General features: G+C 43.9%; 1 protein-coding gene and 2 long non-coding RNA genes across 3 annotated transcripts; all 3 read right to left on the bottom strand.

Annotated features, from left to right (window-relative positions):
• Window positions 1-44,741: 44,741 nt before the first annotated feature.
• On the bottom strand, window positions 44,742-47,465 carry LOC108644267. Its single transcript, XR_001923172.1, has 4 exons — window positions 47,392-47,465; window positions 46,500-46,603; window positions 46,245-46,344; window positions 44,742-44,852 (listed from the first exon to the last, which is right to left on the bottom strand). It is a non-coding gene; the product is annotated as an uncharacterized LOC108644267 (long non-coding RNA).
• A 60-nt stretch (window positions 47,466-47,525) lies between these two features.
• Window positions 47,526-49,589, bottom strand: LOC108644268. Its single transcript, XR_001923173.1, has 3 exons — window positions 49,483-49,589; window positions 48,286-48,493; window positions 47,526-47,592 (listed from the first exon to the last, which is right to left on the bottom strand). It is a non-coding gene; the product is annotated as an uncharacterized LOC108644268 (long non-coding RNA).
• An 11,849-nt stretch (window positions 49,590-61,438) lies between these two features.
• On the bottom strand, window positions 61,439-127,404 carry ATXN10 (ataxin 10). Its single transcript, XM_029963731.1, has 11 exons — window positions 127,241-127,404; window positions 125,503-125,694; window positions 123,989-124,071; window positions 108,120-108,216; window positions 107,073-107,237; window positions 99,732-99,812; window positions 94,927-95,092; window positions 92,141-92,249; window positions 90,526-90,695; window positions 77,305-77,368; window positions 61,439-62,118 (listed from the first exon to the last, which is right to left on the bottom strand). The coding sequence occupies exons 1-11, from the start codon at window positions 127,402-127,404 to the stop codon at window positions 61,931-61,933; spliced, it is 1,479 nt and encodes a 492-aa protein (XP_029819591.1). The 3' UTR covers window positions 61,439-61,930.
• Between the last annotated feature and the right edge of the window lie 16,775 nt (window positions 127,405-144,179).

The following is a 144,179-nucleotide window of genomic DNA, read 5'->3' as shown; positions in this document are numbered from 1 at the left end:
AAGTAACAAGCACACTTTTGAATGTGTTTTCCCTCCTGACTCTTACATCTAAACCTTCTTTGAAAGCACAACTGAAATATGTCACATACAATCTATTTGACACAGCTGTGTCATAAAATTGGCACTGTATGTTCTATGCTTACCACAGTCTGAAAGGTCAACAGAGAGGATAGATTTCCTTTAACCTCTTGTTTAAATAGCAACTTATTTTTATTAGAAAAGATGTTATTTTTTTTTACCATATCATGGCAGACAGCCCTATCCCAATACATCCTTACATAAACAGTGACTGAATAGCCAAAAAACAAATTGCAACTTAAACTCTACAAGGAGAATCACCACAGATTAGTTTTCTTTCCATATATCAGAGCAAAGGATTTGAAAGGTAGGAGCATTTAAAAAATAGATCAGGGAGCAGCATCTTTGATTTTTATTTAAATGATGTAAAATCACTGCATTATTAAAAAATAATGAAGCCTGCTTTGGTAAGGCATTAACATTTTTACCATATTCCTGAGCTCTGACAGTGAAGGGGATGGTAAAATTCCCTCTATATTATATAAAAGGGCTTGACAGTTGCATACATACTTAACCACAGGTGGGGGGCTCTTCTTAATTTGGTGTCTATCATGTGATGCTTCATAAGCAAAGAATAGCAGGCCATGCTGCTTTATTCAATTGGGTTATGCTTTTACTCTTTCTTCCTGCGTGTGAAAAGCATAACAGAGAACTAGCAGAGCAGAAGTAAGATGTGTTTTGTTAGTTGTCTGAAGCCCTGGGGCCCGGAACCGGATAAGTCCTGATATTATACCCTGGATTGAGCAGAATAAATCCATTTTGTTTCCTCCAAACATTTAGCCATTAAAAAAATATGAGATAGAAAAACAGACTTTGCTGTCTGCATGCCTTCTTGTAAAGCTTGTATTGTGGAAATGTCAGAATCATTAGGTCACTGGCATATATTTTGCAAGCTAATGCTTCTACTTTAATTCTCACTGGGGACTGCATGTCTGCTTTTCAAATAAAACCCAGACTGAAGATGGTGAAGAGAGCTTAAAATGATGCTGGTAACGCTCTGTGATGGCTGATAACACTTCAGGATATGAATAATTAGGAAATTATCAGCCAAGGTTGATACAACTACAGCTATTAAAGCACCAAGCCCCACAAAAGTAATTGCTAAGTGTTAAAATTGCCTCATAAATATTTGTGGCTCCCTTTAAATGTGCACAGAGACACGACTGAATAAAGTTTTAAAATAAACACAGCACAAGAAATAAATTTAATATGTGAAATCATGCACACAAGAGAAGAAGCACAGTGGGTTATATTTCAGAGAAGACAAGTGGATGAATTTGCTCCCAAATCACCCAAGGCAGATGCAAACAGTGGTCAGGGAAACACAAGCCCCATTCCAAAAATAGCTGGTTGTCTCTCAAAACACAGATCACTGATAAAATCTGGCGGGAGTTGAAGAAAGAGGTTAATAGGAGTAGACATAATAACACGAGGAGAAACACTCTCCACTCACAACTGGGTAAATAAGTCTCGAACTTGCAGTGGTTCCTCCTGTGCCAGAGCTCTGACTGCCCAAATCAGCTGCTCAGCTCTGCACAGACACGTTTCGCTCTGTGACTGAGCACAGGAGCCCCTCTGCTCCAGAGAGAAAGGTTCACTGACAGTGCTCCTGCAGGAGCTCACCCAGCTCCCCTGGCACCTCCTGCAGCCCTGCCCAGGGCTCCCAGGCTCGACACCTCCAGGCTCTCCACCTTGAGCTTGGGGCTCCAGTGAACTCAAAATAGCCCAGCAGTCGAACCCCAGCCAAACCACCGAGTGCTGCCTCGTTTTTGTACCATGGCCAGTTGAAACCATTCAAAACCACAAGTTTACTGTGATTCTGATACCAGTTTATAAATCAGCCCAGCCTTATCTGCAAATTAATTCTGAGTCAGTAGGCAAGGTGGTGAACTTGAATAAAACTTCAGCCAAACACAGTTTTTACTCTGAATTTCTAAACAAGTCCTTAAACTAAACAAATCCCATGCAGTTTCTGTTTTCACTGTGGACATCTCGCACAGCCCTAACTAGATGCAGATTTTTGGGTCCATTTTCATACTGCCAGCTCCATAACAATCCTCCAGGATATATCCTGACTGACTCTTACAGGAACTTCATGACACACTGGCTTAGAGTTACATTGCTCCAAAACAGGAAGATCAGCTTTGAACACTGAAAGGTGCCATTTCACCTGGCATTTTCTAGGCTATTAGTTTAACTTATGAGTACTTCAATAAATCAAACCTTTCCTGTCAACTTCTATAAAGTGAAAATGCAAGACCCAAACAGACGTGGGCATATGTGTAAGCATAACTCCACAGCCATCAGAACAGATACACACTGTAAAACCTGAATCATGCTCTGATGGAGAAAACTTGTCAAGTTTTACTGATCTCTTTCTTCAACCTGGTCTCCTCTCTATTTATTTTACTTTAAAATCAGTCTGGCTCTACAACCTATGCAAAACCCATTCTGTGTTACTCCTCTGAAACTGTACAGCACTTGCACTATCCTGTACAAATAAAAGATGAGTTTAAAGGGCCTCAGCCACTGCAGAAGTAAGTAAGACAGTCAGTAAATAACTCATTAGAAATGCTAAATTGAGTTTTGCTCAATTTTGTTTATGATTCATTCTTGTCCTTCGACTAAGCGTATCGGGAAAAGATGAATTCCCAAAAGCTTGATTACTGGAATAAAATAATTTTCAGAATGTATGCCCGAAAAAACTTTAAAAGTATAATCTCTGCACTGTAAATAATCCTGTTAAAGCAGCAGTGCCTGACAAAGAGCAGAATGTCCTCTCAAGCATCTGTACCTTCCGTGAATGTCTGTGGACTCTTCAGAGAGGAAGACGGTTCACAGGGAAATCTGAATTACACAGTTTCTCTGAAATACTGTGGAAGGCAAGTATGTTTGGAAACACTTTCAAAAAGCGGATATGGATTTTCAGAAATGGTTTTGGATATAAATTTTCTCTGATTACTAGATCAGGGGTATATCTATTTATTCTTAACTGCTACACAAAAAGACCCTGCCAAGTATTGGCCTCAGGTATTTTCCTTTCCAGATCAAGCACAAGAGCAACTGGAACATGATGAAAAAGAAGCCCATGTTATTCTCCTGTGAGCATGAGGGCAATGTTTTTGTGGGTTAGAGCAAAAGAGGACACACTGCAAGAGAACCAGCCATCTCAAAGATGTGGAGCACTTCATTTCAGTCCGGCTTTAGATTTTTAGCTGGCTTTGTGGTGAGCCCTCTCTGCCTTGTTTTCTCACTAATTCCCTCTTTTCACAGCTTTCTCACTCTAGGTAGGGCTCACTGTGGCTGAAGGAGCAGCCCAACATCACGGTGAGGCTGCTCTCTGTACTCTTCAGAAGGCCCTGGCAGTTGGGGGAGACTCCTGCTCGCTGGAGAAAGGCCAACACCACCCACTTCTGCCAGGAGGATGGGCTGGGTCAATCAGCCTCACATGAGTCCCTTTATGGAGCTAACCCTCACAGAAGCTGTTTCCAGACATGGGAAGGGGGTGACTGGGAGCAGTCAGCATGGATTGACCAAGGCAAAGGACAGCAGCCAACCCCTCTGCCTTCTGTGCCGTGGTGAGCAGGCCCAGCCCTGTGGACAGGGCAGTGGGGAAGGCAGTGCATGGTGTGCACCTCGGCTTCAGCAAGGCTTGGACACAGGCACAGCCCAGCACCAACACCAACAGAGTGTGTGTGCCAGGACTGTGAGAAATAACAGAGGAAAATGCTGTGGGACTCTTTTCTTATGCAGCTACGAGATTTTAGAGATTTTTTTTTTTTTAGATTTGGGTGCATAAGTTATTCTCACACCCAGAGAGTGTGTACAGGCTACCAGTCAGCTGAAGTTACCAAAACCCCTTTGGAAAGAAAACCTGTTTATAGGAAAGGAATTGATAAAAGCTTTCTTTGGTGGCACTAGAGTGAAATCGAACCATTATGTCTGGATATGAACTGCATGTGAAAGTATAACAAAATCTTGAAGAAATAACAGTTATAATTGTTTTCTTACAAAACATTGTCAGGAAAAGGAATACTAACTCAAGAGGTGAAAATGCCAGATATTAGGTTGTTAAGAAAGTGAATACAGTAGGAAGACAGAAGCCATTAAAAGCTCAAAAATATATTCTCAGATGTTTTTAATGGCATAGAAAAGCTATCAATGGAATACAAAATAAAGTTAACAGAATTCAATTTCCCCATTATAGGTGTGCCAACACATACTTAGAAGCATACTTAGATGAAAACTTAAAGAAAAAATGAGACTTATTGCTCTGAATCCAGCAGCTTTAGAAGGGGTCTTTTGCCTACCAGCCCCAGAGCATGGGAATACACCGAAGGTTACTGATGGTATTTTGCTGTAAGGACAAAGAGTGGAACAGTATCATGGACACAGAGCTGCTGGTGTAAGCTTGGACCTTAACAGACAGCAATGTAAATGTGGGAGTGAATAATTAACTTCTGTAGGAAAACCAGGACTGATCTGGGGGCCCTGCTAGGCCTTGGGGGGTTAGAGATGGTTATCAATACTTCTTTACTTACACAGAAGGAAAGTACACACAACATGATAAATTTGGCTGAAAAAAAAATCTCTCCATTTTGGCTGCCATAATTGTTGAACTCAAAACTTTAATCTGCAAAAAATGTGTCTGGGAGACACTAATCACAACAATTAGCCTAAGAACAGCTTGTGAAGAAGACACCCTTCCTTTGATTTCTGATGGCAATTGCTGTACAAAATCATCCACCAACCCCGCTACGTGAGGCCTCGCAGCAACACTTTTGCAATGATGGGAATCATCAGAGACTGTAGTTAAAGCTGCAGGAAACTCAAGTGAAGCTGGATGCCAGTGAAAATGGCCAGGAAAATGAAAAGCTTCCAGTGCTCACGGCTGCACAACCCCCTGCTCCTCGCTGCAGAACCAGGCTGCAAAGCTCTTATGCCAGTGGTGGAGGAAAGAGTTGCACAGACTGAAAAAGTTATTCTTTCAATTGCAGATGGATGATTTACAGCTGGAATAGAAACCTGGAAAAGACCTCGTGTCAGCAGACACTCTGTCTGAGTTTTCAATAAAAGAGAGGTAGTTCAAACACCAGAGCCCGATGTTGTTCGTGTAAATAGGTTCAGGAAAATTCTCTGGGTCTCAGACAGGATGGGGTCTGTCACTGCAAGACACAGTAAGGCAAAAAGGAGCCTTTGCAAAAGGTAATGCCCCAGGCAACGAGGGCTGGACAGAAACCCACCCCTTTCCCCGGTTGGGAGGAGAAATTTAGGTGGCAGATGGTACTTTACTCAGAGGTTCTAGATCACTGGTGTGTAACACTGCCTAGTCCTAATCCCTCCATGGATTTCTCCCTTATTTTGTGCATTTAGACCTCAATGGAGGAAAATAACTCATAAATGTGCTTAACTTTAAAGAGGTGATTAATGCCCGAAGACATCAGTAGCAGGTAAGCACATAATTACTTACGTCTAAAATAAAGATGAGATTTGTACACTCTAAGTGCATTCCTAATAGGATTTCTTAAGGGAGATTTTTTAATCTTATTTTGCTCACCTGTAGAGAGTCTAGCAAAAAGATTTCTCTGAAGAAAAAAAAAAGGCAGAAATGTTTCCTTGGCAGGGACGTTTCAAAAAGAAACAAGATTTTGATTTGCTTGGAACACAGCATATTTTAACATACACTGATTTCTTCAAACATTTGCAGAGTCTGTATGAGGGGGCTGTCAAGCCAGCATAATCCATCTTTTGATTTTTGAAGTGTAATATCTCTGCCTGGACTTCTGATTGAGCCACAGTAAACAAGAACACTTCCTCCCCTTTCTGCAAGGCCTGTTTGATGCTGTTTCTTGATCTTGAATTAGTTGTTGACTCACATCAAATGCAAATCAAGTCCTTTTACAGGATGAATCATCTCTGCCCTTGGTTAAGGGGGTAAGAAGAGATGAGAAGGGAAACAGTGCATTTCTGGACAATGCTGATGACTGAGGGCTGGTGTGACTCATGCTTAGGAGGCCACTCTGCACTTTCAAGTCAACAACTGAGGAGATGAAGAAGCAAGTTCAAACGGGGCTTTCAAAGGGAGAAGAAAACAGGAACTGGGTTAAGCTCCAGAGCAGTGCACACAGCCACATCCTGAAGCCCCCACTGATACAAGACTCCCAGTGACATTACCTTTAAGGTTTCCAAGCACTAAGCTTAGAGTTCATGGTTTAACACTGACCATGAGTTAGCTGGGCGTTTCAAAGAGCCCAAAGTCCACTCAGTAGAGTTTTAAAATAATTATTTTCTGGTAAGATTTTGTAACAAACAGGAACCAAAAGAGCTGTATGTCACTGTCCTAAAAAAACCAGTTTCCTTCTCATATCCATGGCATTGTTATGAAAACTGGGGGCATTTGCAGGGCTAGGAGGAAGAGGATATGGATGGGGGCATATCCCCTTGCTGAAAACTAGGTGTGGAGGACAACTCTCAAAGAAGGATCCAGTAAACCATTTTCATATCCAGCCTAATTCTACTCTATGTGGAAATTAATACAGAGTTAGAAAAATGTCTGTCCATGCAGCAAAGGATGTGTTTGCTGAGGAGAGAGACAGAAGTAACACATTACAAAATCAGTAAGGCAGGAGTGTACCCACTTTGCTGTTTACCATAGACAGAGATAACCATTTCTTTGCAAACAGAGGGGAAAAATGCTTTTTATTCAGTTCACTAAAAATTGAAAGAGATTTTTGGCTATTCCCTTATGGACTGTTTTGGGCAGGTATTCTTTTTTTTTTAAATCAAAGATTGTTCCATGCATTACTTTCCTACCTACCACACACATTACTGCACATGAGCCCCTTTTATGTTCAGGTACACCAGGCTTAATTGCAGAACTGAGACTGCTCTCTTTGGAGGACAAGGAATCAACATGTCTTGTGTGCAGGAGAAAGACTCTGTCTTAATCCTATAATAATTTTCTTATTCCTTTCATATTCTTGTCACTGGTGCTTAAGACAAAAACTTGGCAAAAGGGCTTTAAAACAAAGTCAAGGTATTGCTTAAAAGTTTAAAAAGAGCAGGCAAGAAGAGATTTACCTATTTTTAGAGTAGCAATGAAACAAATACTTTTACTTTAAAGAGTTAGGATGACTTAGTTAAGAAAATTTTGGATTAAAGAACAAACATAATGAGGATTACTTGGGAATTATGCGACAACACAGAGATGTCCCTGTTATTTTCTGCTCTGAGCAGACCTTCTGCCTCAGCCCAGCCTTTCTGGGACAGTTCTATGGTCATTCAGCATGGACAACACAGGCACCAAACCACCTGCCTGATTTACAACATTAATAGGCTTCAAACCTTCTCTCTGCCAGAAATGCTCCCGAAGGCAAGTCAGGCTCTCATAAGACATTGCTCCTTTAAACCAGCATTAGATTTCTGTCTTGCCAGACCCTCAGTAACTGCAGTTTTCAGGTCCTGGCTAGCACTGAAACAGTTTCTGTAAAATATACCACAGATAGCTTCTAATTGGAAAATATTTGCATGAGTAACAGTGTGTTTCATGTGCATTCAGCCAGTTATGCCCCTGGTTAAAAGAGTAAAGCCTCTAAGAAATGGTTGAGAGAAAATGTCCACAGAAGGGACTAGGATACATCTGTGGTGGCTGTTTAAAGTGAAAATAGAAAATCAGGTTGCCCAGGTTTTCCATTTTAATATAACTTTCTAGTTGCCACCTGATGCCAAGTTGCTAATTACACACACGTGGTGTAATAGTCAAGTGGTGAAAATTTGAGGCTTGTGGCACAGAATGCTTATGGTTTTGCAGAGATTGTAACATTTTCCAGTGAACGGAGCCATCAAGGTAAGACCCCAAATTCCCACTTGCAAAGACACAGCAACAACTCCCACTACCCAGCAGTACCTCATGTGTACCTCAGATCAGCTCTAGGGGAACCAGTGCATACTCGTCATTCATTTAGGCAAACTCATATTTTGGGTTTTCTGCTGTAAATTAGACAAACTCATGTTTTCTGGCTTTAAATTCCTCTTTTTAAAAGATCACTTCAACTACCTTAACTTGTACATGAAAATGCTGGAGGAATAAACTCCCTGGTAATATTTATCTTTTTTTTAATAAATAATACATTTTGTCACATTTTACATAGCATTCTCTATTTCCTCAACCAAAATGAGATTTAAAAAAAACTAAAGCAGTGCTAGCCCCCAGTGTCAGCCATACCTTCTGCACCTTCCTTTGTGTCCCAGCTGGGCACAGATTCACCAAGGGCAGCTAGTGCAGTTCTGCTGTCCCCTTGTTGCTTCGGCTCCCGGGCTGTTCCTGCCCGGATCAGGGCACTGGATGGAGCTGGATGTGTGGCATCTGCAAGCCCTGAGGAGCAGCCTCTGCCCTGGCCACATGGGTTGGACACCTCCACAACTCATGGGCTTGTTGAAGGACCCTGGTTCCTGCACACTCTGTGTGCAACCACAGACACAGCCCTCTGAGAGTTCCCAGCTGCCCCTGCACACACCTATTTATCCAGACCACCATGTGTAACCAATTAACAGAAATCAACACTGCATGACAACAGCCCTTGCTCAGGTGTTTCTTGTCTACATTTCACACTCATTCCCAGTGAGCTCCAGTTTGGTCCTGCACTCATTTGCTCTGAGATGCTGTCACTGAGAGCTGTGACCAGGATCCCACCTGGGGATCAGGCCAAAGGCACACATAGACACAGCAGGAAGAAGCAGCAGCACTCCAAAGGGCTGGCAGCCTGAGCAAGGAGGAGATGTGGGAGGACAAACAGACAGCAAACAACGCTCTGAAAGGCTGAAGTAGTTTAGGAGCAGAAATCTCACTTACTTTCAACAGTGCTTTTGAAAACTGCATCCAGCATGACTTCTCCAAGGTCGCACAGGAAGTCAGCAGGGAAGCTGAGATGAGCAGCAGTCCAGCATCCGCAGGACCCCAAAGCTCCTCCAGGATGGCTGGAGGCAGACTTCAAACAGTATAGATAACCCAACTGTGAGATTAGATCCGAGCCAGGAAAGAAGTCAAATAGTCCAGCAGTGCTGCTGAAAACGAGGAACATGCACTGGCCCTAATGCTGGCCTCAGCTTCCAAACCACTGGAAAGAAAACCATGGCAGCAAGGCTTGCAGAAGAAAAGGGCTCACAGCCTCAGCAACAGCTAGGAGGGAGGGGGAAAAGGACCCACAAACTCTGCTGTCATCCATACAAAACTGCACCAAGCTGTAGGGCTAGCGAGGTCCTCGTGGTGTGACGAACAACAGGCACCCCTGGCTCGGGACTTACTGCAGGCTAAGATGAGAGAACTGTGACTGGGAAAGAAAACCAATGTAACCAAGAGAAAGTAGAAAATGGAAGAAGGGGTAAGGGGGAGGGAACAAACCCAAGTCCCTAATTTCTCTCATGCAAGGAACAGAAAGTCACAAACTTCAGGAACAACCTTGAATTCTGGTTTGGGCTTTCTTTTTATGTGGGTATTTTCTTTCTTATGGTGTTTTTTTATTCTAGTATGATGCCAGCAATAACAAACCATATGCTGCAAGAGATGGCTGTCCAGGTAAGTAATGAGGTGGTAAAACAAGGGTTCCTAATGCCTCAGCCCCCTGCCCTGCCAAGGGGTGGCCTGGCTCCAAGGTGCTGAAGGACAAATCAGTGTGGAGGCCAAGCAGTCCCAGCCTTCATCAGTCAGTGGGTTCAGCACAGTCCAACAAAACTATTAGGACTTCTGAAGACTTCCTCTAGACAACCCCGAAAGACCACGCAGGGGAAATGTTCATGCTGTGTTTGGAGAAGCAACCAGAGCAGCTGCCAAGCCCCAATCCCTGGCCAGGCACACCCCACAACTCACGTGCACAGCCCCAGGCTGGGGCTCCAGGACAAAGGGGACCCTGCACACCTGAGGAGAGGAGGGGTTGTTTTGCTGCCAGGAAGTGCTTCCTGCAGGCAGTGCACCAGAGTGGGGTGTTGCACTCAGGCTGCTGCAGAGATGAGTCACCAAGAGCTCTGTGGGCACCACCATGGCAGCACTGCAGGAGGAGAGGACATGCCAAACTCCACACAACCACCACAGATAATCGCTTTATCTGTAACCTTTACCTCCTCAGTGAATCCACAGACCCTCAGTGCACGGAGCACAGTGTATCAGAAAGACTCCTAACAAAAAAAACCCAGCACAATTTGGACACTTACCTCAGGGAATAAGCACAAATAAATTTCCAAAGCAGCTTGTCGCATGGAAAAGTTGACTCAGAAGCTGAATTTTGTGAAGTGATGCTCTCTTTGCCTGGTGACACTGGGCACAGGGAATTTAGCAGGCATGGGCATGTGTCAGTGGTTTTAGGAAAAGGGAGTAGATGACAGATATACAAATGTGGAGATTGCCCTGAGCAGACAAGGACAAGGCAGAGCTTGTAGAAAATGGAGTGAGGCAATGCAGACCTCCTCTGGTGATGGTGGTGTGCATCTTCCCCTGGAAATTGTAGCTGCACACACACCCTCTCCCCAAATACACAGCCTTGCACCACAGAATACTCCCGACTTGCACCACCAGCTTCTCTTCCCCATATGGAAGGTTCAAGTAGTCATGTTATCCACTTCACTAAGCTCCACAGAAACACTTGGAAGACTAATAGTCTTCTGCAAATGATCCTGTTAAAAAGATTCACCACTGGTAATTTCATTCAACTATGTTGTTAAGTATGTTACTGTTAGTCCTGCTGCCTCTTGCTCATGCAGCTGCCAACTATGTGATGGCAATGCTCAGTGGAAAACATACTTTTCTGTTAAATAATGGCAGTATGTTCCCTTGAAAAATCCAATCCTGCCACTTGGGTTTGCTTCATACATGCCAACTCTCAGGAACAGGCTCTGGGGGACAACTCTTGAACCTTGCTGTGGGAAAGGCAGGTCTCTTTTGCTGAGAGCTGTTCGGAGCCTAGGGAAAGTGAATGTGGGGCAGCATACAATCAAAAGGGAAGATAATTCAAAATAAGGGAGCATTTAAAAATCCTTTCTTTGGCTAACACTGGCAGTAAATGTCTCACTTGAAATACTGCAAGAAAATTCAGGTCGCCTGCATGGGAGAGCTACGGCAGAGCAGGAAACTAAACCCAGTAATTAACAGTGAGATTTTAGCTCTGACAACATAAAGCATAGCACAGCACAAGGAACTGTCTAATATTTTGCATTTTTCTATAAGAACGAGGGCAGAGTTTAAAATAATGCAGGGGGCTTGGGTGAAAGTTAATCATTCAGCAGCAGCTCCCAGCCAGGATCCCCTGCCCCCGTTTTGGAGCGGGGCCGGGCTCTCTGTGGGCACTCAGGCCTACATGCGTAGATCATGTTTTGCAAAATTGGTGCCTGATGTCCTGGCTAAAACAATTCAGCCTTATTGCTTATGCAGAGAGCAGCCTGCAGTAGATAGAGCAGAAGCACAAGGGGAGGGCTGGAGGACTTGCCTGGTCGTTCAACCATGAGGGTGTGCTGAAGGATTTCTCTCCGGGGCTCCCGGCACAGCCCCACAGCCCACAGGAGCCCGGCCACTGCGCACTCCGCGCGGGGAAGTCATTCGGTAGTCTGATTAAAATAACATCTTCTAATTCCCTTTTTGTTGTAATTTACAGCCTCTCTCCTTTGGCTGAACCTGCCAGCCATCCTGGAGGTGAACAAAGAGAATGTGCTAAAGTTGCCAATTCTGGGGCCTGGTGTGAGAGAAGGCCTTTGTTTCCAGAGGTTGTATTTACTCTGGAGACAGTTAATCAAAGCTCTGCAGAGCACTGTAATTCTGCTGTTCCTCTCGGACGGGTATGAACTCAGTGTCTGATCCCTGCGACCGTCTCTCCAATCCCCTCACTAAGCTCACTCCAGTGTAACTCACACCAGGGCCGCTTAAGAAACATCCAAGCTTTTTCAAAATGGCTTTAGATAATTAAATTACATCACTTGTGTTGTTGTATTTCATATTAGCACCATGGACACCAGCTAACACAGCTGAAATGAGTATCAGGACTATTTCAGCAGGAGGACATTTAACACCTACAGCCCAAAAGGGGACTTGGATGGAGCCAGTTCCATTGGGGAAGCACACATTTGGGACAATACGGCCAATTTGTCACATGGCTAATGTAAAGTCAAGGGACAATCCATACAGAGACACACAAAACAGGCAGGTGCTAAAGGTGTGTGTCGTGTATCTTCTGATTCTCTCAATTCATTATTAACCCTCCTCTAATAATCCACATTGCCTTAGACCACAAAGCTGCACATACAGCATTAATGCCTGATAAGTCATTCGTTTTTCATTTAAAAATCACACAGAAAAGTCTCTCTGAAGTCCTCTGGAGACACCCATCCACACTTTTTTTTTCATATGCAGCTGATCAAAATAGCAAATTATTTCAAATAACCACATTCTTGACTTGATTTTACACGAAGTCTGGAGACTATGATGAAAGACTCTAAGGCAAAGTAAAACTACACTGGATCAACTTATGCTACTCAGACTCTGACAGATCTCATTGTAGCTTTGTTATAAAGCACAGCTTTCTCTTTTCAGCATAGAGTTGTATAGGGAAGAAACTGTCTCAATAAAAGAAATTGTGTCCTACTTAACATGCAAATATTATAAACCTCTTTTGAAACACAGATACTTAAATAAACAGCTTCACAAAGCCAGTAAAGGTTTTTTAACATGGACATGGATGCAGTTATCCTAGATAAACATTAACTATGAAGATCACTCACTTATTTTTAAACCGCTATTTATTTTTTAAATGGTTCCATTACACAAATGCAAACAAACTGTGCCAGAAACAGAGTGCTCTGAGACCAGTCCCCCGAGCACTGCCTGCGTGCATAAATCCAGCCCAGAATATGCCCCATGGGCAGTGAACTCCAAATAATTTCAGCCTATCTCCTTGGAGAGAACGCTGCTGTATCTAGGATCAGTTCTGGGTGGTCTCCAGTTGCACTGGAGAGACAGTTTTAATACAGATAATTTAACATTGTAAAGTATTTTGGGGTCTTTGGGGAATGATGGCAGTGAGAAACCTGTGGTATTTTACGCAGTTCCTTCAGCTTCTCTGTGAGAGGAGCCTCACCAACACCTGCCTATGTCACCTTTGGTTTGTTTGGACTGAACTTCAGCCAAATCGTTCCAGTGTCAGCCACATGCTGAGGCTGGGAAAGGTGCACCATGTGCCAATCCACCGAGTCTGGTGGACAAGGCATTAGACTGGGACAGGGAGCCATGGATTTGCCCCGAGTTCACTCAGCTTTGGCAGTCTCTCAGCAGCATTTTGTACAAATATCTGCACCTGTGGGCAGGCTGGGGCTTCCTGTGTGCTACAGTACAAACACAAACAGCAGCAGCAAAGCACAAGGGGCTGTGCCGTGAGCTCCTGATCCGAGGGTGCTGACACACCAAAGCCCAGGAACAGCTCAGAAGCTGATTCCCCCCCTTTCCCACCGGGAAAGCACCAGGGTAATGCAGCTACACTCCAGGTTGTGGCCAGCTGGGAATTGCCTCATCACATGGCATTTGCTCCTTGACTTCTGAGCAGTGGAGCCCATGAGGTGATGATATACAATATCTGTTCTGCTTTCCCAGTATCGTGTTTCAATGAAAATCATTGCAACAGATACCACAGAAGCACAATCTGTGCTCAGAAACAGCAGGAAAGGTGATCTGTGATACAAGCTTGTGTGAAAGTGTAGTCTACCACACAAATGAAATCAAGTCTCTGACAGACAGAGGAGGAGAGCAACACAACCCCAGCCCACAAGCCAGGGCATTCAGATGCATTAACAAAAGATCAGGGCCAGTCATACAAAGGTACTTGAACACAAAGCCCTTTTGTGGCATCAGAAGATGATTGTGATCTCATAAGTCCAGCTCAATATCCACCTGAAGCACTTTAAGTTTGCTCCTGTGCTTCCTCACTTTTGCTTTCCAGCTTTAGGTCCACATCAGCATCTGAAAGAAAGCTGCTTCTGCTGAACCCCACAGATTGTCACCCCATGCTCTTTATTCACACTGTGCCAGTACAAGCAACACTGCAAAGTCACAGAGGTGATTCTAAGCCACAAACAGTTACGTGGGGGCTCCTTTCCTCTGCAAAGTGTTGCTCTTTGAAGTGGCAGTGTTCTGACTTACTCTGTCTTTGTCAGAAGCTAAGACTGTGCCACTGAAAATCTGTGCTGAAATCTGTCCCCTACTGAATGACAAAACTCTCAGCAAGTTCAGCAAGGCAAGGAACAGATTTCATCCCCTGTGTCTACAGCAACTCAGAGGCAAAATTGCACCCATGGGACCTTATAAGTCAGAAAGCAACGGGTGGTAATCATAATGAAGCTGTTTTTCCCAGGATTCCTAGAGAACAGAAGACAAATAAATAAAAATCCAGAATATTTTAACATTTAATTTCCCCAATCCCTCTTCATAAGCAGCTACAAGTCCTCAGACTTTCCCACTGCCAGTGGTCAATGACATCACTCACAGTGATTTTTCTACACCCTTCATTCGCTGGCCTTTCTTAAGGCTGTTACAGTTTCCTGTGGGCTTTGGTGTGATTTGTGTTTTTCTTGGCCATAAGCTGACCTGAAAATATGAGTCTATTTCAGGCAAAAGTCTCAAAAAACAAAACAAAGTATGCTTTTTCAACCCCTGTGGCCACACCCCTATGCCTCCTGCTATTCTACCCACTTAGCATTTTTCAAAGTATGTCATTTATTCATTATTTATTTGTGAGTTCATCTGAAATTGCAGGAGTACTCGAGGCAACCAGAGTATAAATACAGAGGCTGCAATCTGGCAGTAGAAATCATGTTCATTTGATGACCTGGCTGAGGGAATTGAGGGAACCCTCACTCAGTTCACAGGCAACACCAAGTTGGGTGGGAGTGTGGATCTGCTGGAGGGCAGGAAGGCTCTGCAGAGGGATCTGGACAGGCTGGAAGGAGGTTGTAGCAAGGTAGGGGTTGGTCTCTTTGTCCAGGCAACAAGTGACAGAACAAGAGGAAATGGCCTCAAGTTGCATCAGGGGAGGTTTAGGTTGGGTATCAGGAAAAATTTCTTCACTGGAAGAGTTATCAAGCATTGGAATGGGCTGCCCAGGGAAGTGGTGGCATCGCCGTCCTTGGAAGTGTTCCAAAAATGTGTAGATGTGGCACTTAGGGACATGGTAGAGTTGGCAGTGCTGGGTTAATGGTTGGAGCTGATGATTTTAGAGGTCTTTTCCAACCTAAACGATTCCATGGTTCTATAAATTCTTGCCAAAAGGCACTTGGAGCAGCTGTGCCGTGACCGGCTCCTTGGGTTCTCCCATCACCCCAAGCAGGCCTCCTCAAGCCACAGCAGCCTGGAAGAGCAGCCCTCACCCTGCTGACCAGCAGCACCTTCCAGCACTGCCTGGGTGTTCCTGCAGGGCTTTCCTCCACGTGCCTTTGCCCCAGCACACTCTGATGGGATGGCAGGATTAGGGGATACCACAATACACACAAAGGCTGCACTTCCAGCCTCCCCTTTCTTCTCAGGAAACCTTCCAAGCTTGCCATAGTACAAATTGACAGAGTATTTTAACAGATTGCTTATATCTATGTGGACAGCCAAACATATAATTGAAGGAATATTCTAATATTCAATTAGTCATATTTTTCAACTGGTATGAGTCTAACACTGTAATCATGACATTACAGGACACTTGCATGGTTTGATGTGGTCTTTCTATAATAATATACAAGGCAATGGCATCATTTTGTCCAACTGAAAATCTACATGGTGGCATTGAATCTAAGTTTTTCCAGTTGCTGAAATGAATCTCACTGTTCAACAAGAAGACATGAAAAAGCCCTGAAGTCAATAGTGCTTCTAATTTACTGAAAGGTGCACACAAAACAAAACAACCTCCCACTCAGAACCCTGTAGATTTATCCAGCCCTCCTTGCATGTTAAGGGGCAGTCACGAGGGAACTAAATTACTCAGGATAAAACTACTGTTATTGTGAGTGATGCTACTCAATGCTGCATTCCTTCTTACTGAAGAGATGCACAGATAGAACTATAGACCAGTCTAACTGCTGCAAAACTATTTTGAAATAAATAAAGTGATTGAAGAAAATGAGAAACAATTTTACCAGTGAGATGGAATAAGTACAAACTGTGAAACACTCTGAATTTTGTGCCATATTCTGACAGATTTGCAGCAGAAGGCTCTCATGCTCTGATCCAGCAAAGCAGGTGGGCACAAAAACAACCCTCTGAAACAACCCTCTGACTCACCTGAGTCATCACTACCCAGGGTAAAGGTGGGAGGGAGTCTGAGGGTATCTACGACCTGGGTGATTCTTGGAGAATTTTAATCCAATCACAGCTTTGGAAAACGTCCAGTCTGTGGTTCTAACAGTCTATCAAAGTGTGTTCCATGACCAGAAAACTTGTGAAACAGCTATTTGGACAAGGCCAGTGAGACAAAGCTCCCCCCTCAGAGCCAAATAAGCTGTACAGTGGGTATCTGGTGGCCCCTCAGCTCCACAGCCACTCATCAGAGATGCACAGGCAGATGGTCCCTCTTGCTGTTGCTCTGATTGATCTGGCTTCTGTTCCCTACTCCTACCAGGCAGCAGAGGCATCAACAAAGGCTTAAACTGGACCATAACCATGCATTCAAGTCACCTCTCCCCTGAAGAGCCCACCCGCTCCTGAGGTCCTGATCTCCCCTGTAAAATAAGCCAACACCCCTCAAATATTCTGTACCACAGCTGGTAACTTGTGTCTTGCCAGTGCTCACCCTCCACACAGGGCTTTGTCTGAAGACATCAGGAGACTGGGGACACACCACTGCCTTTAGACTCTTGTTGCAACACATAATTATTCTTCATTTAATCATTTCCTTCAAGTGCTCCAGTGACTCATTATAAAGTCAGTGATACTCACCCACATGAATACAAGCTCACAGGGCTTCAGACAAAAACATGCAAAGTTTTTTATCTCTGCTTTTCATCTGCAGCTGACTTCTCTCCAGCCTTGCTATGGCTGCTTTGATCTCACTCTGGCCAGCTTCCATGCCATCTTTCACTTCTTTTGGGAAAGATTGTACTGTGTCATTGTCAGAGGGGTTTTATGCCAAGCTCCTTCTATTCAGAGATGAAATTTCCCAAAGTGGTACCTAATTCTCCTTTCCTAGACTCATATTTGAGCACTTTGGTAATCGGTTTTGGCTTTCAAAGATTTGGAGCATAAGGCATCTTCTGACAGGAGGTATCAGGTGCAGCTTTATGGAAAACAGAGAGCTTGTTTTCATATTCCTAAATAGCAAATTAGAATTACAGGTTTCCATTTGTGGGCTCAGAGATCTTGACAGGAATGCCTATCCACTGGATTATAATTCCACATCGTTTGGCAGTGATCGCTCAAGTTGTCATGAACAGTTTAAATCTCCACCAGTCACATAATTTGCTCACTGGAAGCAAGTAGCTGGGTAAAACCAGATGGTGCAGGATCAAAATGTTAAGAGGTGTCCACATGGCACAAAGCTGGGTCCAACAGACAGTTACAAGACCTCTAAATGGTACCAGAAGTAGGCGAGTGCCACATCACAGTTCCATAAGTTCAGCCCCTTTCTAACTCTTTCTGGACAGCAGCATACTGCCTTGGGATGGGATCCCAAACTTTCATTCATCTAATACATGTATGATCTCTTTTAAAATGTTTCATATATTTAACCTTAACTCTGTGAGACATTAACTTTTAGATTTAGCCTGGATTGTTACCCCTGAGGGAGGCTGTGGAACAAACCTCACTGATCTTCTGGATTGACAGTTCTCCAGCCTCCAAACCCAATGGCATTCTGCAGATTTACTGGTATCAACCTCTGAGGTGGCTAAATCATCTCGGGCATTATTTAGCCACAATTTGCTCTATGGATATTTGGGAAAAAGCACTTCAGCCCAAGAGAAAATAAAACAAAATAAACAAGCTGGGCTCCTCTCCCTCAGGCCCCTTAACACTGCTGTGTGTGCAAGACACACTAACAGCTAAAGCTTAAAAAAAGGGCAAACAGCCTCTTATCTTCTGCTTTTTATGCTACTTTTGTCACTCAGATGTGGACTGGGTTGGATGGACCAGACATAACAACCTGACAGAGGCCACCCACGAAAAGTGGAAACTGCAAACATCCCCACAGACTGACCCTTTGGAGCACCCCTTGTCAGCATCTCTGATGGACATTAGGCTGACCAGATTTCCCTCACATCCCTACCTCTCTCCTTGGCACTCTAAGGTAGCTGTAGCCCATGCACTAAAACATGGAGGAAAATTTAATCTTGATCACTGCCTGCCAACAAAAACCTGTAGGCTGACTGGTACAAGTTTAGGACATTTCCCACATGTCTACTCAAATTAGATGGTAAAAGATGTCCTACAAGCACATTCCCTGTAGCTTTTTTGATGGGATTTCAAGCACTTCCTCTCAAGGAATGCATATTTACTCTTTACTCTTTAGTTTTAAAAGAGCCACTGCTCTTTCCTGTTCTAGCAGTAGGTGAGAGGTTTGCTAGCATGACGTCTCTGTGATATGGGATAACACCTTCTTCTGTGGGAGCTGGAGGAACATGACTTTACATACCAAGAATTGTCCTTCAAAGTTGCACCTTCCGCCCGAGTCAGAAAACAATGGTGGTGTCACACATCCCACTCTGAGGGACACAGTCTGCACGCCCTCAGCTCCCCCAGCCACGTCCTGTGTTAATCCAGGGCAACATCATGTTATCCAATCACTGGAAAGCTTCACAGAAGTCAGGGCAAAAAAAGGTCACCAGAGTTAAGTGAAAACAATCATGAACCAATGTTGCACTGCAACATCAAGATGTTCCAGATGGATTGTAAGGACCACAAGTGCAGATTGTCAGTGGTATTTGAAGCCTCTGCTGAGTCTGACTTGTAGATTTTTCTTCATTTCCCTCCCCCACTTTGGTCTCCTTCACCCCCACCTTATTTTCATCATGTCCCTTTAACAGTGTTCTCAAAGATCCCCATGTGAATTTGGTTTCTTTGGACGGGAGCCCTGCACATAAAATTATCTGAAGCGATCTTCCTTTTATTCTAATACTGACATTCATAATCCTCTAAGGACTTAGAAGTAAAAGAAGGAATAATATCAATTATGGGAAAAAGGCTTTCATAAACTGTTTGATCTGTTTTGATCTGTTAAAATAAAATTTAAAAAAAAAAAAGCACCGTCATTTGCATAACATTTCCCAGGCTAATCCCCAATATAATTCAAATGACATGGTTTAGCATATAGAAAAAAATAGAAATTCTTTCTATGGGACAAAACCACAAGGTTTTTTTTTTTAAATAATTGCAGCTGTGGGACAAAGAACTTTCGCTGCACCAAACCATCTTCATTAAGATATTACAAATAACTGCTTTTCCTCTTCATTCTTTTTAGAAAAGAAAGGTGATTACAAAGAAAAAGAGGTCCAACAAATCTCAGTTGTTGGCTATTTCAGCTCTTTGGAAGACACAGGACCACCTGCACTCCCTTCAAGGGTACAGGAAGGGACAGAAAGAGATGCCTTGCACAAGTAAGAGGAGAACATCCTCCTCCCCCCCAGCCAAGGGTATTAATAGCCCTGTGGGAGCTGTTAACCCCTGTCTGCTGCCAACAGGCCTGTTCTGTGCTGACAGATGATGCTCTGACTCCCCAGCTCCCCAGCTGTGCCCTCAGACCTGGGAAGATACTCCATGTGTGGTAGGTATGATACCCCAACATATAAGACATCTTCAATTAAACATAAATATTGGCTCTAGACTGCCACTTGAAAACACAAGCATTTTAGAAATAAACCTAAAAAACTTGGTTCCTCTCCCTCTTGGTTCCTCTACCTCTGCTTGCACTCCATACCAACACAAAAACATCATACTTGCAATTTCACTGACAGGTCAATATTTGGGAGGATTTAGCTTAAGTCCCTGCATTGTTCCAATTTCTACCTTCCTCCATGTTCTCTGAAAGTATCTGTCACACAAATAAACAAAATATTCAAGTCTTTTTCCGCTTCCCTGACAAACAAACTAGCAGAGTCACAAGGTCTGGTAGCCATATGCTTTTTCAAGCTGGGACAGCTCTAGGAATTATGAATCTCAATTATATTTTTATGCCATGGTTTTCTTGTTCCAAGTGAAGAGCAGAGCCCTGATTCATGCTCTGGACACCTGCAGTTGGAGTCAGAGCTGGGACTAGGATTCACACTGCTCTAATTCTTGCTCTTGTTGCTCCTCTGCATGGAAGAACAACTGTCTTAGAGTTCTGCATTTGCTGTCAGACAGGATACATTCCCAAAGCTCCTGGACTCTCCATGCCTTCCTCTCTCCCCCACCTGATAGACCCCTCAAGCCCAACTTGGAAAACTTGTTTGTAGTTTTATGGATGCTGAAAAGAGATGGGGCTATTTTTTTTTTTCTTTCACTGCTGGACCAAACTCATCCAGCTTTATTTTTTCTGTCCTTCTGTAATTCCCAAAAGAATATCCTGGTCTTTTGCCACATCTCTACTTCCAGTAGAAAGTCAGAGTTTCCAAGGCACACACAAATGGAAAAGTGTGGGAGCAACGTTAACTTTCCCAAAGTTCATGTAAAGTATCAACAGAACAAACAGCAGCTGAGGTGAAGGTAAGAGGGATGCACTCACTTTTCATTAACAGATTTCAAAACAGTTCATATTTTGAGAGGGTATTGTTACTGTAACTCTTAAATCACATAGAAATGCCACCTGTCACATTAGCATACTCAAATAAATTATCATAAAGTGCTTTCTTATATCCAGGTGAACACAGACTGCATAGCTGACAGTCAAACAAGCAAAATTAATTGGCATTAACCTGTTTCTATTGAGTTGCATTGATATATCTCACAGTATGTGATGCTGATAAATTTTACAGCCACTAGGAATAAGGGTTTGTAACTTGTAAAGAAAAATGTGTTTCTGAACCAGGTGGCTGCAAAAAATTGCTAGAAAGTGTAACCAGTGTTTGTGTCCAAGGTTCAACCCTCCCAGTTTCATACTTTGCATTTCACATTTTTAATCCAATCACCTAATTATTAGCCTCATGATTCCTGAACACTGAAGATCCCAGAGAGGACTCACAAAGCTACTTGACTGTGGAATTTCTTCCATGTCTTTCTGCCACTACATTGCTGTGGAGTAACCAGAAAACTCCCTGTCTGCCCTTTGTGCTGCTGTGTCCCACACACAACCCAGTATGAACCACAGATACTGTCAGACTTTGCTTTTTTCTTTAGGTTTAGTAAATGCAACACACTTAGAAGCACAACTTAGAGGTCTTTAGAGCACACTGCTCTCTACTAATTCCATCTAGGAATACTCTGCAACCATCTGGTTTCTAACCCCTTACACTAAAAAACTATCAAACCTTCAGGCAATTTAAAATGCTGATTTCTGTAAGATTCGGGAGTTCAACAGTATAGGGAACATAAGCAAGAGGAACTGTCCCCATCAAAGGCAAACAGATGTTGCTATAACCTTTAAAAAAACCCCCTGCTCTTGGAAGTGTTATAGTAAATATGTAAATATGCTTTGAAATTGAATATCCTTCCTGAAGTGGAAGCCCTGGAGTACAAGGGCTCTTTGAGAGGATGTTTTGGTTTCGTGGGATTGTACATATGCAATCCTGAGCTGTGCCCAGCAAGGCCAGGAGCCACTGCTACCGTCCCCTCTGGCAAGAACTGTGCCAAGGAGAGGAGGAGATCAGGCACGTGTGTGCCCTGGGACAGCAGCCACAGGCCTCTCACCAGGCACCACCAATCTAGCACCCCAACATACCACAGGTAGAGGGTTTCTGTCTTGATATAAAACCATCTCAAACATTTTTCATGTCCCTTCCCATCTCTTTCATGTGGAGTTCCCTCACCTCCCACAGCTTTTCACTTGTTCGCTAAGCTTCTGCTTCCAGCAATAAAAGGTCTCAGAGGTGGCAGAAGTTGCATTGCCATAAATTACATCTGCACTATTAGAAATCAGCTGCACTTTCTTTGTTTACTCTGAAAGAGAAATCAAAGTCCAGCCCCCTCATCATCCCCACAGCCTCCACTGGACTTGCTCCAGGAGCTCCCTGTCCCTGCTGTGCTGAGGAGCCCAGAGCTGGACACAGCCCTGCAGATGTGCCTGCCCAGTGCTGAGCAGAGGGGCAGGATCCCCTCCCTGCCCTGCTCCAATGCTCTTCCTGATGCCCCCCTGGACACCACTGGCCTCCTTGGCCTCAGGGCTCACTGCTGGTCAGGGACATCTGGATGTCCTCCAGAACCCCAGATCCTTCTCAAACATTTTTCCTTCCCAGAGGTTTTCCCTCGGAGGGTTCTGGCTCCAGCCCACCCATACACTGACGAGGATTGGGAAGCAGGAGCACCCACTGGTCTTTGTCCTCAGGAGACTGTTTCTAATTGTGGAACATGGGCTGGTGCTCCTACAGTGAGTTATGTCTCAGCTGTGGTGCAGGCAAGGACATTCCTGGGCCAGGAGAAAAGCAGAACAAACCCAGAGGGTTTGGGGGATTCAGCAGGAGCAGAGACACAGGCACCTCGTGGAAGGGACAGCATGGGGCTGGGTACAGGGAATGCTCTCTGAGGGGAAGGCACAGGATGATGACAAGGTGTTTGCTGTCAGGCCAGTGCCCTGAACTTAAAAACTCTTCAAGGGTGATATTCTGCCCTCACAAGCAGCCAGTGAACAGTGGGTAGCTCATGATCAGCTTGAATGGCTGAAACCAAATCACGTTACAAAGCATTTCATCTACTGCACAATCCATGTCTCATAAATTAGAGGCAGGGGATTCATAAGCTACCCATTGCTTGTGAAGTATCTTCCACAAATATTCCCTTGGCCCATCTCCAGGGAAAAGAGTGCTCTCTCTATTCTGCAACTCCTTCAGAAACCTACAAACAGCATCTGGAGAGAGTTCATACGCAGAAAACCCCAACAACCCTTTGCTTTACGCGTGTAACCCCAACATTTCAAAGGGCTTTCTCCTCTGAGGGGCTGCCAAAACTTGCTCTGGTCCCAGGCAGACTGTGTGGATCACACAGTCACACAGCAGTGCCCACAGCTGCAGGACCAAGGGGGAGGGCTGGGCTGAGATGTGACCCCTGAGCAATGTGGGGAGGCTCCTGCCCTGGTATCTGTGCCACACTGGGGCTGGGCTGCAACACAGGCAGGCAAGTGCTGAGGAGGAGTCAGGGGAAGCAGCTGCAGGGAAAGCATGAGGAAGAAACAGCTACTGCTTAGTTCTGCTTTGGGACAAAACACAGGCAAGATAGGAAACACCTGATTTACCTAATCATGCTTCTAATTTTCATTATGGAAAGATAGGGCACATTGACTGCTGGAAAATCCACCCAAATTCCAGGCTCATCCTTTATTTTTCCCTTTCCTGCACTCATGGAGGGGCTGGAAAGTTGATCATGGGGGAGGGTCCTCATCTGCACTGTACTGATTTGCAAAGGCAGTCATTCAAAAATAATATTCTGGGTAGAGTTCCTGGAGAGGGATGTTGGGGTTTTGTGGTGGGGAAAAGCTGGCAACCTCGACTGTAAAAATCTTCCTTCACCCCTTACACATTTATTGGCCTGTTTTCACACCTTGCCCTCTTTGAAGAATTATATGCAGTAACACAATGCTGGCTGGAGCTTCAGACTTTTCAAAGGTGCATTCAAGCCTGAAGCAAACCCTTGCACCCCAAAAAATACCCCCCCCCCAAAGTCAGATCTGCACCGATTGTCTTCCTAAACTCTCCCTGCCTATCCGCGTGTGAAAGAACTGTGCCACTTATGTGTGCTCTAACACATCCTTCTTAACTCAACAAAATTGCCATATCTAAAGCTTTAACTGCCATATGTCCTATGCAGACATATGAAGCATATTTCTGCTTTATTCATATTTTATTGGAAGCCTTACAAAGCACACAGAACAGATGCCAGTACATCAAATTCATCATGCCGAGCCTTGATTATCCAGCCCCTGAAGCCCCAGCACTGCCATACAATCCTTCCTTTCAGGAAATAAAAGCCCCAGACCAGTTTTCCCACAGGACCACTTGTGGGTAGGAGCTGAAGCCCTTATTACTGGAGGTTCCTTGGATACGATGTAAGGTTTGAAAGTCCCTCAGATGGCTGTTCACTCAGCATAACACGCCTCTCAAAGGCCAGGCTTGCTGCTCAAAGCTGGTACACCCACCCAAAACCAGGGAAGCACTCGGCCAAGTACCTACTTCTCTGAGTAGGAATGCAGCAGATAAGGAAGGATATAAGTGTACACAGAGGGCAACATCCCAAATATCCACCATCAGAACTACTGAGGTGTGAGGAAACTTCATGGTAGTCACAGCAAAATGGGTCTGTCACCTGAATTAAAGCTACTTTGCAAAGAGGAGATAAAAAAGATTCCCTGAGAGCTTGATATGCTGTGCCATGACAACATACCAATTAAAAATGGATGAATAGAGCAAGATTATCACTGGCCAGACATTTCCTCCTATAGTTTGTGGTGTAAATCAAAGCATGACACATTCCAGAATTTTAGATTTATTTGCATGTGTTTGGGCTGACCATGTTTACTCACTCAGGGTTTCCACTCCACCACTTGTTAATGCACTTGGCATGGTCTCATGTAAATACATCTAGGATTTCAAAGGAGGGTCATTCTCTGTCCCCCCCTCCATGCAGGGGGAGCATGCCAGAGCTATGCTGAGGATATGGAATGAGATCACTCCAGCTCAGTCACTGTGGGTGGGTAACGAGGAGGTTCCCTCTGGTGTGTGCCAATGTATTCCAAACCCTCACTATAGTCATGATATATTCACAGGAACACAACAAACCCATCTTTGAAACTGTTCCTCGATTCTCAGTCTACTTGCTGCTTTATGGAAGCCCCTCCTGCAGTGCTTTTCTGCTGATGCAAAGCTGAATGGCAGCAAACAGGGGGGAAAGGCAGTGGGGTGGGGAACAAAGCAACAGTCACAGCAGAGGAAGGGATACAAGGGAATGCAGGGAAAGGACGGTGGAGGAGAAGGATGGAAAACCAGGGCTCCAGCATGTATTTGAGGGTGTAACTTCAGAGCAGCTCTAACCCCTGTTGGTAAATCACTATGAGGGGCCAGCTGGGTGTGGAAATCCCAACACTGCCATGTGTGGCCAGGCCAGGGGGAGATTCTGCACTCAGGGTCACACCCTGTCAACCCCGTGCTCCTTTTTGATATTTAGAGCTTTGCAGGTAAAGCAAAGCTTCTTAGAACTTTGCCAAGCACTGGAAGTTGCAAAATTTTCAGGCTTTTTTGGTCAAAAAAAGGGTTCAGTGCTACACAAGAGAGGAGATGCCTCTCTCAACCATAAAACCCCTGTAGCAATTCCCTTCCTCTGTGAGTCCAAGGAAGTGCCCTGGTCCTCGCAGAGGCAATGCCCTGCAGTGCAAAAACATCAGTTCTGGTCCCAGCTGACATGGAGGTTTTTTCATATTTATTCCGTGCTGTTGTGGGAATAAAGTCTATGTTGGTCCTTGGCTTTATTTTTGAGACTTTATGGTAAAGAGTTTTGAATTTATTTTACTTAGAATAGAATTTTCTTTCTTTTAAATACATCTGGCTAGCTGGCATAAAATATAACTACAGCTGGCTCAATCCCTTGAGTTTAAAGGAATATTTCTGGTCACAGGGGATTTAGCTCAAAATTTATTCCAGGATTATGCACTCGAGGATTAAGGCAAAATAAAATCCATGCAACGCTTACTATTTTACATTTAAAATTTAGAACTGCTTTGAAAAACCCAGCCAGAAAAAATATATTTTTTTAACTTGCAAAAGATTATTGTTAATCTTTCAAGTTCTAATGATGAAGTTATCTTTCTGGAAACTGTACATATCTGTGAAATGCCTGTTTGCATGAAATGACAGGCTTTCTTGAGGTCATACTTCAAGTGGGGTTTTTTGTTTGTTTTCTATTTCTTTTGAGGGATGCACCACATTGATAACACTAACTCTTCTTCTGTACTTGTACTTAGGATGGGATTTCTGAAAGCACTTATTATTGCATCTAACTCAACCCCAGCTCCATCCCAACGGTGGTTTAAATGGGAGCAGAATTATGTCATCTTAGAAGACTCTTGAAAATCCCCAATTCATCCCTATTTTTACCTCCTTTAGACCATGATAACTCATTTTTGCAGGGTACTGAACTAACACTTAAGAGTACCGTTTTTCATGGCTTGAGAGGAATGTAAGGTGGAACTTTACCAGCTGGGTTTCTAAAAGCCCAGAAACACTGGCCTTTCCCCTGGGTTTGGGGGAGACAGCAGCAGCAGGAGCGATGCCCGGTGCTGTGGGGCTCGTGGGGCAGGTGCTGAGCTCGGGTAGGAGATGGAACTCCTCTGAGAGACAGTTTTCAGTGGAACTACGGCAGCTGAGCTGCTGTGTCTAGCTTCAAACCACCTCTGCATGATTTACTGAGTGCTTTATGTTGCTCAAGGACAGCTGGCACAGGTGACCCCCCTCAGGTGAGACCCCACCTTCAGAGCTGCCTCCAGCTCTGGGGAGCAGCACAGGAAGGACACAGAGCTGCTGGAGCAGGGCAAAAACGAGCTTGTTTCCTGGTGTCCTGGGTAACACCCCTTTCCTTACACCACATTTAAATGTTATCTGACTGCTGGTCCCCTCCCAGCCAGCTCCCAGCAGAGCTGACCACAGCAGAGCTAACAGCTCTTGGGACCTTTGCCATGTGCTGATTTACCTGAGTTCAATTTTTGTATGAAACTGCCCAGCTCAGATGAGGGGCACTTTTAATACTTCTTGGGAAGGGCAACAGCAGTGCTGAGAGGGATCCAGCACTTCCAGCAAGTGGCAAAAAGAGGAGAAGCTCAGAGGAACGCAGCACAGGGATGAACGTGCGAGGCTGGGCACAAGTGCGTTGGAACGGCCGTGAGGAGGAGCCCCGGCAGCACATCCAGCTCCCTGCCCTCCGCCTGGAACAGGCATTCTATGCATTATTTTTTTCTCATCTTTAACTAAAGTTTGACTGAAATTCCTCCTAAGCAAGCCCCCTCACTGCCCCACGGCTCCACAGCACAGCAGTTGTGTTTGAGAAGCACGAGTGGTTTGGTGCAGGGTTTGTGGATGTATCCGCTGCGGGAGGAGAGACTATTTTTAGACATATCCTGATGCATCATTGTGTTTATGTAGAAAATTTAAAAACAGTTGGTCAGAGAAAATTTGCCTTTTACCATGTTAGCACATGAGTGAGAGCTGACTCACATTTTTATTATCTGAGTGGGTCTCATCTACTGGAACCATCATTTCCAGCAGTCATATCTTGTACTTCTCACATCATCAGTTCCTTCTCTGCATGTCTCTCCCACACATATTTAACCTTTCCAGTATCAAGAATAAGGGAAGTGGGAACACCCTATGCATTGCAGTATGCAAAATAAACCACTCTTTTGGGGTTAAAATCAGAACAACAATTCCAGGATATGGACACTGCTCAGCATCTCCCAACTGCTTTGTGCAAAGGTGCTCTGGAAGGCCCAGGGGAAACCCCAACAAGCAAAGGCTGCCATGAGTTTAACAGAGGAGTCTTTGCTAAGCTATTCCAAATAAAGCCAATCTTCAGGATACCAATTTTTTTTCAGTGTGGTATTTTCACACAAAGATTAATACACCTGAGTTTTGTTGCATGAGACAAGTCTCGTGAATCATAAACAAGTCAAAGAATCATAAACCTGGAAGACATCTGAAGACATCATGTCACACAATCCTCCCATCCTAGGACAGGACCAGCCCTAAATGTTCCAGTTCTTCAAAACCTTAATCTATCCACTCTCATGTTCAGTGATAGAAACGACACCAATTTCCTCGGCAGTCCTGTCCCAGTGATTCAGATTCTTACTATTAATTATTTTCCTCCTGTCTATTTAAACCCAATCCTCCTCCTGACCACCACCGGTGTAAGGACCAGTTTTTCTTCTAACACTGTGGCTTCCTATTATGGCAAACAAAATTTTGAATAAGGGAAATATGATTTTTCTGAAAAACAAAGCTAGTACTTGAGATTGCAAAACATGAGTTTTGGGGTTTTTTTCTGTTTTAGTGCATGTCTCTGCTTACTGGTTTTAGTCAAAAGCATTATGGAAAAAAAGCTGCCTTTATGGTGTCTCAGAAATCCAGTCCCAATCTGATTATGCAATAAATCAGGGAAGGCAGACTGCTGTCATGGGACTGAAGACTGATTTCTGGACCAGAATGGTTTCAGGAAAGTTAAACTTTTCGATTCTTATCTGAACCAAGCTATTTGAGGCTGGCCTGTCACTTGTTAGTAGTCTGGCTTTTCACCTCCAGAGACTTCAGTTTAAATCCTGGTTTAGGTCACAGTGAAAATGAGTTTGGTGGTTTGCATCCTAGTGGACTTCTGTCAACAGTGAGAAACCACCACCCAGTCCTGCACAACTGGAGAGTTTTGCTCAAGAGAAAGCCTGGACTGGAATGCCAGAGGTGACTGCAAGGCAGGACACCAGGGCAATGCTGCAGCTGCAGGAGAAGTGTGAACAGCACCTGCCACAAGGAAGGCCAGGGATCAGCACTACAAATGCACTGCTACCTTTCCTGGGGCCTACTGATTGTTTGTGAAACTCATTTTGAAACAGCACCTTCAAACATTATTCAAAAAAATCTGATGAGAACCTCATAATGAGCAATGGTGACAGGGAAAGTGATCTCAGACACTGCACTTGAAATTAAATGGTTTGCAATATGCTTTGCCATCATCCCCACAGAAAAGAGCTGTTAGAGAAATGATGTGTTCTACAAAAATATTTCTGTATGAAGGTATATTAAAAAGTCTGATATTGTTGACCTCATGGGAAATACTGAAAATAAGGAAAGTCAAAATAATGGTGAGTTTCAGATCAGAGTACGGATTTTACATTTACTATACTAAAAAAAAAAATAAGCCTAATGTAAAATTAAAAAATGCAAATAATGTCTTCCTTGCCTTTTGCTCCTGTGGCCCTTTTCTCCTTCAATCACACAAACAGAAAAAGAAATTCCTTCTCAGCTTCCCTGCAAACACAATGGCACAAAAAGAAGTAGAAACACTCCCTTTGTAGGCAGATGCTAAGCCCAAGTTTCTCAGTTCAGGTGTTCCAAAGCTGCAGATGCCACCAGTGAAAGGGCTTCCCTGTGACCCAAGGACTAAAAGGACTTTCCACCAGCTTTCCAAAACAGTACACATACGGTTTTAAACCAGAGGTGAAAAGGTTTTTTCATCATTCTGTTTTAAAATGGGAACCCAAGAAAGCAGAACATGGTAAACAAATAAAATGTCCTTAAAACAAAAGGCTCTTAAAAGCCTCGTCATGGCAAGAGAGAAGGTTCTACAGAGTTTAACTTCCATGTTTGCTGATGTCCACCCAGAAACATCAAGGATCAGCTCGAGGCATTTATAGCAGCTGGTCCAATCCCAGTAACTGTAATATAACCAGGAGGTCTTGGGATTGAGATAAAAAAAGGCATCAGATAAATCCATGGCCAATGCCTGTGTCAGAAGCTGTGAAGAACAGGAGTGCAGACTGAGCCTCTGTGCCCCTGACAGCTGGAACCTGGGAGGGGGCTGGGGGAAAATACAAGTGGCACTTAATGAATGCCCCCATTAATGTAAGTTATGCACTGTACTCACTATTTCCCAGCTATAAAGAAATTGTTTACTGCACAATTGATTTACCCAACAGAACACTGCAAAGGCAAGAGAATGGACCTGCAAGTGGATTTGCTCAGATGGACACAGTATTCTAAACAACTGTTCTACTAAATTAACTCCCTAGACCATTCCATAGATTCCTTTAGGTTGGAAAAGCCCTCCCTGACCATCAAGTCCCCTCTGTGCCCCATCCCCACCTTGTCCCCCAGCCCAGAGCACTGAGTGCCACGGCCAGGCCTTCCTGGGACACCTCCAGGGCTGGGCACTCCAAACCTCCCTGGGCAGCCTGCAGTGGCTGACACCCTTTCCAGGGAGAAATTCCTCCTGATGTCCAACCTGACCCTCCCCTGGCACAGCTGGAGGCCGTTCCCTCTCCTCCTGTCCCTTGTTCCCTGGAGCAGAGCCCGACCCCCCCCGGCTCCCCCCTCCTGTCAGGGGGTTGCAGAGCCAGAAGGTCCCCCCTGAGCCTCCTTTGCTCCAGGCTGAGCCCCCCCAGCTCCCTCAGCCCCTCATAGGATTTATCTCTAGACCTTTACCAGATTCCCAATGTGATACTGTAGCTCTTTAAGAGTCAATGACAAACATCTATGAAATGTAACTCCACACGTACTATTTCAGTGCAGACTGGATGTTGAAGTGTCAGATTAGACAAACAATTCGGATTTTGTAGGCTTTATTCCATATGATAAGAGTGGCTAAAAGAGCTGGATAGGGAGGAATCAGAGTGTTATGATACTTGTGTTTGTCTTTCTGCAATTACAGGGAAGAATTTAGATGAAACCATTCTGCTGTCTGTGGCTTTAATGAAGACCACTTGCCTTGCCTAATCAAAAAACCAAGAAGTATAGAGTTGAGATCCAAAAATATCTTGGTTTAATGACGCACAGAGGCAGAAGTTTATAAGTGGGTAAACTTCCTTGCTGCTCAGCCCCAGTGCACCTGTGCAACAGCTGGATTTAATCTGTCAAGGACTGTATTTTAGTCTGGATTTTAGGCTGGAAACTGAACAGTGCCCCACCCAGCCGTGCTCCAGTCCACAAACTACTTTTAACATTTCAGTGAGGGTAGAACAATTGTATTCTGTGGGTTAAAGAAATCCAGGGATGATTTGTGTGTTGTTGGGAGTTTAAAGAAAAGAAAAGAGAAAAAAAAAAGAGAGAAATTCAGCCAACAAGAAAACAACCCAACCATTTGGCCTAGTGCAGCAAACAGAGCATCTGGACCTACTGATAAACTGATTGATACTTGTGCTACATTCCTTCCAGAACAGAATGGACAGACAGGACTCTGTTCAGTACCACCTAAGCTTGTAATGGTCACAGTTAAGAAATAAGATCTGCTCTTCTTCCCTATCGTTCAACAGTCACAGACCCAACAGTCTGCACCAACAAACACACAGACTGAGACACAGAGCCCCAACACTGCAAAGGGTCAAGCACAAGTAACTATCAGCCAAAGGCCAGAACAGTAAATAAGCCCAGCTCTGAGCCTACAGGCTTTCCCAGCAGCCATTTAGGAAACCTATCTTTGGACACTTTTTTCCTCCTCCCCCTCCAATCGTGGGTAAAATCTTGATACCACTGACCTAAGTGGAGCCAGGTTTTTAACTGTCAGCCTTACCATACACATCCATCTGTTAAACAGATGGTATGAGTTCAGGCTATGATCTCATACCTTCTCAGGCACATTATCAAACCCCAAAGCATCTACAGCAAAGGACCTGCATGTGACAAGACCACCTCAGCATCATGAAGATGAGCAGAGTTCTCCTTGCCAAATTTGCAGAAGGCAGATTTTTCAAAAAGGACCATAAAAATGTTGTTTGGCTGCTCTGTGAGCTCTGACACTCCAGGACACTATTCCTAAGGCTAAGAGTTGAACGCACTCCTTGAGACACTGCCCCTTCTCCCTTCCACTTTTGAATCCACTCTTCTAGCATTGAAGTTCACTGGACTGAAAAGTGAAACACATTGTAATAAAATTAACCAATATCCAACCTAATATCCAATCTAAACCTCCCTTGGTGCACCTTGAGGCCGTTTCCTCTTGTTCTGTCCCATGTTATCTGGGAGAAGAGGCCAATCACAACCTCCTTTTTTCCAGGCTGAGCCCCCCCAGCTCTCTCAGCCGCTCCTGGTGCTCCAGACCCTTTCCCAGCTCCATTCCCTTCTCTGGACATTCTTCAGCCCCTCAATGTCTTTCTTGTCACAGGGGGTCCAAAACTAAACCCAGGATTTGAGGTGTGGCCTCACCATTGCCCAGCACAGATGCACTTTCCCTTTCCATCAGCTCCAGATCAACATCCTCTCTCACTCCATGGCCCAACAGGTATCTGATATAAAGCTGCTCCTCTCAAGAAGCTGATAAAAACCTATCCCACAAGCTATGACATTCCATTAGTTAGACATCCATCTAGGCCTGGGACCCTGGATTGAGTTCCTTGTTTTGGGGCCTAATTATGTGTGACCTCCAGTGCCATTGCAACGACAGAAATTAAGAATCCTCCTGAGTCCAGTGACCAGGACCAAGCTCTGGGAGAAGCTCTGCTTTAGATCAAACAGGTCATTCAAGGCTGAATGAAGTGGGAACACTTGCTTTTCATTTTAATGAGGGAGAGGGAGGGAAACTAGCTGCAGTTGACCTGAAGCAAATGTTTTTTCAAAAAGTTTTGCTGAACTGGAAAATCAACTTTTCACAAAGCCCCTGATCAACACAGGGTTTTATGTTGAATACAGATGGATAAAGCCCCCTATTGTATATTACATTTTTTTTCCTTAGAAATACTATTATTTTCTTCCTTTGTTCCATTTTTCCCTGGGAATTAGCTTTGCTTACACTAAACTAAAGTTTGAGCTTAGACATTCAGAGGTGCAAGGTGAGATTCCTAATCCCCTAGTGCAGTCTATGGAAATTGAGAAAACCTTCTCATTTTAAAGATTTATCAATGAGTTTCAGTCAATCAATCAACCACAAAAGAAGGACCTCAGCCTGCATATACGTAGAAGGAAAAAGCAATTTAGCAGACACATGCATTTGAAAATATAAAATAAGCACCAGCCAAGCCTGTGCCCGAGCAGAGCAGCAGATCTGAGCCGCCGAGGCCGTGGGGTGAGGAGACCGAGCGACATTCCCGCGGTGGGAGAATGTGCACACACCAATTACATCTGGAAACACACAACTTGGGGTATTATCTGGGGGCTGAAAGTTTCACCACAATAGAATGTGAGAGGGTCTTTCTGTTGGTGACAAGCCCTTTCACATGGCTGTGCCCTGAAAAGAAAGGAATGCCAACACACCAAGTCACTTCTGCATCTCCTGTCACCATATTTTTCTTTCCCATGCTCATCTTGGCCAGCTGTTACATTGTCCCAGCTCCTCTTTATTTGAACAGCTTGATGGAATTCTGGAGCAGCAAGGCAGGCAATTCCCATCCTTATCCCCAGCTCTTCCTGGTCTCAGCCATATTTCATCACACAGACACACAGCTGACTGACTGACTTACACACAGATAATGGTGGGTGGTAGAGCTCTGCAAGTAAACCTCATTTATTTTTGGTTTAGTTCTTCTTAGGAGCTTCAAAGCAAAAATTAGCCCATTTTCTTCCTTAACAACAAGCTCTGCAGAAATTCCTTTTGCAGAAATTCCCAAGAAGGAATTTCAACACAGCTTTATGCAAATCTCAGTTTGAAATGGCAGCTCCAATTCTTCCACTAGCTTTTGGTTTCATGAAGCAACTAGAGATTCTGACAGTGCAAGAAGGAGTGCTCACCACATTTCAGTGTATGTGCGACTCCTACATCACTGTGCTATTTGTTTGCTCAAATATTTATCTAAACAATACTCGTGAATGGTTAAGAAGTGTTCTGAATTTCCCATCTGTAGAACAGGAATTAGACACAGAGACACTAAGGACCAGCCACTCTCTTCCCTTCCTGCCAAACTCACAATAAAGAGCAAAGTCTGAACATAAGCATCTAATGTTCCCAAGGTGAAATTTGGGCTCAGAATCTGAGCACATCTTTCACAAACACAGTGACTAGGTAAAACATTTTTCAGTAAAAAAATTATCTAAGTACCTAAAGTTTTCCCGCTCTGCTTGCACAGGACTGAAACCTTCTCATCAGGAAGGAGAGGTTTCATTCTTATCCCATGGAAAAGCCAGTTTGGGAATTAAATACTAGGAGACGTCCTTAGGCCTAAAATCCCTTAATGAGTCTGAGCATACCAAAAATACATTTCCTATACTGAGTTCAATACCAAACACAACTGACTTTGTACTCAGCATCTAAAGAAAATGTATTTAAATTTGTTCAGTTTTATCTGAACGGGAGACACCAGAGCTGTTTGGGCAGAATAACTGCCATGGGGCAACAACTGCTTTGCTCTGCAGCTGCAGGCATGGCAAAAGTCCTGTCCTGCAGCAGAATAAAGAGCTGCCAGGCCCAGAACACAAGGATGCACTCCCCAGAGGATGCAGGACTGTGGGGACGGAGCCAGAGCTGATACAGATTCTCTGGCCACTCTTGTAGAAAATCACTGCCAATCTGAAGATGATGTGCATCTCCCCAGGCAATCACACTGGATACTCAAAAATCTCAACAGGCATTGAGAAAAGCAGATCCCTTTGGCCAAGGCCTCCCTCTTGCCAGCAGGGACAGATCCCTCTGTGCCTCCACTCTGAGGTGCAGTTGTGACAGACGTACCTCGTGCTATCAACCTCCAGCCCACATCCCTGGGCTTCCTCTGCACTGCTCACAACTCTAGGCCTCCCCACAGCCCCCAGCCTTCCATCCAGGCAGATTGCTTGGCTCTTTCTGCTCACAAGAAGGCGGCTGGTTGCAGCGTTTGCTTTGGCTGAAGTAAAAACACGCTGTAGTGCAGGGACTCTCCTCACCCCTCTGTGAGCGAAACCCCTACGGTTCCAGTTCACAGTTCTGACTGACACAGCAAAATAGTTCACAACTGCTTTCGAGGTAGTGGCACTCTGCAGGGAACCCTTCTTTTCACACCTCATTCACAGGCTGAGCTCCCACAGGAGCATGAAGGGCAAGGTACTGGTGGAAGGGTTTTGAAGGATGGCACGGGACAGGGCTCCCAGGGGCGGGGTAGAGCACAACCGAGGAATATTCAGTCTAGTGTGGGAATGGAAAGCTACCCACCCACACAGCCTGGGGCTCCTCGGGCACCAGCTGCCCCTGCCCCCAGCACCAAGCCTCCTTGGCTCACCCTAGGCTCTCTGCAGGTTAGGCATTCCCAGGGTGAAGTGTCCCACTTTCACTCCTCTGACAGCAGCTTGGGAAGAAAAAGAGAAATAACGCTTGGAAACCTTATTTTCTGACTTCGTGCTCCTCCTGGCTGCTGGAAGAGCGACTCCAAATCCTCCTCATTGCTCATGCTCTGCTCACTAAGGCTGCTGCCTTTGCCTGCACAGTTCCCAGCTCCCTGGCACATCTCCTGGCTGTAAAACACAGCCACCAGCAGGAACTTGTGATAAGCCTCAGCGTGGGTCCAATCCCACAGTTAACGGAGACAGAGAAAAACTATACTGAGCTGGGACAAATCTGTAAATTTAACCCCCATCTTTTGTATCATCCAACAGTATGTCAGAAGACCACAACACAGCCTGAAAGAGGGTAGGACAATGTGGTTTCCTGAGACTGGGAGAGACTGGAGCCAGTGACCCAGGAGGTCCCATCCCTTCCCATGCTCTTCTTTTCTTTCCATGCTCCCTTCTTGCTGCTACACATCTAAATTTAGGCTGTAAACTAATTTTAACTGTAAGGGGCATGGGGTTGACTCTTTTGAGTGTCTGACACACTGTAGGAGCAGGGTAACTAAAACACAAATGCTTATGTAAATTCATCTTTGATTTTGTAATCAATTTAGTTCACTAATTTGTTGCAGGGATTGGCTGAAGTAACATGCCAGAATTTTTACTGCCTCTGCCATAAAACTGACAAGCGTAGGTTTTCTGTTTTTGTTTTTACTTCCTTTCAAGTGTAATAACTTCCCTTTTCATAAAATGCCAACATATTCTTTTAAAACTGTCAGGCTGCCATCAACCTGGTCATGATCCAGTGCCAGGCCATAGCCAGACAAGATGAGTTACAAGGTAATCTTTTCCCTGCCAAACAATACAAAGATATTGGCACCTTTCTCACGGCTGCAAATCAGCTCAAAGGGCCACAGAAATCAGAAACCCAGGAATTGCTTCTTCCTCTTTTTGGTGTTTGCCTTGCAAGGAAAGTGGTGCTCTGCAAGGAACCTAATGTTTTCATTACTAGCACCCTGGCCTCTTCCCTTTCTCTAAGCCTTTTCCTCCACTAAAGTCCTGGATATGATTTTAATGAAATCGAGGACACCCTCCCCCTCTCGGAGTTACACACTGGATTCCTGAACACTGGTTTCAAGGAAACAGTATTCTCAAAATGAAATACAAAGCAGCCGCACAGCTTTGGCAGGGGGACTGCACAAATGCCACCAAAGAGTGAATCACTCTCTCAACCTCATGGGATGTGTATCAATATTCCTATTCAGGAAGGCCATCCAGCAGTGGAGACCATCCCTTACATAATGTAGAAAAAATAGCACAAAAGGCCACAGAACTGGAGGGTTGACCCCATTTTTTCATTTGGCTGCCATGGAAAATGAGGTTTTTCACAGCTCCTCTGCTGGTAAATCAACACATCAGCATAGTCAGAGTTTTAAGAGAGATCTTTAAAGCACTGGTAGTTTCACCTGATTTTGAGACTGCACTTACTGTCCTTTGCTGCTGTAATCCCTCTGAATTCCTTTGGCTTTCAAATTCTTTGAGATGCATGAGGATGGTACTGAACTTCCACCTCCTTCTTCCATCCCCCATTTGGGATTTCAAAGGAGGACATGCCAGCCTCTTAATTTAATAGCTCTGAAAGGGCCTCAAGAACAGGGATAGAAACAAGTGTCTCCATGCAGCGTTTCCTGGGATGAGTGCAGAACTGGCAGGTTTGCACATGCAGAGATCAGGCAGGGACTGCAAGAAGATCCAGTTAGTGCTTCTGGGAGAATACACTGTTTTTTAAACATTTTTAATTGTATGACCATACAGCACACAGTCACCCCAGCAACACTAGTGCATCAATCCTTCCTCACACCAGTTTGCTGAGCAACACAGAACTCACAGTGGCCAAGCTGAGCACAGTCAGCCTGGACTCTGCTGGAGACACCCTGGGTTTCACTTTGCCGACCTGGCAGCCCTGAGAACAGAGATCCTGGGAGCCAGACCCTGCCTCCTACTCAGTGTGTTTGCAATAAGGCAGAACAAGGGGATGTCAAAGGCAGGATTTGCACCCACGGTAGCAAAATAGTTAACAATGCCAAGACTTACTCCCAAACGGAGACACTCTCTGGCAAAGTTTGCAGCAATAAAAGTATAAATATTAATTCTTTCACAACAGCAAGCATATAGGGATATGTTATCAGGTATTTGCTGATAATGCTGTGTTATGGAGTGATAATGGTATGGAGGAAAGGTGACATTTTTTCAGAACGATTTTTCAGCACAGAAATGTCCTCTGGAAAGCACTGAATTAACTGATATGTTACTGGTAATTATTGCTATAATGACTGGCTATTAGAACAAATATCCACACGTGGTACTCACAAAAACACCCATACAACAAGTGTAGTACCCATCACACACATCCTTTTTGAAAAGTGAGGCTGTCATTGGAATTTAGTCAGCTTTGGGCTCTACACAAACTATTTAGCAAAAGACAGCAGCCATTTAGTGGAGAGTTGCAGCAAGGTATTATCTTTAGGAAACCTGACTTGGAATTCCCAGGTAGGTTACAGGTCCCCAGACTGGTAAGGGCACATAACTCCAGTACTCACAATACAGTGTTTGCACCCTTTAATCCAACACAAAGTATCATTAGAAAGGTAATGTTTGCAGTCACGTTAGAAATCCCAAAGCCCAAAGCATGCAATATTACAGTGATGGCAGCTGAATATCAAACACACTGTTTCAAGGTATGAGGTTTGGGACAAGCACACAGACCAGGATACGAAAAGTTTCGCAATCCTTCAGCTCAATTGTTCCGGAAGCATGAAAAGAATGATTAAAGAAAATAGAAAAGAAAGGGGACACAGCTCACTGAAAGCATGAAGTGATTTAGGAGTTTGTCTAGTTCTGCTCAGGAAGCCAAATGAACCACTCACCAAGGGAAAATGATATCCAGTAAGGAAAGGAAATCAGATGAATACACAATTTACACACCGTCCAGATAAGAGATATTTACCTTCAGATAACTTTAAATTCAACTACTGAAATCAAGTATTTCCGGTCTCCAAAACTCTTATGACTTAGACCAACATCTTTATAGCTCTAATCCGTGTAGTTGGAGATGGAAAAAAAAAAAAGGAAAGAAAGAAAATCAAACAGAGCTTGAGGTACCTCTCCAACTCCATCAGTTACTGGACATACAGCAAGATAAGGTACAGTCCATAAGGAAGTCCTCAGGCAATCTTCTGCCTATAGAGCACTCCAAACAAAGTAGTCCTCTTTTTCTTCCTCAGTATATTTCATTTGAAATGTTTAACTAGAGAATGGGATTAGATTAAAAAGAAATTTCCAGGGAGAGCTGCACTTAGGCTGCAGCCCAGTGAGAAATATTAGACATGCAAGCCATGATGATGGAGAAACCAAATTTCCACTCTTAAATTTATATAGTATAATTAGCAACAAATCTACTCAGAAAAAGATTTTAAATATATTAGTGGTTAAGCAGCACTTTCCTTTCTGATGACATAATGCTATTCTTTACATTAAATCCAACCTCACTCAAGGGCTGCTTTTGACATTAAAGTGGAGCCTAACAGTATGAAAGTGAATTAAAACTGGTGTGAAGTTGAATTTTACATGCTCTCCAAGACATCTTGAAAAAAGTGGTCAGGGTTCTCTTGGTGTTATTGACACCCAGTTTCTTTCCTAACACATCTTCATGTACCCACTGGATCTCAGTGGGTCAGGAATCAGCACCAGAATCATTCTCCTTTCCATCTTTGTGCAAGCCTCCATGAAATGGCCTCTCCTGATCCCAAAGGACAAAGCATCAACATTCCCATTTTGCACACGGTGCCAACAGCCTGGAGGGTTTTGGACAAAAGCATGTGGAAGGGTGTGAGGAAAAGGGAAAAGCCTGCAGTGTGTCCCACCAAGGAGCTCACCATCTCTTGTAAAGGGGGCACTGTTTGATGCCAAAGCTCTAACAGCATACCAAAGAAATAACTAAGCTAGAAGACAGATCTTATAAAAGACCAGCCTAACTCCTCTCCTAAGGAAAGGACTCACTCTTCCCAGGAAATCCCATCCGCTGTAGGATGTATAGAGGGAGCACTCATTATGGGCAAGGGTGCTGTATGCACCTAGAGAGTCAATTTGCTTCTTGCCTCAGAGAACTTCCATATAAAGAGGTCAAGAGAGAAGACAGAGGCTCAGGCAGACAAGTAAAAAGCCAAAAGGGACACAGGGACAAAGGAGAACAGCCTTGTAGAGGTACCTGCAACAAGCTGCACACAAAACTCTTTGTAGGCATTCCTGAGGTGCAGGCTCAAGGAAGATCTTGAAGGACAAGGACATAATATGTGATTCTGTATGACTACAGAAGAATCCTCTGACACACAAACAGCAGCAGTAGAAGGGAAACTTGACATATTCAGCATATGGCAGTGTATAATTTTTAATAGAAAAATTACAAAATAGCTCTTGAAATGTCACCAACAAACCTTGAGCACAGAGTGATATTTTTAAATTATCTATATTTGTTTTGACATTTCAGCCTTTACTATTTACATACTCTTTAACATTAATGTTGAACCAATCTGGCTTTATTTTAGCAGGCAACACTTTATTAACACTCTAAAACTTCAAGTTTCCTCAAAAATGCCTTCAGCATGCAATTTGGATGACAGCCAGGTGTGAAAATTCACCTCTAGCTGAAAAGTACTAAGAAATGGAATGAACTTTGGAATGGAGAGTATGTGAAGTTCAGTTACCCAAGTCTTATGAAAATACAGCAAACATGCAGAGTAGCTGGTGTGCCATCTTACACAGGCTGATTGCCCAATCCACGTTTCTTTGGTGGACACTTGCTCATAGCAGTCTGGTGAGTAAAGCAGTGCCAGGGCTGTGAGTCACATTCACACCCCACTTCACACTTTCACTGTATTTAACAGATTTGCCTTACAGAAGAAAGAGTCCCACAGTAATCTCAGACCCCACACCCCAGGCACCCTACAGATAGGAGGGGATCACTTTCTGCAATGCAAATGGGAGTGAGAGAACCCTAAACATGATTTGAAAGGCCCAGCCAGTGACTTTTTAAAAGCAGTTTACCTTGCACATCCCTTTGTGCTGAGCTCTGGGCAGCACAGGGGGGACTCCCTCCACTCCAGCTCCAAGGGCAGCTGCAAACACTCACAGCCCTGTTCTGCCCCAACTCTTCTGCTTCAGAGAGAAAAGACACAATTAGAACAGAAAAAGGAAAACAGGGCACAGAATTAGCACTGTCCTTTTTACTCTGTGGCAGACCGGGAGTGAGGATCAGCTTCCTTGCAGAAATCCTCCAGAAGGGAAATAATGACACTTTGCTTGTTCCTCTTCTTGGGGGTTTAAAACATGATTAGATTTTAGGAACTGAACCAACAGGAGAGGGAAAGTGTTCTCACAACTAAGTGCCTTCCTTGCATTATTTCCTAGCTTTCATGGGACAGAAGAAACCAAACCAGAAGAAAGTGACTGCCTTGCCTCACCTGGTCATTTTTAATTACTGAGTTAATCAAACTGGAAAGGCCACACCACCCAATTTAGGCAGAATCTTGGAGAGAAATCACCTTCTTTTTTTTTTTTTTTTTTTTTAAACTATTCATCTTCCACTGCTTTTTAGAGGGAAGGGGGTAATCAGAAATTGTCATTTTCTCACTGTGTGGACAGGCAAAAGCCAGAACTGACATGTTTAACTTGGGAGGAGGAAAGGTGAGACTTCTGGTGAATGGCAGGAGTCAGTTAAAAACTAAACACCTGTCATATTAAGTAGAAAGAAACCTGCTATCTACCGAAACTATGGAGCAGAATCTGACCCCACCTACAGAGAGCTTGAATTACAGGCTATTTGTTACAACAAACAGAAAAATCCCAGGGGACCCAAGCCAGGAGTGGGGCTGGGCAGCCAGGCTGGGCAGTGTGTCACAGCTCTCTCCCCAAGGTGACAACCTGTCCCTGGTGCAAAGAGCAGCCCAGCTAAGGAAAAATGTGTTCCTTGCCCAGCCAAGCTCCTTTTTCTCCCTTGGCCCCAGAGCCAGGAGGAAGGCAGTTCTCCTGCTGTTCATCCCATAGGAAGTGCTGCACCTTTTCATACAGGGAGTGGGAAATAAAATGTTACACATGAAGTGCAGATATCCTTCAAAAACCTTCAGATGGGAAAGGGTAGGCCTGTCAGTGGGAACAAACTCTGTAATACACATCAATAGTCAGTGTATAGTGGCACAGTGAAGTGAGGCATGTCCTTCCTTCTTTGCTGTCCTTCACCAGACAAGCAAATTACACTAATGTCACCATTTGTGCAAGGTGAAAAAGCATTTCTTACCATCCTGACTCTCTAACTGACCATCTGGAGACACTTCCCAATGACCAGCCCTCAGGTCTAACGTGGTAAGAAGCAGGACTGCCCCAAGGAGTGCAGGGCATGCACTCACTCCTTGGAATGCAGCCTAGCACCCACTGTGGTTTGGGCTAGTTGATGAGAGAGCAGGGCCACAAGTGCCTTCTAAACCAGAAACAAGGCTCATGGCATCAGACCTGTTACAGCAGGGCAACAGTGGCAGGAAAGAGGAACATGCTCTGTGATACCTTGACGTAGGAGGGGTGAGAAAACAAAAGCCAACTCACAAAAGAAGTGTCTAAAAGCGAGCCAGCTTAGGCCAAACACCTTGGATGCCCTGAGCAAGGTCTACACAAGAAATGGTAGGTTAAACCCCATCCTCATCTAGAAAAGTCAAGTGTAAAAAGGAACAACTCATGTTCTGCTTTAGCATGCAAACCCAGAGGGACACAGAGAAAACCCCTCCTTATGTCACCCCTCCCAACTTCTGCTGCTCCCAGAAACACAGAGGGACTGAAAACAAGTAGTTTTGCAACTTTTTTCCTTTCCATACAATGTCAATAGGATAGAACAAATTCAGAAAGTAATTTGGAATACAACAAATGCCACATAAGAGCTAATACAGCTGCCTCTGCAAGGACTGGTGATGATCCATGAGAGAACTAAGACAGCACAGAAGGCCAGTCACTGCCTTCCATATACAAACCAAATATGCTATAATTATATTAACCTTCTTACTAATAAATCAGAATTTTAATTGAAGGTCTAGTTAACTTAGGAAGCAATGGCAAGTATAAGCCACAGCCCACTTGCTTGCCAGTGTATTTGAATACCATTACCAAAAGTGCATGCATACAGCTGGAAGGTAGAACAGCTATAATTGAGGGGGAAATTTGGCCTCGTCTCTAAAATCAATCTAAAATGATAGCTAGATTCATATTAAGTAGGAAAAAAACCCCAACCATTAGTTTCCTAGTTTAAACCTCTCACTGAAAACACACTTTAAAATCTGATACTAAATTGCCCAGCCATAGTCCTGGTACAAAATACAGCACTACAGATGACACACTGGGAAAAATAAAACAAAATTAACATACCAATGTTTGTGGCTGGACCACTGTACCATTACTGGCATTTTGCTTATGTAGTGATTCCATTGGTGTTTTGCATTACATGGCAAAACCATAGGTTTCCCTTCTAAGAAAAGAACTGTTTAATGTGCCAAATGGTACATCTGGAGAGAAGTACTGCCAGCCTGCATTGATAACAACAAAAAAAAGATTAATCCAGTGCCTGCTGGCACGGTTCCTAAATGATGATGCTCCTCACAATATTCCTATTAAGAATCATATTTTGGTAATGCATTGCCTAAAGCTGGAAGCCTGGAAAGCATTTCTAATCTATTATTCTATGGTTTTTTATTTTTTTGGCAAATCCTACAGCTGCAGGGGAGATGACTGTGGTTTTGGTGAGATAACATGTATTATTAGTGCTTTGTTTTAGCTTTTTAATTAAGTTATTCTGTTGCCTTTCACTGTCAGGGACACTATCAGGCACAGAAGTTGTTTGATCATCAAATAAGCAATTTCGAATGTAGCCTTTTGCCTGGTAGTGTGGATTTAGTGTCATGGGGTATTTATGGTTCGGTACATGCATCACAGAAAATGGGTAGAAAGGATCTTTTAGGTCACACATGGTCCATTATAACACGTACTTCCACAGTGTGCTACACTACTCTCACAGAAAGTCCAGTTGGCCCTTCCAAGAGGTGACTTCTGCCACTCCTCTGTGAGGTTCCTGCACAAGTCAAACTGCTCCTGGCAATGGGATTCCTGCAGGAGGGACCTCAGTGCCCCTTGGTACAGGGCTCTGTGTGGCTGAAGGTCTGCCACTGTGCATGAAGCCCTGCAGTGTAGCAGACCTCCAGCCAAAGCTTTAAATTTCAATTACGCCTCCTTTTTAGCAGTGCCTCCTTCCTGACAATTTCACTGAAAGGAAGCAAAAGCATCCCAAGCATTTCAGAGCTCACAGAGTGATCCAGGCAGCAGCCAGGTCTGCTGATCAACCCCAGGGACACCAGATACCACCTCTGCTTGCAGAAGGAGCCCAGCAGATGTTGTGGAAGATGCTACTGCAGCAAGGCACACGGGTAATTCAGGGTAGGTTTAAGACATCACCAAGCCCATGTGTCCCAGCAGACAGGGCAGGGGCACAGAGATGCCTTGGAGCACAGCTCTGTGTTGCCTGAGCTGTGCCAAACCATCCGAGAGCCCAACCAGGCAGATGTGCAGCTCTTTCAGCAGCTGCAGGGGCTCTCTGGTTTTGAGGCTTGTAACTTATAAAAGGTCATCCAAAAAACATGAATTATGATTTTTCCAGTAAAGGTGAGTGATTTTCCAACTGAATACTTCCCTGATTTGGAGGTTCTAGGCACGCTTACTGGAGTTCTTGGAAAGAGTCCTACCTTATAGGTATTGGAGCAGAAGTTCACCAAAACATGACTTTGGAGTTGTTCACCACCAGTCTGAAATAGCCGGTGGAGCATATTAAATACTTAGTGGAGAAAAAAAGGTGATGCCTTTTCCTAACAAGTGTTTCGCCCCAGAAAATTCCAGAGTGCAAGCTGACATAGCTGAGGCAGGATATTTCAGGGATGACACATCAGTGCACGTGACAAAGTAGACACAACACAGGTGAAGTATTTGGAATTCTGTAAAAGCCTATGGGCCATTATTACACCCGTGCTGCTTTCTTAGGGCTGGGGAGGGGTGAGACGTGGCTCTCAGGGTTCCACCCCTCAGAAGCTGCCTTTATGTGTGAAATTTCTCCACAGTTAGAACAAGGACACTCACAGGGTGTGCTCAGGGAACTGCTGGTTTTGCAGGGCACGTGTACGGCCCCATGGCATCACTGCTCCTTTGGGTGTGTGGGACTGTGCTGCAGAGCACCCGCAGGGGAGATGTACCCCTGCACACTTCAGCTAGCTAATTACCACTTCCCACAGCATCAGTGAACACTGACAAACAGAGTTAAACCCATCCTTTTCAGAAGTCTCTGTCATCCTCCCCCCACACGGACAAATTGCCAGGCGTCCCAGGGAGCTCCCATGTTCCACCCTGTGAGGAGTGTCAGTCATAGTGACATTCACCAGTGCTGCCTACAGCTGGGGGCACCTCCTCACAAACTCACCGGGCACAGATAAAGACACACTTGGAGTCTGCAAATGAGTCAAGTTTGGCAAACAAACTCACCTGTCCTCCAAATATATTGACATTTTTCATCTCACACAGCAGTTCCTTTACTTTCCCGAAGATCAGAATTTTTACATTCCAGGAGGTAGTTTTCAGGAGTGCTCTTTAGTTCCTTCCTGAAGAAACATGTTTGAAAATTGATCTTATCTAAGTTATTTCCTTCTCTGACACAGAATATTGGTGGAAATTTGAACAACGGGCTCAGAGCAGCATCCCTGTCAACAAGGGAATGAGGAGTTAGACACAGGCTATGGAACTTTCCAAACAGCTTTGGGGAGCTGATCTCTACAAAGTCTTTTATCATTTGTTTACTTTCAATGAATGCCCAGACCTGTGCTTCATTTTATTGAACAATCAGCTCTGAAGTCTTCCCAGGGGCATTTAACATGAGCCTCGTATTTTAGTGTCAGACATGAAGTCCACAAATACAGCTCTCATGTCATGCATCGTGAATTTCTGCTTATTTTTATGCAGTGAAAATGTTGTTTTTCCTGGAAAACAATGTAACAGCAAAAGAACAAAGTTCACAGTGAAAATAGATGTGGTGTGGTTTTATCCTATGATAATGTAACAGGTCCTTAATATTTAACTTCCATAATAACAGCTGAATTAGACACATGCTTCCAAAGCCTAACTGTTCCAAGCCTGGCTGTTTCACAGACGGTGGATGCAAAGATTAAGTGACTGCCTGAAAAGTAATACAGGAAGCCTGTGGCAAAGCCAAAAACTGATTCAAGAACTCCTGATCTCTATCCATTGTGGGAACCACAAGGCTATTGTGCCTTCCAACTGGTGTTATTATTTTGTACCTGTATACAGTGTTTGCACTCACCATTAAAATTGCTCTCAATACCATTAGAAAACACCAGCTCTTACCTCCAACAAGCCCCATGTTCGGTCTCACCAGCCCTAACCCCCCCTCAGACGTGGATGGAGGCCCAGGAGCACCTCCCACCACGCTCCCAGCACTGAGAGCCCCCTCCCAGTCCCATGAACACAACCCCACAGACCTCCCCACCTCCCCTGAACACGACATGCCTCGCCATCTGCCTGCCAAGCCTGCAAATCTGGCAGCATGGCGGGGAAGTCTCACCTGGGCAGTGGTGTCTGGAAGGTACCTGTGGTTCAGGAGCCCTTCCCAGGGTGGTCTGGGAGCCCACACTCACCTGGCACCCAGCAACCCCCACCACAGGAACGAGCTGCGGGGGCTCCCGGGGGGACCTCTGCAAATAGATCTTAGCAGGACTTCAGTTCCAGGGAAAAAAACCCCAGAGCTTTCACCTTTAATTTGGGATAGCTGAGAACATGGAAAATGAAAGCCTGTATGGGAGGGATGCAGGCAAAGGCAGCTGGCTGTTACTGTGTCGGGGGAAATAAACCCCAGGCGTGTGCCCTCCACAGCCTCCCCCGTGATGTGTCTGCAGCTGCAGAGCACACAGCACAAGTACAGTCCAGGAACTGCACACCAGTGTGTCCTGGCACTGATCACCCTGAAACAGCTGCTGCACCTCGTGTTCACACGGCGCTGCCTCGCTCAGGGGCTTCCTGAGTGAGAGCCTGATGTGCCAGAAGCCATCAAATCCAGCCTCCATACATCTGCTAAAACTGCTGAGGGAAAAAGCAAAACATGAAAAATGTTTGTATAGAGCAATAAATGAATATGGAAGTCTATAGCACATCTAAAAATCTAAAATTAATCACTATTTTAAAAACAGTTGTTATTTATCTTTTAAAAATGTCTTAATTTTCACAAACATGCATACCTGTGTTTATTGTTCCATAAACCAGCTCATCCAGATTTGTTCCTATTAGCCAGATTCCATAACTTACAGTAGATCAGAAGTGAAAAGCTGGATCCTGTCAAATGCTGCCAGAAAACTTGTGATTAAAAAAGATTTCAGGGATGAAGTTTCCCGAGTAACCACAGCAAAACCACATATTGATCACTCGAGCTCAGCGCTCTCCCTTTCCCAAGGGAAAGGACTGTTTACATCAGTTTGAGAGGAAGTGGTAGAAAGAATGACTGTAATAGTGCCCTGTCCAACATTATTGCCTGGCGCTCTCAGCATCTGCTGATGTTTGAAGTGCCTGTGCACAAAGTGTACCTTTGCTAAACTTCTCAAAAGATGTGAAATCTCAACTTTTTTTGGAACAACAAAATCAAAATTAGGTGATAATGGATATGTAAAATCTATGCCACCTTCTCCTTCTCTCTCAGTCCCCCAGCAGGAGCCAGCAAAAATTTGTGTTTGAACCCCACCAGCACCATTACTGAATCTCTAAGATTCAGTAATCTTAGAACAGAATTTATTTCATTAATTTCTCTTGCCTGTCTCCAGTCGGAATAGTTCCCATAGAAAACTCAGGGAGCTGTGGAATGGCCATGACAGCAGAGAAGGAAAAGAGTATTACCATCGAAGAGACTCTACAGTGATCACTTGTCAATATTAACATTTGCACATTCTTTTTATTATAGACATAGAAATGCTGAGGAAATATTCTTTTCCAACTGTGACGTTCTCCCAGGGGTGATGGTTTAGAAAGGAACATCTTCCTCATGCTGTTCATGACCTGAACTGCACAACACAGAAAACAGCACCGTGCTTTTCCCAACAGGCACAAGGAGGAAGCAACAGGCCTTTTGTGGAGACTCACCCTGACCATTGGATCAGGAATCCCTGGAAGACACTCAGTCATTGGCAAATCGTCCTCCTGCTCCACAACACGCTGGACAACTCACTGACAACTTCTTTCTCTGACAACTTGCTGTTACTCCAGGGTGTGCTGGGCAGCCTCCAGCCTGTAGCAGGCTCCAAAAGATGCTCCTAAGCTCCCAGTGCCTCACAGGTTCCAGTACTGATCAAAACAAGAAGGGACAAGATGCTGAGCATTTTCTGTGAGGGTTCTCCAGCTCAGCAATTCACAGCATGGAATTTATAATGCCATTCACTTTATTACCTCACCAATAGGATATTTTTCTCTTTTAGGTTTGTTTTTATGGAATGACAGCAGATAGCAGGACAGCAGTGAGGGAAACAGAAGGCATCTGCTTGGCATTCAGTGCCTGATAGTCACTAATGTCATGGGTTGGAAAAGTTTCATCTAGAATTTGCCTTAAAAGAAAGAGGTAAAAATAAGGGTAATAAATAAAAGGAGATATGTGACTGTGGTGGAGGAAGAGAACTATCAGTGGATTTGGCACTCAAGGAGAAAGAGCACTGCTCTTCTCTCCGTACCAGCTTCCACATAATCCTCCCCCCCATCTCCAGCACACCCTTCACAGCAACAAGCTGTCCTTGGCATGACCCATGCTTCCAGCTAGTAAAATCCTCCTCTCTTCCCCCCATTCCCTCAGAAGGCATCAGTTTTCTATTTTAAAAATATCAAGTCACCCTATCTCAGCTGCATTATAAATGAAGACAAACAAAACAACCCAAAACAGTTTTGTGTGTGTGGAACAAGAAAAAAAAAGCACTTCAAACCCAAAGAAGTTTCCAATAAGTCACTCATTGAAATTCAGGAAGAAAAAACCCCAAAGGGTAAAAATACCCCCACGTATCCAAGTTCTCTGAGGCCATTTCTTTCCCTCATCTGTGTTCCATCATCTTCTTCCTTATCCAAAAAAGTTGTGGTGTCCGTGGGAGTATGAACAAACATTGGTGTGACCACCGAAAGGAACTCTCTGTCTGGCAGCACAAAGCCACGTGTTATCCCGTCTCCAGGAACCCAGCCCTGCTCCGACGGTCATAAATATTCCCTGATGACAAAGCAAAGGGTGGTCATTCATCCACACTGAATAATACTGGGAAACCCTGAAAAGCACACTGGGATCTGCGCTCTGTTCCCAGCAGCCAGTGCTGCCACTCCACCCTCGTGGGAGCCAGGCAGGAATGCTGGGCTTCTCCCTCTCGGAGGTCCCAACCCACCCGGTGGCCATTAAATTTATCTCAGGATAGTCTTATCCAAAGCAGCCCTGAGAAGGATTTTGGGGGGCTGGTGGGTGACAGTCTGGACATGCCCCATCCCAGAAACCCCCCATGTGCTGGGTTGATCCCCCAGTGTGGGCAGCAGGGCAGGGAGGTGATTCTGCCCCTCTGCCCCTCAGGTGAGACCCCCCTGCAGAGCTGCTCCAGCCCTGGGGAACAGCACAGCAAGGACATGGAGATGTTGGAGCCAGTCCAGAGGAGGCACCAAGATGATCAGAGGGATGGAACAGCTCTGCTGGGAGGAAAGGCTGGGACAGTTGGGATTGTTCAGCCTGGAAAGAGAAGCTTTGGGGTGACTGAATTGTGGCCTTCCAGGGCCTGAAGGGAGCCTGTGAGAAAGAGAGTCTCTATTTACAAGGGCCTAGAGTGACAAGGAGCTTTCAGAGCTTTACAAAACATTTATCCACGTGTTTTGAAAAGGGAGGGGAAAAAAATTAAAAAAAAGACTCATTACACTACTGACTTCACAGTACACTGCATAATCAAAGATCTCCCAGTTTTCAGGAGAGTGTTACTCAACATCTCATTGCACAAACACTCTGCTTGGGCACGCAGATCTGAGAAGGATCAGTAACGTATGTCACAGGCTGGCAAAAGTTATTGATGAGAAACTTATCTTCATGAGCAACCTTCCCTTAGTCAGTGGGAAAAGAAAAGATCTAAATGCAATTCACTGTCCTCTGCTGGTCTCCCTTTCCAGCCCCCAGCCTCAAAATGAACACATTTACAATGAACACACAAACAATCACTCTGTGCTTACCTGTCTGCCTTCTCCTCTTATGCTAGTCTTTTAAATTCAGTTTAATCTCGCCACTCAAGGTAGAAACAAGTAATAAAGCACCCGGTTTATCAGTCAGTGCAGTTGGAGAACCCTGCTGGCATTTGTGCCCCTGCGGACGTGCGGGGTTGTTGACACAGCGAGGCCAGCCATGCGTTCCCGGCGCAGGACATCGGCGGGCTCCGTTTGCTCACTGCACAGGTGACTGCCACCAGAGAATGCCATTGCTCAACAGCCTGCCCAGGGACCCACGGGAAGGACTCAAGTCATCTGAGACCTGCATTGGGAACCTGCCAGAGACCCCAGCACCACCTCGGATTAGCACGGAACGGAGGAACTGCGGCCATCTGCCGCAACAGGACAAGGGAGAGAGTCGGGAATAGCCAAAAAGGCCCCCCAACCCCAAATCTGGTTACACTTTCAGCTGGCTAAATAAAGGGTTTAGTAGTTAAAAGCTAAACAAAACAAAAAAAATCAAATATCCAAGTTTCTGGTTTAAGAGAAAGATGAAAAAAACCCTTTACATTAAAAAAAAAAAGGGTTCACATTTTTTGTTTTTCATTTTCAAGGAGTCCAGGATGTGAACAGTGTGGCCACCTGGCCACAGCATCCTAGTAAGTGTCAATGTCTCCTCATAGAAAATGATTATGACATGCCACTTTTCAAAATTATTAAAAAAAAAAAAAGTATTTCTCAGAAAATTGAACACAATTAGAAGGGGGAAAACTGTTCCCCAGATTCAGGAAATAAAAGCTCTAAGAGCAACAGACTTCCAAGTGGACAAGTCAACATCGGTGTGGTACAGTCCAGCACATGAGATGATCTGCACCAGGAAGAAATTACCTCACCAAGAATTAAAGGTTCAAAAATAGATGCAACATCTGACTGAAAAAATATTAATGGACAATGAAATCTTTGTACCATCTGCACCTTGGCTTTATTTCTTTAATCACGTATCAAGTTAAAGTGAAACAGCCAGTGATTGAATACTAGTGAGAGGCAAATAACAGCCAAAGCTCACTGAACATTGCAAATCAAGCAGCACAGTGTAGGATCAGCTTAATAAATCAGAATAATTCCCATACCTCTCAAGGATGCAAGGGCCATAGGATGAGATCCAGCTTGGTGGGTGCCTGCTTTTAAGCCCATAACTACTTCCATTAATAATGAGAATGTTATCCAAGCCCTGTAGTTCAGGTATACAGATATGAAAAGTAATACCTGTGTGAGTGAAGGTCTAGGTTAGGAATTCATCACTGGAAGCACTGAGCAGCTTTCCAAACCAAGGGAAATTGTAACTCTCTCCAAGACCCACAATAACATAAAGAGATCCTGCACTTAAATCAAGAATGACCAGAGGTCCCACTGGCTTGGGTAAACCCAGAATATACAGCCTCTCCCAGCAGCCCACTGGAGAATTGTTCATGAATTTTCCAGATGGTTTAAAGGATGTTTCCTGTCCACCTTTCAACAAGACACAGCTCAGAAGAACCTGTCCACTCTAAAGGGTTCACCCCAACCCCACAACGAGTCATGTGCCATGATGTGACACTCAGCTCAGGGCCCACATGTGACTTACTCTACTTTAAAAAAAAAACCAAAACAATCCTATAGCAGTTCTGCTAATTTTGGGTTAGTCTTTCAAACTAGTCCTTCCCCCCATCCCTCTCTCTACTTCTCCCTCCCACCCTGATCTGATTTTTCCCATTTCCAATGAGATTTAGGAATCTGCCCAATGGCAGGTGGGTGGAGGCACTCCAGATACTATGTTTGTTGGTAGCCCAGCAGTTATTTGTGGTCGACTTTTTTGGTTGCCCACAGGAATTTCCAGGGTGGTGTAAACAGACAGATGTGGGCTCTTTTCTGCTATACAGATCACACCATAGAGAGATATCAAAGGGAAAAACCAAACCCATGAATAATGCACCAGTGGCAGCATCTGCAGCTCTGAACTTTAAAGACTGGCCTCTGAATTTATTGGTTTAATTGTTGGGTAGGGACATTCAGGCCACCAGATAGCTTTGGAAAACAAAACATCACTTGAAGATTTCCCGAATATTTAGAAGTGTCTACAAAGCATAAGTGGGCTCAACTACCGGCAAACTCTGAGCTGCTCCCACCCTGACAGCATTGCCCTCATCTGACAGGCTAAAACTGCCCTTTCCTCCTTGCCCTCAGCAGCACAGTGGTTTGGTCTACTCTACAGCTCATCGCTGCTGTAATAGTGGGAAGCTCAAGGGGAGGGTTGTCAGGGTAAGGGTGGCAAAGTAGATATTTTGCTGGTGCAGATTAGTAAAGCTCCACTGATCTCAGATTAACTCATTTTAGCCAGGAAATTTGCCCCCTTGTTCTCTTTTCTTGTTTGTTTTCTACTGTTACCATTATACAAAAACTACTTTTGCCATGTGCTTTTTGTGTGCCTTGTGCTTGCACATGAGACACATGGTGACATCTTTTCCCTTGAGATGAACAAGTAGCCCATGATTAAAATCATGTTGAGCCAATGGTGCAACTTGCCAATCGTTCTTACCCCGGAATTGCCAGCTAAAGCTTTTCTTGTCATTTATTTTTCCAGGAGGATTTGTATATGTTCCTGTCAGTCTATTTTGGAGCATGGCAGGTTACAGAGGCACTTTGATTCATGGCAGGACATGGATTATTTTAAAAAGAAGGCAAAAGGAGTGTTGGTTTTAACAGCCTTGCACTGTCATCTTGCGGTTGTGGCGCTCAGTTCCTCACCCTTATTTGGAAATGCCTGGAACAGGAATTTGATGTGAGCAGGAAGAAACGGTGATTGCCTCACTCCCGGGGCTCTGGTTTGTTTGGAGGCCTCCTTCCTGCCACTCTTGTGACAACAAGACAGACTGACCTTGCCAACTCTTTCCACTCCAGTTCTTTCCATCTCCTTCCTTGGTGAGAGGAGAGCATGACCTCATCCATAAAACCATCATTATTTAGAAGACTTATCTCCTCCAGACTTTCAGCACTTCCACCATGAACACATTTTCAGGGCAGAGCTGTGCACAGTCCCCCCTCCTGCCTCAGCTTTACAGAGGGAACACACTGCCACTGTCAGCTCCTGATAAGTGACACATCTTTTTCACAGCTGAGGCAAATCATTTCCAACACCTTCTTGGCTTTACCCACTTTTCCAGATCTGCAAGCAGCAATGATTTTTGCCTCTTTCCTGGACTCCTTGAGATACCAACCAGTGTGGAATTCACCTTGTACACTCTTTCAAGAGTTAATTTCCTGACATCTTCCTAATGTTGAAAAGGTAAGAGAAAGCCCTGAGCCAGTCTGGCTTCCCTTCAGTTCCTATTGTGCTGCTCCCAGCCAGAGACTTACTCTCCCACCTGCCTCCTTATATCCTCCTGATGGCTAAAAAAACCCATATTCCTCACTGACACTCAAAATCCATCCCCTCCCAGTGAAACCTGACCTAATCACCCAAGAGTGAGTGACCAGAAATGAGGAAATCAGCCCAGCTAGTTACTTGAAGTACACAGATTCCAAAAGCTGCAACCTCTACTATCCTCCTCTACAGGCAATACTAAATCTCTTGTTATACAGATCCTTCCTTACTCTTTTACCAACACCAAGAATCAACAGTTTAAAAACCTACATTATTTCTACTTGTGCTCTTTACTTTAGTCATTTTTTTCAAGTTAGAAAAAAACCCTCATAGGGTCACTATCCTTACCTTCAGTTTCAGCTTCTCTGTTTGGGCTGCCAATACTCTGAGGGAATGCTTATTTTTACAGAAACCACTGTTAACATTAAAAGTTGGGGCAAAAAAATCAGAAATGTGCTTCTAAGGGGCTTAGTTTAGTACTTGGGAGAGAAAACACTGTATTTTGATTAGAACCGTTACTATTGTTCCCCTGAATGGAATATGGGGTCTGGATAGTGAATTCCCCATTTTCAGAAAGAACTTTCTACAGTTTAAATATTGTAATCCATGTTTACTTCGACTTCCATATGTGAAAACTGTCATGCTCTTGCAAATGGATTGCCACAGACAGATCTGTGCATCAACCCAAAATCTCACTGCCAGCAGAGGGATCTTCTGTGGGCTTTGGAGTCCACTAAAGCACCATTCAGAGTGCACATGGAGGTTATACTTTAAAACTCCCGACATACAAGATATTTATGCAAGAAATTTTTTCCAGCTACAAGGGGTTTTAAAATGTCACAATTATGTATGTTATCCTCACACTTTGAAAACAACTGCATTTTGGGTTAGCTTCAGAAAAAAAACTTCTTTAGGGATAAAATGTAAAACCACTTCAGAAAGAGGACTTCAAAATGATGGTGTGGTATGGAAACTTTGGGAAGGGAGACCTACCACCAGTGTGACTGCTGTTATCAAACAAATGGACTGAAATCATGGAACCATCACAGAACCATGGAACCATTAGGGTTGGAAAAGACCTCCAAGATCATCGAGTCTACCCTGATGAGGTGCCCCATCCCCACCTTGTCCCCCAGCCCAGAGCACTGAGTGCCACGGCCAGGCCTTCCTGGGACACCTCCAGGGCTGGGCACTCCAAACCTCCCTGGGCAGCCCTGCCAGTGCCTGACCACCCTTTCCAGGGAGAAATTCCTCCTGATGTCCAACCTGAGCCTCCCCTGGCACAGCTGGAGGCCGTTCCCTCTCCTCCTGTCCCTTGTTCCCTGGAGCAGAGCCCGACCCCCCCCCGGCTCCCCTCTGTCAGGGGGTTGCAGAGCCCAGAGGTCCCCCCTGAGCCTCCTTTTCTCCAGGCTGAGCCCCCCCAGCTCCCTCAGCCCCTCCTGCTGCTCCAGCCCCTTCCCAGTTCCATTGTCCTTCCCTGGACACGCATTTGTGAATAATCTTACTTTTGGCAGCCTTAGCAGAGATGTCAAGAGACTAATCCAGATGACACAGGGTGTGTGGGATGCCCCTGAGCCCAGGCCTGGCAAAGGAGGGCAGAGCAAACGCCGGCCCCGAGCTCGGTGCTGTGGGAGCAGGACAAGGCAGAGAGCACAGAGCATGGCTGGCACACAGCACCAACCAGGTCCTGCTGCCGGGCCCGGGGCAGGAGCCTGGCTCTGTTCTGGGGCCTCGCTGAGCAGACGGAGCTCCCCGGGCCTGCCCCGCACACTTGGCACCGGCAGGGCCGCGGCCGCTGGGATGTGGCAGCTCTTTGCCAAGAGCTGGACTGGGACCACCAACTCACTTCAGACAGGCCACTAAACACCCTTCTGAGGGTAACCACGAGGTCGCTCCAACTTGGGCTGGATTCAGACTGGGGACTTGGAGGTGAAAAGGCTCCGCATTCAATTACCAGTCCCCTGAGTCATCCCATCCACCCTCTGTAGTTAGTTCAAAGCGCTCTGGTAAGCAATATCTGAGGACATTACATGTGTTCAAAATGCTAAAAATACACATCTAAGAGGGCAGGGAATAGATCAGATCACCCAAAAGTATATTTTCCTTTCTGTTTAAAAAGAAAATAAAGGAAAAAAAGAAAAAAAAAATCACGATTTTAAAACTTGCAACCTTTTTTTTTAAATATATAAAAGGCTCCCCCTGCCCACACCCTGCTCTGCCATACCAATTAATTTCTTGCAAATATCTTTAGAATACTAAAGAGAGACTATTCTTAGGAAAAAATAAAAATATTCCTTTTACCTTTGTGTTTTCTAAATAGCTAAATCAGAACTAGAAAGAAGGAGAAAGCACTTTAGGGGAGGGGGGTGAGAAGGGTAGCAGGAACAAAACAAAATGCTAAAAGCTGGATTAAAAAGGCCCCACACTGAAAACACCACGTCCCGGGGATTCCACCAGGGCTTCTGTAACGTGGGATTTGTTTGAAGAGCGACGCTGCCCTCTGGTCCCCCAGGATATGGCATTCTCAATGCAGCCCCAGAGGGTCACCGATCCATTTGTGCCACCTATCCCGGGATCTGACAACTCTCCCCAGGGGCTCAGTTAAACAAGCCTGCAGTTTTTAAACAAAGTGGATTTTAATTGAGAAGCACCTGTGGCGAGAGCCCCCCGGCATTATTGAGCAGCAGATTTGTCCCAGTGAATCCCAGAGGCAGGAGGTGGGGGCAGCAGGGCCCTGGGGGCTGCCCGTCCGTCCCACCTGCAGCACAGAGCCAGCCCTTTCATGAAACCCCCGCAGAGGAATGGGGAGGATTTGCCCGCACCCCACGACGAGTGTTTTTCCCAACAAGCTGTTCCCAGGGTGCTGAAAAGCTATCATTCATGGAAATGTCTGAGGGGGAAGGAGGCACCAAAGAGGAGTTCAGGAGGCCACGGGCACCAGTGGGAGCCGCAGAATGAGACCCTGTGTAAGACATGCACCTGTTTGTGGCCACCACAACAGCTCAGCTAGAAAGCTTAAAGTCCCAAAGTGGGGGGGTGGGAGAGGGTGGGAAACAGGGAAAACATAATGAAAGCTTGTCCTAATATCAAAATACACATTAACCCACGGGATGCAGGCTCACAGCAGATGGCTGTAATTTAGAACAAAGCCCTGGCAATGAGAAGTACTGAGAACTGAGGAGGGCACTTCAGACACACCCTGGTATCATCAAACAGAGATGAGCTTGGGTCAAAGACTGGAATTGCACCACTTCATAAAATATGGGGCTAGAAACCCCACTTATTAAACAAAATTTAATGTTGAGCAGTTGAGAGGAGGTGCCAAGGTCTGTCCAAATGTATTAATCAACAATTCCTGTACACAGGGGTTTACAAGGCACGGAAAACAGAGGGAAGTCAATGCTTGGATGCTACACAAATGCTAAGAATGACAAGGAATGTGCTGCAGTTTTAATGACACACTTTTTTTTGCCTTGTTCATATAAATCAACCTCACTTCTAAGCAAAAATAGGAACAGTGTGTGATGTGCAGGAGAAGCACATGGTGCAGAATAAAGGGGGAAGGAACAGAAATACCACCCCCCTCCCATTCCATGTCTGGGAAAACAGGATTTTTTAAATGGTTTATCGACAATTTCAGATTGTTTGGTTGTTTTGTTTTTCTTTTAAAATGACCCTGAAATAATAGGCTACTGCTTGCCAGAGTGCCTTGATCTGCAAGGTTTGATTTAACTTTTTTTTTTAAACACTGACAACTTGGACTTAGATGGAGAGAGACTATTTACAAGAGCATGGACAGGATAAGGGGGAATGGCTTCAAACTAACAGAGAGTAGGTTTAGATTGGATAAACTAAAGGCATTGCATAACAATTCTGCAAGTGGACAAACAGGCTGAAATAATTCCTGAATAACAAAAGGAAAAATTCAAGTAGAAATCCCTTTTGTGAGATTTTGTCTCTATATTCATGTTTGCTTGTGCTACAAAAATGAAAAGAAATTTCAAAGTTTAACCTAGGTGTGTTATGGAAGTCATCTGAAGTTTAAACACTGCCAAATGCAAATTACAGTGTGTCTTGCTCAGGAACTTTTAGGATGTCTCCATGGCATCACCAGTGCAGCAGTAGCTGCACTTCTGAACTGAGGTGAGATGCTGTGCAGCAAAAATCAGCAAGTTTATTCTAAATGCTCCAGGCTTCCCTTTGTCTCTACCTCCTATGAAAAGCCATGCAAAACTAGAATTCTCTGATTTACTTGTATATTTTCTCTGTACTATTTAAATATTATAACTATTTCTTCTGAATTATGTACTACCTTTAAAGTAAGCTGTAAAGCTGCAGAAAATGCTGAGCATAACTGCAGAGTATCCTTGATTCCAATAAGGACTCCAACCTTAATGATTCCATTAAGGGCAATTAAATGCAGTACAGAGTCAATCCCACCCAAATTACATTTGAAAGCTGACATCTCTTTTCTCTTAGCCTGGAGAAGGAAGGCTTTTTCTAAAAGGTACTTTTTGGACAGGAGGAATGATGCAAACTAACCATACTCTCTCATTTGACTGACAACGTGTTCTCCATCTTCCAGAAGACCTGAACTCCCCCCTCTCCCACCCCTCAAGATCCATTCCCATTTGCTGCTGCCCTCTCCAGTCTGGGCAGTTCCACATCACATGGACACCACCAGGCAGCTCTGAGAGAAGTGCTGAGAATCCCTCACTTCTGGACTTCTTTTCCAGCACCACACCAGTGAGATGTGGAAAAGGCCCTGTACAGACACTGTACTCAGGACTGGAACGTTAATTCAGCAAATTCAGTAGCTCAGCTCCCAGGTCTGCTTTCAATGTATAAACTGAGGTTTTTCAGAGCTTACAATATGGCCAAATTAGGGACGGATTATGCCAGAGGAAAATGCATCACTTGCATTTATACTGGGAATAGATAAGTCTGTAAAAAATTGATTTTAGGGATACTATTGACATACAGAGAAAAAAATGCCAGTTTCTCATCCTCATAAATTCCTGGATGTTTTCAGAAATCACTGGGAGAGGAAACTCCCGTAAAGAAACCAGTTAAGCCTAAAGCATGAACAGCTTCCCCTGGAATGGTTGTGCCTTGGCCACGCTCCAAGGGACTGGAGCGGGATCACCCCACGGGAAAGCTCGTTGGCAGAGCCCTGGGCAGCTCGTCAGGACCCTGGACAGCACCGCAGGGATCCGGCCCCGCTGCCCGGCACACACGGGGATGTTCACTGCTCGGGAGGAGCAGGGATTGCAAAGGGAGGGGAAAGGCAAGGGAATCAGGGAAGCACAGAATGGGCTGGGCTGGAAGGGGTCTTTGAGCCCAGCTAGCCCCTCTCAGACTGTTCCTGCTCACTGAATAACCACCCCTGTACCTGTTCCAGCTTCTCCTCTCACCACGTCTTCTCTGGCCCTCACAGCTACAGGCAGCTCAGCTTTGTGCTCATGCCCAGAGCAGGGATCCTCCACTCTCTCCAAAGATGAATTCTCAGCACACACAGTTCAATGAGTCTGAACTGGAGCACGGTAATAAGTGACTTCTTCTTGCTCTCCTAGTTCCATCTGCAGTAGAATCATAGAATAGAATGGGAAGGGACCTTAAAGATCATCTGCTTCCAACCCCCTGCCATGGGCAGGGACACCTCCCACCAGCCCAGGTTGTTCCCAGCCCCATCCAACCCGGCCTTGGGCACTTCCAGGGCTGGGGCAGCCACAGCTTCTCTGGGCAACCTGTGCCAGGGCCAAACCACCCTCACAGGAAACAATTTATTCCTAAAAATGCATTCTTCTACATTCCTTCATAAATTCCCCTTTTTAGAAGTCTACTCTAAGCAGACAATGAATTCTAACTCAACAGTATAGCTTGGTACAAAGACTGAAGGCAATTTCGGGTACAGCCTCACATTTTCAGTACTTTCTCGTTTGCAAATCAAGGGGAGTTTTTTCAGTCTCACTACACAAACATCTGCAACCAACCTCAAAATACAAAATCAACTGTTAAATAAAGGTTGTGACAATGGCATTTAGTGCCTGGGATTTGGAGTTTTGTTGATTGTATTTAAAAATGTATTTTACAGGTACTTTACGCAAAACAAAGCTAAATTATTAGAAGCAGTAAAAAAATCAGAGCTTTGTAAACATTTCAGCTTATTTCTCACAATTTGCAAGAGAGCTCTTCCAAAATCTATCCACTTATGATGAAAAAACCAACTCCCTATTCCCTTTTAATAACAAATAGACCTTAAAAAAAAAATTCAAAAAAATCTGACCACCACTGTTTGAAAGCACTCGAAAGCAATAAGATGGTCACAAGACTTGATCTGCCTGTTCTACCCCTTTACAAACTCACTAAAGCTTGCTTTTTATGACTGATTGCTGTGCTGTATTAATCCCCCAGCATATAAAACGAGTCTATTGGAGACTGGGACTCCAGTGGGGGAGGACAGGGAACCTGTTGTGTTCTGAGAATTAATCCATCCTGGAAAATCAAAAGCCAGCCACTCACAATACAGTAATCAGCATGTTCTGTGTTGTGAAAGCCCTACGTTTCCCTTTTTGAAAACACAACTATTACTTCATTAGGCACTGAAAACCACAAACCCCTCAGATTTATTTGTGTTTGTTATTATTTGGCTTATATTTACAGGCTTGTGTATATTTCGTCAGTGAGTATACAACCATCAAGTTAAAAAAAACACCCTGTCTATTCCCATCTGCTTAAAAGGAAAGGGGGACTCCCACTGCTTTTTCCACAACCAAAGTTCCCTCTGGATTTGCTTTGTGAACAGGATTTTAACTCTTTATCACCCTAAATAAAAGGAAATTATTTGTATTTTTTCCTTACACAGCAAGTTCGTTTTCTGTTCAGGATAATTCTATATATTTTTTTTCACTTTGTTAAATCATTTAACGTGAGTTTCGTAAGTAGTGTCACTAAAATAAAAATGTTTGAAGCTTTATACTTACTCAGTGGAAAACAGCTTCACTTCATTTCAGATGGTGTTCTATTTGATGGTCCTTTGTCAGCAAAAGTTTAATTCTTTCCTTTTAAAGATGAATGATGCAGCCTTCTGAATAATGCTTTTTTATATGTAACAGTAGAATTCTTTTTTTCCCCCCACTTAGGGGTGAGAAGCATGAATCTTTCATTGTGTTATGGAGATGAAGATTAAAAAACCCCTACAAACCCAGCTGTAAATCTGATGTGACACACTAATGATACTGCTAAATGAATTCTGGCCTAAACACAAGAATTAAGGCTTAAGGAAATCATTGAGAAACCACATGCTCAAGAAGAACCACAACCATATCCCTTTTCCTTTCAGCCAGGAAAAGGCACCCACCTGTATAGGACACAACTTCATAAACCAGCACTTGGACATAACAGGGTTTAATACCCGACAAAATGTTCCTGTCAAAATATTTTTAAAAAGCAAATGAAGCACTTTGCTTATAGCCACGTTTACCCTTTGCTAACACAAAGAACGCTTTTCTCCCCATCTGTTTTCCAAGCAACAAGTCACTAAAAGCACCAAGAGTTTGTGTCTTTGTTCCTACTGCCATCATCCCTTTCTAGACCCCGTTTACCTGAGAAAGGGCTGAAGACAGCAGTGTTGGATCCTTGCCTTTGAACCCCACAGGTGGCTAAAAATCACACTGGGTCAAATCCATAGTCCCACCAGGGCAGACACTGAGATCCTCCAGTTAACTTGAAACCACCTCAGCAGTCCAGCTCTACTCCCCAGCTCTGTCACACACTGCTGGGGACTTCCCACAGCTCAAAGTACTGTGTTTTTCCCATTTTTAAACCAAAAAACTGAACTGGAGGAGCGTAAGCTGATGCACAGGGCTGAAGGCTGGTTACAGGCACGTGGAGCTTAAGGACATAAACTTGCCTTTCCATTTAAGAATGGGATTAAATGCCAACAAATTAACTTTCCTGAGACCTGCAAGTTCGAGATCACTGGAAGTAATCAAATGGCAGCAACAACACACAAGCAGCAGCAATATTAAGCTGCAATTCCTGCTTTGCTCGTGCATGGAGGGTTACATTTCTTGGCTTCCAGGGCAAAGCTATGGCACACACAGAGTTAACTGTGCCCCCCCACCCCGGCTTCACCCCCCTTCCCCCCATCTCATTCATGCCACATTCCACAGTGGCAGGGTCCAACAACAATACAGGAGGGTACCCAAAATGAAGAGGCAGGGCCTTCCATTCTTCTGCCTCTCTTGAATTAATTAACTGGAAATGAGTTTTGTCAATGTTTTGGAAAGGCAGAGGGGTGAAAAGAAACTCCTAGAATTAATCACAGTGAGAAACTACCTCTTCAGCAGTCTGCCAGAGTTCAGAAAACCCATGAGAAGTGCAAAATAAAAGGAAAGTGGGCTGACTTACCCTCCAAAGGAACAAATAAAATTCAAACAAACACCCAAGTCTCCAAAACAGAGACATGCCCCAGTGCAAAGGAATGCAGCATCTGTTGCCACAACAGCTTCAGCTTTGGTTTTAATACACTTGTCATGAAGACTGAAAGGTAACAAGGTAGAAAAGAAGGTTTACTCATAATTTAAATACACAGAAGGCATGTTGTGTTTAATTCACTAAATATTTATGTACATCCAACATCCCGTCGATCCTTAGATAAATAGAGATATTTGAGTCCCATGACTGAAAACTTTGATTGTTTAGCCCTGACTCAGCACAGATCTTTTACTGGAGGGGAGCCTTCAAAGCAGCTCTTTCTTTGGAGAGTTTTTTAACAACAGTTATCCCCAGGTTCAGCAAAGGAAATTGTAACAACTCAATACTGCATCTATGACACCCTTCTACCAAGGAAACAAGAATCCCAACCCACTGACAAGGAGGACTTTGTTCCACAGGCTGATTTACCCAAGTGTTCAGGAAACACAAGGTGTGCTTCTGTTTATGAGGCAGAAGCATCATCTGGCAGCTTTTCTGACCCTGAGTGTAACACTTCCAGCAGACCGGGACTGAAAAGGAGGAGATCTTGACTGGCTGAGCAGGGAAGACTATTTTGTAAGAGAAATACTCCTCAGCTCAGGAGGGCTTTTTCCTGGCAGACCTGAGGATCAGCCTGCCCTCCCGTTTGTCCATCTCCAAGCCCATGCTGCCCAGGGCAGAGCCCTCTGCCAGCCCCTGCTCCTCCAGCCCCGCGATCAGCTCCTGGTTCCGCTCGTTCTGCTCCGTCACATTCCGGATGGCAAACACTGCCCACTGGTTCACAACTGGGGGGCAGAGTCAAGGACTGGTTATTTATTCAGAGGTGAAACATTGTTTATTGCCATTTATTATTGCATTCCCCTCCTTCTGCCCTCCCCCAATCCCTTAAACCTCAAAACCCAGTAGAAATCAAGGGTTTGAAAAAGTAAGACATTTAAGACAGGTGTTGACACTGAACCTGCAAATACTTGCATATGAGGGAACTTAATTTATATTAATTTTTAATAGAATGATTTATGTCCATTAACTTCAGTCAAGTTTACTAGGCTTTGTGTTAGGAAAAAAACCCTAACAAAAATATAAATGAACTTCAAGAATTAAATGGAGATATTGTTTCAAACCAAAATTACAGTTAATTGAAATATTCCAATGATCTTCCTAGTGGGATTAAATTAAAAAATCAGTCACTTGTTAATGATCCAAACACTTTAACACTACACTTCCAAGCACTGGCAAACAAAATAAGCTGTAAATCATGTCCAGGAAAGACAACTATTATTTTCACTGCAAGAGTTGAAGAGATGTAGAAAAAGAGAAATTATCCAGGTTAATATCTGAAAATAGCACAAATAACGTCAAGACACTTAAAATTCTTTAACTTCTAAGGTTACCTAAGCTGGGTCCTTTGTGCCTGGGAGCTTTTACACACTTTCCAGACCAGACCCCAGGATCACCGACGGGGAGCTCCTGCTGACATTGGAACGGGCACAAGCTGCAACTCATTCACCTTCTAAGGTGGTCCCTTGGGGCCAGGATTGAGGCACATGTCAGGGCTGTACACAAAGGATTTAAATTCCCAGGATTATCAGCCAGGCATCTTCCAAGTGAACTACAGTGCTCATTTTATGAAGTGTCAGAGATGTTGGTCCCAGCTCTGCAGCTGAAAGGCTGTTTGATACAATCTTTCCCAAGTTACCCTTTCTGAATCACACAAGTGGTTTGCCTGCAGGGCACCAATTATTTACTACATGTAGCTTCACATCCAGGAGAGGAATATGCATAATTTACTCATCTCCTTGACGTCTTTTGGGTTGGAGAGTGTCTAAGCACAGAGATAAGGTGGTGTTCTTCTGGCATTTGCCAGGGGGTGAGGAGAGGGAAAAAACTCCTCAGCTGGGGAAAATGGGAACCTCAGACAAAACAAGAGAAGAGAGAAACTGGCCTTACACAATCTTACACCATCTATCTTACACATCCCCAACAGAGAGAAGGGTTTGGATGAAGAGCAGCCTGGACACACCTGGCAGGGAACATGCACTGGCATGGGTCAGTGAAACAGTCCCCTGCCTTTTAGTAGCAGTTTATATTTTTTTTCACATTCGAGAAGTCCAGAATTGAAAATCAAAAATGGCAAAGCACTAACAACTACAAGGCTTTTTTTTTTTTTCCCTCTGACAAAGCTCTTTACACTTTGCCAGGAAACATGCTGCACACCTTCCTGGTTCAAAAAACTCCAGTGTGAGGTAATGACAGAAGAGGGAAATTAACACCAAAAAAAATTATGCATCACATCAAAGCCTTAACAGGTGAACATGACAGAGAATACCCATGTATTCTCTTCTGTCAGTGCATCACTACTATAGTTAAGTGAAAAGACAAGTGCCAAGCTACACTGAAGTTACATAAACTGAGCATTTTCACTGAAGATTACATTTGAGCATATAAACCAAAAAAATACCTAAGAAATAAAATCACATACAAGCAGAGTCTCAGTCATTAGCACCAGTGGTGAGAACAGATTTCAGAGCAGCAAAGCAGGCAAGCTCATGAATGCTGACCAACCAAGGTTAAAACCTTGCAGGTCTTTCCCAGGTCTGATTTAGGACATTGCATCAGTGCCAAAAAGCAACATGAAGTTCTCCCAATGGACTGTGAGAAACATGCTACCACCCTCCCTGGCTCTGCTCCTGGGATGAGGAGCAGATCTTTCTTGTTGTGTTCCTAAAATACGGCTCTGTTTAAAACACAGCACTTACAGAAAAGAAAACCTCCTACAGGAATAAGAGCAGTTTTCAGAGTGACAGTTCTCAGTCTCACAAAGTGCCACACAGACACTAAAGTACTCGCAGAGATGCCTGTGTGCATTAGCTTTGGGAATAATCCTGTTACCATCATCCTTATGTCCCTCAACACAAACCCACTGCTAAACCCCACAGCAAACGCTGTTTCCCCATTACCAGATCCATCCATGCTTCCATAATATCTCAGACATCCCCATTATCTTATGAACTCTATCACCATTCTGGCATTTATCATTATTGACTACTGTAGCTGAAGCTGCAGACTGGTTTCAATAACATTTTCCCTCCTTCACAAGCTCCTTTCTGTGTGTAGGTTGCCCATTGTGCCCGCACCATGAATATTCATGACCCCTTGTTCCTGCTGGGGGAGGCTCGGGCAGACCTGAGTGTCAGCGAGATTAAAGCCAGATTAAAACCCTAATACTCACATTACCCTCTTGCTCCTCTCCAAAGACAGAGACACAGGGAGAAAATTAAACATATTCGAGAGTCTCTAATCCTACCAACACTTTAAGCACTTTATTGTATGCTCAGCTTTAGAAAGAGAGCTTCTAAAGTTGCCATAGTTACTACAAATAAGAGCATGAGCCTGTTTGTTGTGAAACTGCACCAAAGAGAAGGAACACAGCAAGTGCAGCAGATCTCATGGCACAGACTTGTCTGCATTCTTCCAACAGGGTGTATTGCACTCTCAAATGAATCAACATTACAGACAAGTGAAGATGATGATATTCTGTCACAGGGAAGAGGGCATACAAAAGGAAGAAAACAATTAATTTCATTTTGCAGAAGCCTCATCACCAGACTATCTGTTTAGGGACTGAAAGCAAACATTTCTGTGCATTTATAGCTACCCTTTTCCAAAACCCTTCAGTACTGTGTGCTATGGGATTCCTATGGTATTTTGACCTATACAAACAATAACAAAACTGAATCAACCTACACAAGCATGGAAGACAGGGCAACAGCTTCATTCCACAATTTAAAATTTAAAATCATCTCCACTCCTCTGGGTTGTAACTTCAACTGTCAGGGAGGAGGGAACACAGAGAAAAAGGAAGAGAGTTGGAGAAGATCAGCCCTAAGGGATGAGAAATGTTACTATCTGGAAGCCATGAAAATCTACCTCACTAAATCCTGTGGAAGTTTGGCCACTGATTGCAAAGGAAACTTTTCACAATTCTCCTGCTTCTTTTCCCTTGGATTGTGGTCCAAGACATTGCTGGAGTCAAGGCAGGAGCCCAGTGACTGGTCTGTAGGTTTAATGGGGTGTGAAAGTACCCCCATGCCCTGCCAGGAGTCCCCAACCAACCCCCCGTGGCCGTGCATTACTGGGGAGCAGGATGTGCAGACCAGTTCTCAGAGAGTATTCCAGCTTCTCACTCCCAGAGTACCAACTCCAGCTGGGACTGAACATTCCTGACAAGCCCAGTGCAGCCATCAGGACCCCTACAAACTGTCCCACAAAGCAATCTGGATTCTAGGGATGACAGAGAGCAGACAAAGTTATTAATGAGGTTTGAGGCTGACGAGGCAAATGCACAGCAATGCACAAGGAACCTTGGAAGTACATTGCTTGAAAAAGGCAAGTTTTGAAAGTTAAGTATTACTATGAACTAATACAGGATACTGAAGAACAATGACAAGGAGAATGACATGCATACATCTGTTTTCCTAAGTCCTCTTCATAGTTATTAATACTGAGGAATCTCTAAATACAACATTCTTGGTGGAGGGTTTGATTTATTACACAGTGTAGGGACTTTTTTTGTTAAGTTAGACCATTTCCTGCACTACAGTCAGTTTTCCATAATTAAATCACTACTTAGGAACTTTCTTCCTTAAGAGTAATTAGGTCTTAGGAGAAAAAGAGGATATTCTTTGTTCTAGCCCATTACCTCATTTAAAATGGATTTTTATTATTTAAATATCAACTATATTTTAATCAAATATAGGAGGAGATACAAAACCTTATTAAGAAAGTCAACTCCCGTGGGTTGGAACTCTTGTCAAATGGGCTGTTTATGCAACCCCCAGCTAAAGCCATTTACAGGACCTGTTCTGGAACAGGGCTAAAACCCAGAGATAATAAAAATACAATTCTTGTTAATTGTATTTCTTTCTGGTCTTCAACAAATAATCCAATTTTGATTCAAACTTCTGCAGACTGGAATGAAATACTGAAGTGTCATGTTAGAAGAGTCACTTCCACTTGCAGACGTGACCGGACCACACTGAAAAGACAAACCATCTCCCCTTCAAGCCTTTCAGTCCTTTGAAGCACTTTCCTTTTACAGCACCTTGAAGGTACCTCCTCTCCCCATTAAAGAGGTCTCTGGACAACTACCACAACTGCCCAGCCCAGCTGGGAGCAACGTGCTGGGACTGACCACACGCAGCAGACAGGTAGTTCTGGTCCCACCAGCAGCCAAAGCACTTACAAAGCTCTACAGGTTTCTTCATCTTGGGGGTTTTAGTAGTTTTAGCAAGTCCTAGGAGCTGCATAAGGTGACAGCAATTTAGTACAACTCCTCTACCTTTTAAAGTCAAGTCTACTTGTGCTTAAGACATTACCAAAAATGTAGTAACAGAAAATGTAAAGAACGAAAGGTTTTATCTTAATTGACTTACCTATTTTCAAAAGCCTAATTTATATTTTTAGAATTAATGCATTGGACTTTATTTATACCTCACATTGAATTATCAGCATCAGAAAACTTCATGAATTCAGCCTATACAAACTTAAAATGCTCTGCCTAGAAGGTAGAACAAAAAAAAAAATCTACAATATTCCAATTGCCTGTATTTTCCTATATTCCAGAGCAGTTCTTACCACCTATGACGCAGTCACCACACTCTGGATGATCAAGTGAGCTTTCAAAAGCAGTATTGTATGAACTGGGAATGTCACTGCTTCCTTGCCCGGCTCTTGCAGAGTCAGAACCCATTTAACCCAGAAGCCTCCAAGGTACAGAGGTGCCCCTGGATGCTGGGAGAGGCTTTTATTCCTGACCACACTCTTTAGGGATAAGATCTGTAACACGGGGAAGGGAAAGCAGAGGTTCATTCCTATTGCAGGTACCTCTCACCTGGTGCAATGGAGGGGTGGGAGGGCTGGACCCTGCCGTGCCAAACAAGGCTCCATCCCCGCCACAGCGTGGCAGCAGAGCCTCACCAGACTCTGTGCCATGGCAGCCTGGCCTTCCCTCCTTCCCTCTCCTCACCTGCACCTGCCCTTCCCTCTCCTCACTTCAAACCACTCACCTCAAAGGCATCCAGTTTCAGTACAAAGGCAACACTCTCTGTGATTCACAGCCTACAAAAAATAGGAAACATCTGTAGCACAAAACAATTGTACATTAAAGAGTTTTTCCAGTCCCCAGGCCTTCACTAACCTGCCACACCAGTAGCTCTGCCTTCCTCGTGCAGACAAGCACCATCTTTCTGGTTACTTGTGTTTATCTCTGTCTCTGAGCATCCTACCCATCATCTGCAATGATGAATCCATTTTTCAAGTGTGCCCTATGGGATACAGAGACTTTTATCTTCTGTATAACCAGCAGACAGGAATGTTAAATCTCACCTATGACTTTCAGTGAGAGCTCACCTATTTAAGTGTCCATGGTCAACAAATATAATTTTAAGACCAGAATGGACAACTAGACCTCTTTTGCCCAACACTTCTGCACAAACACAGACGAGCAAAGCTCAGCCCCTCAGGAAATCAAGCCTGTCAATTCTGTTTCACATACAAGATATTTTCCTGGCTTTTTCTGAGGGACTTTCAGTGTTGACTGGGAGATTCCACTGTGTCCCTAAATAAACTGTCCCAGGAGGTAAATCTCTCACTCGTTACAGCCTGTGATTTATTTCTGGTTTAGATTTGTTCAGAGTTGCTTCCAAACACTGATTTTCATTATAGATTTAAAAGAAATAATTCCCACATCATAACCAAGGCACTTGATAAAGCATCTTTGGCATGAACTAAACTAAGAAACCAAGGGAGATATTCCAAGCTCTGCAAAGTTCTTGTGTCTTGTCCCTCCACTTGGATTTTTCAGCATCCCTTTTGAAGCACAGGTACCAGAGCTAGGTAAAACATTCTGCCCAAATGTGCTGTATGTCTGCTTCCAGGTGCAGGGCAGCTGCCTGCTCCCCTGGCTATGAGTAATTCAGGAAAAGTGAACCCCAGCAGCTCACAATATCCAGTTGCCCTCTCACTCCCAGCTGTGCTCCCAGGGCCATTTTCAGCACTGTTCAATCCTGAGAGCCAGAGCAAAGCACGAGGCTCGTTCTGAGCTCCAAGGCTTTACCTCCCCCCTCCCCTCAGTGAGGTGCAGCTGAACGGCCCCCCAGGGTCATTAAATGGTGTTTACTGCTCCAGCACTCCGGGTACTGAGGCCCCTCTTACCTGCACCAACGTGGGGACTGTTCTCCCATTGGTATATCTGGGTTAACAGTTCACACAAGACACACTGAGCAGTATTATACACCCAGACTGTTATTAGCCTCTAATGCTTGCCAGCTAAACATTTAATCTATATTCTATGTGCTGCCTTTCGTGCTCTGTGGGACTCAAAAACCCAGTGCCAAAACACCTTAGCATACTATGAACTTAAACACAAAATCTGGGTCAAGCACTCCAGAGCTACAAAAGCCATAGGACATGTTTAGCTCTGTCAGGCTATTTTTATTATAATGTCTCTTATGCCAAAACTTACAGAACTTCCAAAAAAAATTAAGCCATAACCTCTAGTTTGTTTTCCTTTGCCCTATACTCAGACTTGTAATACTAGCTTAAAACCATGAATATGACACATTCATTTGTGCTGCTTAGACTGCCAATTTTTTTTAAAATTATGACTTACATTTTTAATAGAAACCCATAATTTATGAGCAACTATAAATCATCTGGTTTTAAAACAGAAATAATCACACTCTTGATCAATCTCAAGTTAGTGCTCCACAGTCAAAATATTCTGCTCTTACAGTCCCTTCTCTTACACTAATCCCATTTTAAGAGTTCATGACAACTAAATCTGTTTGTTATCCCTACCAGGTACCAGGGTTAGGAGGCTGTTGTGTTATAAAGAAAAACCTTCAGTTGCTGTCACCTAACTGCTAACAGTGCCTCAGCTTATCTTCTCTTCCCAGGTACGGAAAAAAATGCAAAAATTCCATGAAGCTGAAACTCGTGTCTCAAATTACTATTAAAACCTGCCACAAACATTGAGATATGAAGCACAGGGGGATGGGGGATGGTATCTGTGTCCACAAACTGATTACATATCGCTGGTGTGGTCCTTTTAAATGTCCTGGGACATGGAAAGAAAGAGGTTCCACCTTCACACAGAAATATATTCACGTGCATTTATATGCATAGAGAAATAACCAGCTTTTCTAAAATGCTTTAACATGGAGATTATAGAAGCCAAATAATTCTTTCAAGAATTTGGCACCACACTTAAAAACCCAACCTGGCTCATATCTGGCATGTGGCAAAGCTAATTATAACTTACCACTCTAAGGTAGATGACAAGTTGAGCTGACACAATCTGGATTGAAGTTCTTTTTCTGTTTATAATCTCTAGGGATTCATCCATTTATACAGATTCCACAAGGATCTGTATGCCAGCTTATCTTTCAGCAAAATACGTGAGCATTTTATTGATTCAGGGTCTCTGAATAACTCCCCCCTGCTGCTTATGGTCATGTCAAATGTCACTTTATGACAAATAACCAGAACAACGAAGGTAAATGAAACTCCAGTTCCATCCTCACAGACACCAACTGATGCCCAGTGTGCACCCAAAACCAACAATGGTTAAAATGAATGGGTGTTTCCAAAGATGCATCTAAATTATAACCAAGTATGCATTTAGCAAAATAGCCATTAGCCACAATTCCATCTAGGATTTCAGGAAAGGGCTGCACCTCCTTCAGGAAATCTCCACACACCAGGAGAAAGGAACAAACCCACAGGGTCAGTGGAAGGGACTGCAAATACACCCAGAGTGATAGGAAAGGTGAGGGAAACCATTTGGGAACCGAAAGGACAGTTTAACCAAAGATCTGAGGCAGTGAGGGCAGATCATTGCGGGCTCAGGAAGGAGCTACAAAGGACAAGGCACTCACCACCTGAAGGTAAAACTGTTCTAATAACAGTGACCAAAAGTGGGGCAACAGGAAAATGCCAGAATAAAGCTACTATGCAAAGCACTGGCCAGATGACATCCCAATGTTCTTTGGAGGTATGCACAAGAAAAAATGTCAAGACAGACTGAAATATGATAAGGTGGTTGTAGAAGGCATTCCATTCTCAACAATATTTCTGAACCACTCCTAGCTTTACTTAAAAAAAAACCAACAAAAACCAAAACCTTTGGCTCTCAAATTTCTAGTGCTCTGTCTCAGCCCAGAGGGGAATTTGTCAAAAGAAAGTCTACAGAAAAATCAAGCAAGCTGTTTGAGCTATAAAAGCAGTGAAATATTATATATTTTCTTCATTTCTTTCTTTTTTTTTTTTTTTTTGGGTGCTCCTGGTAACTAGAGATCTGCTTTCTTTCAAGAATTGAAGCCTGTCATGGATTTAAGTCCACCAAGAGGATTAGGGCAGAGGACAAATATGACAATATTTGGTTTAGAAATAGAGTTATTAACTTTAATTCCTCACTTTTACATGCATGAGTTGGTGCCTACAGAGATTACCCCTCTCAGGGGATTAGAAATATTAGAATGTAACATTTGAAAGAGCCTTCTTGCATTCTGTACAGCTCTGTTACACTTCCTCCAGCTCTCAGAGGGACCCTGAACATCACACACTTCTTAAGGAGGGCTGTTGTCACTCAGCATTCCTGGGTCACAGCTCATTCCTGGCCAGGAACGAGACACTAAAGAACAGATTCATATTCACATCTCTGCAAATCTGCCTCAGGATTTTATAAATTCTCAAGGAAATTAATAATACCACCAACACCCTCCCCCCAAAAAAACCTCTGAATTTCAATATTTTTTACAGTATTTTCAGTATTTTAATCATCCTGCAGCTGTTCTAAAAACTGAATTTTAGAAATTATAGAACCTGCAACCTGAAATATACCATTAGGAATTGTAAATGTCCGAACACAAAGTGTAATCTGTGGTCATTTCTGGAAGACAAAAAAGGGCAAATGCTTTAATTTCTTGGAGCATCTTTTTCTATACTGCACACTGCATTCCTTTTGTGGTCTCAAGTCTTTCTCATATGAGGAGAATGTTGCATTTGATAGGAAAGAAGTTGTTCCTGGGGAACAGTTGGGATTACTGATAGAGTTAGTAGACATGCAACCTCTCACGAGAAATCTCTACATTTTTGTTTTCATTCTAAGATGAAGTTTCTGGCAATAAATACTTCAGAAGTGCAGTCTTTGAGTCAGAATTTAGATCTACTAAATATCATGCTTAATGCAACAAGTTTTTTGATTGGGGTTCTTCACCTTTCACCAAGTTTTGCCCTGAAGAGTTTGCAGCATCAAGGAAAGATAAACAGTGGCCTAAGACATGGAAGTTGTGTTATCCCATCTCTTCAGATGTGCAGCAAATGTCAAGTGTGATTTAAAGCAAGATCAGGTTACACAAATGCCTCCTGTGCCCCTTCCAACAGGGAGCATGTGCCCAGATCCTCCCCCTTTGGAGCTTTGTAATAATCCCACTGAGGACATTTCAGATAATATACTGAAAGTCCTACCTGGAGTGGAATCCAGACCCCTTTGGTCCATTATCACTGCTGTAAGAACAAAACTGGATAACTTGCAATGCTTCTTTCAAGGGTGTCAAAATCACCCTGTCACACAGTGACAGCAGCAGACAGGTGACCCTCCCTACCACAGCCAGTAGAATAGCTATGGTTGTCCCCTTTCACCAGCAGAAATAACACAAAGTTTGAAGCTTCTTGGGAATCACTGAAGAAAGTGCAGCCCAAAAAACTCCACCCTGATACAACACTGGGGGATTCCCTTCTGAGCCACACAGGCCCCTGGGATCCACTGTCTCTCATAAAACACGGCTCCAAAGAATTCCCAGCAACCTGCAGGAACAGGACAGGATCTGATCTGCTCAGTCAGGTGAAAGAAATAAGCCCCTCTCAGACTGTTCTTGTTCAATGAATAACCACCCCTGTACCTGTTCCAGCTTCTCCTCTGGCCCTCACAGTTACAGGCAGCTCAGCTTTGTGCTCATGCCCAGAGCAGGGATCCTCCACTCTCTCCAAAGATGAATTCTCAGCACACACAGTTCAATGAGTCTGAACTGGAGCATGACAATAAGTGACTTCTTCTTGCTCTCCTAGTTCCATCTGCAGTAGAATCATAGAATAGAATGGGAAGGGACCTTAAAGATCACCTGCTTCCAACCCCCTGCCATGGGCAGGGACACCTCCCACTAGCCCAGGTTGCTCCAAGTCCCATCCAACCTGGCCTTGGACACTTCCAGGGCTGGGGCAGCCACAGCTTCTCTGGGCAACCTGTGCCAGTGAGAACAGGCAGAGTTGGCTTCCACTCAGCTGATATTTTGCTTCACCTTTGGCACTATGAGCAGACAGATTTATGCTCTTAACCTGTGCTGACAGGTCCCATCCCTCCACTGCTGACCAACTAAAAACTTGCTGTCTGTCGTGGTTGTTAAAGTCACAGGGACACACTCAGTACTGGCTGACAGAAAGTAAGATGTTGGTAGTGCTCTGTGTCATCCAAGGACAAGGGTAACAGCAGCAACCAGAAATAATGCAAAATTGAAGCCCTCTACCAAAGAATATACTTCACTTTGGTCCAGGCAAACTTTAAACTTACTTATTTCAAACTCACTTGTGCAGCAAAGCAAGTAGCAAAGTGACAAGGAGAAGGGGAATTCCATAGAATCAGAGAACAGCCTGGGTTGGAAGGGACCCCAAAGATCCTCCAGGTGGGCAAAACTTGACTGGGCATGAAGAGTTCATTGCTGCTCTCATCAGTACCCTGGGTCCTTTACAGAACCATACCCACTCAGTAACATGATTTCATGTATGCTTGTGAAAATACAGAACCAAATAGGTCACATCCAGCTACTTAATGCACTGGCAGTGCCTGAAGGGAGCTTTCCAAAGGAAGGCAACCACTACTGGTGTGACATTATGCTGTATTTTTTGGCAACACTCATGGGATAGCCACATGTACGTGAAAATGCTCAACTCTCTGATGGTTCACTCTAAAAACTCAACTCGCACTCCTATTTTTGCTCTCCACTGGCCTCCATTCAGCGGGGAGGCTTTTTTACAGCATGTGGCCTGGTTTAGGTTGCACTCTGTAACTTAGAAATAAAATGTCTGTCAGCTCCCCCAAAAGTCCTTGCTGGCATCTCCCAAAAACAAACTGCCATTGTTGTAGACCAGAGCAACTTGATTTCCTCCAGCTTCAGCCAGTTTCATGAACCACAATTATACTTGCTGCTGCCATCAAGTCAGAAGTATTTTCAATCTACCTCTCAGATGACTTTCAGACTGAATATAATAGAAGCAGTTTTGGGAAGGAGTATCTAAAAATTATCTTACATTTTCTACATTTTCATACATCATTTAAACTAAGGGATCTGTAAATGGATGTTCACAGCAACCACAGGTTTTCCTTTCACAAATGCTGAAAATTCTTACTCCTAAAACATAGTTAGCTAGGTGTTTACTTGTATATATAACATATATGTGTGTATACACACACACAGACATATATATAAACATATATCCTCACAGTAACATATATTTTCTTCAAATAACCTGAAAAGCAGGATTTGGAGTAAATTTTTTATTGGTATTACCCAGATAGGCATCTCCAACCCACTCTGCTACCCTGTGGCATGCCTAATTTCTTTGTTCTTAAACACAGGTTACAAAGGTAAAGCAAAAGGTTTCCAACTTTTCAGAAGCAGAACAAGAAACTGAATTTTCAGAACTAAAATAAATAGCTCATGAAAGGACCTCTCCTTAATCTAAAGGCAAATTATTCCACTTGCATTTTGAAATAGCCTGACTGCTATTAAATACAGAGGGACAGTTATGATTAGGGTGCAGCCAGTCCCAGACAGAAGATTTAAAGGGTATAGAAAAAGTGATATTCAGCCTCCTCTGAAGTTTAACTCCTCAGGCTCTGAGGTCTTCAATGAACTCTAGTCTCACTCTGCTTACCTTTTCCCCTGTGCTAAAAGCCCAGCAGCTCACAGTTGAAAATCTGGCATCTTTCAGCACTTCTCCATTGAATTTACTTGGAAACATGCAAAGTTGTAGTAGCTGCAAATTTAAAATACCAATTTGAATAATTACAGAGGTACAGCAAATTTGTTCTTAACTGTCCATAATCATGTTGGTGTCTGCTACCAATGAGGGTGGTGCTTTGTTGGCCTGTACTCATCAAATATCCTGAAGGAAAAAATACTCCTTGTTCGTATAAATGTAAAGGTTACAAGTCTGAGGTGTAATTAGACAAGGTAACAGTTCTCCCACACTGGGCACTGAAAGATGAATTTAAACAATTAATTAGAGCAATGCAAACATGTCAGTTGAACTTTGTAAGCTACAAACTCCCTGGTAGTTCTATGGATGCTACAGAACTGTTCAGGATCTCACAGCACGCAATTTTAAGGTAATGACAGGTTTACAAAGGAATTTATTTTAAGATGAGAGCAGACCCATTTCCTCTTGCAGCATTCTTCCATATGCTACAAACAATAAGACTCATCAAAGAATTTTTCCTCTCAAAAGTAATAAAGAGCTCTTTAACATATAAAATGGCAGTCCAGCTTCTCCTGATGAATTGCATACTTTAGGGAAATTATTTTTTTCATCCAGGAAGAAAATCCTATCGCTTTTACCATTAAAGTTACATTTTTTTCTTCAGAAAATTTTGTACATGTAATTTGGAGGCAGGGAGGGGGCAGAGGATGGAGCAGGCTCTGCTTGGGAGGGGTGGGCAGCAATGGCACAGCAGGAATGGGCAGGAACTGATGCCCAGGAAGTTCCACCTGGGCACGAGGAAGAACTTCTTTGCTGGGCAGTGACCCAGCCCTCAACAGAGACCAGAAGGGGTGTGGAGTCTCCTCCCTGGGGATATTCCAGACCCCTCTGGACACAATCCTGTGCCATGTGCTCTGGGCTGGCCCTGCTGGAGCAGGGAGGTGGGACCAGATGAGCCACTGTGGTCCCTTCCAGCCTGACCCATCCTGGGATTCTGGGATTTGTGCCAGGCAGGACTGGGGTGCACAAAGAGAGCAAAGAAACAGTTGAATCTCTTCAGAGATGATGCAATTGTTATGCAGTGGAGTCAGGCCCCACGTGCTGCTGAGGACCTGGTTTGTGGTGTCCACAGGCAGCAGAATATGCTGCAAAGCAGATGAAAGTAGAAACAGCTAAACTGCCAACTCCTCCTCTGCTTCCCTGTGTAAGTTCTGCTGGGAAGGCAGCAGATGAGGAATGTCAGAGGCAGGGGATCACTAACTTCATGTAGCACAAGAGCACCTGGAACAGCACGAGGTCAGAGCAGCAGCCAGGAGCTGCACGGCCAACCCGGCCCCTCTGCCCACATGCTGCTCACTCGCCTGTATCCCCCTGCACTCTGTGCCATGGATCAGTGGTGAAAGCTCACACAGTTATGATGTCTTTAAAAACCAAGTAAACAAAATTTTATCCTCTGGTAAGAAGTTTATGGTGCAGCCATAAAATGTCAGCCTGTATCAAAAGGTGTAAGAAGTCCCACATTGCTCAAAATGCAGTAAAGACTCCCAGGGTATTTTATTTTCATTTCATTCAAGATTGTAAATTAGAACTCCAGCCTTTGAAGGCCTCCAACTTTATCCTCTTTTACTAACAGCTAAAATGAAGGATTAATCCTAGAAAGACATTCTAGAGGTAGTTGCACAGCTGTGCTTTCCAGCAAAGAAGTCACTTGGGACCAAAGCTCCCTACCAGGTTTTCTCAGGGCTGCTTTTCTGCTCAGGGAAAGGGAACTTTCCCTGCCCTTCCCACCTCATCCAGCAGTGCCCCTTCCCTGAATGGCCCCACAGAAGTACAACTCTGCTCCTCAGTGCCCTGTCCAGAGCCACACTGCCAGGTCTCCAGGTGCAGAAACAGTGAGGAATGTAAAACTTGTGCACATAAAGCAATAAAGTGAGTAACTCAGAGGATACTTAACACTCCTTGCTCCTCCACTCAGCTTATGCTGTCATCTACATTATTTCAAGACATATTTATATGTAGATGATGTTCCACAGCACACAACTGAGAGAATATGTACCATTTTCACAACTTAATTTTTGTGTGGGTTTTTTTGATACTTGTTAGGAAGTGACCTTTTCCTTATCAATTAATTTTGAAAGCTCGTTTCATGTGTTCAGTATAAGAAAGGCAACATGAATCTACACAGGAAATGCATTTGCTTTCCAGACACACTTACCAGAAACTCACACAGAGCTAATGGTCAGATGGCAGAAAATCCCTGACTGAACACACTTGGCAGGATGACTGTGTGGTGCTTGAAGAGATGGGAAACTCTGCTTAACAACTGCTTCTCTTCAATATAAAGCTATTTCTCTCTAACAGCAATCTGTCTTGGAAAGTCTCTACTCTTAAACCCGAGGAAAAAGATAATATGAAGCACAATACCATGTATATTAAAATCTCCCCAACGTTTCAGTAATTAGCACCATTGATTTTCTCAATTATACACATTCTTACAACAGCTTGTTAGCCTTGACTCTGTGCTTAGAATAACCTCCCCAACCCCATTTATTAAGTGCAGAGAACTGATGGGGTACTGTTTCAGTCTCCTGAACAGATGCTTCAATGGAAGCAAAGGTTCCAAGATCTGACACAACAGCCAGAGTCTGGATTCAGATTCCTGTCACAGCTGGCTCTCTGAGCTGACATTTGCAAACCAGCAATATTTATTATTTTAGGAAACAGAATATAACCACAATTCAACTTACTTAGAATCCAGCTCATGAAAGCCTATTTGTGCCTTTGCTCACTTCTGAACCATTTAAACACAACCTAGAAAGTCCTGAGGCCAGTCACACTTGGGCACCCAGTGAAAGCAGTGCTGGCACCCATCTGTGAAACCCCACACCTCTCCTCGTGAGTCACACTCAAAAACAGAACTCTTTTGTAAAGGATACAGGGATTGTTGTCATCAATGCTGCAGTTGTCCAGAATCAAGGGGATGCCATCCAACTCATACACCTAAATAAAAACAGAAGTTTAATTTAACGGATGTCACAACAATACAAATGATGTTTCATGCAAGAAATATGTGAAAAGGTAACAGAGATGTTTGTTTAATCCAAAATATTAAACAAGCTACCAGGCATTACAGAGTAAATCTGGTGTCAGCAGTGAGTATCAAAACAGTAACAACACAAGCAGACACTGATTTCACATTCTGCCTTCATTTAGCCTGTGTTTGACTGAGGTGTTTTCTGTGGGGCTTCTCACATGGAGGCAGACAAGCCATGCTCAGTGACAGCTCATGCTTGCTTCCAGAAGGAAGAACCAGGAAAAACTGCTGAGTGGAAAAATAGGGGCAAAAAAAAGTTGAAAAATACATCTCCCCACATACACAAGTTCACAGGGAGCCACGTCTCCTGTACCTTCAGAAACAACGTGTTACCTCTACGTGCACAAGGACAGATTCTTTATATCAAGTAAGAGCCACTGACATTTCTCCTCTGAGAAGGTGTTTTTCATGTTATTAGCAAACCAGCAAACACAAGAACTGGCACTTTTTGTTTCCTGACCATACCCCACCCAGGGGAATTCACAAATTGCACTGATCCATGTGTGTGTATGTGAGATAACAATGTATAACCCTAATACACACACACACTACCCAGAACTTGGGATGAGCTGATGGTAACAATAAATATGGAACAGAATTATCTTAAGGGAAGTACATTTCCTAAGAGACTTGTGTGGATTTCTAAGGTACACTGTAACATCATGCATGCACAGCTACAGCTTTAGAAAGTTCTATGTACTTAAACGAAACCCTGCTCTAAACTAGCTGCAAAATTTCAACCTTGAAAATACCTTCTTAAGACACAGGAGCTTTTTAAATATATTTCAAAGGCAGTTTTAAAAAACCTTGAGAGGATGAGGACTAATTGTTTATATTCTTATACTCATATATTATTTATATGCTTTAAGGCACCTGCACATGGTCCTGGGCAACCCCACCTGCATTGAAGCACGGGGTTGGACAAGAGGTTCCTTCAGAAGTTCCTTCCAAACTCAAACATTCTGTGATAGCTAAATTGTATTTGTCCAAATCTTAAGTTCTTTAATTCCTTAAAATTTAGTCTCAAACCAAGAACTGTCAGGCAAAGGAATTTAAACAGAATTTAGGCCACAGCTTGATGACGGGATTCTCTCTCTCATCTTTTTTGTCCCAAGCAAGATGCACTTTCGTGTACCAAGGAAAACAATAAATCCCAAAGTTTACACTGCAGGATCATCAGCTTTCTGAAGTTCAAGTTCTGTGATAAGAGAAGTCAGTCAAGTAGGAGGAGATTTAGAGGTGAAATCCCTGACAGCCAATGGACCGGTAAAACTGAATTCAGAGACAAATTTGAGCACACCCCTCTTACCAGTTTCTTCTCAGATAATCTTACTGCAGAGTCTCAAGCTATAACACGAGAAAGCAACAGTGACAGACAGGACACACAGCCAGGCAAGCCTGACACGTATGAAAAGCAAAGAGCATGGTCAGGTCTTAAACCCCAACTTCCCCATCTGTGCTGACATGGCCAGCTTTACCTACATGAAATACAGTTAATAACACAGGGTTAAAAATATCCACAACATGTTTGTGTCTCCTGCAGAGGCCATGGATGATATCACACTTCAAAGGCCGAGCCAGCAGTGACCTCCCAGTAACCCAGCCCTTGCACGTGCTGGGGAAACGCTGGCCCTTTGATGTTCGGCTGCAGCCAAACCCTGAGGTGCCCTCAATGGTACCTTTGATTGTCCACCAGTGAAACGCTGAACAGTGCAAATGAATCGGGATTAAGTGCTGTCAGCTGAAACAAACCATGCTCCAAGATGTTTGGTTAACAAAGTAAGTATTTGGGGAAAGCAAAATTTTAATTAAAATCCACACACGCTTCAAAAAGTTGCTGTGGGAATGTGATGAGATTCCTTCAAAGTTAAGTGGGAACAGCAGCAGCACACCACAGCCTTAGTGATACCTTCGTGCCAACTACCTCTGCCTCACACCCACCCTTAGAGTCTCTTGACTTGAGAGACTCTTGAGTATCACATCATTAAACTGGACATATCATTTGCTCGAGTTCAGCACAGCTTTTGTCACCATGTTAACAGCTTAAGTGTGCCACCTGTGACTTCCTACTCAGGGAAATGAAGCAAGGAAACAACCCTTACAACTCACCCACCCAAGACAAATCTGTGTACTCCTCTGAGTGACTCGTGAGATGAAGAGACCAAACCGTGAGTAACCAGCACTAGAGAAGTTGCAGTTCATTCCAGCTGTTCCTGAACCAGCAGTGATCCACTGAAAGGGCATTTTATGGCCCCCTGAAATGTGTGCCTGTGTTCAGAAATGAGCTGGCTGCAGTGTGAGCCAGCTCAGCAGCTGCTGTGCAGGGAGCAGAGCTGTTCCTGCAGCGAGAGTGCCACAGACAGCCAGAGGGAGGAATCACCATCCCACCCAGGGTCCCCTCTGCACCGCTGAGAGCCTCTCACATCTTCTCACTCTGATCTCCCTGTAACCTCCCTCACCACAGAACTTTGTAAACATCAAGAAATCGTCCTACATCTCAACCATGGCAACTGCACTGCCCAGTTCAAAGGGCTCAGGAAACTTTTCCCACTAGTTATTTGCCTTACAGTTTTTGCTCTGAAGAGAACTGTCTGTGAAATGCCCAGTGCAGAGCAAGGTACGGGACCTTTTGCAGGGATCTTCTGCAGGGCTCAGGGAAGGAGTCAATATCGCACAACACTCAAATCTTACTTTAAATATGGTGTGAAAGTATCCTGTGAGAAAAAACACACAGTGGCTGGTGTGAAACTAGCTGTAATCCATCCAGATTTGGGGAGAAAGTACAGACAGAAACTAAGGAATAGGACCGTTCCGGTGTCTGTCTCATAAACAGAACTGCTCACACTGGTCTGTGTTACAAAAGCTCATTGAATCCATTATCATTAGCACAATCGTTCACAAGAGAGTCCAAAAAAAGTATAAATTAACTGTAGCCTATTTACTGAATCTTTCCTTCTAGCAGCAATAGTGCCAAGGTCAGGGGGAAGAAGGTAAATTCTCCAAGTATGACAGTGCTTGCTGATGGATCTGCCTGCATCTGGTAAAATGCAACCAGAGTCTCCAGGTCCAGCAACTGCACTGACAGAAACAGGAAAAATAAAAATAATCCAGTAAAAAAAAAATCTCTCCACAGAATAATTAACACTTCAGGAACTGGAAATACTACCTAGTCAACTAAGAGTACAAAAAGAACACTCATGTCTTCAGATAACAGCTAGAACATGAACTGCTCTCCCACCAGAACGTGACGATTTTCAGCCTTCAGTTGACACAGAAAGCAGAATGAGAAAGGTCTTTGTTTCAGGCACAGAAACACTCCTATTTCTTATAAGTTGAGTTTGGCCAAACTACAGATAAGCAAAAGGAAATGCACTCTCAGAAATAGAAGAGAACTAGAGTTTGAGTATCCATCTCATGCTAACACTTGCTCCTCTCTTTAATCATTACTGATAATCACTGAAAAACAGAAATACAAATCTCTAGGTTAAAAGAGGTTTGGGGCAGGAAAAACGTACTCTAGAAATGAGTCAAAACCCGGGAACAAGCAGGAGCCATTCACATGGAAAACCTCCAGATACAACATTCATTACACATCACCAGTTTCCTACCAGACAAAAGTCTGTCTCCAATCATGTTTAGCTCCACAGTATTCAATTTCAATTCACATTGTGGAACTTAAAACGTTTCAGGGAGCAACAAAACAGGCAAACTTCACATTTTTATGGACTTGGCTCCTTCCTTCACTGTTTGCAGTGCTCCCAGTTGTGTCACACAGCTGGAAACACCAAAGCCCACCCAGCAGCAGCACCTGGTTCACATGTACAGCTGTGCTGAGCAGTTACCAAACCCAGCCTTAGTCCACAGTGGATCTGGGCTCAAACTGCCACTACACAACTTCCCCTCCCAGGAGCACCTCTTTGGTTGTTCATCTGCCTGTCTGCTGATTCTCACGAGGCTAAAAGTAGGAGTCTAACAATAATTCTGATCCCTGCATCCCTCAGACAGATTCAACTGGTGAATGCACAGAGCACTGTAACACACTGAAACACGAGTCCCAGGCTCCTGGAGCAGACAGGTCTCCACAAACCACCTGACAAACCTTAACCATGAACACTCCACCTGGTCCTGCCCCAGGCAGGTGAATGGTTATGACCCTTCCCATCCCTTCTGTCTCATAAGTCTGCATGACTTTCTTAGTCAGACAATCACGCCAGACTGAATTACGCCCAAGGCAAGGAATCCAATGACATATACATTGGGGATTTGTTGCCAATCTTTGGTCATCATTACAGATACTTTTAAGCCTTTTAATGGAGTCCCATCTGAATGTACCACATGATGACTACATAATGACAAGGTAAAGTAAATACATCCCTCAGACCCAGACACCAACCAGGCTGACCAACAGCAGTCTATTTCCTCCACAACCTGCTCAACAAGTAGGTAATTAATTAGTGAATAGACATCTGAGCAGAATCCAGCACTCAGTGTGAGTAACAGAGCAGCTTAATAGAAGTAGGAATGTACCAAGTGATCAGGTTCCCAAACAGCTCCTGCACAGCTATGATGGCACCAAAAAACTTATTTCGTTTTTTTCATTTCCGAGTCCTGGGTTTGGGCTTTTTTGTTTGTTTTTCCAAGCAGCAGAAGTGACAGGAGATACAGGAGATTCTACTCACAAAGGCAAAAGAACCCTTCAGTCCTTTGGTGCCAGTGGATTCCTGGGCCCACTGCAGACTCCAGGCACTTTGGCTTAGAACAGAGGCGGCTGCGGCCATCGCTCTATTATAGGAGTTCACCACATCCTGCAGATCCACTGAAATACTTGTGGACAGAGGCTCCCTTCTCCAGGACATCACAGCAGACTTGCTTAGCCCGTCTGAGAGCTCCTTGCACCAGTGGGAATGACTTTGGGAGCCAAGAGGGTCCTTTATGTCCCTTTCAGCCAAGGCCGAGTCCCCAGAACACTCCTCCACCTCTGCACTGCCCAGTTAAGCAGGTACTGAACATTTCAATGGCTGAAATTCAGAAATCATGGCAAGAAAACCTGCTGCTCCTGCTCCATTCATTTCAAATATATTCACCCTCTTTCAGCATTATTTCCCAGAGGAGACATGGGGTTTATTTCAACTCTCCTGCAAGAGGCAACCCCTATAACAAAAAAGTAATACTAAAAAAAAAATCTTAGAATCTAAAATGTGGGATATCTTTGTGATGTCCTGAAACTCTCTGCAGAGAGCTAATTTAGAAGGGGAAGGGAAGATGAAGGTAACAAGCACACCATCAGGCTTGAGCCAAAACAAGTAGACACTGGAGTGTCCAGCTACCAGGACAGGGTAACAAGCCACCTCAGCTGCTGAATAGTTTTTTCCACTAGTCTTTCCAAGAGCAAAACACAGGATTTTCCAGCCATTGAGATGATAATATAAACACTTGAGAATTGAGAATAGGTTCCCGCAAGAGACAGTAACACAAGTAGAACTTTTGTTTTTTAAACAATCCCACTTTGCTCATTGCCTTGGACAGTTCCTGAACCAGAAGCCACTTTTCAGTAACAAAGAGATGCTGCCATAAGGAGCAGGACCTTGGCTCTGTTTATGGTTAGATCTGTGACCTGACTTGGATAAAGGCAGGTCCAGCACAAGACTGATGTTGCTGGAGACACACCAGACTTGCCTGTCCTGGCAGCAGCAGTGAGAGAGAACAATGGTGCTGAGCATCATCCAAGAGAAGTCCTGCACTTCAAATCAACTGAGCTGGTACAAAACTGCATCAACACCACAGCACACATTTCCGTCCTTCCAGACACTCACTCTCCCATTCTCAGCCCACCAAAGCCAATAATCAGACAATCCTAGTCTGATGATTTCCAATCACTGCTATAAAAGAGGTTCTCTTAATTTTCTTCTTTCATCAGAACAAAAAGAAAGCTAAAGGAAATTAAGAGTTAGCTATGTGACTGAACACATGTACAGGAGCATCAAAATTTCAAAACTGTATTTGGTTCCAAAGCAGATAGAACTGAAGACTTCAAATTACTTCAAAGCTCCGAAAAAACACAGGGATAGAGGTTGACTAAGTCACACAATTCCTTTCAGCCACAGTAATAACCATTGTAATAGGAAGTTCCCAATCTTTCTGGCAAGTTGCCACTGTTTTGGTGGGTATGGTATTTTTGTCTTCCATGTCAAGCTTTAGAAAGCATTTTATGAATCTCTCAATTAAAATGAGGGACTTTGCTTTGATGGTTGCATGCACTGGGTTGTGATTTTTGTGGGGGTGGTTTTGTTTTGTTTGGATTTTGTTTGTTTGGGGTGGTTTGTTTTTTTTTTTTCAGTTTCACATTTTCTATTACATCAGGATAGCTTTTCTTCTGGAACAACATTCCAGGCACTCCAATAAAATATCCCCATTCTGAAAATCTCTGACATTGACAGAAGACTGCATTACCACAGAATGTTTCTGTTGAAGGTTTCCTCATTAGTGTCCCACAGATGATCACAGCCAAAAATCAGCACCACAGCCTTGTGACTGTCAGACTCTTTGCTCTGTTTCTCTTGTCAGTTCTGGTACTTAGTCCATTCTCCTGCACACACCTGCCTTGCTGCTCCTGAAACACAGCCCAGCTGAAACCCCTGAAAACTGCTGGCTGCTTACAGCTTGGAGAGAGTGGGAATGGAAAAGGAGGAAAAGCATTCCAAACTCATACTCTGTTTGGAGGAACACACACCCCTACGGAGGCCACATGTGTCATCACTCACACATCACTACTGTACTCCAAAACTGCTTCCACTCCCAGCATCAAGGATTACAACTCTTACTTGGAAATCTCTGAATTCAGCAAGGACAAATAAATGCCAGTCAGATGTTCCACTCTCTAATGATGACTTCTGTTGTGTCCAGCATTACTTAACATTCTCATTTCATTTCACTTTGAAACAAGGATTTAAAAAAAAAAAATAAAGAAATCAATGTCAGACATATAATTTCATTTGCAGCAAATGCTCAAATGATGAAAACAATGTGTGTGAAAATATGGAGGATGATTTCAAAACGTGCAGTGCTTTGTGCCAGGGATTGCTGCATTTCATGGTGAAATGAAATAAATAAATCCATGACCCAGCACACTGAATCACTGACAGCCTCCAGACTGAGAGCAAAGTCCCACAGCCACCCAAGTGGGGGCAGTTTCCCGTAATTCCTCCCAGTTTCCTATTGCTCGATTGTGAAGGGACTTTAGCAGTGATAAATTCTTTTAAGGAGCTGTAAAGAATAAGTTATGGAGTATGTTTGTATCACCCCAGTCTTCACAGCCTAGGAAGGATGGGAGGAAAGAAGAAAAGGAGACAGTTTGTAGGTTAGAAGACTGGAAAGAGCACACAGACATTCATCAATGGCATTCCCAATTCTCTGCTTCCACAGTGTCTTGCAGGCAGAGCTTCCAAGATTTTAGTGCCAGGTCAAAGAACAAACCATTAATTTTCTAGTACGTGTGTACAGGACGTGCACTCTGTTACATGTTAAGTATAAAACCAGCCTTCACAGTAATTCAATTTTTCAGTAGGTTAAAACATCGTAAAACCGAGTGTTCCAGAAAAAGACTGTAAAATGCCTTTATCAGGCAGAAATGGTAAATGGGAGACTGCAGGACCCAGCTGGCTACTAAAGCCAGCAGTTCAATGGTGTGTGCTGCTTGTGTTTGAAATCAGAGCAGTCGGGGGAGCCACAGAAGCCCCGAACCCTGCAGTAAATAACCTGCCACGCTGAGCAATGCCAACCTCACACTGCTTTATAGGAAATGTCACCTCTTCTGAGACACAAGCAAATAACACAGCTATGGGCCTTCTGAAAGGGAAAAACCAAGCCCACTCCAAATATTGCAATTACCAGAAGTGTTTTGTTTCAGGACTAACAGATGTGGCCTCACTTTACTGGGGATGGGTCCAGAGGAGGCCAGTGCAGGTGCAAAGGGAGTCTCAAGCTGCAGAAGCTTTAGACATGCACTGTTCTACTGAGATTGATCCCTGTCTCCCTCCCAGGAACTTCTTCCTTCATGACCCCTCCAAGTCACAGAGCATTGTTCATCCAGAACAGAACACTATTTCAAATACAAAGCAAAGCAACTACACTTTCTTTTATTTTGCGAGAGTAATTCACGGGCTTTCTTTTTATTTTATAATCCCATAAAAACATCAATCCTGGTCTAAATAACTCCTGTAAAGCCCCTTCCCACCCAAACCATCCTGATATTCTGTGATTTGCTGACCAGCTCAGCTAAAGAAGTGGGGGAAATCCCTGTGCATGCACATTATTCAAGTATTTCATGTTCCTCACGTGGCAGAGCAGAAAGGTTTTTACTTTGGTTTGGGGTCTTTTTTACAGTTTTTATACAAACAGGATTAAACCCTCAATGATTCCAGGGTTTTGCCAATAGCAGTGTTTCCTTTTTAACTGCAAAAGAAATCTGAATGCTGATCTTTTAATGACTGCTCAGCATTTTTGACAACTTCTACCCCTTTTGCTAATGGAACTTCAGACAAAAATAACTTCTAGAGAGTTTTCCCACTGACAATCATTACGAAGCGTGATTCTGGTGGCATAAAGTTCTCATTACATTTCCATTATATTTGTGGCAAGTCCCACACTGCCACAGCACAGAGGGATTCAGAAATCAGCCAAATGATAGACTGGGTTACACCAGCACAACAGTTCAGTACCTGCCCCCTCTCAGCCCTTATCTACAGCCACAGCAACACAGGAGAGCAGAATAAACCCCTGCACTGGCCCAGCCCTCCTGTGGCACTGACAGTGTTTCTTTGCTGACAACCCAGACTTACAGAAAGTTGAGCAATTATTCTCTGCATTTACCTGAAACTCTAAGAACACACATTTTCTTCTAATGATTCACCAAGTGTAACCTTTGCACAGGATCAGATTCTCTTATTAAGATAAATTTAGCCACCTTGTTGAGATTAAGATCAACTTTACATTTAGAAAACAAGGCTCCTGATGTTGTGATTTATATGTCTATAAAAGCCATATATTTAGTATGCATGATATACAGTAACTCAGGTATGCACTAAATTTCATGCTGAAAGCTGCTGATGCCTCAGGCTACTGAGCGAGATGATACATGATTCTGTACATAAGGAGATTGCAAAGTAGTTTCTTAATTTACCTCTAAATTACAGTTACCAGAGGGTTTTCTGAGTATTTGTCTCTAAATGTCTTTTAGTCTGGTAATAACAACTGCAGGTACTATGAAAGTAAAATTGCCAGCTTCTGGCTGAACTCGTATATCGTCTAAGTTTTTAAATTTGTAAAGGTCTTGTTCACATGGTTTTTAGAACACCATAAAAAATGTATCCTTTCCTATGGTCAATTTACCTGAAAATATTATTGTGCAAAACAAGGCATGTATGTATACACACTCAAGCACTAAGCCAAATATTTATAAAATTTCAAGTGTTCTGTTTTGGTTTACTGTTATTTCCTTTCTTGCAACAGATCATTCATTTGATTACAGGCTTGTGCCTATAAAAGTCAAGACTGCAGGTTCTAACTGAAAACTAGGAAGAGTTCTTGTTTCAAGACAGTTTCATTACTCTACCTTAAGTATATGTATGTTATTCCAACTTCACTCAAGGAAACCTACCCAGGCACAGCAACTCTTCCTATCGAGTCCATTACAGAAAAACAGATCTCATAGGAACAGAGCTGGAGGGCACATTCCAGTAGATGAAATTTGTACCAAAATAAATGCAGTCATAAAAATCATAAACAGTTTTAAAAAATGTGGAGTTCTACGAGTCACTATTTTTGATTATTTTTTGAAAACCTCTGCAGGAGTTTAATAATAAGCAGTGTTTTGTTTGAAGCTGATTTTCAAAGGGGCAGGCCGACACTTTTACAGCCCAGCCTGCAGGAGCAGGATGACAGTAATGGTGGGTCAGGAGGTGAGAGGAGGAAAAGCCTTGAATCAGAACCTCCATCACCTGCCACCAGGTTGATCTATTGTAGGGGAACTAAAAATGGCATTTTTAGTCTCAAATTTACAAAACCACCTGTAAGCTTGTCTTTTTCCTTCTGAGCAGGTACCAATTCTAAAGGCACTAAACGGTGAGGTGCTTGTGAAACTGCACAATTCCAGAGCTGGAATTAAAAAACAACACCAAATACTCCACTTAAATCAAAAGTTCCAGAAGAACTGGCAGTAGTGAATGTCCTCTCAAACTGCATCAGCTCCTCATGACTGGAGCTGTGGGGAACAGGCAGAGTTGAGGCAACTGAACAGACCTGGCAGGAAAATGCCAAAGGAGTGATGTCCATGAACAAGGGAACACAAGTTAGATAGATGCAGCTTCAAGGGAACTTACCAGTTTATTATTAATTTTCACTGTCCTGTTTCCATTTCTGTTTGCAAGCAAAACACTGTTTTTTGGTTTTTTTTTTTTTTGCTACAATACTGAACAATTGCCTGAGATAAGCCCCTTCAGTATTTCCAAATAAAGCCCTCTGATATTTCCAAAGCCAAATACACAACCTTAAATTTCCTGGACTTAAAGGGGAAAGATTTTTAGAGAAGCTGGAAACTGTCTTACAGAAAATTGCAAGCCCTAAACAGCTCCATGGATAGCACCCCTCATTTTCTAAAAGGACAGGAAAAAATTAATTTGAAGGTAAATATTATAATTTACCCTTACTAAAACTCATGTTGCCAACTTCAATATGAATTCACTGAACTCCATAATTATGCTGTAGAACAGTAATTGCTAGACCAAATTCTAAATCCTTCTTATTTTGTCATAGGTAAGATTAATGTCAAACCAAAGCTGACTGTAATGCTAAAACACACACAAACCCCAGAAAGCGACTCAATACTTACTTTAGTTTATTAAGAACACAAAAACTTTTATCTTCTCAAGATGAAGCTAATCCTCATTGCAGAATGATTTGGATTGGATGGGACCTTAAAGTTCATTCCCATCCCACCCCCTGCCATGGGCAGGGACACCTTCCACCAGCCCAGGTTGCTCCAAGCCCCGTCCAACCTGGACTGGGACACTTCCAGGGATGGGGCAGCCACAGCTTCTCTGGGCAACCTGTGCCAGGGCCTCCCCACCCTCACAGGGAAGAATTTCTTCCTCATATCCAATCTAAACCTGTTCTCTGCCAGTTTGAAGCCATTCCCCCTCATCCTGTCACTGCAGTTCCTGATGAACAGTCCCTCTCCAGCTTCCCTGTAGGGTCCCTTCAGATCCTGGAAGGTGCTGTGAGGTCTCCACTCAACCTCCTCTCCTCCAGTTATACATTCTCCCCATTACAAAAATAGGGGCTATATTTTTTATTATTTATTATTAGTAGTGTACTATTAGTGCATTTACTAATGTATTAATGATGTTACTGGGAAAAGAGCTCGACCGGGACTGGAAATCATGGAAAAGCACATGTGAAAGCCTCCCTTCGTTCCAGAGCCAGCAGGCAGTTCCAGAGCCTCTGGTAAGGCTGTTCCCAGGGTTTTCCTGCTGGGCAGGAGGCTCCCAGCCAAGCTGGCCAGAGAGGAAGACCCTTCCCCAGCTCGTGCCCACAGTTGCCACCGTGAGGCACACAAAGAACAGCCAGTGCTGAAGCCCAAGGTCCCTCAATGCACTGGGCACTTGGCTTGTTGTACACCCACCATCTGCCCTGTTCACATTGTTGTTGATTGAATACACAGAGCAAACTCTCTAAACCCAGTACGGGCTGTAAATCAGACCCATATTGTGAGATCCACTCTGAGGGGAGCTGGGAACCAGAACTCCCTCAGCTTTCATTCAGTGTGAGGGCTGACCACCCAACCCTCCTCTCTGAACCTGCCTTTCTGTGCAGTGAGAGCAGCTGCTTCCCCCTCCTCATGAGCACGTGTTTATGGACACAAACTGCCTCAGGACTGAGCAGTGTGTTTATCTGAACCCATCTGGATGTATCAAACCAGGGGAAGCTGCAGACAGGATATCACATCACCAGCCTTTCCAAAGTTTCCACGGCACTTCAATAGTGTTCTGTGATATCACACACACCAATCTAAGCAATTTTCAAGACACTATAAGGCAATAATATTTTCAGGCAGTTCATAGCAAGTTAATACTCAGCTTCCACTGAAAACACTAACTCTGCTTAATTGCTCCAGGGGCCTTTGAAAATCTCAGCAAAAGAGAACAATAAGCAGTAAATCAACCCTTTCAAAACGAAAGCAACCCCCTCCCCTCCACTGTCATTAGGTATTCCACAAAAATGTATTTCACTTCCACAAACACATATTACATCATAGCAGGGCAGAGACAGAGCTATGCAAGAGTGATTAACAGGACTAATAAAACTTCTCAGAAATATTAAAAACTTTGATTATATACTCTAATACGAACGGGGAAGTGGAAGATCATTTCCATATTCCCCATTTAGAAGACCATACTATTAGAATTTGTCAGACAAAGACACTTTTAGCAGTGCTTTTCTCACTGAAATTAAGTTAGTCTAACAAATCCTGGAGGAGAGCCACATCTTTTATCACTCAAAGAAAAAAAAATCATATTTAAAGCTTGCTGCCCTTTCCTCTTTTTCCTCACTGTGCAAACAAAACTGATTTTCTATACAGGAATTATAAAATAAAGGGTTCCAAGTGATTTGATAGAGGCGGACCTACATCTTTAAAGTGACATGAAAAATGGAGGGACTAATTCAAAGACTTAAAATTCAGTTCATGTAACAATTCCCACCCATTTGCCTTCACCTGAAGTTGAAATTTGGTCTCAGACTTTTTAAAGAAAGTGCAAAAGTGAAAACCACAAAGGAACTAGGCACTGGTTTGCATTCTATAGGGCTGGAGCATAAGGTAAGCAGGCAAACACTGCACTGTTATTAACAAACTCAGCATAATTGTGATAGTGATTCGAAGACACACAGAAAAATCGCCTCCTTTACACCATCAATTCCAAGCCCTATTTCTAGACCAGCAATATATTCACATCAAGGTCAGGCATCTGTTTACATGTCAGAGTCCTGCCAGAACAATGTGTAAACTCACCTTGTCTTGGTTTTCCTTATTTTTGTAACACAAATTTCCAATCAATCGAATGAGATGAGATTTAAAACCCACGGCTGGATGTGAAACTTCTTCCTGCCCTGTCACAGCATGTGTGGCAGTGAAAACATTCACAGCTTGTTTCCCAGCAAGGTGAGTTAATCTCAGGGTATCTACAGAAAAGAAAACCACTTTAATTCAGCAGCACGTGGAAATCAGGATCACTTGGCACAGAGCTTCACTATTGATTGCTGAGCTCAAAGTTAAACAACCCAGTGTCAGATATTCAGCCCCGTGTCAGGAGAACTGTGACAGCTTGCTTCCTTCCGTGGTTTGTGGTAGTACAACCATGAAAGACCACCCCAAGAGGGGATTTTTGCACACTTTCTACACACCAACATGGTTCAGACATGAAGTCTGAAGGCTGCTGCTCTCCATCTCCATTTGAAGAGGCTGTTGAGGATTCTGGCACCACAAATACACTGCTAAAAACAATTGGAGTTTTGGTTGGTTTTTTTTAACCTATTTCTCTTCACAGTCCATAAGCTTTTACAATTTTCTCACAAAATGGTGGCATATCTCAGTCTCAGAAAGTGCTGAAACTAGGAAAGCACAGGTCAGGGTATGTACACCCCCTCCTCATTCCTCCCTGACTATACAGAGCCTGTCTGGAACATCCTGGTTCTTTTCTTCCCTTGCTCTTTCTTAGCTCCTTTCACACTGACCTTTAAAGGTCACTGAACTTGGTTGGTAACATTCACACTGCACTTCAGGTTCAGTTCTCAGAAATATGGGAAACTGAAGGGAACAGGCATGGAGGAAAAACCTTGTTTGTACCTCTGGAGGGAATTCTTCCATGCATCCAGCCAGTGGAAGAACACGGGCAGCAGCTGTGCTGCCCCTTGCACTGCTCTGTGCACGAACAGCACATTGCTGACACCTCAGTCAAGGCTCTGCTGGGCTACAGGGGCCGACAGCGAGTGGAGAAGCAGCAAATTTCCAGGAAGGAATCAAATATTTGAAAATGCAGATGAACCCCATCTGCTATTTATTTATCTTATGGAAAGCTCAGAACAATAACGAATGTCTGTTGTGGAAAACACGGAGCCCCCCCGGCATGAAGAGGCCAAGGGGCAAACCCGGGGGGCTCCCTCACCTACAGCAAACCCGGGGGGCTCCCTCACCTACAGCAAACCCGGGGGGCTCCCTCACCTACAGCAAACCCGGGGGATCCCTCACCTACAGCAAACCCCGGGGATCCCTCACCTACAGCAAACCCAGAGTGCTCCCTCACCCACAGCAAACCCGGGGGCTCCCTCACCCACAGCAAACCCGGGGGCTCCCTCACCTACAGCAAACCCGGGGGATCCCTCACCTACAGCAAACCCGGGGGTTCCCTCACCCACAGCAAACCCGGGGATCCCTCACCTACAGCAAACCCGGGGGTTCCCTCACCCACAGCAAACCCGGGGGCTCCCTCACCTACAGCAAACCCGGGGGATCCCTCACCTACAGCAAACCCGGGGGGCTCCCTCACCTACAGCAAACCCGGGGGATCCCTCACCTACAGCAAACCCAGAGTGCTCCCTCACCCACAGCAAACCCGGGGATCACTCACCCACAGCTGCTTCCAGCAGCCCAGGCAGAGCCTGCAGCCGGTCCAGCTGCCCACTGCTGGAGGTCAGCTCACAAAGGACATCGAGGAGCCGGACTGTCACCAGCGCTTCCTGGGAATGGAAAGGGCATTTCTGAAAACCCTGACGAGGAATATTGTACAAACAAACCCGGGGACAGAAACAGGGGACAGGAACTCTCAGCACCTCGAGTTCCTTGCAGGTCTTCTAAAACTGCCAAGAACACATTTATATAAAATGAGGACATATCTTTAAAATAACAATAGTGTATTACACTGCAATAACTTCTTTCCTACAGCGTTATATGTGCCTGAAAAACCATGGGGAAACCAAAACAGAGCCATAAAGGATAAAATTTTAACAAAAACAGAGGAGCTTCCAAAAGCAGAAATACAGAAAATTGCTAGCTGAGAAAATTATTTCTGTATAAATGTTTTCTTTGAGTTTATTCAGTCGGAGTGTCCTGCTCTAAAGACACAAACGCCGCCTGCAAGACACCACTTTGTTATCCGCAGGAATTCTGTAAAGTTCTGTGGTCAAATGAACTTTGGCTGCGAGAATTTACATTATTCTTGGGTAAATCGGGTTGGGACCAGAGATGAAGCACATTGGTGAGGTACAAGACACACCATTTTATTTGCATATTATTTATTCAGACAGGGAACTATTTTTTCTCATGGAATATGTTGATGTTGCTCATAATGACAATCCAGCACTTGGAGGAACTACCTTAAGAGCACTTGGCAGAATCTGGGACACCACATATTGCTCAGGTGCCAGGCTGGGGCTGCAAGATGATCCCACTCAAGGTGTGGTACATAAACTGCAAGCAGCCATGAAAAGGCTCACACGTTGGTCACAGGAACTATTCCTGCCTTGTGTGCTCCAGGACAAAGACAGGCTTTCTTACCCACAGTATAATATTTGTGAACCCCTATAATCAATATAATGTAATTAAAACCATCAACAATAGTGCTGAGTAATTAAGTACTACAATTATATTCGTTCCTTGCTCCTTGAAGACACCAATTCACTACAGGGTCCAGGTCCTAAAGCTTAATTTCCATTTTTTATCTCACACAGGTGTAAGAAGGTGCAAGTCTTGCCCTAAATTATTCAACAGATTGCCTTCAACAGCACAAAACCAGACTGTAAATACATCAGCCATTATCTTGCTACAAATTAAGAACACTCCAACTGTATTTCAGAGACAGTAACCAGCTATTTACAATTTTTAAGAGCAACAAACTATTTAAAAACCACAAAAGAACTCCCAAATTCTTATCTACATTTGAAACTCAATAATTTCAAAGAAACTGTTTAAACATCTCTGGTTGACTCCCTCCCCTGCTGTCAACCAAATCTTCTTTTGGTTGACACCTGTACAAAAGGAAGACAGTAAAGGAGAATACTTCCTTTTGAAGTTCAAACCCCCCAAATATTTTGAAATCTGAAAGCCATCTTGATATGAATATAATCTGAAAAGCAAATAAGGAAATAATCGATGAGTTTTTAAATAAACATATTTTGAGAGAGATGCAGAAAAGATATTCCTTATAAAGAGATGAAATAACAACTTCAAGTCCAGGGAAGGGTTTTATTTTGCAAGCATGGTTGAAAGTTAGTGCAAGCAGACTGATGCTAAAGTCAGGCTTAGAATGGAAAAGCTATTTTAAATGTTGGTTTAAGTGCTGCAGAAGCATATGATTAACTTCTCATGGGTTTAAGATGGAAGCTACAAGACCTGAGGTTCCTTAAGGAAAAAAGGCAGTGCCTACATGTAATAAATTAAACAGTGGATGGGACACCAGACAATATTTTGGGAGCCAGGCCAGCCCGAGGGCTGTTCCCAAAGGCACTTTCGCTGTGGCCTTGGAGCTCTGGAGTCCAGGGCAGATCAGTGGGACAGAGCCTGGGGTCCAGGCAAAGCTGAGTTCAGTGCCACACATGTTGCCTAAAGCATTTTTAATGACAGATTCCACATGCACAACTGTATTTTTTGCAGTCAAACACAACTGTTATGCAAAACCTAAAATATTTATACAATCAAGGAGAAATTGGTGCAATTCTTCATGATTTCTGGTAAGAAAACAAACAGCTTTATGAATTTGGGCTGGAATTTCTCTTCTCCCACGGTAAGCATATGTTATGAATAAATGTATACACACAATACACATGCACACATAGTGCCCTCCAGTTATTCAGCTGTTAGGACTCATATTTGGTGCTCATTCAATGACCCCCGCTTCCCACCAGTGACACTCAACTTAGAGCACATTATGTTTATGTGAGAGAGGAATAAGAAGTCAGTGTCAAACAGGTTGGGTTATTCAATAATATTCACAATACTGCTGCCCCAGCACCTTCAAGTTGGACAGAGGCGACCTCCTGCTGGCTGCAAACAAATGTTTTTTTCCAAGAACTGAAACCACAGAAAACTTGGAAAGTAACCACAAAGGATAAAAAAAATGGGGAAAACCCCCCAAAAAATGAATTGCCTCAGTGTATGTCCTGTTACTGCCAAGCTAGTACCTTTTCCAGAAATAGCCAATTAAGACAAGAAGAGATTGCTGTGTGCTCGTTGGTTTGTGTTTGTTGGGTTTTTTTTTTAAACATATCCAACTATCACCTCCTCATAAAGTGATTTTTAACATCTTTTCATAACAGCTCTCAAATTTAAAATTCTTGTGCCTATTTAAACAAACAACCAAAAAAAATCAGCAAGTATAAGGGTATTTAACATTATCATATCAAAGCATTTAAGCCGTACCTGATCCTGTGCCTGTGGAGCAGCAGCGAACCTGAGCACGGCTCCACACTGCTCCTGGAAACAGCCTGCCAGGAAGGTGGCGTGGCTCTCCAGCACCTCCAGCTCCTCACTGCCAACAGAGCTCTTCTCACTCACCTTCACCAGCATCAGCTCCAACAAAGTAACTCTGGGAGCAGAAAACAACTCGTTAATCACCGAGCCACAGAGAACCATTAGTACAATAAACTGATACTCCCCTTAAAAATGTTACAAACAATTAGCACGCAGAGGGGATTGTAAAAATTAAGAACTCTCACCAATACTGGCAATCAGTTCCTGCCTGCTGGTTTATTTCTGCACACCAATAATTTAACTCATCATTCAAGTAATACTATCTGCCCAGACAGTCAGTATTTTTCTCAAGTCTATTTGAATTTCTAATTTCTCATGTCCTAACACAATGTTACTGTGACTGCACATTCCCTCTGTCTAAAGTTTCCACCAAAACAGCTCTTAAAAGCTGTTGTTAAGTTCAGCAAAGTAAACACAGACTATTTGTCAGCTTCTGTTTGAAAATAGCAGCTTTTCACAACCCTTGCCTTGCCCCTAGTCCTTCACTAGGTCTCCTCCAAGACTCCAAACCAATTCTGAGCACAAACAGGAAAATAAAAATTGATATGTACTTTATATATCAGCTGTTCTTTACAGTTTTATAATTGCCACTTTATGGACTAAGCAAATCCAAGTTAATTACTTGTATACTCAGTAAGAATCACTGTGCATATCAAGCCAGCAAGTAAGAGGATACATAATGAAGCTGCTCTATAAAATGTACTTGGGTCATTTTTCTTAACTGCTTCAATGTCACTTTATTTCCAATATTCCTTCACGCTGTCAAGGCAAACTGGAAGCATTTAGTGGAAGCAGGACTTGGAGGTGGCAGAGGCCCTCCCACAGCTCCCTGCTCCACCTGGGCTCCTGAGTCCCACTTCACCCTCTCAGCCTCAAAGGGCACTATTTATTGAACGGATTCAGGAGCAGGCTCAGGGTTTTCTTTCACTGAAATATTTGCAATTCAGATGGAAGGACCGACATTTAAACATGTGGAATAGTTCAAATGCTTTTTCTTTTAAATTTACCAAGCAGGTTGTCAGGAGGGGAAGAGAAATGTCTTTCTGTGTGGAAAAAGCTCGGTCACTGCTTTATTAACCTCCAGGAACCCACCCCTATTAATCACGTAACAGCTCCTCAGTCCTCGCTGAACTGAGCCCTTGGTGTCACTGATCCAGCTGCACTAACCCATTCTCTGCAGGAGCACAAAACCCTTTTCAACACGGCAGCACAGCAGTGCTCCCAGCTCCTCTGGGACAGGAGGCTGAGCCCCCTCTCCCAGGCTCTGCCTGCTCCTGCTCTGCAGGTCCCAGCAGGGCACCACACCCTGCCCACACCTCCAGGCTGACAGAGCCCAGGTCCCCAGCACCCCTCACCCACCCAGGCTTTCCCACCCGGCCCACCAGACAAAACCCAAGGGACGTGTCCTTCACCCCCCACACAGGGCTGGGCTTGACAGGCCACCTGTCCCCAAGTGTAGGGCCTTCCCTTCACGTGCTCAGCCAAGAACACAGGCTGCTCACAGACTTGATGAACACAGGAGTCATTCCAATAAAACACTACCTCCTGCTTGGCAGGATTCTAGTCAGCTCTTGTTGCACCAGTAATCCAAATAATACCCGTTCAGAAGTGACAAGCAATCCTTCTGTGAACAACCTGGAGGGTCACCACATAAACTATTCAACAGATTAAACAGTCGCCAACAGGGAAATGTTTTGCATGACCCTTCCTCTTGCAATATAATTGGTGCCTTTTTCCACAACCATAATCCTTCCAGAAAAACAGGAGTGACGTTAAAACACCACCTGCCTGACATTGCTTGAGAAGGTTTTCTGTTCTCCTTAGGCATTCAAGTCAAACTGTTTTCCTGAGTTTCATTCCAGGCACAGTCATTCAGGACATGCCCATCTTTCCCTGAATTTCAAGCAACTCTTGCCATTCAGCCAATAATTTCCTGAGAGCGACATGCTTTGTTCGGGTGCATGTTCTCTCACATTCCTTTCTTCTATTGTTTCTCTCAGTTTTCTTCCAAGACTCACCCTAATTTTTCCAAGTTAGTTCTCCCACACAGTGCAATTTGCCCACTTACTTTAAATGATCTCAGGACTCTTTAGCCATAGAGATGAAGAGTTTATTTCTACTTGTTTGTCTAAATACAACAAATATGTATATACGTGGAGCTAAATACAACAAATATGACAATTGTTATTACCAACTGAATTTTTCTAACACTCAGTTCAGTATCTAAAATAATTCTGTATATTTTATTTACGATTATACTTCTGTTTGAAAATAAATCATGCCCTGTCATTTTCCTTATCCTTAGGTATCACTGAGGAACACTTTGTGAATCTGTTGCTTTCTCTCCTCTAGCCAAATTTAAACCAGTTCTTCTGGATGCTGACTAAATTGGCATGAACTTAGAACAGCTACAATAAAGTATTTGCAATCATCAGTAAAACAAACTTCTGTCTCCTACAGCCTGCAAATAAACCACAGCATTCAAGTGCAATTTAAATCTGGAAGCTCATTACTACAAAATACAGTGCTGTCTCACTAAGCCTAAAACTAACAGTGTAAAATTCTATTGCTTTTGTTATCATCAATGTTTGCATCAAGCGTGCCAGCCACTGAGTGCCAGCCACTTGGGGCATTCTTCCTCTAACTTAGACTCCTCTTTGCTGAAACACTTCCCTGACAGCAATGGCTCCACAAGACAAATGAGGTCCTTCCTCAAAGCTTCCACTTCTTTCACCTTCAAATGACACTTGCAAGCACTGTATGAAATGCAAACTGGTGAATTTGTGCGTGGCTGTAATTCAGTGCTGCTCTGTGTCTGTGAGCACTGCCAGGGACAGACTGAACACGAGCATGAAGTGGAGCCACTTAGGGGACTGCAGTGCCCACTTCCCGGCAGGCACCTGGATCCCTGGCTGCATCCTTCCCTCAGGACACCCCCCCTGGCACAGCACAGACACCAAACCCAGGGGTGCAAGTAGCTGAGCAGCTCAGAAACACCTGAAGCTATTCCCCTGCATTTTTCTTGCTGTTAATTACAGAAAAACCCCTTCCTAAAAGGGACGACACAGACACACACATCCTGAAGATTTTACAATGTAATTAAGGCAATCAGGGCATTAACTTACATTGTCCATGCTCAAGGCTAACTTGGATGAAAGCAAAACAGGCTTTTTCTAAATACTTCTGCCAAATACCTGCACACACGTGCAGGGACATCTCCAATCTGCTGAAAAATTCAAGAATCTCCACTCTTGGCTCAATACTGTGGCCAAACGCTTCTCCAGCAGGCCCCTGCAGAGAGCCAGCAGGCATTGCCACAACCTCATGGGATCATCCACGTGATCCTGCACCAAAAGCCCTTCAAGCCGAGGGATCCAATCCCCCTCTGCACCACGGGGTGCAAAACAAAATCAGCCCAGAGCTCTCTGGAGACTGATTACACCTCCTGCTTTAAGGACAACAGCACCCTCACCCAGTCCTGCCTGTCCTCAGGGGCATCAGAAAACACACAAACCACCTGCCCTTCATGGTATTCCCCAAAAGAATTAAACCCAGCTCATTCACTTAAAACAGTCCTTCCCACCAGCTGGTTAAGGAGCCCCTACCTCCAGGCACATATTTGCTCAGCTCATACTTGTTCCCATTTGGTCATCCTGAATTATGGAGAGAGGCAGTATTTCCCTCCTCACCATTCCCATCCCATCCCTATACATTAATGATATTTAATTTATGGTTCAAACCCATCACATACTCTTTCTTTGCCTGACACCCCTTTTGTTTCCTTATAGTCTCCAGTCAGTGCCTGCACCCTCATTTGTAATGACACTGGAAACACAACACCACTCAGGAAAAATCACATTAGGGCACTGTTTTGTTTAGTGCTTTGTCTCTCACCTGAAAAAACTATGTAGGGGGAACTTACAGCTTCCCTGAGCAGAGGGGAACAGAGCAGCCATGGTGAACACACAAGCAAGACAACAAGATCTTCAAGCAGTTGGAGGAGCTGTAGCATTCTAGGACAGGTTTTCCCAAAGTGCATTGCCTTAAAATAATTTTTTTATCTTCCCCAATCCTCTATTAAAGAAATTGTAAATGAGCATTTTTCTACTACAGCAATGGCCATTTCCCATTAATTCAGCACACATTTACTCAAGCACTTGAAGGAAAACCAGCTGTGCTTCTTCAAGGTGAAGGTTCCCTGAAGCTTTTGAACAGTGAAATATTAAAAGATTAAGTAATCATGAGCATCTGCACATTTCTGTAGGTTTTGTAGGTTCTGCTCACCAGTACTGGACACACTTCCAGCTGTAGTAAAGACCTCCTTTTAATTTCTTGTCATGACAACAGAAGTATGAACAGCTGAGGATGTTTCTAATGGAGCTGTAAAACCCTGCAGGGTGTGGTGCTCTTCTGAAATCAAGAGCCAGGCATGAAATCCTGCCCTTTTTTTTGTGTGTGAAGTATTTCTTTACCAAGTAATGGCGCCAACCTGGATTCTGCAACCCTACATAAATCACTGCCAGTTGTGGCTAAGCTGTAATGTTAACCAACCAATTTAAAACCATTACTGACATAGAAACATGTATTTAGAGATTTTGTGCCAACTCTGAAACCACACAGTTTTTCAATCATGTGAACAGGATACTCTATATGGAATGCTAAATACTCAAAGCCACACTGGGTTTTGGGGTTACCTTTCTTGATTGCTCAGTTTGGCGTAGAGGGCTTTTACCAGCTCGGGACACTGCAGCAAATGGTCTGTAACAATCAGCAACCTGAAGGAAGAAAGGAAAAGTGTTACTGGTGCTACAAAAGCACCATCTACATTTATTCCAAATAGTGCTGGTTAGGTTTACTTGCAGATGAACGGGTGACATGCTTTTGGTCCTGTCTGCTGAAAGACAGAAATCCAGAACTGACAACAGCCTATTCTTTTTTGTTAATAATTCCTCTGGAAAGTGTGGCCAGCCTGCCCTTGTGCCAGTGTCTACACCCACAGCAGTCCATAGCAGGTGACAGGCCTTTAATTTCAACCCAGACTCGTACTCTCAGCATTATGGGGGAAAAAAAAGTAGGTAAAAATATTTATCTCTTCAAATTACACTCCTAAGAGCACCTACGGTGTCATTTATTCCTCATAGGTACACACAAACTAAACGATGTATTTTTAAAGCAGCATGTCTGGCTACTAAATATACAGTAATAACAGGTCAAGTCTCAGAGCATCCTCTGAGCTGATGAGGCCACAGAGAAAGAACAGCTAAAATAATATTCAAGCCAAGTGATTTCAATATTCCCTCCAGCTCCTCCCTAGTTTTCCCTTTGCTGACAGCCCTTCTTTTGCATGTCCATAATCCACTACACGGCTAACAGGCAGATCACACAGGAGCCTTCCAACTGCAACAAAGTACTTTTTAGACAAGTGGGCAAATAGGAGAACAAGAGGTCCAAAAGATTAACAGCTATTCCATTTCTAACAGTACATTTCTAACAGACTGAGCCGGCACTGGTTCAGTTACTGTAAACGACATTTTTTATAGGAGGAGGGATTAAAAACTAGTTGTGCTGTGCTTTTTTTTACTGATATTTGTACATTCACGAATGGAAAAAACCCAGCAGAGCCATAGGGAATCACCAACTTAAAACTGGCATGCTGAGGAGTGAGTTTCTGAGCACAAGTTTGACAAAACAAGGCTCCCCCGAAATCAGGAGCACAAATGTTGTCACCTGAGCCGAGTCACCAGCAGAGCAGTCCAGGGGAACACTGCCACAGTCCTGAGCCAACAACTCACAGCCACCCACCTGAAACCTTCCCCGTGGTAACACCTGACCTTATTTTTCAGCTTTAACCAGGAGCACAGGCTTTGCCTGGAGCTGTGAAAGAAAACACAACACTCCACGCTGTGCAGAACACAGAACTTGGCCTTAGTGTACAGATTCCAGCTGACAACACAGCAGAGTGCAAGTGCCTTCAAGGACACAGCCTGAAGCCCCATTTTTTTCCTGCGGTAGGGACCATGAATTAAAATCTTAATTTTCGTGTTTAACGTTACTTTGAGGAAACCTTCTTGAAATTTGCCTCTTAATTAAAAAGCGATCCATAATTAGCACCAAAAAAGCCTCATGCTCCCAGGTGCACACCCCTGATCACTACTGCAAAGTAGAGGGGCTGGAGTTCAGCCGTTCCTTGGCTCTACACTCCTGTATTGACTCACACACGTTTTTCACATTCACTAGAACTCTACTGCTTGAGGAGCTTGGAGTATTTCAGACTTAAGTTTCTGCTTCTTACCCTTCTGATTTCATGACATGATGTAACACCTTAGAAAAGAGAAGCTGTGGCTGTCCCATCCCTGGAAGTGCCCAAGGCCAGGTTGGACGGGGCTTGGAGCAACCTGGGATAGAGGAAGGTGTCCTGCCATGGCAAGGGGTTGGAAGCAGATGAGCTTTAAGGTCCCTTCTCACCCAAACCATTCTGGGATTTTATGAAGTGTCTGTTTCTGTATTTAAATGTCTCTCTGACCTTATCCACATCCTGCACTACTGCATCATCAAGAATAGAGCATGAGCACATTTTACCAGAGCATCACCAAGAGATAACAGAACTATCAGCAGAGGAAAGCACTTGCAGCTCTTTCTACCACGCACAGAAATTTTGGAGGTAGCTAAGCAAGGACACAGCAAACTCAATCCAGTGTCTTTAGTCCTCAGCTCTCCTGTTTTTCATTTTGGGGCAGGGGAAAAGAGGATGAAAAGTAAGCCCATCCACAGCTCTGAAATAAAGACATTCAGTTTTGGGTTACTGACTGAACATGGCATGTCAGATGCACACAAAAGGCTTTGGGAGGAGATTGAAACTCTCTTTGGGGGCCAACAGCAGAACCACTGGGATAAACTGAGGACCACTGTAATTTGGTGAAGGAAATGGTGAAAATTAAAGCTGTTATGCAAGCGTAACACAGGAACAAATGAACAGTGTTAAATCTGCCAATTTTCTTGACTTTTTAAAAATTGTTTGGCTAAAATCCTAAAAAAATCCATAGTAGATAAATACAGGAGGAGATGTTCAAAGACTTTCTAACAGCACAAGGGCTGTATTGTACCAGGCTGAAGTTGAGAAGCAGCCAAGACAACGTGGTATGAGCTGCATTTGCACTCAGTGTATTCCAAATGCCCACTAAGCTCGCTCCAATCCAGGCTGGGTGCAAGCAATCAGCTTCATCATCAAATGTCATGCTCCATATTAAGTTGATTTGATCCCATTAGCAAGTTTAGAGAACAGGCTCCTCAGTCTCAGAAAATGAGGAAGAAAACCCCAACAAATGTTTTCAAAGTACCAAGAACAAGCCATGGCAATTCTCTACTTGATCAGCAACTTTCTCTTTCAATCTCAAAACCAAAAGCATTTTTCATCACCCTACAATAATGCCACTATCCAAATTATTTAGTAAGAACTAAGTAGCTATCTTTTTACTGTAATTTAACAGACAAATGTAACAAATCATCCAAATTTTGAAGAAAAAAGGTGGAAAATTCAGACAGCTGACCTTTCAGAGTGCTATCATTAGCCTTTTTAGATGCTTAAAAAGCAACGTGCCTCATGAGGAATTGTTGGGAACCAGAACATATTTTAGAAGCAGAAGGATATTTCACACTTGTGCAAGAAAAGCCCCCATCAAAAACATTTTAAAACCAACAATTAAAAGTATGAAGTTATTTACTAACAAATGGAACATGCCTTGTCATAACACCTCTGTAAAGAAGATAATTCACCCCACTCCAACACCAGCACTTCTCACTCAAGAGAAGAATAAGGTTGAACCCCAAGTCACAGCACTCCTCTCCTGTGGGCTGTGCTCCAAGCACAGCACTGAACATCCTTCCATCTTCCAGAGCCATTCCCAGAATGGAAGCATCCTGTCTGCAGGCCACGACAGTGTCCATCCACCAAGTCACCCCCCAGGTCTAGAGGGCCAAGTTCAGATGATGTGCAGTAGTTCTCTGATACAGAAGGCACTCCCACTCAACTTGATACCTACCTCTGAAAGGCACTGAAAAGAGATTTATTTTTACTCATATGTGCAGTTGGAACATTTTTTTTCTGAAGAGCTACCAAGGAAAAAACTGGAAGATAATGAGCAATAGCCAACAGCACTTTGTGCTAAAATCACTTCCTGCTCCCCTCTCTCCACAGTGCAACGAGAAGAAAGAGGTGACAAGATAATGAAATGTGTGAGGTTGGGCTTTGAAAGATTGAGGAGATCTGTGCCAATTCACTGCTACTGCAAATAGAATGCAGAAGCTGCTCAGATCTCTACAATTAAGGAAACTTTTCCCAACTGTCCGTACTATTTAAAACCACAGTTGAACTTGGAACCTACAACAGAACTCCGACTTTCCTGGAATTAAAAAAGGAATTACTTTCTGGAGAGGAGAAGGAGGGGTTGGGGGACATCCTAAACTGCCCAACAGAAGAAACAAATCTTCCTTCCCATGCCAAACAGCTGACCACACTCTTAATATCACTCTTCTGGAAGCCAAAAGGCACATTATGCCTCTTACTTTAAAATGGAGGATTTTTCTTCCTTGCTCTTCAGGAATCAAAAATACAACCTGATTTTCCTTTCCTTATTAGCTACACTGCCCTATGCACACACTTGGAAAAACTGATGACACAAGGTATACTCTCATCTCTAATGGAGGCACCAAAGTATTTCTAAAATAAACAGCTTTTAGAATACACATTGGTCTTGGTTAGGATAAATTATAATGTAATTTGGTACCATTTTTTCCTAATTATTTTAGAAAACACATATGTTTGCAGGTCCAATATTCTAAAATAGATCTCACATGACGATTTCTGTTCTAAATACAGCACCTTCTAAACTGTGCAACACACTGTGCTGCTGCTGATTAACACAAACCCCAGAGGAGTGGAAGTGGATGTCTGGGGAAACACAGAAAAAGTACCTTTTAAAGGTTCCATGATTTCCCAGAGCCTAAGCCATAGCTCTTTATATATTTAAGAAACAGCTTCTACTGAAAAAAATCAAATAAAGGGGCAGTGCTTGGCAAACCTTTTCAGCACACTGCACCTTGGGAGGAAGGAGGGAGTTGGTTACAGAGGCTCTCCAGGCCTCGTAGAAATCCCACAGAAACAGAGGGAGTAGGGAACACATTTCAGCTACTGAACAGCATATTCCAGCTTTGTTTCCTAAAGAAAGGTCGTGTCCAACTCCCTGACAGCATTTTGTAGGCAGCAGCAGCTGAAAGGAAGCAGCACTGGAAAAGGGAATTACCTTCTGGAGTAAGGATGTTTGCTTATGTGTTTAAGATACTTAAACATTAACACATTTAACTGTTGGAGCAAGTCCAGAGGAAGCCACAGAGTTGATAAGGGGACTGGAGCAGCTCCCCTATGGACACAGGCTGGGAGAGCTGAGACCATTCAGCCTGGAGAGGAGGTGGAGTGGAGACCTCACAGCACCTTCCAGGATCTGAAGGGACCCTACAGGGAAGCTGGAGAGGGACTGTTCATCAGGAACTGCAGTGACAGGATGAGGGGGAATGGCTTCAAACTGACAGGTTTAGATTGGATATTAGGAAGAAATTCTTCCCTGTGAGGGTGGGGAGGCCCTGGCACAGAGAAGCTGTGGCTGCCCCATCCCTGGAAGTGCCCAAGGCCAGGCTGGACGGGGCTTGGAGCAACCTGAGTTAGTGGAAGGTGTCCCTGCCCAGGGCAGGGGTGGCACTGGATAAGCACCACAGTGCCTTCCCACCCAAACCATCCTGTGACTCCGTATGTTCAACTCAGCATGTCAGCAGCTCAGAATTAAATCCATGTATCATCAGAGACACATTGGGAAGATGGAAGATACAGAGAAAATGAAGTACTGTCACATAAGGCCTTGGAAAACCTGCTCATCCCTTTGAACAGAAATGTAAGGCAAAGAGAGTGGTGGAGGAAACAGAGCCAAAAGATCACAGTTGAAGAGACAGATCTGCTGCTCCTGGGGACTAAGTAACACTAAAAGAAAAGGGGAAAAAAAAGATCTCAAGAGGGTGGAAACAACAGAAGTAAGAGGTTTAAAAACTTCCCATGTACAAGGAAGCATTTTAGAGGGAATGCTAATCCAGAACTGATCATGAGCAGAGAAAGCTGGAAGTCATAGATCATTAGCTGCCCCTGAAAGGGAGACAAAACAAATGCAGTATTAGAAGAACAAATGAAGGTGAAGAAATGGGGGGAACAGGTATAAGATGAATCACAGAAAGGCTCTAGAACTAGTAAGATTCAGAAAAATCAGCCCCTTTAGAGCAAGTAATTATCTCTTTCCCTTTCAAGGCAGTGCTGTTTGAACACCTGCTCAGTGTTTGGTATTACAGTGGTGCAATGCACTTTTTGGGTTAGATTTTGCACTTGTGAATGCACCTGACCTGCGTTGCAGAGCCAACATTCCTGAAAGATTTCCATTTATAATTCAGACTGCACAAACTGCCAAGAAACATACTACAAACTCATCACTTTTTCTTTCAATTGGAAAACCTGATAATGAGCTCTGAGACTTTACAAGCCAATAAAGTACTAGGAAAGAAAACCAAATGTATTATTTTCTTAAGGGCTGGAAGAAATTCCAGTGCTTTTCCCCATACGAGGAACTGAGCATTCTGACAGGAATCAGAGGGCAAACTTTCTGCAAATGCCCTATGGCAGGGCCAGGGTTACCCTTTCCACTCCTCTCTTTTCCTTCATCAGGGTCTTCTATCTTGTTTACAAGTTTACCCCTTTTTAACTTGAAGACAACCCTGAAGAGAGTCTCCCACTCACCTCAAACATCCACAGTGGAGGTAAGACATTTTCATCACAACATCCACAGAATGCACTTAAGATTGGAGAGATTAGGGAACTGTATCCCTCAGCATTCATTTTCATGCTGCATTTATTCTGCAATTACCTTCGAAACATACATTTACCACCACAGCTTTCATATCTCAGTCAAAACACATTTCAGCCCATCGATACATAAAGAAAATTAAGGATTATCAAGATAATTATCTGGAAACTAACCTTTCTGTTATTGCAAATGACAAAACTAGACTTAGTTTGCCACTTCTCCAACAGAAGTCTCGTCACCTGACCCTGAAATTAATTTACAGTTTGCTTTCTGAGAACTATTTATGTCCTAAGCAAATTGACCTTGTCATAAAAAAAGCCCAGCCACAAACAAATTTAGAGTCATTTTTTCAGTACAAAAGCCAACTATTAAATGACATTTGATTTTCATTCAACCATCTTAAATCTCTTTAGATATTTTCCAAACAACTAGTAAAACCCCCACAATTCTTCCTAATTAAATTCTGAATTTAAACATGACCTTCAAAAGAATGCTACAAAAACATAGAAACCATTTTTTTTCCCCTTGGAATACATCACATAATTTGCTGACCGTGTATCCTTGCTGTGCAGGGCAGAACATTTATCAAATGCATAACTGACAACAATATTTACAAGAATGGCCATTAGCAAAAAAACCCACAAAAGCTCAGTAGAATAAAACCACTGATTAGGTGCCTTAAAGGGTGAAAATAAAGATTCACAAACAAAACGTCTTCTGTTTTGGTATAAAAATGATGGCACATTGCACTAGACAACAGATTTGTTAACAATGAAAAAAAAGAAAACCCCCAGGTTTTGTGTGGCACTCCCAAGCACTACTCATACAAGTCTTCCTTGTCTGTGCTAACTTTAAAAAACCTCCACAGACCAGCACACAAATATAAATTAGTTAGAACCCTGTTACATTAAAAAAAAGAAAAACAGACCGTGATTTGAAAATTCTGTTATATATCCACAACAAAAAATGTAGCCTTATTTTAGCAACAATCAAGACAGCCATTGAAAGTATCATGAAAATTCCCTCTGTACTAAGTGGCTAATTGCTAAATAGATCTGCATTTACCACGTAGCAGTGTCACAGACTGAGACATTTTAACGCAGATTTACACCAGGAAAAGCCAACTCTAAAGATACATACGACCACTCGGACTCCAGCTGCTCCCTGTAGACTCTCAGCACATGCAGAGCCACGGCCAAGTTCCTGGGGTGCAGCAGCTCTCCCACCTTCCCCGGGTCCAGGCAGGTGAACAGGACCATGCAGCAATAGGCAACCACCCTCCTGTCGCTGTACGGCAGGCACGTCCTGCCAGGGAGAACAGGGGGAACAGCACCTTAACAGGAGCCTGCAAAACCAGGCCAGTGGCACCCAGCTCACTGAGCTGCTCTTCCAGACAACCACGAGTTGGTCTCTGCCTAAGAGGGACAGAATTCACCCCAAGTCCCAGCTGAAGGTCAAACTTAACAGGAAACTTAAAAATATTCATGCGAAATTAGAACTAACTGAAGAGCTAGAAACTGGGGGAAACAACAATAAACTGCTTTTCTGTTCATAAGGTCTTTCTACACCCAGTGCTGACAAACAGGCTTCCAAAACCCACTCAGAACAATTCTCAAGCCTTTGTCACCAGCTCACTAAGAAAAGTCTGGGCTAACACATCAACTACATTGCCATGTGTCTGCCCAGAATAGTTTATTTAATATTTCATTACACAAACATGACGAAACCTCCAGGAAGATATGCTGGTGAGCTCAGGAGGGGGACAAAAGGATTGGAAGACACAAAGATTAATGGACCTTTGTAGATTCTGCATGATCCAGCAATACTGAAAGGCCTGCACAGCGGTGAAAAAAGAAAACGCTGCCTTCTTGGAAACGAGTGTAACTGCTTGAAAACACATCTGAAATACAGCTCATGGCTGAAGCTCCTCATTCAAAATAGAGTTTTCTTCCAGTTTCCACCAAATTAAACCAATTTACGGTTAGTGTGGAACAAGCAGGTTTCGAAAGGCCCTGACCCTTGCGGTTGGCTAACAGAAAACATCTACAGGATATGGTCTCAACCATCCCCTCCTCACCAAAGTTATTTTTCAGAGTTTCATGGTGCAAAGGGCACAGCCATCATGTGCAAGAGATTTGAACACAACCACAGAAATGACACCAGGAGAAAACCCGCCTCCATGCTTACAAGAAGAGATCTGGGAAAGCACACTTCCAAAGGCTATTCTGGGAATCTCCATTTCCTGCTGCAATGTTTCCAAGAAACTGGAGACTACAACGAAGAGCTGAAAAAAACCCAGAAAATAATATTAACAGGAATTCAAAACAACACTAATACATTTCATATAAACGACATTTCAGTATTACAGACACACAGTGCAGAACCATCTCCACAAAGCTTCAGGTGCAGTATTTCACTGCTACTGTACATAAATATTGGCATTTTCTCTTCTAATGCAAATAATTTTACAAAGTATTTTAGAATTATACACAGGACTTGTTTGGGTATTAAACACTGGCAACTAGTGATGACAAGAATGAATTGACAGTACCTTGCTATTCACATCACATTCTGCTTAGTTGGTCAAATCATTAAAGAATATGATGATGTGCTCAATACTTGCTAATTTCTATCCCAGAAAAATCAAAGCCAGCACTCCAAGTTACTTTGCCTCCAATTTTAACACTGAATTTAATATGGCAGATTTCTGCTCTTACAACAAAGGATTTATTCTAGCCTCTTCTCAGTACAGATTTAAATATGGGAAGATGGTAATTCACCACACAGTTTAATATCCTAGAGCAGCCAAAAGGTCTAAATTCACAAAAAAGAAAAACATGAACCCACAGACCTCACAAAATTAAAACACTTTTGCTAGCCCTATTGACAGCTCTCAATAGCCTGGCCCTTGTTAACAGGCTGGCAAAGAAACTTCAAATTAAATGTTTAAACTCAGTTTAAGAGCTATTACAAATATCAGCCTATTACAGATGGAGGTGGCTGATATTGCCAGGTTCTGTAAAACTAAAATTAGGTCTCTTGGAAGGATGTTGTGCCAGCTGGCAGCCAGATTTCCTACAGAAGTCTGGGCATACGTTCCCTTGGGAACAACAAGAAAGCAAGTCAAAAATGAGGTCACTGGGGCTTAGGGAATAGTAACTTGTCCTTCCATGTATATATATATATATATATGTTTAAGCCCAAAGTATGTATGTCTTCTCCATAATGCATTTTGAATCCTATTCCCCTCTAGTTGTGATGATGCCCATTCTCTCCCTGCACATCTGCAGTGTTTCATTATTTCCTGCTTGTCCCTGTGCTTCTGCTTTTCCTGCCCATCTGCTTCCCACCCTGCTGACTCAGGAGTTTGCTGAGGGACAAGCACAGGCACACCAGAGGACACTTTATGGGGAAAAGAAAACCAAAAAGGCAGCAAATCCTAGGAACAGGGTATTGCTTCCTTTGGGGAATTCCTTACCTACACTGTGAGGAGAAAGGCCTCCCACGAATACAAGAGGTTGGTTGATTATACCCAGTCTTTCCATGGAATTTGCTTGATCTTTTCCAGCTATGAATTACACTTTGGTCATTAGAGATTAGTCTGTCCAAAAACTACTACAGACCAGGGAAAAAACACCACAGATCTTTTAAAGTTACCATTCTTACTGTACAGACACTGCTTTTCTCCTCTGCAAAAACTTCATCGCCATAAAATCATAGAATCCTGAAATCATTAAGCTTGGAAAAGACCTTGAAGATCATCAAGTCCACCCATCAACCCAGCACCATCATGTCCTCAAGTGCCACAGCCTCACATTTTCTGAACACTTCCAAGGATGGTGACTCCACCACTTCTCTGGAAGCCCTTTCCAATGCTTGACAGCCCTTTCCACGAAGAAGTTTTCCCTGATACCAAACCTAAATGTCCCCTGGCACAACTTAAGGCCATTTCCTTCCATGGCCTTTCCATGCCCTTAGAGCAAAAGCAAGAAAATCTAGAAGCTGATGAAGACAGCCTTCCATTTTTCCATTTGCTCAATGTTCTTTCTGAAAAGGGGAGGGAAAAGGAAAAGAAAGAAAAAGAAAATAAAAGGGTAAGCCTATTTCACTTTTCCCATGAAAATGCACACATCTTTATGAAGTTAAAAACAATTATCAAACACCAACTTCAACAATTCTGTAGCTATCGGCACAGCTACATTTTAACTGAAAAAAGATTGCTCTGTGTGTGGTCACCAGGACTATTTTTAACCTGATGGTCAACCACTGGGAAATTACATGTACTAAGATGTACCTTCTGATATGCAGATGGACCCTAGAGCTGAAGAGATTTTCGCCCTCAGTGCAACTTCAATGATTGCTGCAAAAGAAGGGTGTTCTTTGGCAAATGCAAACACACAGAGTGCACCTTGCCCTCTCAACCAGCCTGCCATGGGTTATGGACACTTCTCTAGGTTCTGCAGAAACAACCTCTTTATACAACAGGGTAAGGGGTACAAGTGGAAACACTGACTCTTTAGTAATGAATTTTGGTACCTAAATGCTTGTCTACACGTAAACTGATCTTTCAGAGTCGCTCCAGGCCACCCATGCAAAAGGTGAGGCAGCTGATCCTCAGTGCCCTGCAGGAGGATGGTTTAAATGCACTCCAGCAGGTCAGTACCTTCAGCATCACAGCTCCCTCTGTTCCCTGCAGTCCCTTATAACGACACAACAACTGAAACAGGCTCTAGTGCATGCTTCTCAATTATTAGATTGAAATTGTATCATTTAACAATAATATTATATGGTCTGAAGGACACAATCCCAGGATGGGTCAGGCTGGAAGGGACCACAATGGCTCATCTGGTCCCACCTCCCTGCTCAGGCAGGGCCAGCCCAGAGCACATGGCACAGGATTGTGTCCAGAGGGGTCTGGAATATCCCCAGGGAGGAGACTCCACACCCCTTCTGGTCTCTGTTGAGGGCTGGGTCACTGCCCAGCAAAGAAGTTCTTCCTCCTGTCCAGGTGGACCTTCCTGGGCATCAGTTCCTGCCCGTTCCTGCTGTGCCATTGCTGGGCCCCCCCAGCAGAGCCTGGGCCATCCTCTGCCCCCTCCCTGCAGCCCCTGGCACACCCTGGGGAGGGCCCCTCTCAGGCTCTGCTCTGGAGGCTGAACAGCCCCAGCTCCCTCAGCCTTTGCTGCTCCCAGAGATGCTCCAGTCCCTGAATCATCTCCAGCCTCTGCTGGACCCACTCCATGAATCCCCACAGGCCTGACCTGTGTCCTTCTCCCCACAAAGACATCATTTCACACAGTGTCATTTGCAGAATCCGATTTTGTATAAGATGAAAACTTAATCCCTGAAGTTCTTAGGACAAAGAGTTTAAGCATTAGGATTTTGAAATACAATACACTGTTTCCTTCTGCTCCACATGGCTGGAGCAGCAGCCCTTGAACTTGCTCACCGATCACCTTGGAACACCTTGACAGCAGCTGTAGAGGCTTAAAACAGGCCTAAGAGATTTCCATTCTTTTTATTTGGGACAGACAGCACAGTGATAGCTGTGATCCTCAGCCTTTACTGCAATTATAAAACAAATAGAGATATAAAACAAATCCAACCAAAGCTGTACAGCATCGCTGGTCAGACTGCAACATAAGGCCTGCAAACCTACATCTGTCATTTAATGCTCTGCTAAGCACTAACACGCAGGAAGGGCAGAGCTGCAGTGCCCCCTCTGCACTGGGCAGGCACTGAGGCTTACAAGGACCTGGAGCACATCCCACTCTGCCAGTGCCCTCCAGAGCACCTCTGGTTGTTTGTAAACAATGGCAGAATGCTCTGTGATACACTGCCACCCCTGGGAAAATAAAACCTCCAGCTCAGCAGAAGGTGTAGACCTCTATTACTACAAAATGTGAGTTTCCACCACTGCCATCCGGTCATTGACTTGTTTCCTTGTGGCTGCAAGTTAAAGCAACTTCCAGTCATAAAAAGAGTTATTTGCCTCTTCGCCACCATGAATCATACCACAAATACTGATGAAAATGTATTTTCCTTGGAAAACAGTCTGTCTAGACTACTCAAATTGAATCTCCAATACATATATGGGCTCTGTCATTTAACGTTATTAAAGCAGTGCTCAGTATTTTATTTCTGTAAATAAAATGAACGTCTAGCTACCGATGTGATTTCCGCCTCGATCTTCCTGCACTTGCTGCAGTGCAGACTAGGAACCCACTTTTACCATCTGTGGAATACCAGCAATGTTGTGTTTAATAAGTTTCTGCTCCCAATCCTCAACCCTTCCACCTCCAAAACAAAGTCAGACTCTTAATTTTTTTTTCCTTTCCCTCCAGAAGTGCCAACTCTAATATTACCAGAACATTCCATGCACTGACTGGACAACCTCTCTGTTCTTGCAAGATAAACGTCTAGGCAGAGTATCAACAGGGTGTTCTGACTGAACAGGAGCATTTGACTCCAAGGCAAGTGAGATCCCCACTGTGCTATCAGGAATGTGCAGTTGAGAGAAGCAGAAGAGAGTTGGAAGAAACCATCAGAGCCCACATCAAATTAGCCTCTGATGCAAATTAAGTTCTAACGAAGTCTCACAACGGGAGACTCAAAAAAATTTATTTCTGCATTTTCTAGGAAGGAAAAGAGTCAGTTTGACAGACCACTGAGGACATGAAGTTCACAGTGACTCTGATTCAAACAGCATTAGCAAGGCTTATTAAATACAGTAACAGGACCATTTTCTTTAGCTCCTGGTATTTTAATTGCATCATTTCATTTTTAGAAAGTAAACATAAGTGTGCTCATTTCTTTAATAAATTATCTACTAAAATCTAAAGGCATATGAAATGGGACTCGTGTTACATCCCCACAAGCAGCAGAAACACATGCCTGAGATTAGTTTCCTATGTGAAGTAAAACACGTCTAAGTGCTTGCAGACCTGGAACTGCATTTATAAGTTTCCTGCACACATTAGCATGTAAAATCTTGTTCTGGAATCAGCCTAAAAGCTGAGCCTAAATCTAACAGACAATGTCTCTTTAAAGAAAGACCCTGCTGTAGCAAAATCAGCAAGTTTGAAGTACTGGGGAGTCTCAACCTGGGCTTAAACCATGCCAGGAAACCAAGAAAAATAACAAGAAGGACTGGCCACCCACTATGCATTACTCGTGGTGTCTGACCCTATGACACACTCCTTCATGAGACCTTGTACAGGTCTGAAAAAAAAATGAAAAAAGGAAATTATTAACACTTAAAATACTAACCAAGATTATGAGCAAATTTCTCCAATTATTTTTGATGGCATACTGTGGATGTTGTTCCATTTAACCCCAAATTTCCACCTAAGTGTTTATACTTTCCCTCAAAAAGCTAAAGGATCTCTTTCTGTAAGTCTGTGGAAAGGGTATCAGACTTCCCCCCCTCCCTTGTAGCATTTATACTCTGCATCTGCCTCATAGATGGACCATGGTCCTTTTGCAAGGACAGAAAATGACAAGTATACTTACATTTAATATTTTCAGTTGCATATCCACATTAATATACAGCAACAATTTTAGCATCAACCTTTTTGGGCATTACCATTTATTTTTACTTATTTTTGATACCAATAAAGACAGTTTGCCTCTTCCCATTACCATATTGTGGTCCCTTTTGTATCACACGTGCTGTATTGTCCAGAGGATGGAAGAAAGGGAAAGAACTTGATGTCTCTTGGTAAAAATCATGTAACTTGGCAATATTCCCTAAAATTATCACCAGAAGGTAATGACAGGCACAAGGCATTTCTCTCCAAGTCCAAAGCTGGTAGCAAAAAAGGATGCTGCAGAATGGGAAATAAATCTTGTAGCTTGTGTCTGAAAAGCCACAGTCACACAGCTCCCTTTTCCCACTGGAACAATGCTCCTGTAACTGGAGACTCTGCAAGTTGTGCCTTGGCCATGATAATCAAAAGGTTCAGAGAATGCCATGGTGAACTTCTACACAATTATAACCCCTTGGATTTTTATCCCAACAGGCAACAGTTTATCCAAAGACAAGCAGATGCCTCCCATTGTTCTCTCTGCCCAGATCTTCCTCCAGCTTTTTTCCATCCCCTTCCATCTTCACTTTCCCTGGAGGAAGAACTACAGCACCCTTGGGCCTCGGTGGAAGGCTCTTTAGAAGGGGTATTTCCTCTCAGTACATATGAAAACAGCTCAGCTCCTTCTCCCTGCATTGTATTTAGGATGTTCTGTCTTTACTAAGTTCTCTGCAATTAAAAGGTTGGTTTGCCCCATTTTTCCCACCTTTATCTTGAGATCCTGATGCCCCTGCTGGAGAAAACATGGCAACCATATTAAATCTACAGATATTTCTGCAAGGTTTGAGTCACATATATTTATGTAGATCAGAAACCTGCCTCATTATCACTCTTGCTGACATTATTTGCTGGTAGGGTAGGGGACAGTAAAGAAGAAGGAAGGAAGGGAAGGGCTTACAGAACACTGTATTTAAAGATCCACAGAAATATATGCATTACTGTTCATTTCAAGCCTCAACCAAAGTAACCAGAAACCATTCTAATTAAATAGACATCAGCAAACTCCTATTTCCTTTGTGCTCCAAGTGGATATCAGTCCACATTAGAAAACCACTATGCATGTGGCATAAATCAGCAACATCTTGGCAGGCTGTACTAGAAAGCCTCCAAATTGCAGGAGCAGGAATAAAACCAAACCAGCTCTACACACTGTCTAAAAGCTGTACCAGCAAGGAGCAGGGAGCCCACAGGGCAGCCCACTGGCCTGCTAATTGTGCTGCCTTAGGGATATTTCCTCAGGTTAGTCTCTCTCCTAGAGGGAGTAAAATGCTTCACAGTGACAATGACACACCACTGCCTCTGCCTTCCAGTACAGCAATCAGTGAGTGCCACGGGAAGGACACCTTGGATCATCAGCACAACACCAAACTGTTAGAAAGCAGCAGCTCTCTAGTCACTGTTTCAAAGTCTGCTCCCAGTGCCACCCATGCCATCAGTACCTGGCAGGTGAACATCATCAGGCAAGATCTGGTCTGTAGTTCAAACTGTAGCTCAACAAGGTGCTGAAATAAAACATTTTTATACTCACAGTCCACAGTAAATGAAATAATTCAGCTCAGCACAGCTTAAATGGAGAGAGACAGGACAAGGAGAAGGGCTTCAAGCTGACAGAGTAGGTTTAGATTAGATATTAGGAAGAAATTCTCCCCTGGGAGGGTGGGGAGGCCCTGGCACAGATTGCCCAGAGAAGCTGTGGCTGCTCCGTCCCTGGAAGTGTCCAAGTGTCCAAGCTTAGACAGGGCTTGGAGCAACCTGGGCTAGTGGAAGGTGCCCCTGCCCATGGCAGAGGGTTGGAAGTCGATGAACTCCAAGGTCTCTTCCAGCCCAGGCCATTCTGTGATTCTATGATCCTAAATCAGTCAGTCACTGCAGAAACAACAGGACTCAGGCAGAGGATCGAGCCCACAGAAGGAAAAAAAGCACTACCAAGAACCACAAGATTCAAACATAGGACATTTAGATCTAGGAAAAGGTTTTAAAATGAGAGAGACTAATAAAGTATAAAACACAGCAAACCAGAGTTTACTGCATTTCCACACCAGAGCCTGTGCAACGATGATCCAAGCCCTGCTGGAAGTTGGAAGCCCCACTCTCCCTCCTATGGCCGTAACCCTTGCCCTAGGTGTTCTGAAAACTGTTCAAAAAAAGCTGTGGCAGTATCCACCAAAACCCAGCAGAGAGAGGGCAGCTGTACATTCAGAAGTGCAGAGCAGGGCAGGACTGGAGCAGCTGTGCCCCGGGTACCTCCCCCTGCCCAGCCCCAATCCTGCCTGCACCAGGGACCAGCCAGGGGAACTGCCTGCAGCCACAAATCCTGCTGCTCCCCCCCACCAGAGACCTTGCTGGCTGCTGCTCACACTCACTTCTAAGAGCAGCTCAGACTTGTCTAAAGAAACCAACACATTAAAACAAAAAGAGCTAAACAAAGGAACAAAAAGACCTCACCCCAACTGAACAACCCCTAATGGTACAAAAGAACAAACCAATTACTTAAAACCTTCCTGTCTGGTAAAAGTAGTAAAATGCTCTGAGCTATAGTAATTAGGGGATTGCAAAACTCAAAAAAACAGAGGATTTTCTTAAGCTATGGAAACATGAAACCAAAATCCCAATACAAGTGCAACTAGCAGTTTACTCCTACCAGATAGTGTATCAACTGATTGTTAGGGCACACACTCTGCAAATGCTACAGAGACCATGAAAATCCCAATATTATTTTTACAGATTGGAAAAACACAAAGGCCAAAAACAACACCAATAACTCAAATAAAAAACTCATGCTTATGTTTACATAAAAGTTTGATGAGTATAATATATTCGTCACACTCCCACAATTATTCCCCGAAAATACTATAAATATTATTTTGACAATGTAATTATAGTTTTTACTTTAACAGTGGCAGCAAAGTGTTGGCACCAATCCCCCATACAAAAAGGCTAACAGACAAAGCAAAGATCACACATAGGAAACTGGCAACTCTTATTCCTATGTCCCTTATTCCTATGGCTAAAAAAAGTCTGTTTAAATTAGCATCTGGTCTCTTTAAGCTGTAATACACAAGTAGTTTTAATTATGCTAGCAGTAAGCAAAAGGAAACCCCAAACACAAAAAAATAAATGGAAGTGCAGATGTTTAAACCCTCTTTATTTCCAAGCAGCTGAGGCATGCTCCTTTCACGCTGCTGTTGGGGAATCAACCCCACACACTGTGGGTCCATCTGGGAACTGCCCTCTCCCACCTCCCCTCCCTCAAAAGAAAAGCCAGTATGAACCTAAACTGACAAATGTCACCCATGAACAGTTCATGATCGGCCTCTAGGACAGGTAAAGTGATTCAAGCTTTATAACCACTCACTCATTCCACATAAATCAGCACCTAACGTGACTCATACCAAAAAATCTGCAGCACGAGAATTTACAGTAGACTCTCAGAAACAAAACAATCACAGACACAATCCCCAACAAACAGTATGCCTTCTCCTCCAGAGATAAATATAGGAGGCACTGATGTGGGAAGAGAGGAAGGATGAACTTTCCTTCCTTAATCCTGTTGGTTTAAATCTAGCAGCCATTGTGTATGAGAGTCTCCAGGACAAAATTCAGAAGTCACACCTTCTCCAAATCCATATAACAAAGGATAAGGTACACACAGAAGTATCAAAAAGGGGGAAAAAATAGTTAGACTCTGATGTTAGTAGATAAGCCATAAATGCTCAGATTTTCAAACTAATTAAGCCTTAAATATCCAGAATCTCCATCTAACTCATTCTGCAAAGGTACCACTCCAGTGCACTCCGAAAAGGTCCAAGTATTTACTTCTAGCTCATTTTCCTACTGGTAGGAAGGTAGTGTTTTTAAGGGGACCAAAAGTAAGAGTGCTGCTGTTGCCACTGCCTTCTAGGGGAAGAAAACAAATAAACAGATAAATGTTGACAAGAAACTGTAAACGGTTAGGGACACGTGGCTGCCCATTTAGGAAACAATACAGGAAAACCAGTTCAGCCTGGTTTGGCAGGTCTGAGACCGCCTCCTTTCCCTGCCCTTCTGTACCTTCCAAGTTAGCCTGTCTCAGTTTTCCACGGCAATTCCAATCTGCCAGTGGTTCAGTGCAGAACTGGGAAAAGGTCAGAGCAAAGGAACATCTTCTGGTTTGTCTCACTGAGCCATGACAGAACCAAAGCTTTATTTCTCCCAGCCTCTCTTAAAGAAGTAGAAATCATTGCAACCACTTCACTGGTATTCATCCATTTTTGCTTTCAGGAATACTCTTGCAAATATAACAATTCAACCCTGTTTTACTCAGATTGTTATTGAGCAAAACAAAAACATTTGATTAAACATCTCCTTTTCTGTAAATCTTGGACAATGACTTTGAATTAACAACTTTTTAGAAGGGAGAAGGTACCCAGTGCAGCTGCTGAGAATCTTATCTCCTCTTCCCATCCATTTTCAGGGATCTCTCATAACGAAACTTCAACGTGATTTTCTAGTGCTACATGAACTCCTACAGTTTACAGTTCAGTGCCTTTTGAAACACAGCATGTCTTCACCTTCAAAAGCTTATAAAGAAATCAAGTATCCTTCTTTGCTCAACCCTGGGATGTTCTCCTGCAGACCTCAGGAGAGGTCTTGTTACTTCATCAAAGATGAAATGTTTCCATCCCATCTGGCTTTTGCAAGAAATGTAATCTCTGGAACCTATATATAGGCCTAGGTCCCTTAGATCTTACTGCTGAAGCACACACACAACCCCGTGTTATTTTTTTATTTTTAATGTCTATAAAGGAGTGATATTTTTATTTGGACAAAGCTTTGAATTCCAAGGTTACTCAGTGCTGTCTCTTCTGCACTGATAGACTAAAATGTACTTCCCAAGGCATTTGCTTCCTAGACAAGGAGCAACCCATAAGTACCAAGGTCTGGGGTAGCTGGGTTTTCATTAACTAAAACAAAAATATGCATGAGAGCTGATCAAACCAGTCAGAGCATTTAAACACCACAGACTGAGGCCAAACACAAGGGATTCCCAAGGGATTCCCAAGGGATTACTAATGCTCCTGGTGGGCAGAGAGAAAAGAGGCAGCAGGAAAGGAGAGAGAAAAAAAGAGAAGAGTTAAAAAAGGAGGAGAGGGGGAAAAAGGGGGAAAAAGGGAGAGAGGAAAAATGGCAGGAGGACAAAAGGTAAGGAGGAAAAAAGGCAGGAAGAAAAAGGCAAGAGGAAAAAAGGTAAGGAAAAAAAGGTGGGAGGAAAAAGGCCTGAGGGAGAAAAAAAGGGCAGGGGAAAAAAGGTGGGAGGAAAAAAGGCTCAAAGCAAGACACATTTTCTATAGCTCCCTTGTAAGAACATGACATTTGCAGTCCTTGAAAAATGTTTAAAACCAGATATTCCATATTTTCCCACACATCCTCCCTCAAGAAAGGAAGCAGGAACAGGTGTTAGACACCTGATATTCACGTTGCTGAACATCCTACCAGAAAATGCTCAAGTTACTATAATAAGCACAGTATTAAAAAATTTACACGGGGTCATCTTTCAGCACTGCTTTTAAAGGAATGCTTTAAGTTCTGTTCTGAAGAGACTATCTGTAGCTGTTTAACTACACCTGAACACTTTGCAGAACATTGGAAGCCAAGTCAAATTCCTGCTTAAGGATTCCAGCTTATTATCCACTACAATTTAGCCAAAGTTCCTGGGCTTTGTAGCATTCAGAGCAGTGAACACCCCAAACCTTGCTCTAACTGCCAGCACACCTGGGCACGGGTTTTGGCTGAGATCCCCAGCAGTGCCCGTGCCATGAACACATGGGATTCCCCCATTATAACACATTTTGAGGCAGCTTACCCTGATTGCTTAAAACTCCCAAAAACTTCAGGGCCACGGCATCAGCACAGCACAATAACACCAACACCTGTGCTACCTGATTTAACACAAGCTCTGCATCCCCAGGAGCCTGGAAGTTTGGAATGCTGGAGCCACACTCAGAGCACCTCCCAGGCACACACTGAGAGCTCAGTTCTGCTCAGAGAGGACAATCACCTCATTCAGAGAACTTGCACAACAAATTGTCTCAGGCAGGGCAGCCATCAGGCACTCAGTGCCTTTTCATACGGGAGGGCAGGAAAGTATTTTGGCAGATGAATCGTTTTTTAAGCAATTACGTTGGAATTCAAGGCACATTCCTCAGCATCGGCAGTATTTTGAGGTGGTGAAAGGTTTGAGAAGATCTATTTACAAACAAAAAGATTAAAGCTCCTCCTGTCCAAGCTGGAGTGGGAATAAATGAGAGGATCAAATGGGACATGCCTATAGAATGTAAGCTTGCTGCAAAACACATATGCCTTTGCTTGCAACTATCTTTTTTTTTTCCAGATTTCAGAGATGAATCCTAAATCCAGTTCTCTCACTCTAGAATTTAAAGATCCATCATCTTGACAAACCTCAGTGTACCTTCCCAAAGTTCTGCTGGAAAGCTTAGGATTTGCCCTAGCAAAAAGGAAAAAAAGAAACAAACCTAACCCCACGAGACACATGCAATGAAGTGAAGGAGATTTTCTACTTGGGCTTCTGACAAGGATATTTCCTATGTCTGCTGCAATCCCAAACATACTGAACTACTTCTTAGCTCTTAAGAGATGTGGGTCTGCTTTAAGTTCAGATAAAGTTCATCTGGCAGCTTCATCAGCTGCTCCTCTGGCAAGTGCTTTTTGCTTTTGTACCCAGAGCAGGAAAAAAAAAAAAGGTTGTTACAATGAGACTTTTCTTTTTTTTATTAAAAGAATTAATGTGAAAATTCCACTAAATCTATATTCTGCAGAGAGTTCAATTTTTCCCTACAACTTAAAGTAAAAAATTGAGTACCTCTGCTCCCAGGGAAAAGGGGACAAGATGAGAGGAAACAGCCTCAGGCTGTGCCAGGTGAGATCAGGTTGGACATCAGGAGGAATTTCCTCCTGGAAAGGGTGGTCAGGCCTTGGCAGGGGCTGCCCAGGGAGGTTTGGAGTGCCCAGCCCTGGAGGTGTCCCAGGAAGGCCTGGCCGTGGCACTCAGTGCTCTGGGCTGGGGACAAGGTGGGGATGGGGCACAGGGGGATCCATGGGCTGGGAGGGCTGTTCCAACCCTAACCATTCCATGATTCTCTGAACTCTCTGCACACTCATCTAGCTGTTGGCTTCACTGTGCAACTCCTTAGAGCAGGGTCCCTCCTCCAAGTAGTAAAAAACTTGCTCCAGACAGATTCCTGCTATGTACTGTAAGCAATTCTGAGAAGAGACACGAGGCTGTGGAATGCAACTCAGACTAACTGGGAAGTAAGCTGGGAGAAAGAGTGGGGACAAACAGCTAACTGCAGCAACACCTCACAGGAAAGGCCTAAAAATGCTGGTTTTTTTTTTTTTAATGTAAGTATGGAAAAGAAAGGAGAATATTATTACAGGGACAGCTGGCTTGCAGGTGGGATTGGACAACCCTTATATGCCATATGTAAGAATTAACTATTTATTTTTAAACCTATCTGAAGCCTTAAAAAGCTATTTCAGGACAGGCATTTCAACTCACCTTCAAGTTTTCTGGCCCACTGCCTTATCCTGCACTCAAAACAAAAGCTTTGTTCATTGGCTGGGACAAGTACATTACAAGCACACAGGATTTTTTTTTTGGTACCATTAAAAAGAAAAAAGAAAGATATATGCTGAAAACTCACAGTAGGGTTGTTTCAGTAAATATACTGAAGTGAGCAGCCCAATTAACCATGTATATAACACCTAGGCCTAAGATACACTATTTTAAAAGTATTTCTCCTAGCAGAGAAGATGCAAAGGATTCTGGATTTAATTGAATAACTATTAGCAACAGTTTTTAGTCATGCTACTTAGCACAACACCTCCTTTTTGGCTGCTTTGATCACATCCTCTCCCTTAGAACCACCACACTGGTCACAGTAGTGGCCACAGAATATATACTTTATTTCATTTCAGGTTTTACCCATTTCAAATTGTACTACACTGAACTTTCCTACAAAAATTACCCCACCACTCAGACTTACCAGTGGATAAGAGTGCAAACATACCACAGATCAGGTTAAACCAATTTTTCAGTCTGCAGGAAGAATTTTCAATCTCATCTTCATAAATACAATAATGCTGGAACCTCAAATTTACTCAGCCTACAATGATTTGCTCCGGGAATTTTTCACAGGAACAAGGTCTGAAACACTGTTTAGTGCTGTTCACTCTGCAATACAGCATTGCCTCTTTCTTTTATTTTGTTGCTGTGGAAGCAACATGAAGGTACTTTAAAAAACCTAAGGACATAAACAGGCACCAAGAGGGATCACCCAGTCCAAGCAGCCATCTGAGGGAGGAAACAGGACACATATCCAAGTGAACACCTTGAAATATTCCACTTTACACCTAATTATCTGCTAGAACAAGATACACATGCTACTCCAGCCCCATGACCTGATTCCCTGCATGAAACACGAGGGGAATCACGAAGCAGAATTACAGTTAATAAACCCAGTACCATTTACTGATTTCATGGGTTTCTTTTGTTTCAGCAGTGCTATCCAAGCCCAATTGAGTGATTTGCTTCGCTTCTGACACCACGACTAATAATCCACAGTCAAATTGAACTGTTCCCTTCCCAGGTACCCCCTGCAGCAGGAGCTGCTGCTCCAGGCACCAGCTTCATTTCCACTTAGAACAAAGTTCATCAGATCACTCAGCAAGGAATTAGCAACACTTGCTTGTCTAGAATTTTTGTGCTGCTGTGCTGAGACACAGGGAATACATAAGCCATGCTCTTCACTGAGTTCCCCAACAGTATCACATGAGCCACCTATCCTGGGGCAATACAGCAAACTTTAGTTCCAACTCTAATGTGTTTGCTGAATGGCTACATCGAGTAACAGTCCCAGAACAACTCTGACTGAAACACTGTTAGAAACTGTCTGGTCAATGCCACCCTTCTGTTCATGGTGACAAACAGATGGTGCCCCAGCCTGTGGTTAGGAAAAGGAACCTGAAGCAGATAACCAAATTACTGGGTTCCATCCCTCCTTTTTTTTTCCCTCAGCAAGATTCCCTGCTGGTTCTTCAGCCCCCAGAGCAGAGACCAGCACACATGTGTGACAGTCCAGCAAGGAGGGGACAAAGGAAGGGACAGCAGCAATGAGACTATGGGGGAAACCTCAGGCCACGTCTGTACCCAACAAGGGGCACATCCTCCTCCCTCTCCTGCAGCTGCTGGGCAGCCCCTCCGAGCCCACCTCCCCAGGACAGCTTTGGGAACCCTCTGCTGTCCAAGGCCCCGGCAGGGACAGTGTCAGGCTGGACAAAAGCAGCATTTCAGCTCCCAACACTTTTCCTTTTATCTCACTGGTCTATAGAGGGGTTCCCAGTCCTCCCTGTGACAAGGCTTCAAAGTCACCCCTGGGTGCCATCAGTTCCTCCCTTCTTGGCCCCCGAGCAAGCCCTCTTTTTGTCACCCACAGAGCTTACAGTTCTGGCCCTCCCACCCTGAAGGGCCATGCTGGCACCACTGCTCCTTCCCTGGCAGCAATGGGTGCAGGAGTGACCTTGGCTTAAGCACAAACCCTCAGGTGCCTCCAAGGCTTGGCTTTGAGCCAAACTGAGCAGCAAAAGAAAGCCCAGTGTTCTGGACCTCGCTGCTCCCCCCAGCTTCACAAAGGTGTTTGAGGGGCAGGGACTTAGGACAGTTGTTCCACTTGCTTCCACACAATGATACAAAAGCCAGGGAAAACCTCATCCAAGGAATGGGAATGAAAAGAAATGAAAGTAGAGAGACAAACCAGATGTTCCTCATCACTCTCTGAAAATGCCTTAATCCAGTGAAATGAGTTTGGGAGAAATCAGTAGCAATAACTACCACTAGGGAGGAAGGGCTCTGGAGTCACATTTTCCCTTCACTGCATAGAAAGAAAAAAATTGACCCACTAAGGAAACATGAACACTACTCAGATCAGCACCTAATTCTTGGCAGGTATCATCCTGACTGGCCAGCAAGCACCGTGCACAAAGGAAAATCTAAAAATCATTTTTAAAAAGTCACAGCTGCAATCTGCTTCCTGGAATCAGACAAGTTATTTCAAGTATCATCAAAAAAAAAATATTTGCACATGGAATAAAAGACAGTAAAATGGTAGAACATGTTTTGAAGGGAGGTACTACAGGAGCTTTTCATTTTTGCAATCCAGATATCCTGGTTCATTTCAGAGTTTCCACATATCTTTAACAATCTATAGGGAACAGTTCATGAAAAATACAACTGGACTAGACATGAGGCCAAGATTTTTTTTCAAGCAATGTAAGAGAGACTCCCCCCTGATTCTTAACTACAACTAAAGAAACAATTCACCTTTATCAAACAAACACAGCAGTAAAGGGACATTGCACCTCCCACACAAAAAAATACAGTGCAGGCTATACCTTTAAAAAAATCCCAGGCCTTACCAGGCAATAACAATTCTTCTTTGACTTGCATTCCATGAAGTAATTTGATCAAATGGACAGATGTGGAGATGAGACCCAAGTTCCTATTATTAAATTGAGGAAAAAAAATAATAATTTGCTTGATATAAAATACACTTGAATAAAATTAAAAGGCTTTTCACCAAAGTTAACAGCAAACCTTTAGCCTCTTCAGGATCTCCAAAATAAAAACCAGTTTCTCCTACTTTACTGCCTATCAGCAGCCACATTATTGCCATCAGAAGCAAATCAAAGGGGCTTACAGCATCAGCCTGCATTCTAACAATTCTGGACACAGTACCTTCAGAGCTAAGTACCCTTTCCTCTCTTTTTGCTATTCTTCTAATCGGATGTTAAAAGTTAGCAAATTATTCCTGTAATTTGAACAGCTTTACTTGTGTAAAAGCATCCAGGGAAAGAGTCACGTCCATTACTCTGTAATAAACTTGGAGGATTTTCAATGCCAACAAAGCAGTTTGTGACACCATCAAAAACCAAGGGGGCCAGCTCCAAGGGAACCTTACACAACTCTCAGAGGGAAGCAGAGAAGGTCAAGTAACCATTTATCCTTCCTCCAGTGAGGAGGAAAATCATAGGTGCCATCTCAGAATGGTCTGAGTTGCAGCTTTTGTGGCATTAACAAAACTCTGCCCCAGCACAGAAGCTACGACTTGGTCCCAGGGCAAAATGACATTTAGTTCAATAAATCAAATGTGACAAGTCCCAATAGGCCAAATTTGCAGAGTGTACTCCACAGTAAGTCTTTGTGACCCACAAGAAACTTGTAACAGGCCTTTGGGTTTTTTTTTTTTTTTTGGTCAGTTGGTTTGAGGTTCTTGGGCAGGATTGGGGCAGGGAGAGTGTTGCTGTTTTGTTGGGTTTTTAAAAAACAGCAGCCAGACTACCAGGTTTTCACTTACTACAGCTCGTTGTGTCCCAAGCATCCCTTCAATGCTGCAAGAGACACAGGCAAAAATAAGAGAGGCTAAATAACTTAAGGAGCCAGATTGACTTTTCCTCCATTAATATCAGTTTGCCTGGGCATGTATCAGGGTTAATATGCACAAGTTCTACACGCTTTCCTTTGCCATGAGGGCCAGACAGATCTAAATGTACCTTAAAAGACATACTACTTCTGTAACTGATAATTATGACTATTTACTCATTCATTATGTTATCCAAAAAATTGAAGAAAGAGAAAAAAATGGGTATTTATACAGTCAGGTTTCCAACAGGCTTATAGCATTTGCATCATCAACTTGTATTAAGGACCCAGACGGTTGTTCCATTATTCAGCAGAGCCCCAAACTCTGACCTACAAATAGCTCAGCTGTTTTTGTTTCTTGTATATTTGATTTCAAGTGACTGCATCAATCAGAAAATGCCAGTTAATAAATCAACCAACACAGTAGAGTAAAACAATAATCTCTGTATGAAAGCACACAAACATCAGGTGGTGATAATTTTTCGTGGGCTAAGCCAGCTGCTGACTGTACCTCAGGAGGTGCTGGTTCCTGGCACACTGCACACAGGCATTCCTCAGGCACCTGAAGCACTCAGCCACGAGCAGCAGGCAGGTGTCCACCTCTGCCAGCCCACAGGAGTCCCTGCAGCTCTGCTCAATGGCACAGGAGGCACTGGTCAGGATTTCCAGGAGGTCTCGAAATACACTTTCTTCTGCCACTTCTCTGAAAGAAATAAATTTGCAGTGAAAAGGAGGAAAAATGCCCTGCTGCCCAAAAGCCTCTGGCAATGACACTTCCTACTGTAAACCCAAAGATGTTTCTGCAACAATCTTTAACTATGCACAGTATACAAAGTCTTTCAAGTAGGAGCAAAAGACATCACACAATCCTCCCACCAGCCTTTTCAGAAAAGAGGTTGTAGGAGAGTTTTGTTCCCTTAGTATTTCCCCATGACTTTTCAGCAGATCTTTGGAATCTTATGGAAAAGGAAAAAGTCTCCCCAGTGCACAGGGCTGCCTTGTTTATTATGCATGTTGCTTTAAGAGAAGATGCTCTAATTAATTAACACAGTTCAGGTGTCCCACATTAGATCACAGATCATGAACATCCTGAGTTGGAAGGCACCCACAAGGATGATCAACTTGAATGGAGATGAATTAAACACATGACACACATTGCTATCTCTGATATCACCTGCTGGTGAAGAGGAGCCACACCTGAGTTCATGGCATTGCTAAAGGAAGTTCAATCAATTTGCTCATCCAATCCTTCTGGAAAGGAAATCCAGATGTAGCCTCCCTGAACCTTCAAGAGACTTGTTGTGTACTCAAGATCAAACAGAAGAAAGTGAAATGAGATAAAATGTAAAGTAGTATCAAATAAAATGCTCACACAGAAAACTCTCCCTGAAGAAGAATTTAAGACCTTCTTGATCAAACACTTGCATATTATACAGTATTACCTGTGTTCTGCTGCTCACTCAAATGTCTAAACACAGAATTAGAAATTCTACCTCCTCTTTCATAAGTGATCACATCCATAAATCAAACCACAGAATCACTGAGGTTGGAAAAGACCCTTAAGACCGAGTCCAACATTAACCAAACACTGCCAACTCCACCATGTCCATGCACATCCTATCCATAATCCCTTTGACATGTCTGGAGACAGCATCTCCCACCTCTGCTGCTGTCGTGTTTTCTTTCCTGGACTGAACAAAACTCACTCTCTTTGTCTTTACTCACTGTTCACATTTTCTAAGTCCCTTGTAAGACCTTTTGCTCCAACAGTGACACTGCTATGTTTGTCTACATTTTACTGCCAGCACAGTGCATCCAGCATTGAGGGCTGTCAGGGCATGGAGGAAACTTACACAGAAGGGAGAGCACTCGTGCTGGAAAACACAAAACAGTGCAAATTAATATCCCTAAATTACTACAACATTAGATTGCAGATCCCCAGGGAGTGTGTATTTCATTCTGCAGCCTCAGAGTTGACCAAGAGCAACACACTCACACATTCTCCACCTACATTAAAACATTAAAAACCCCACCACAGCATCACAGAGGGTTATGGAGGGGCGGGGGGAGTAACTACATTTTGCAGTGGTGCAATACTGGGGGGGAAATACCAAAGTGGCACAACAAAGATCAAAAGCAGAGCTGGCCTTCAGCCATGAAGAAAACAGTGGAGCTTACATCACCAGAAAGAAGGTTTGGAATTTGGTTTTGTTTCAGGACATAAGAAAATACATTCGTGGAACCTGAACCTTCCAACTCGCAGGAAGTGGTGCAGCTCCTGCCGCTCCCTGACATGCCAGAACACTGCTCCGTGGCTGGGGCACCGCGTCCCCGTGGGGAACGCACCCCGGGACACGTGTTTCTGGCAGAGGAGCCCCCGGGCGTCCCAAACACACAGAAATGTTTCCTCCATCGAGCAGAACCGTGAGCTGGGAGCTCTTAGACACGGGCACTGTTCTGAAATGGCAAAACGCTCAGTCCGCTGCAGTTTCCTTCCCATCAGCCCGCACCACGTGCTGGGCTATCGCACGGAGCTGGCCCGGTTCGGCCCCGCCCGCCCAAGACAGGATGCGGCGGTCGGAGAGGCCGTGCGAGCGCTCGGCCGGCCGGGGGCAGCGGGCTGCTGCGGGTGCTCCGCGGCGAGGGGCCACGGGCCGAGCGCCCTTTTCCGCGGCTGCGCGCAGGGCCGGGCCGGGCCGGGCCGGCCGGGCGGGACCCTCTGCGGCGCCGGCGCGCCCCCCGCTAACTGCCCGCGCCTCCCGGAGCTGCCCGACAGCGCCCCGCTACGCTCTTCAGGGCGGCGAGCTACAGCGTACACCGCTCCGGCCGCCGCCATCGCCAAGGCTCGTCGCCCGGCCGCCTCGCTTCCGCCTCCGGCACGGCCCGGCCCCGCTCCGCCCCTTGAATATGCTCGGCCCGGCCCCCGGCCATGGCCCGGCGCCGCCCGCCTGCCAAGTGCCGGGCTCGCTCCGGCCAACTTGGCCCCCATTGCGGGTGCTGCCATGCCGCCCCTGCCGGAGGCCCGCCCCGCCCCCGCCGTGGAGGGCCGATGGCGGCGGTGCCGCCCCGCCGGGCGGGAGGTGGTGCGCGCGGTTCCGGCGGCAAAATGGCCTCTGAGCGAACACTGAGGCACATCTAAAAATACATAAATTACGCGATTAATTACATCTCGCTTACTGTCTAAAGGTGTCCCCGCCCATGGGTGGGACTAAACGAGGAGCTGGGCTCGATGGTGCTGCGGGCTCCCTTCCAACTCGGCCTGTTCTGTAATTCTGTGATCTTTAAGCTCTCTTCCCACTCAATCCATTCTTGTGATTCTATGACATTAATTTTTTTTAAGTGTTAAAACATTAACCAGCAGCAACAACAAAAAAGTTACATTTTCAATGTGTAATATTTGTTTTCCAAAAATACAGTTCAGCTTGTTCTAAACATGAGTATGAAAAGTTAACTTATATACATGTAAGGGGGAAAAAAAAATTCAAGCTTCCCAGGGATAAAAAGACTTAATTGTGGCCAAACACTATTACTCATAGGTGTTGTACCTCGAGCTCATCTGATCTGCCCAGTTCTGTGAACACAGGCAGATCACTTAAAAATCCAGCTTTCCCCCCAAAGAGCTTAGTCTAAATAACATTTATTTTTCTTAGCAGAGACTTAGAGGACTGCAAGAAGGGGAAAAATCCACCTAGAGCAAATTATTCCATCTGAAAATAAAATTATGCAGAATTTATTTTTAAGAATTCTCCACCAAATTAAAAGGTAGACCAGACTCTTGATGCAGTGGTGTTTGAATCTGGACACAGAGAAAGGATCCATCCCAGCAGAGACTCTGGAAGACAGAGCAAATGCTGGCTCTGCAGGAAGCGAAGCAGGTCAAAGGCTGTGAATCCTTCCCATCTCAAATGCTAAGAGATGGCCACTCATCATCACAACGTATATATTGGCATTTACTAGGGGCAACTTCCAGCAAAAGATAAAATTTGGGCTCTGGAGAAAGTTACTTTACAGTAAAGAGCAAATCCCACTGCATGTTCTATTTCCGGCACAAATATTAGTTTTCCGACTCTTATTTGGGGTCTGTGTTAAATTAAGTATGACTTGGGCCACAGAGCTTTGAAGCTGTAGACCAAATGCTTTTATTTTTGTTATAGTATTTAATATGATCCAGTGAAATTGGTTGATGCACTTGGAAAAATGCTTTTGATTAGCCTTTGTTGTTGAGCCGTGAGCCCCTACCCTCATGCCAGTCCTCAGCTTCAGGCTTACACTGGGCGAAACACAGCCCTTTTTCAGGAATTCTGAACACCTGGATTAGGATGAGGAAGAGCAGATCTGAGAGGAGGTAGCACCATCTTTTCAACCACCAGAGGTGGAACACAAACCAGCTTTTAAGGTTTTTGGATGCTTTCAATAGCAATGAAGAATCCATATGAAATGGATACTGCAGACTGTCTTAAACCCAAGAATAGCTATTGCAGTCCAAAGCCAACTCCAGAGAGATTATTTGGCTTCAGATGAGATGTTACACGTGTGTCTGAGGGCCATAGAAGAGCAGTTGCATTTGATGCTGGGGTGTGTATGTGTCACCCCTTTGTTATGGATGCAGCCTGGGCCAGTGGAAGGTGTCCCTGCCCAAGGCAGGGGCGTGGAATCCAAACCATTCCATGATTCTGTGATTGACACTAATATATGGTTTAACACTGCTACAGGGAAAAAAATTTGGCTACCAGAGTTTAATTTCTGCAGGAAAGGACAGGGATGGTCCAGGCCATACACAAAGCCAGGAAGGACATCCCTCTCCACAAGGCAGGCTGCTCTGGACACCAATCATGGGACTAAAGGAAAAAAGATGGATGTGGGGAGGTGGCAGCAAGCAGTGGGCTTATGGAAAGGGATCATGCTGCCTAGACAGGATATCTGAAATAAGTTCCAAGCATCTTGTTTAAGGTTTTGTGGGAAAGGAGGAGTCTCAAGGAGGACTGTGAAGGTGACAGTGTGCCTTTACTAGTCTCCTCTTGTGACCCTTTTCACTATCCAGTGTTATTTTAAGTCCTAGACTCCCATGAGCAGTGCTAAATTTGAGAGTTGTACCATATAATATGGATTTCCCATACAAATACAATCAGATCTCATCTCTCACGTGAAAATCTTGGCTTTTCCTGTGTTTTGATAGCAGCAACAGTTTTTTCTGGACTTCAGCAGCCCAGACAACTGAGCATCCAAAAGCTTGCTATTAAGCCAGTGTGCATAAATCACCCCTGTACTCTCTGCTGAGCTCACCAGGCTTTTGTGCATCCCTGGAGCCACTCTGGGCCACAGGACAGGGAGTTGGAGCAGACTCACTGCTTTTCCACACAGTGTGGAGTCACTCCCCCCATGCACATAAAACCTGCTGCAACTGCATCACATTTGCAGAGCTGCACATGGGACACTTACTTTTTTGGGCTGCAACAGCCACTGTGAGCAAAATCCCCCAAAATTCTCCATACAGGCCTGAAAATATTATCCTGCTTCTGTTGCTTGGGAAATTTAATCCACCTGCTGTCCAGCCTTCTTCCTTGAGAGGTTTTATAAAGATACCATTTGAGAGATGGGATTACTTTCTGAAATTATATGTTCTTCCCAGAAAATAAAAATAAATATCCCCACAAGGAAGATGGGGATATTTAAGCTCCTCACCACCTTGTTGCTGTCGGGGAGTAAGAAGGCATGTGCTTGAATATTTTCGAGGAACTCACGAGTTATGTATTCTTCCCTAATAGATGTGTCAAGCCTGGCCCCTTTGGAATGGAGGAGCAAAGGGAAATGCCCCTAGGGAATCCCATGTTACTCAGCCCTGCTCCCGTTTATCAGCAGTGCTGGACCTTGTCAATGCTGAGAAATTTGCTGAAGGGAGAAGACTAGAGCTCAAAAGAGTGAAGGACAAGAAAAACCAATATAGTGACTCAGGGTATCTCCTATTTTGAGTTACTGCTGGTGACTGGAAGTGGAGAACTGTAGCTGTGATCCTGGCCGTGCTCCTCGCTGTGCCATAGGGATTAAACTCCTCCAGCACTGTCAGCAGCCTGACATCTAGTGGAGGCGGAACAGTGGGCAGCAGAACTCAGCCTGACACCATCCGGCTGCAGGGGTCATTTATGCACTGCGGGTGTGGAGTTCATGGCATTGATTAAACCCGTTTGTGAAATATAAAATAGTGAGTTAATCTACTCGTCTTTATCGTGCACTAAATACACGGGAGATGGGTCCCTTCCGACTCAGGATAGTCACAAGGATTCTGAATCACAGCAACCCAAGACTTTAGAAGGTTTTCTGCACCTACAATACTTGTTCAGCAGATAAGCTTTGTAGGATGAGTGCAACGGGCCTGAGATTGGTATCTTCATGTTAAGAAACAAATACCTACAACGTTTGCTTTTGCAGCATCTCTGAAAGCCAGTCTTATGTCACCTTAGGAAATAATATTTGGGAAGATGCTATGGGTAACTAGAAGTCGCCACATTGTCTCTAAGGACAAAATATACCCAGTTGTTAGGCTGACAGATACAGATCTGAGAAACAAAGGGTTAAATTTCAATTTTTTAGAATCCCTTTCTTTAAGTCTCTGTTGATTTTTGCAGCTGTAAGAAAAGTTTAGATGCTCGTGAGAAAAGGGTGTTGGAAATTGTGAGCATTCATTTTAATATAATCCTACGAAGCTCATGAAGTTCTAGTTAAAAATGTCATAACTCATTTTCTTAGGATTGTCCTATACCAGCTTAATATTCCTTTGAAAGACACATGCAACCTAAACTTTAAAAAAAAAAGGAAGAAATATTGCTATTAAAATAATATCTCTAGAAGGTTTCAGAAGATTCATGGATATGGGGATATTTTATTGCCTTTTAATTTCATAACCTTAACGCACTGAAGAAATATCTGATGAAACCTTCCTGCCATACCTGTGGACCTGAAAAAAAGAAAATTATGTTTCTTTTAAACCAGTATGTAAAGTGTGGCCAAAAAAATCATCTAATTATGTATTTGAAGGAAACTTTTATCCATTTGTGTTTTATATGACTTTTTCCCACAAGGTCATGTCAATAGACTAAAGTGATAGATTATTAATTTTTTTAAACCAACATCTTTGATATCTTAATCAGCCACAAATATAAATGAAATTATATACTTTCTTCCTGCATTTGCTGATTATGAGATTCAGCCTCTGCAGAAGTCATTATTTGTATTTATATGACAGGCTTCTAAATTTAAAAATCCCACACTCTTTAATGACTGAGAATAAGAGTGCTTTGGAGCTATAAATATCCCAGCTCCCCTGGATATAGAAGCAGATTTTGAAGGAGGGGGGTGTCCATCTGTTCACCTGGGCAATGTCCTCCTAAAGCCCCAAACTCCTCCAAGCACAGCCAGCCCTGTGTCCCCTCCGTGTGCCACACGTCACCCACCTACCAGATCTGAGCTCCGTGGGTCCCCTCAGCCTCCCCCAGAACTCACCAGCCTGGGCGTGCCTCAGGAACACTGCTATAAATTAATAATTAAAATATTAACTATTAGCGCCCTGCAAACACAGACATGTTCAGGACACTGCCGGGGAAGGGCGAGCCTGCTTTTTGGTCTGAGCAAGTGCTGATATTCACAGAACACAAATACTGGGTTCACCGGGCTGGGGAAACAGGAGAAAACCCAGTGGTGGGTCAGAGGTGGAGCCTCGGTTGGCAGGAACCGGGACTGGGATCTGACTTCTCTCTTCCCCCTTCTCCTCGCCCATCATTTTTGTTACCCAGGACTCGGCACTGTCACATTCAGCGGGAAAAATGTGGAGTCACTTGATAAATCAAAAGCAGGTAACAGAGTCAGTTTTTTCCAGCAGAAGGCAAAGCTTTGTAAGACCATCATGTCAGACACAGCCTGAGCCCGGCGTGCACCTTCATTCCTGAAGCAAGGAGTGCCTCTGCCGAGGAATCTGTTATAAATCACATTTTTAGTGAGACTGGCAAAGCCGCATAACTCTGGCCTCGGGGAATCTGTCTAATTTGTCAGCTAAAATTCAGCCTCCCGATAGAAAACTAGTCCATTCATGCTCCGTGAAGGCTAATTACCCGTGGAAGGAATCTGCTCAGGGAGCTGTCAGCAGCGGAGTGCTGTGGCACCCTCCTGGGGCCGGGAGCTGCCCGGGAAGGTGGGCAGAGGTCCCGCTCCTCCCGTGCTGAGCCGCAGCCCCGCAGCCGCTGTGCCCATCTCTCCTGCACACCTGCACTGGCACTGGGGTGCCCTGAGACAAGTGTCCCGCTGGGATGGCTCTGCAGGGAAACCCCTTGCCCCCAGCAGCAGGCTGCCCTCTGTACCTGGAAGCGGCAGGATTGTCTAAAAGAGGCGGGATTTGCAAGAAAAGGGGTGTTTGGTCGGACCATCAGCACGGCTGCAGAAGCCAGGGGGGTTCTTGGCACCCACGTCCTTCAGCCCAGCAAAGGAAGCTGCTTACAAACTCCCTGTCCCTTACGTGTCCAGACAGAAGAGGCACAAATGGCATACAGCAAATAGGAGCCTCCAAAAACAATTCTGGGAAGAAACACTCCTTAAATTCTTAGGAACTTGTTTCTTATAATCATTATAATCATATGATTATAATCATAACCATATAATCATGCATTGTGAACTGCAAAAACTCCAGCATTGAATGAATTTCCACAAATCTAACACCTCTTATTTCAGAGGAGAACTGAGTTTCCTTACCGGACTAATGAAAGTAGTTACAAAGATTTTCTAACTACAAATCAGAATTTAATTCCCTTCCATAATGTTCAGCGTGCAGTAGGTTTTTTTCCTTCTGGGATATTATCCTCTCTCGTTTGTCCCAAACTTTGATGGACAAAGCACCTCTGTAGCTCTCTTCCAGCTTAGTGACATTTTTAAATGACCGTGTTTTGTGCTACTAAATATGTAGCCCAAACTTACAGTATGTCCCTGGGATAGCAATGAAAATGGGAAGAGATTTTGGAATAGTTGTTGATTGTTGGGGAAAAAAGTGATCATTGACAGTTACTAGCAACCATTAACAACTAAAGGTTTAGTACCTGTCGAGGCCAGGTTGTGATCCTGTAAGAAATCTCTTTGTTTGGCTGTTTAACTTACTTTAGCAGTCTTTTGTCATACAGTTATGAACAGGTCTCCTGGACTGAACTAATGGTATAAAATAAGGAAAACAGGTATGAACAAGAAGAGAATTGCTTGGATAACAGATATGTCCAGCCCAAACCTCTCTGTAGCCACTTTTTCATCTATTATAGGAAGACTAAGTTGAAAAATACTGTTACCAAAAACTGTTTGCTGGAATTAAAAGTATAAAGCAGAATGACCAGGAGAGCCTGACTCCAGAGGGTGCTGAGTGCAAGTTTGCAAGAAACTGAGCAGTCCTGGGATGATTATCAACCTTGAAATAATGCCCTTGTTTAAGTTTCTTGATGTACCAAGGCCCTTCTGTCCTGTTTGACTCCATCAAGTCTGTGTGTTTGTTCTGTTAGATGGCATCAATAACCAGTCTCTTCTCAGAGTGCTGTGTAGAAAAGGGGGCATAATTGTCTGAAAAGAGGCCTGGTAAGTGTTTGCTTTTAAATCAAAGAACACTTTTGAAATATTAAATAAAGAGGGACTACAATATATAAGTCACTCCAACCCATCTCAAAAATACTGACACACATTAATGATTTACTTTGGGCTCATACATCTATTTGCTTTTGCATTCAAAACACTGCATTGTTACCTTGGTAACCCCAATATCTCACAGAATTTAGCTTATTCTCCATCTAAAGTACACCCTCTTGAGGAAATTCATACAGGTTCTCACGAGAGCACTTTTCCCTTTTCCCCCCATTGTTTGTAAAGGAAGAAATAATGACTGGTTTTGTCGTGAATGGGCCACTTTTGTCTTTTCTTCCTCCCCTCTCCCATCCCATTAATGACAGCTGAGTTTTAAACACGACATACATTCAGCCTGTGTTCTCTGTTTAACAATGATCCCAGCCTTAAATGAGTTGGGTGGCTCTGCTCCCATACTGATATGCTGCAAAGGCCCTTTCTGAGGAATTCCTCTCCTTGTTTGGGAGGATACCTTCACTCAGCAGTCTGTCCTCTCACATGTACTCCTCTACACCAGAGCAGGAGGGGGGGCTGCGGGAACGCGGGGCAGGGATGGGAGAGGGCAGGGTGGGATAACTGGCATTGCCACCTTCCCACAAAGCCTGACGGGGCAGGTGATCCTGGGGAGGGAAGTCAGAGCTGGAAAGGAAGATAAACTCTGCCGTTTGTGCTGTGACACAGCCCAGAGCTATAGCAAACCCAAGCTAGACCCCAAGCAAGCAGCTCCTGAACCAGAAAATGCCATCCACGTCCCTCCTGTCCCCTCCTGGCACACGGCACCGTGGGGCTGCCACACCTCTCTGAGCACAGGCCAGAAAGATGCCAGTCAGTGGAGAGCTCTGGAGAGTTACACCCGGGGTGTGTGGAGGAGTCCATCCCCTGGGCAGGGACAGCACAGCCACAGCCACAGCCACACTCTGCTAACGCCAGAAACAGCAACAACCTCCTACCCAACCTCTGGGCTACAGGGCAAATCAATTTTTGTTCCAGATGCTGATTTTAATAATTAAGAAGATTTATTCAGACTGGTACAGAAGAAATGCAAGAGGTAAATGCAAGCTTAAAGCTACGGAAGAGTTTCAAAGCTTGTTACTCAACATTATTTACTTGCTGTGTAATCTCTTCTCATCACTCATTGACCACTGGCAAACAAAGCTCTGAGCTGACAGCAGCTTCCAACTTTTCTTCCTCAAGCCCTGATTCTTAAAAATACCTTCTTTTTGAAGTTCTATTTCAACCTCTACAGACACTCTGTCCAAAAATCTTTCCTAAAAGCACCATCCTGCCTGTCTTTTGCATTTAAGAAATTCACAGGGGAGCTCACAGTAAGCCAGGCAGGGAAATTATTTTATCTTAACAAGACTAAAGAAGAAAAAAATTCCAAAGGGAGTGAAGCCAACCTGCTTACAGAAAGAAAAGAAGCCTCTTTTCTTGATTTTTTTTCTCTTTGATTTATAAAAACATCTTGTTAATCTCTGCAGGGTTTCTGAGAGGAAAAATGTCTGAGACCCCTACACAGCAATATAAGTTAGATACATGTGAAGAAGAAAAGACTGACTGATTTAATGATTAAACAAAAAGAGGAGGTGTAAATGACTGAGGAATCTATCAGGGAAACATATTAACTGCAGTTTCCTAATCTGTCTACCTTTGCATTCTTAATAATTCACTTGGACATGCTGAGGTGAGTGTCTCAGCTCTTCCTAACCTTAAATATTGAGAGGTTTTATCCATTTCAACCACACAAAAACCCCATCAGACTGTATCCAGTTTGTTACAGTTAATAAATCTGACTCAATACTGATGAAAGTATTTTGGATTATGTCATCTTTATATATTTTTTAAATTTAGATGAAATAAAGTGTTTTTCAGATTTATTTTTTTTTACAAAAACAGTGATTGTTTTTTTCTTTCTAGGCAAATTTCTCTGAAATTGTCCCGGTTTTGAAGTGAGGATAAAAGATGTTTACAAGCATTTAAATGTGAAAGAGGAAAGAAAAGTTTATTAAGAGATTTGCAGCATTTGGATAAAACAAGAGTAAATAGAGTGCATCCTAATCTGGGTAGGAATGACAACACACAACTGCTTTTATAACCACTAGGTAAGTAAAGAACTGCAAAAACTAAGTGCCAGCAATACAACCTTAAGGAATATTATGAAAAAAGTACTGACTGAATTTGCTGGTTTAGCGACAGAAATAACAGAATAAATTAGTCAAATGAGTCTAATGAGCTCCAGCCATAGTATTTTTTCCTGTCACACACAGAAAGGGAGGGTATTTTATAGGAGTTACCTCCAGGAGATGAACAACCTTCTGCTGAGCAGAGATGGAATGTTAATGGCTTTGAAAATGAAAGTTACTTGGGCATCCAGAAGCTCCCATTGACCTCAGACAAGGATGGTTAATCAGACATGATTCCCCTCAAACAAGGATGGTTAATCAGACATGATTCCCCTCAAACAAGGATGGCTAAATCAGACCTGATTCACTGTCTTATGGTTCTACCTTTGCTGAGGGACAGCAGTGAAAATTCTGGAAACTGAGACCCAGAATATTGCTGTTCCTTCATATGGGAAAAGCTCCTGGTGTAATTTGTGCTGTGCTCATTCTAGGGGCAAACCCAGGCATTTTACCATAAATTCAGACGGATGTAAGAGGAGATGAACTCTGTGTGAGTGGAGCAGCCTCTCCTCTGTGTTCTGGTTGGGAACACACTCAGTTACAAGGGGCACATTATCTTCTCCTCCATGGAAGCTCAGCTGTGTTGCCTTGCAGATGACTGGGAAAGAAAGCCAAAGCACCGTTCCTGTGTGATCACTCCCATGTTCCTCCCCTCACACCCCTGCAAAAGCCACCCCAAAAGCTGCCCGTGCAGCCCTGACCATGCCCAGCCCTGTGGAGGGGGCTCATGTGCCTGTCGGGGTGGGGAGAGGTGGGAGAGGAGGCTGTGGCTGAAGTGCCAAAGGAGAAGCCTGGAGGGTGTTCTCCCCTTGCCTTATCAGTGTGGAGCAGAGGGCTGGGGGGAGAAGGTTGTTCCTGGCTGTAGTGCACATTTCCCCAGCTCAGCTGGAGTCCTCCTGCTCGTGGTTCATCCTCACAAATGCCATGTCAGGCCCTGGGCCAACACAAACACCAAGTCTGTCTTCAACATATGCAGTGAAAAAAAAAAAACTTAGTTCCAGCTCTCTCCAGATGAGAGTGTTTGCAGCCAGGGGGAGGAAATGAGGAGGGCTCTGGGTGTTGTAGCTGGGCAATGCTGATCTCTGCCCTCAGTAGGTCCTGTTGTGGAGAGCACAGCTACTTCCCCTAAGCTGGCATGCTTTAGAGGGGATTACAATACAAATAAAAAGGTGTTCAAACACTCCAGGAGAAGACCTTGAAGGAGCATGTCTTAATTCAGCAGGAGAGCTGTGACAGGAGTGCCAGCACACCCTGTGATCCAAGGCAGATACAGGTGCCTTATGCCCCATGCCAGTGGGAAACCTCCAGTGTTCCTTCCCGATAAACACGTGTTAACAAGACACAACATCTTTGAGGATGTTTGTTTGTTTTCTCTTTAAAATATCCCCATGTTGTAAAAGTCTGCAAAACTACCTCCTCCACTCTCAGGTGTTGGTAAACATATTCAAGCCCGGTATTTAAATAGGCTGAGACCTTGAAGTCTTTTTCATTTTCTTGTGCCTGGAGAGCCAGTCATGCATGAAGCAGAAATAGCATGAATAAAAAAAATTAAACAAAACAAGAACTTTGCAAGAGAGGGAGCAACTGAAATGGATCCTGTTTGATCACAGCTGAAGATATAAAGAAAAAAAAAGAGAAGTTAACTTTGTTTGCAGGCGGTTGGTCACTAAAAATGAAATAAAACCCCAAAGATATCATAAATTAATAAATTATTCATGGTAATTAGGTTGCCAAGCATAAATCCACGCAGTTTTCACTGAGAATAAAGATCCCAGGCTGGTTTCCTGGCCTGGATCCAGATAAGGTAATTACATTGTGCCTACTCAAATTTCCCCTTCAGTTCAGCCTGATGTATTTGTCTTCCTCTCTGAAAACTGTTGTCTAACAAATCTAAAATCTGCCACTTGCCTTTCAATGCTGGGAGGCTTTGGGGTTTGCTACAGGACTCTTTATACCTCTCCCCAACTAGGCTTCATATTTCTTAGCCTGATAGCACTAAAAAAATAGAGCTCAAGCCACAGCATTGCTAAGTGCTAAGCTCTAAGATTTCCATACAATCTTACTGCCCTTGAGTGAAACTTTTAGCTGTGCCAAACCCCACCCAGTTCAGCCCAGCCTCCAAAAGCTGCTACAGGTTTTTAGCACGAGTTAGGAACCAAATTTCAGTGAGGCTTCCCTCTGCAGATACAGACATTGCATCCTAATGCAGCCCTGTGGGCTGACAAACACTTCAAAAGCACTGGAGGCTGTTCCTGCAGCTCCACCTTTTGGGAGCTGGTTATTCCTTTACTAGAGAGGGACTTAACCTTGTATTTGTGGCTGACATCAATCCCTAAAATATAAAGAATAAAACACCTTGGAGGTTTTGAAGATGAATTGGTTCCTCCTGAAAGATCTATAATGTGTTAGGCTGAAGATACTTTTATTCTAAATAGTTTCTGAAGGCAGCCCAGTACCAGCAAGGACCCTGATTTATATCCATATTTATCATCACCATCAAAATGTTTTCTTTGGTGCTTTCTGCTTAAGATTTACTTGGAATCCTTGTGCCAGATTGGGACGTGCTCAAAGTAGACCGTGTCAAATATGACAGCATCTGGTCCACGTGGAATTCAATTTTATTCTTGTAGGTTTGAGATGGATTTGTTTTCTAATCCTCCAGTTGCAGACAGGAGCCTTCATGCAGTAAAGTGCTGAGTACCTCCAGCACAGCTGGGTGATTTCTGTGCTCCAGTGGGAGGCCAAATTATCCTGTCCCTTTTTGAGAGTCCGGCACAGCAGGAGCAGGTGCTACCCTGTACTGGGGGTCTGAAGATATTTGAAACATGCAGAAAGCAACCTGCATGCCATGAACTTCCAAAACACCTGGATCTGGACTACAGCACTAGTTCACCTCTGCTGGAAAAAGCAGGGGTGTGCTGGAGACTGAAGGCACTGATCCAGAGCCCACCAGAAGTTCTGACACATCTGCATTCCACTGGGACTTGAACCAAGTCTGCGGTGGGTTTTAAGATGAAAAGACACTGTGGCAGCCAAGAGTGACCTTTAAGAGAAGAGAATCTCCCCAGAAAAAAATATCCTCACTTGTTGGTTCCAGAAACTGGGGGGACGAGTGAAAAAACTAATAACTCGCAGATCAACAAAAAACCCTTTTTACCTCTTTTCACTCTTCCACCATGGATTAAATTGCTTTGATGAATATCAGACGTGTATTTGCCTTTCATCACTTTTCATGTTCTAAGCCTTGCCCCCAGACTCAGCATCTCTGTTTCAGACTACTAAATATTGTATGTGCACAGGAGCAATTTGGTGTATATAATGATAGGCACGATCATTAAATTGGTTTCCAGTGTCTTCCAGGCTGCGTCCCTGCAGAATTGCAATTAAACACTTGACAAACCACAAGGCTATGCTAATCCCACTTCAAAAATCCCTGCTGGCAAGGATGGCAGTCTGCCTTCCTTCTCCACTGAAAGACAGGGAGCCCTGGCATTACTCAGGCCCTTCTTAGAAATACTCTTTTCCCCCTTTGGTGGTTCGTGTTTCAGCTGTAACATTCTGCCTGAGTTGGCCATTGCTGTGTAACAATCTCCTCTTTGTTCAGCCCTGCTACCTCATTTCTCTCTATTAGCCTTTAATCCCTGTCAGGGTTTCACCTTTGCAGCGATGAGGTCACAGCTCATGTTGATTGGGAAAGGAAATCCTGATGATTGTTGCTGACAGAAAGCTGATAATGCTGGTTCAGGCAGCAATAAATTCTCAGTCTCTAAATGAAGACTAATCTTTGAGCCAGAAATCACCTCTTTCAGTAGTTTTTTTGGGCCTCATTCACAAATATTTTCCCATGCTCAAGCTGCCTGACCTTTGGAGCATTCAATGCACCTATGTTATTGTGCAGAACTGTTTTTCAGGGATCCAAATAAGCAGCCATCTATCAGTGAGAGGCAGGTGAAATTAGGAAATAAATCAATGGTGTTCTCCTCATTGGGAATGCAGCACTTGGAGCTCTCTGTAGCCTCTGCAGCCCAAAGTGCTAAACTGCTCTGTGCTGCTGAGCCATTCTGTCCTGTCAGCATTTTTATTTCTTCAAACGACTGGTGTTGTCAGGACCAGTTATATTTTATTTTTGGGGGGACAGAAATACAACATGCAGAGAGATGAAGAGGTGAGTAGGAGGTATTTGTGCTGTTAAATTCATGTTGCTGACCTGATGAGTGATTCAATAAAGACAGTTCTTGAATAACCCTGAGCAACACAGATGCTCCTTTCACAACATCATAAATGCTGTCTTTGGTGCAGTTCACCACCTTAAATCAAGTGTGGCCCTTCTCCTGTGCGTTAGCCATGACATGCAAACCCCTTGCACCTCCTGCAAGGACACAGCTCCTTGCTGTTGGACAAGGAGAACTTCATTCGAAATCCAAAACTTCAAATAATCAACAGCACTGTCAAAAAACTTATCTTCTGCACATTATATTGTCTTATTCTTTCTGTTCCTCCTGCTGTTCCCCAAAACAGATGTTCCCTCGACACACTGCAGTCTAATCTACCCCAGTGTCTTATCTACCAGAGCCTCAGTGCTCCCAGCTCAGCTGCTCTGAGCCCTGATTCCCTCCTGTTCAGCCGTTCCAGGCTCAGTGCTCCCGGAGCTGAGAGGCTGCTGGCTCAGAGCTCCAGCTCCCTCCCTGCCAGCCCAGCCTGGCTATTGTTTTTGTCTCTCAGCAGGCTGTGCTCACCCCTTTGATCAAAATAACTCTGGTCTGAATGCAGATTTGAACTTTACAAATTGGGTTTCCCCCAGCTAACAAAGTGGGCATTTAGTGCCTTTCCTGCCAGCAGTAACACAACTCCCTGCTCCAGTGCACAGCTGGGAGCACTTTAGTCCAGCAATCCCTATGTAATCTGTTATAATTTTTTTCTTCCTTCCACAGCGTGTTGGTCTTTCCAATGGCAAAAATCCACTATTACTTGGCCATAATTCTCCCTGAGTACAGGCTCCAGCAGAGCTCCTGAGGGGAGCAATTCAGGTACCTGAACACAGATGTGCAATGCCACAGTGGGCGATTGGGGCTGCCGAGATACCCACACCGGGCTGGCAGAGGGGATGGAGGAGCTGTGGAAGAGACACACGTTTCTGGAGGGGCAGCCAGAGTCCAGGGGGGCTGGAATGGAGCCTTGGCAAGATCTCAGTTGGTTTCAGACACCTGAGCCTGTCCAGCACCGTGCCATGGGAGGGGCAGATGCTCCTGTGCTCACCAGCAGAACTGATGGGTAAGTTTGCACCATACATTATCCAGGCTCAGAAATGGACTGTTGCATCATGCACAGAAACCAGCACTGCAGTGTTTATACTGGTATTCCCACCTTTGCAAGGATAAATCTCAGTATGTTTGTATTCTTATCCTTATGCCTACAGGTAACTACTTTATGTGTCTTATACATGTCTGCATCTGTCTGCATGTATCAGATTTTCCAATCCTTCTGTCAACTGAATCTACTGGCCTGTGGGTTAAACTCCTTGGAGGAGAAAGGGGAGCTTTGTTCCTTGAATTGCTTTGACTTTAGGATTCTTCCCTATCTTGGTTTAGGGAAAACTCTGCTGTCAGCTACGTTTTGTGTGCAAGATAAATTTCTCTTTAGAGAAATTTGGCTGGACCAAGACTCCTAAAGCTGCCTCACATCTCCAGCCTCTTCACACACCCACATCCTACCGTGCTGGGGCAGCTCAGGAGCCCAGGGGCAGCAGCAAACACCAGGGCTGTGGGGCAGACCGAGGTTCAGCTCCGCCTCAGGCCACGGAGCTTGAGCAGATACCTGGGAAATGCTCAGGAAAACTCAGCCCAGGGCAGTGCTGTCCCTGGAGCACAGAGCCAAGGAGCCAGGGTGCTGATGGTCTGTGTGACAGGGGAAGGGGCAGGAGCACCTTCCAGACGGGATTTACTGACCACAGACCCGAGTGGAGAGGGTGCAAGTCCTTCATCAGTGACCTTCTTCCACTGTTTAAACAAGTGACTGTTGGCTCTGCTCTGTAGGTCCTTTATATTTATTTGAATCATATTGCCTTGGAATCTTATAGAATATCAGCATTTCTATTCCTCAGTCCCATTTGCTGCAAGTTTCACATACATAATCTGTGGTTTAAATTTAAGGGTGGGCAGAGGGAAAGCACAACATCACTTTCTAGTAAGTCCAATATATTTTATTCTAGTCAGGGAAGGGTAGCATTTAAAGAAATTACTTCTATAAATACCTTAGCACATACTTTCTTTTTTGTTATACAGCCAAATTTTGAGGAGATTAAGGACTAGATAATAAAAAGCATTGACATACCTAAATACCACAGATAGCTAATCTGTCTTGACTCCTATGACAATGTCAGTCGGCATCTCTAGATTTTCAGGAATCTGGCCATGTGGAAAATAGTTTCAGATTCACAGAGCCTGTCAAATATTTGTTGGGTTCCTCCACATCAAGAGTTTCATTTTTGGTAAATAAAAAATAAGTTTGATGTGTTATGAGGGATCTAATTCATCTACCATTGTAGAAGGATTGAAAAGAAAACAGAGGATGGGGAGAGAGACAGCAAAAGATGCCAAGTCATTAGTGAAATTATCAGGTCAAAACTAATGGCAGTGCTCCATGGACTCCAGGAAAGTAAATTCAGGCCATGAACCACAACTGGAAGAGAAGCCAGGATGCAGTGTAACTTCAGAGGTGGATGCTGTGCAGTTATTTCTGAGGCAGAGCCAGCGCCGCACTTACCCAAGTGCTCCTTATTTGAGTGTGAGTTCAGTGCCATGTAACACTCACCAGCTGCAGAACAGAGCAGGGCTCGATCCCCAGATCCCACCTCAGCTGACCCTTGTGCCTGTTCAGAGTCCCAGGCCCCTGCCCAGGCAAGCCCATCTCTAGCTCTGGTGTAGCTCCCCTCTAGCCCTGTCTCAGTGAGCAGTTCTGCAGATATGGGAAATCTTGTGGGTTTGGGGGGGGGGGGAACATCTCATTTTGTCAATCCCCTTCAATGAGAGCAATCTTTTAGCCACCCACACCCACCAGGTAACTGTGCTTGGCCAGACACCAAAACCAAAGTCAGGCCTGAGCCAGCAGTGATTTCAGTGTAACCTTTTCCTGGAAAGGGGCTCGGGGAAGCCCCTGTGTTCTCAGACTGCATTAATGCCCACTTGGATGCTTTGCTGCCTCTTTCTCCCATTTCACCCACATGGCCACCTTCTCTGCTCTCTGTCTGCCAGGGGGCCAGCAGCTCCACAAACCCAGGGGCAGAACATCTCACTGCTCTTTGACTGACAGACGCTGGCATCCGAAACACTCTGTCTGTGTTCCCAGCTGTTCCCCATCTGAGAAAATT

This window comes from Manacus vitellinus, unplaced genomic scaffold, assembly GCF_001715985.3.
Source record: "Manacus vitellinus isolate BGI_N305 unplaced genomic scaffold, ASM171598v3 scaffold_104_pilon, whole genome shotgun sequence".
Classification (NCBI taxonomy): Eukaryota; Metazoa; Chordata; class Aves; order Passeriformes; family Pipridae; genus Manacus; species Manacus vitellinus.
The sequence above is the reverse complement of the archived record's forward strand: the minus strand, read 5'-3'. Positions and strand labels throughout refer to the sequence as shown.

Bases quoted from the DNA above. Each gene is read 5' to 3' on its own strand.
- ATXN10 (XM_029963731.1), bottom strand. From the start codon at position 127,404: ATGGAGGAAACATTTCTGTGTGTTTGGGACGCCCGGGGGCTCCTCTGC. The intron at 107,238-108,119 runs GTAAGCATGGAG...TCTCCCTGGCAG, and splicing joins GCTTTCCCAGATCTCTTCTT to GACGTGCCTGCCGTACAGCG. The intron at 77,369-90,525 runs GTGAGTTTACAC...GTTTTTATTTAG, and splicing joins ATAAGGAAAACCAAGACAAG to GTGTATGAGTTGGATGGCAT.